General features: G+C 39.5%; 3 protein-coding genes across 3 annotated transcripts; all 3 read left to right on the top strand.

The window, feature by feature from the left end:
- Window positions 1-24,688: 24,688 nt before the first annotated feature.
- LOC139695751 (CLIP domain-containing serine protease HP8-like) lies at window positions 24,689-61,789 on the top strand. Its single transcript, XM_071594525.1, has 7 exons — window positions 24,689-24,892; window positions 39,929-40,089; window positions 44,338-44,623; window positions 52,252-52,348; window positions 55,964-56,163; window positions 57,213-57,311; window positions 61,014-61,789. Exons 1-7 carry the CDS (start codon window positions 24,814-24,816, stop codon window positions 61,334-61,336), a joined length of 1,245 nt encoding a protein of 414 aa, XP_071450626.1. The 5' UTR covers window positions 24,689-24,813; the 3' UTR covers window positions 61,337-61,789.
- A 20,714-nt stretch (window positions 61,790-82,503) lies between these two features.
- On the top strand, window positions 82,504-99,537 carry LOC139695752 (CLIP domain-containing serine protease B4-like). The gene is made up of 7 exons (XM_071594526.1): window positions 82,504-82,690; window positions 89,345-89,496; window positions 90,634-90,895; window positions 93,131-93,227; window positions 96,792-96,991; window positions 97,597-97,695; window positions 98,891-99,537. The coding sequence occupies exons 1-7, from the start codon at window positions 82,609-82,611 to the stop codon at window positions 99,211-99,213; spliced, it is 1,215 nt and encodes a 404-aa protein (XP_071450627.1). The 5' UTR covers window positions 82,504-82,608; the 3' UTR covers window positions 99,214-99,537.
- Window positions 99,538-113,356: 13,819 nt separating this feature from the next.
- On the top strand, window positions 113,357-138,002 carry LOC139695769 (CLIP domain-containing serine protease HP8-like). Its single transcript, XM_071594548.1, has 4 exons — window positions 113,357-113,576; window positions 116,534-116,630; window positions 121,460-121,659; window positions 137,680-138,002. Exons 1-4 carry the CDS (start codon window positions 113,357-113,359, stop codon window positions 138,000-138,002), a joined length of 840 nt encoding a protein of 279 aa, XP_071450649.1.
- Window positions 138,003-142,185: the final 4,183 nt, after the last annotated feature.

The following is a 142,185-nucleotide window of genomic DNA, read 5'->3' as shown; positions in this document are numbered from 1 at the left end:
TGAATGCTGATACGGTAGGAGCGATTTGCCAACATTTTTCCAGAAATAACTATTACTACGACGTAGACTGGCCGTAGAGGCATTTTATTCTAGTCTTTTCATGGTTTTACCTGACCGTCTTATTGTTTTTGCCTGACTTACTGAAATATTACGTTTTACTTAAATTTATATTGAAACTATTTACTACGCTGTTAGCATTTTTCGCTGATAATATTTCGAAAATAAAACAAAACATAATGGATATAATGAAATAGTCTCTTTAAATGCCGTTAGCAATTCTCGTATTGGGTCTAAATTCTGTTGCACCCTTAACTTTTTCAGGTCAAGTTCTCGTTTGGGAACATTTGTGCTTCCATTAGTGTTTCCCTTCTCTGCACTAGGGCCTTGCATGCGTGGAGACGCAAATTGGAAGGAAAAAATTCAAAGGAATAAGAAGAATGATGTAAATTGTTTGCAGCTTGGTTCAGAGTCTCGGATTCAACCTTAAGTAAGGCTCAAATATGGTTGATTCCCTTGGATTCGTTGTTAATAAAACGCGTTTTAGGCGGCTATTATGGGCCCATTCTTAATACCGCGGACAAATATCGTAATTATAATGCAATCACGTCGTTTAGAGCACCAAGCAAATCACCTTAGATCCCTAGGGTGAACCTATTAAGACAAATAGGCGACTCGACCCGAGTGAACGTAACCGCAAGTCTCGATAGTCTACGCAGAAGAATGTATGCCGTTCGAAGTAAGGGGGAGCGAGAGGGAGAGTAGAATTCATAGCAGAGACGGCATCAGCATATTTTTTAAGAGCCTCTTTACCGTAAGATTTTAGATTTAAGAGCCTCTTTACCGTAAGAGTTTATGTTGGTCTTTGCATGAAGTGCGTTTCACAGATATTTAAACCTAACATTAGGCGGGGGAGAATGATGGGCTTCAGAGAATCAATATTCTGATTGAAATACTGATGAATAAGAAAATTTTATCTATAAAAATTTGCCGTCAAAAAATAGACTATTTCAATATTACAACTGAAAATTAAGCGATTTTTGTGCTTTCATTCTTCATTTTCCTCCCAAAACTATGGTTTTTCTCACCAGTGCATACGCTTGATTTTACACATGACTAATGTTGTGATTAGGATCGCCAGTAAAGGGATGGAGAGGAGGGATAGCGATTATTTAGGGAATGATCAGATTGGGTTTCAAATGACAACGAGCGTTTGTATAACCAAGATGTATTTTATGCTCCGTGGATTTTGAGGCGTTCGGCAGAGTTAAAAGGCCACAATTAATTAGCATTTAGCAGATGATAGATTACCTGTTCGGAATCTGAGCATATATCAGACTGCATATGTGAGAATAGCGAATGGGGAGTTGAAATGGGTAGTCCTATGCAGTGGGGCAAGGTATAAATTCCCATTACCACCTTATCAATTGAATATACCTGTTTATGCGAAATATCGTAAAGAAGGGCTGAAAGGGACTGACAGAGGCAGGGAAAGTAGATGGGATACTCTTTTTGGTAGATTACGCGTGAGTTAATTGAATCAATAAATTGTAGCTAATAAAAGAAAAATAAAATCTAAGTTAAACATTACATTTGAGTGAAATAAATCAGAACAAGTAGAAGAGTTCACCTACTTAGGCAGTTCTTTGGGGAATGGGGAGTAGTGGCTACATTAAATGAAGGATGGAATTAAGTTACGTTTGCTAAGTGACGGCGCTGCTTGTGCTTCGAACATGCCCTCGTTTAATATTTTTTGGAAATTAGTGCGAAATACAGCACAATAGATGTGTACGGATTGCTGCAACAAATTTAAAGGTTTAAATCTTGTTTGGCTGATGCTCCAACTAGGGTATCATAAAAAACGATATAAATAAATATGTTAATCTACTACTTGAATTGATCAATTGTTTGCTAGTTTCTGTAGCTCGTGTGTGTACGACCTTCAAGTTAATGGGCTTCAAGAAGTATTTACTGGCTACTCAGTAATGCACTTCTCTCTTCGCAGTAAGGAAAAATTAGGCAAAGAAAGATCAACTTCTACCGCGGAAAAATTAAAATGATTTAGACCTTTGAATAGTAAAATATATACATAGAGTAAGTAGAATGTAGGTACATTTTAAATCAAACAGATGCTACGAAGGCAACCTCTTTCTTTCAAGATTTAGCTAGAGATAATTTATCTACATTCAAAATTTTAGTCAACAGTCGTGATTTTGGAAAAAAATAAAGTCATTAATAAACCTCTAGAACATTCTAAAAAAACTGTTTACTAAAGCAACATATACGAAATCCATCTAACGAAAGTATTGCGAAAGACTATATTAGGTGTAGGAATATTTTGGAAAATTAGCCCAGAGAAGCTTCTGCAAATCATTATTTGAATAGAAATCAAAAATTCAAAGGTAACTGAGAGGCACAATGGATCCTATCCTGGGAAATATCTAGGCAAAAGCCACAAGGTCCCCAAACAATAAGCCTGGAAATCGATAGTAGCCTAAAAAAGGCCCAAAAATAAGAATAGAGAGGACCTTTTCCATAGTGCCTGGAATAGACAAAGTCCCAAGAGGAAAAGAGTCAACAAAAATGCCGCAAATTTGCGATATATCCTATGTAAAGATGGCCAAAACTTTAATCCAATGCCTTCGACCTGAAGACTCCGATTGGAACACCGGCGAAACTGTTGCCAACGATGTCAACGCACGCGGTCAAGATCCGAAAAATGGAGAGAAATTCTATTGATCGACGTCGCGGGAATCTTAAACCCAGCGTAATGAACACTTAAATCATCTTAATGCGCGCGTTAGTTTTAAGTATCGACAAATGATTCCCACTCTTGGTCGGAATGAAAAAACGGCTATGTGAATTCCACTTAATTTTTTAATTTCATGACCTGGGTTTCAATACATAGCATCATCATCTGTGTGACATCAATGTATTGCATCAATGCAATAAAATGAAAAATCCTATAGCCATAATAACTTAGCACCACTCTTTCGGTGATGAAAACAAAATTTTGTTGTGATGGTTTTTGGGAAAAGAAATCCACAGTGACCAACCACAACCTCTCAACCAGAACACCCTTCTACAGTAGTTTGCGGAAATGTTACTTCCTCGCCGGGGCAAAACTACAGACACACACACAATTAACCTAAAAAGGGATCACTCACGGGGTTAAAGGGACTCCGTTAAGGAAACCTGGATTTATGATCAGATATACATTACCCAGAATGTTTACGGGAATAAATTCCGCGCCAGGGACAAAAACAGAGCTGACACACTCCTATTTAATGCATAGTGTAAATACCATCGATCAACTATCATCATAATTGCATACATAGCATTATCAACAGATAGATGTCTGCCCTCTCCCCTTTATCTCTCCAAGCCTGGAAATCATGCCGTTGATTGGGATTGTGACCGCAGGAAAACATATTTAGATGACAATATATTGTAAAGACTCAGGAGGACAATGAAATACTTAAAAGGAAAATGTAGTGTTTCAGTGACTAGTGAAATGTAACGTGTTATTCTATTTTATGTGATGTGCAAAAACTTTTTTCCTTGGATTCGCTACTCCTTCATTCTCCTGTCCAATTCCAAAACGCCTTCTTTCACTCCAACACAATCGCCCGAAGGCCGGTTTGGTAGGTGATTGTAACTAACGTGAATTCTCTTTTCCTGCTGTAGCAAGTGGATGAACATAAATAATAAGAAATATGGATTCCAGATTATAGCCGTGCCACCTGACTCGATGAACTTTTAACATTAAAATGTTTTTAATGTTTTCTATCTTAAGTTTAGATATCTCTTGGAATTCAAAGTGAAATACAATAATGTGGACTTCATTTTGTAGTTGACTATTGAATAAAATTTTTGCATTGCTTGTCCCATGAAGAATTTCTGTGAAGTTGGTGGAATGAAGTTAAACTAACAACATACCATAAAAAAATCATATACAGTAATCAACCCGAAAGCTCGTTTGGTAGGTGATGATAGAGTTCACCCAATACTAAGCCCTATACGGCGTGTGAAATTTACATATCAGGGTAGGGAGGCCAGTTCCTTTCCCTGTGCCGGCTATGGTTTCCCAGGAAGATCTGGTACCTGAAAACTCTTGGCTTTGGTGGAGCTGCAGATAACTAGAGAGGCTTTCCCGGGAATTGAACCCGCGCCCTCCGGTCATTAGTCCAACGCTCTACCTCTGGACTACCTTGACCCTTTCCAACGGTATATACGTATGTAAATATGGAAGAAATTCATGTAAATATATGTAAGATAACGCTCGAAAAAGTACCCAATAATGATACTATGAATTGCATCGGATCGTAAAATAAAAAAAATTAAGCGGAATCAACATAGCGGTTTTTTTCTTTCCGTAGTAGATAAGTTCCACAAAGTCAAGCCTGAAACTAAGAAGTTTATCCACTTTTATTGTTGTGTAGCAGGAATTCACCTTCTGCCTTAGTGCGTTAATATGAAACACACTCCGTTCTGAAACCACATAGGCAAAGCAGATGGCAAGATGGAAGCGGATGGAGGCCTGCCGTGTGCTTCAACATACGAAATTCGACCAAGCGCCTACTCCGATTACGTTTCGAAAGGGAAATAAAAGGCACAGTGGCTCGAAATAAAATATGAAATAGGTATTCCACCAAGGCCAATTCGAAGTTTCCTCCGTGGAGCTGTCCGATTTCTTTTTGCGCATTTTGCGATTGACGCTTCTGAGTTCAATGTGTAAGCGCGCCATGCCCTCGGGGACGGGATTGCCGGAAATCTTTTCGCCATGAATACCGGCTGGATGAAATAACGGGCGGATGATTTATTTGATTAAGTTCTTTGTATTCTGTTTTTCGACATTAATTGTCTGACCACTTTATACCATGTCCTTGATCTTGAACACACGCGCGTTTTCTTGCGGGTGTAACAGTAACGGACCAGGTGTTTCCCCACAAATATTTGATTAAAGTTAAATGCCTCTTTCTTTATTGATTCTTTTTAGATAATAAATCCATAGAATTTATAATAAAAATAATGGAAATATAAAGGGTATTTTAAAGGAAATGAAAGGGAAAATCACTAGCCAGTTACAATATAAAAGTTCTTTCTTTAAAAGATCAACAGAATTTGCTTACAAATTAGCTGGAGGTGACCTAGCAGTAGTTGATACGGTAAAATACCTAGGTGTCACATTCACAAAAGACTTAACTTGGGGGACTCACATACGTAAAGTCTGCGGTCAAGCATATAAAAAATTGGGATTCATTAGACGCATTGTCGGCAAAAGTGACTCGAAGGTCAAGGAACGTTGTTACCACGCTCTTGTAAAGCCTCATTTAGAATACGCATGCAGCGTGTGGGATCCGAGTGAAAAAGGTCTCATTCGGGAAATTGAGAAGGTTCAACGCCGGGCAGCCCGTTTTGTAAAAAATTCCTACGATTAAACGCAAAGCGTCACCGAAATGCTCATGGATTTGGGGTGGGAATCATTGGCTGAGAGACGATTCAATGCAAGATTGAAATTATTAAATAAATTTAGATCCGCATGTTTCAGCACCGAGGTCTCGCAAATTATTCGTACTCCTACATACATTAGTCGCTTGGATCATGCATATAAAATTCGGGAAATAGATGCCAGAACTAGCCGACTCGAGGACTCCTTCTTCCCACGGACAATACGGGATAGCAACTGCAGGGTTATAGATAGCAAAAATTCCACTTGCCACCCTCAGCGTCTAAAAAATAATTAGTTGTATTTAAATGCATGTTCTTCCACTAACCTTATGTGTTTTGCTATAATAACCCATTCTTTCCGAATGACCTCATTCATGTTCTGTTCATCTGTTTTTAAGTTTCCCTTTCAATCCCTCGTCCCTTTCCGCGGGGGCAAATTTCTGCTACCTGCAACGTTGGGTCGCATTCCCCGCCTTTTAGAGACTCTTTGGGGGTAGAGTGTTTCGTGGTGCATTTTCATGTGGTGTTTCAATTTCTTGCTTGTTGTGTCCTGGCTTCCGTGTTGTAGGATGGCTTTCGTGCTGCATCATGGGGTGCAGTTTTTTAGTTGTTTTGCGGTATATGTGTTTGCATGAGTATTGGATGAAGGGATTTTTGCATGAGTGTGTGCACTGCTGTGGGTGTAATTTTCCGTGTTGTTTTTTTTGCATGTGGTATTTTTCCTTTTTACGGTTGGTGACCTAACACCCCCCGCCACACGCCCTTGCGGCGGCTTGCGGGGTATTATGTAGATGTAGATGTAGATGTACGGCTAAATTGTCTCAAGAGACGTGCCTAGAATGTCCATTAATTTGGCTGACTCTGATGTCTTTTCAGTTGGTTTAAGCACTCAAAAATATTTTTATCAAAGTGAGGTTATATATACCAGCCCTGCATGTATATTAGATCTTTTGGAGACAATTCTCAACACATAAATCCTGTTGCAATCTCATTAGAATTTAAAAATATAAAATATCATTGGAATCAATATTTGAGTGGATATATATGAATGTGCGATAAATGCGGGAACTGGTGCAATCTGGCGGCCATGACTTGAACTGTAGCTCTGCCCACCAGCGGTGCTAGTTGCCCGATATCTAATGAGCCGTCTGTGCTTGGCGGATCGTCGAGCTGTGCGTATGGTGCCAGTTATGTTAGTTTCTATTGTCCTTATTTTTACTATTTGTGTGAAATAGCAATTGACAAAATCACGGAGCAACGAATCAGCATAGGTGAAGTGCGGTAAAAGTTATCAAGAAATTACTGAAATGTTGACAACTGTTAACGGTGATGATGCTCTGAAGAGGATATCCGTTTTCAAGCGGATTAAGCGTTTGAAAGATGGCCGACAAGACGCCGCGGATGATGCAAGTCCGGTACGACCTTCAACCACATGTATTGACGACAACATTGATTGTGTGTGGCCCCTTGTACTTACCGATCATCGCAAATCTGTCCGAATAACAGCCGAAGAACTGAATTTAGGAAAATCAACAGTGCACACTATTTTAACCGAACATGATGGATGAAACCCTCACCATGACAATGCACCTCCTCCTTATTCGCATAGCATTGATTGTTCGCAAATTTCTGGCAAAATATTCAATCATTATTCTTGATCATCATCCTTACTTGCCAGAACTCGCCCCTTGCGACTTTGTCCTATTCCCAAAATGCAAAAATGTGATGAGGGGACATCACTGGGAAGATGTGGACACAATAAGGCGAGAAACGACGACAAAACTAAAAAGCCTAACTGCCGATGGCTATCATTTAAAAAAGCATTACAGTATAAAACTTTTATTGAGCGTATTCAGCATAGAAAATGAATATTTAGCTCCCTATTACACCTACTATCTACTAGGACTAATAAATTAATGCCATTTCTGACGACAAAAATAGGCGAGTGTCAACAGTAATGAACGCACTCATTAATAGTGGAGGGACAGTTCTTCTTTTTTCTATTCAGCGAGTGACAAAAACAGATGAATTTATTTGTCTAAATATCGAATTTTCTGTATTTGTCGGAGAATTCAAAGGTATTGAGCCTTAGCTCTTGAAATCAGTGGATGGTGATTCCATTTATTAAGTTATCAATGATAATTTACTGGATTTAATGAACATTAAATATTTTAGGAGACATATCGATGTACATGCTTTAATGTGTCAATCGTTTCATTCTCTGCAGTCCGCTTAATTACCTTTATTATGACACAATAACTTTATGGAGTTGCGGCCATTAGTCCTACAAAACCAACCAGTAGATTCCATTATCGATACACTTTTATTTTCAACAGATTCAGGCTTGAGGTCGTGGAAGTTCATCATAATGAAATAAGGACAATTTGCACTTTTCCACAGTTTATTTAACGTACGACGCGTTTCAACTCACAGAGTCATCATCAGGTACAAGACAAACTAAATAGTAAGGAGACCTTATTTATATGTACAGCAGATGTGGTTGGGGAGGGAGAGTCGAGTAGGGGAGAGGAGGAGGGGGGGGGAGGAGAGGCGGAGAGGTTATAAAGAGCGAAAAATGGGGGGTTAATGACAGGAAAAACCGCAAAGTGGGGGACGAGGGGCTGGAGTATCGGGAGCGGGTTGTTGTATAGCAGGGGGTTAAAGGCTTAAGGACATAGGGAAGGAATTATCAGTAGGAGATAGTGGGGGGGGGGGAAGATAGGTTAAACAGGTAACTTTCTAGGAAGCAGAGCCCACTGCTGGTTTTAGTGGAAGGGATGAGCCACGTGCTGCGAAGGGGGGAAGGGGGGGGAAGTGCACTAGTTAATTCTTGGAAAATATGATGACCGGTGGTAGTGGGCAGTGAGAGACCCTGACAGGGGGGGGGGGGGAGAGAGGAGAAGGTAGGAGTGTGAAGTCATGAAAGAGGAGGGGCAGTAGGATTTTGATTCTTGATTTTATTAATCGTGAAAGGGATCTTGAGGAGGGGTGAATGGTTCACAAAAATTTGTTCATTTAGGAGAACATTGTGGTCCTCCTGCAGTATTTCCAATTGTTCCAATACTTTTATTTTCCAACTTTTATTTTCCCCTTATCTTTTATTGTTATCAATTGAGATAGCCAATTCGTGTCCGCGCTGGGTTACTTTGCTACCACATTTGGTCTATAAGTTTCCTGGGTGCAGATATTTTCCCAACATGTGATAGCGAAAATTATTTTCCGGGGCGCGGTTATCTGTGCAACAAGCGCGTGGATCTCAATACCGTTATGAATGTGTACAGAAAGGAAGAGACATGCAAAGATATGAAGAAAATAAGTGAGAGGAGGGTCAACGTTTTTCGTAACTTAAGGAGATCGGATCGTGATTGCAAAAGCCAATGCGCCACTTTAGTTCATACATTAATGATTGTTGATGTGATGTAATGTAAAACCCATTCATGCATAGTTTACAGATTAAATCTCTTACATAAATTGGAAGGATATCTCTTTAGCAGTGATGTTGAAAATGTATTCATACTCCTATTGGATTACGGTAGGAGAGATCATGCCAATAAAATTGGAGATTACGTGTTGAACGTAAAGACTTAAGATTTCATTTTTTCCACGAACGATAGGGGATCAGAATAACATTGTCCGACCGCGGTAGGGTCATAATAAGGTCAAAATTAATCTGGTGTGTATTGACCCCCTGCCATACACCTTATCGGTGGCTTTCAGGGTACTAAAATAACTAACTAACTAATACCATTTAGTTTTTCAATATATATATATATATATATATATATATATATATATATATATATTTCTATATATATATATATTACATATATATACACACACATATATACTATATATATATACACACACGAGGGTCATCCGGAAAGTAGTACCCGTTCGTGCCGCATGAAGTGCTGACGACGCGAGTAGCCGCTGGACGAGGTCAGATAGCTTCAGTGGCTTGTCTGCCTTCTCTGAGCCAAGTTGCGTGACGCTAGCATTGCCTGTGTTGTTTCTGTGATTGTTTACAATGTTTAAAAAAATTGAGAACGCCGCCAGTTGTGAAGTGAGGGCAGTGATTAAATTCCTCAATGCAAGAAACGTTCGCCCATGTGATATTCATCGCCAATTAAAGGAGGTGTATGGAGACAATGTAATGGACGAGTCGTCTGTTCGGCGGTGGTGTCGCAACTTCAACATGGGGAGGGGGAACACACACGACGATGAGCGTTCGGGGAGACCGTCTGTCATTACAGACCAACTGGTGAGCTCAGTTGACGAATTCGTGAGGAACGATCGGCGCGTCACAATTGATGACATCTGTGAGCATTTTCCCAATGTTTCTCGAACAATTGTTCATGAAATTGTTAAACACCATCTGCATTATGCAAAAATTTGTGCAAGATGGGTCCCTCGCGTATCTCAATGAGCTGGCGGCGAAGGACTATGCAGCAGGAATACAGAAACTTGTCACACGTTATGACAAATGCCTTAATTTGCTTGGAGATTATGTTGAGAAGTAGTTTAAAGTATCCTCTTTCAAATAAAATTTTTTATGTTTGTTAATATTTACTTTTGTGTCTTTATTTCACGAACGGGTACTACTTTCCGGATGGCCCTCGTATGTATATATATATATATATATATATATATATATTTCTATATATATATATTACATATATATATACACACACACACACATATGTATATATATATATATTAAGCGTTATATATTATTATATAACGCTTAATATAAAAAAATGCGCAGTTTTGAAATTTTGGAACAAAGGAAGCGACGAACAGGGTATAAACTACAAATAGAGGGTTCAGTACTAACTACGGCCAATCAAGTCAAATATTTGGGGGTAGTTCCAACACCACGCTTTTCATGGGGAGCACATATCAGGACAATATGCGGATCAGCTTTAAAGAAACTCGGCTTCATAAAAAAGGTGGTCGGGAAATGTAATGAAAAAGTTGAAGAGAGGTGTTATTTTGCTCTAGTTAGACCTCATTTGGAATGTGCCGCAAGTATTTGAGATCCTTGGGTGAAAGTTTGGCAAAAAGAATTAGACAAAGTGCAGAGAAAATGCGCTAGATTCGTTAAAAATTGTTATGATAAGAACACGAGTGTGAGAGGTCTCTTAGGGGATTTAGGCTGAGAGCCACTTGAAATACGAAGATAACAAGAAAGACTTATGGCCCCACACTAATAAGGTAGATCATAAGGTATATTCGTAGGTGCATGCATATGTTAGTTGATAATATATTCATTTGCATGTGCGTGAGTTGTAAAGGTTTTTACATGAATAGATACGATTTTTTGCGTATAGATCGGCATGAATTTGTGAGTTTTGCATGTGGTTTTATTATCTTTTACGGGTGGTGATCTATATATATATATATATATATATATATATATATATATATATATATATATATATATATTTATATTAAGCAATATGTGATGAAATGAACCACCACTGCTTCACATGTCAAAATCTTACCCTCTTGGATTATATTTTGTCTTAGCTGAACAGAAATAAGATCACATTGGTAGCATCGACTTAGCTATGGTATTCAGAAAGCAATCTTGGAAGACTTTATCAACATGATTTAAACGATGAGGGCGCATATATCATACAATGAGTGAAAATAATGGTTCGGCTTACAGTTACCTACATTGGTATCATAAGAATTATTTCTGAAATTCTGTATTATTAAGGAATACTACCTTGATCAAAAAGTTCCCGGAATAACCACCGTGTGGCGCTCCCATCGTTCCGATTTGAGTTCTGTTTTTTTGTTAAATTGGTACATCTGTTGTTGATATTCCCTTTAAATCTTAGTGTCATAACTTGACATTTGCAAAAGTTACGTAGCCAAGAGTACATCTATCTCTGTGTGTGTTGGCGATTTTTTACAATTTCAGAAATGGATTTAAATTTGCAACAACGAACTTGTATTAAATTTTGCGTAAAAAACGGATTTAGTGGCGCACGGACGTTGGAAATGTTGGAAAAGTGTTTCGGCAACGATTCTCTAAAAAAAACGGTCGTTTACCAGTGGCACGAGCGGTTCAGAAGTGGTCGTGAGTCAATCGAAGATGATGAACGCAGTGGCAGACCATCGACATCGAAAGTCGGTGAAAAAATTGATAAAGTAAAAGAAATGTTGGTCAATAACCGCAAATTAACCATCAGAGAAATAGCGGAGGACTTGAACATTGCCTATGGATCCGCCCAAGACATTGTGGTTAATGATTTGGGTTTCCGTCGTGTAGCAGCAAAGTTGGTTCCAAAAGACCTCAATTTCATGCAAAAAAGAGACCGTGTTGACGTCGCAAAAGACATGATTTGCGAGGCTGAATCCGATCCCACATTCATCAAAAGGATCATTACTGGAGACGAGACGTGGGTTTATGAGTACGACACGCAATCCAGACATCAGGCAAGTGAATGGCGTTCACCAAATGAGCCGAGACCAAAAAAATCACGTCGTTTTCAGTCAAAAAAGAAGGCAATGCTGACGGTTTTCATGGATTACAACGGTGTAGTGCATCATGAATTTTTGCCAGAAGGCCAGACAGTAAACAAAGAGTATTATTTGGGCGTTATGAGACGTTTGCGTGAAGCAATTCGCCGAAAGAGACCAGAAATGTGGGCAGAAAACTCGTGGATTTTGCACCATGATAACGCACCGTCGGACAGTGCTATCATTATTCGTAATTTTTTGACGAAAAATGCAACAAATACCATCCAACAGCCACCGAATTCACCTGATTTGGCTCCCTGTGACTTCTTTCTGTTCAATCGAGTTAAAAAACCATTACGGGGAACGCGTTTTAGCAGCCGAGAGGAAGTAATGGAAAAATCGCAGGAAGCACTGATGGACATACCGAAAACCGAATATAAAAAATGTTTCGAGGATTGGATCAAGCGCTGGCATAAGTGTGTTGCAGTCGATGGGGATTACTTTGAAGGGGCAATATAGATTTAGATGAATAAACTTGTATTTTTAATTTTCTGAATAAATTCCGGGAAATTTTTGATCAAGGTAGTAATCTAATGTTTTTCTCTCCTAGGAAAAGAAGAGATGAATCAGCTCTATAGTTTATCGCTGAAGAGGCATAAAGAGGTGGAAAGACTCTATCGCCTTTAGATTTACATTAAAACGCAAGCGTAGTTTTAACCGGAAAATGTGCCGCCAAGACCCTGTGAATGATTAAATCTCAAAAAGCGGATATATCGACGAATGGGAATCCCGGAGTTCCTCCAGAAATACCCGGTCCACTTTCTTCCGAACCATTCTTCGAGGAAACGAGCTTCTTACCTCACATGTGACTAAATGAGAGTTATAATCCTTTTAAGTGGCTTTAAAGTCTGAGGAAGGACACGAAAAAGACGTTATTTTTACATTTGAGCCGGTCGGAGTGAGAAAGAATCCGGAGGCTTGTTGGTTTACTTGAGAATAATTGATTAAGGTATATTACGACCTTCCTAGAGGCTAGTGTTTATTTAGTAACTAATTTCTATTAAATAGCTCCCCCCGCCACACATCCTTGCGGTGACTATCATTCGGAACACACACAAACTCGAGCGATTAGACCACCCAGATAGGGAAAGAACAAATGGGTCCATTAAAAGGCACCTGAGTATTAATTCTTCTCTGGATTTGCAAAACTTCGCTGCTGTCACTTCAAAGACTAACTCGGTCACTCGAGTCAGGTTTCCAAGGATTTTACGAAATGTTGGCCAAAAATACGAGGTCGTGAATTAAAAGTGAAGAACCACTTTTAATCTGCACATAACTTTGCAAACCGTCACGAGGGCGTACTGTAGGGGGTATTAGACCAACAGTCTTTAGACAAGACTTATAAATTGTTTGAACATTTCAATGAATACGGTCCCTCATTTTGCGAACATTTCTGAGAGAACCGCAAATATTTTGATCCAAACACTTACTTCTCTCTCATACCGAAGGTTAGTGGCCTTAATTTTCTTTCACAATACATCCATGATATCTTGCAGGGTATTGCATAGGTATGCGCGAATATCTCTTTACAATACACTTCTCGGTACTCTTGCTAAACCGTCTTGGTCAGGACTTCATGGTTCTGCGTGGAAATTTTCCTACAGTGGTATTGTTTGCAAATATTAACTTATTAGGTAAAATCGCTAGCATTATTTAACAAATTCGTAGGAAACCTATATGTCAATATTCCGCTGTCCATATTTACAACACTTGCTGCAGCAAAATAATGCTCCGCGAACAGTTTTCACATTTATAATAACAAATGCATGGCGAGCATTGAATGCCAGTGCTGGAGCGTCTCCATGAACACATACGTAGTAAAAACATTTTGAGGAGTAGGCTAATGCCGACGTCGGGTTTCTCTCCACCCTTCATTCTTTTCTGTCCATCCCCTATGCCGGAAATGACCTCAGCTGTCGGTCGCCTCCCCTAAATACTACTACTACTACGGAGGACCTGAAAGATTAATTTTAATTATACGGTCCCTATACCTTCAATTAGTTATTCTTTATGTTGTTATTAAATTTTTTTTATGATGAGTGCGTAAATTCTAGCCAAAGTTTTTTTTTTAATTTGTACATGTGCTATCCCGAAGCATATGTAAAAGTAAAGAAAATATTTATCTTAGCGTTCAAAAATCGCTAAGCATGAAGTGACAGAATTCTGCCCATGCCTCCTACCACAATGATACTCAAACCGATGCTTTGACAGCGGAAAATGTGTTCATAAGAAAAAAACGGTAATTCGGAAAAACTTTTAAACCCAAGGAAAATTTTTATAAGAGGAAATTTGCGTCCGAGGATGGTTCGAGGCCAACTGGATGTATTCTCTTCTTTTATTATTCGTCCTTGGTGAGACTCACAGACAGTCCACAAGCCGCCAAGGACGGATCTCTCCATTGAACTTCAATAATACCTTAAATATGTCAGAGAGAGTGGAGGAAAATCAGTTGAAAAAGAAGATAATCAACCTATGACCCCGTATATTGTCCCTTTTTTCCTTTTCTTAAAAGGTGCAACAAATATGGTATGATGAATATGTACAGGGTTCGTCCGGAAAATAAGTGTACTGAGCTCAGGAAAAAAAATTTATTACACTTTTACATGTCTTAAGCTAATATTCCTCAAAATAGGACCCTTGTGAGTCGATACACTTGTTCCAGCGGCGTTCCCATTCCTGGAACGCTCCCGCGAAGGCATCATCGGGAACCTCTCGAAGACACGTCGTCACGGCCTCTTTGACCGCGTCCAAAGTCCCGTATCGCGTTCCTTTCAAACTCTTCTTTATCTTCGGGAACAGAAAGAATTCCGGTGGTGCCAAGTCCGGGCTGTAGGGCGGGTGCGGCAGCGTTGCCACGCCGTGCTTGGCCAAGAAGTCCGACACGACAAGCGCGGTGTGAGACGGCGCATTGTCGTGATGCAGCCGCCAGATGTTTTTGATCGCTGGCCGGACGCGGGCGACTCGTTTTCGAAGATTACACTGCTCTGCTATCATCCGAACACTAAGACGACGATCAGAGTTCAGTACATCGCGAACTTTTCGCACATTTTCGTCGGTGAGTGTCGTTGATGGGCGTCCAGGCCGTGGTTCGTCGTCGACCTCTTCTCTGCCCTCCACGAACATCTTGTGCCACCGAAAGATCATGTTTCTGGACATGGCTGACTCCCCGTAAGCCTGGTTAATCATACCGACAGTTTCGGTAGACGATTTCCCAAGCTTTACCGCAAATTTGATGGAATAACGCTGCTCCAAAAACTTCGGCATCGCGTTCCGTGACGTGAGTCGAGCGTGGAGGTTCGCGTTAACAGAGCTCCTCACTACACCACAGCTCAGAGCCGACTGCCTTTTTCAGCGTCGCTTGCCAACATACCCCCCTCCAATCGCAGCCCATCAGAGCGGTGCTGGGCGCACCTGGAGCGGCGGGAAAAAATCAGTACACTTATTTTCCGGACGAACCCTGTATATTGGAATCCGCGACTGATTAACGTCACAGCGTTTTGAAGCCTTCTAGATGGTCCCGAAGTCGCAGTATCTTGGGGTTATCAGGTTAGCATGACGACACGTTCGCTCTTATTTTTATTTCTATTCGTACATTCAATTCCTCCGCCATTGAAGGAGTCGCTTATCGCGGAACATAATATTCAACGATTCTCAGTAAAGCCCTAATAAATGTGTCGATGATTTTTTATCAATTTATAGAGGAAAAAGAAAAACAAAAAAGGACTTTCTCCATCGGTGACCGTTAAACTAAATCATCAAAACCTTCAAGAAGAAGAAGGACACCAATAGGACATATTCTGAGGCATGATAGCTTACTGAAGACCATAACTGAAGAAATCATGGAGTGAAAGAATTGCGGAGGAAATTCGAGGATGTAATATGTGAGGTGGATAAGAGATAAAGTTGGCATGGAGAGCTATAAGGGAATAAATAGGTTGGTATGGAAGAGAGTGGATTGGAGAGCTGAAATAAACCAAGTCTTGTATTGATAACCTGATTTAATGATGAATGTATGGTAATGATGTTTTCAGTGATTTTTTAAGCAAGATGATGAACACGGTAATATCTATTATTAAACTACCTTAATACACTCGAAACGCTACTGAGGCCGTACATTTGAGGAAAATTTCGTCACGAACGCTCTGCTACAGTAATTACCTCGGCCAAGTCAAAAGCAACTTTTGTCACACTGATAGTGGAGGCTTTAGACATAGGGCAATGAAAATGGAATGTGTGGAGGGGGTTGTGGATAGTTGGGGTGACGTAACTTTTAATTACGTAAGATTTGGATGGTTTTACTCCATGTTCATGGCTAAGGTACTTGATGGTATTGAATGGTACTTGATGATGCTCAACAGTTCTCACAACTCGGTAGACACCGTAATACAATGCGACGGATTCAAAAAGTGTTTGGTACCAATCTTTTTATTTTTTGAAGAACTTGATCACGTGAAGGACTAAAATAAAAGGAGCATTCTTCATAGTTAATATTTCTCAGCTCGATGCCAAAATATCTAGTCTTCACAATGCATAGCAGCTATGCATTTAAAATCACCACCGACATTTATACAATTATTTCTATGGTTAATGATATTTTCCGGCAAAGTAAATTTCGGTTGAGCATAGAGTAGCCACCGCTACAATTCTAATCCTCGCCTAACACGGTACAACGTGATATTCGATCTTATTATTCGCCGTTCGTCGTGTCCTAATTCTTCATTCATCCCTTAACTACGTCCAATATTCCAATGCCTTTCCTCATCCTATCTCGTATTGCCCAACATCATCCCCTCTATCACGATCTTCAACATTCTATCGCCAATCAAAATACTCTGCACTTCATTTTCGCAAATTACGTTCCTTATAAAAGTTTTCACTAATATTTTCTTAATATAGTAACTAAAGGTCCCTGATATCAACTCCCTCCACCTTTTACAAACAATATCTTCTTCTAAATCACTACTTATTAGGAAATCTGTACCACCAGCTTTAGTTTATACCCTCCAACTCTATTGCTCCATAATGTCTTCCTATTTATCGAAAATCTCACTATCTTTGACCTGCTTACATTGCTTCTCATCCTATACCCATCACATTTAGATTTTAATGAGCTCATCAATGATTTTAGCCCTCCGGATAATTAACTTAATAAAGTTTGATCATCTGCATATTAAATGGATTTTATAATTTTCGAATCTTATTTCATATCAACTGCCAGCCATTTCTCCGTCACCATTTCCTCCGCGGATATCTTGAAATGCCTTCCCGCCTTATCTTAGCCCCATGGCTAGAACTGCCCATCCTGACTATCCATCCGCCAAACGCACCTATGCAGTCTGAGACTCACGGGCTACAAATAGGTCACCTACCCCTCCCCACTCTACTCCAATGTACGCTCATTAATTTTACTCAATGTACTCTGTCGATAGGCTTCTTGAAATCCACCAATAAATTAATAAATCCTGGTTATGCAGTTTTTTTCTACCCCTAACCTCATTATTGCTATGGCACCACGCGATACCCTTCCCTTTTTGAACCCTCTCTGATCATTCCCTTAATTATCTTTTCCTTTTTCTCCATATTTTTGTTATGAATTCGAAGCACTCCCTTAGCTATTCACATAATTATACTTACTTTTTTAAAGCCCTCACATACAGCTACTTCATTTGTTTTGAGATAGGAGTATACATATAATACGAATTAGTCCATAAAAACCCTTCCTTCCAAATTTTGTGGAAAGCAGGGTCTTGTGTGGTAGTTTCACCGGGACCTTGCCTATCCTCACTGCCTTCTTCGATATTAATTTCCTTAATGCGTCACTCATCTCGCAATCAGGGCTCAGCTATCCTCATGGCAATTTGTGTGCCACATTTTCTACCTGTGGCTTGAGGGGCGGAGACCATGAGTTGCATGTCCATGTAACAGTAGCATTTCCCCTTCTTACTCTCCACTGATTCATGATCTGCCTTGTTATTTATTTATTTATTTATTCAGTATTAGTCCGAAAACAGAGCATTTTTGGCCTTTACATCGAACTGTTAACAACGATAACAATGGTCACATTTACAAACACCCAAGCCCTAGATGGAGGGAAACTCACCCAGGCGGGAATCGAACCCGCGACCCTTGGAATGGCAGACGAGGACGTTACCCCGCCGCCACCGGGGTCGGCTGTAATGGTGAAGGCCCGTTGGGTAAATGTTATTTTTTAAATTTTTATTCCCTTTCTTCGCATAATAGTAGCTACTTTAAAATAATTCTAAAAATAGATAATAAAAAAATAAATCTTTTACGAGTGGTTCCCTACCACCCCCCACCACTGGCCCTTGCGGCGGCTCGCGGGGTATTAAGTAGATGTACATGTATGAATGAGGAAAAGTATACTTCACTCAAATTAAAAAAAAAATGTATACGTTAGTAAGGAAAATAAACTTGATTGAATTAAAAAGGGAAGTATATGTGTCTTAAATAAACTAAGTTTCATTACACGGAATATGGAACTTTTTAATGAAAATGGGAATGAAAAGTTTTACTTAGGTTGGCAGGTTCTGCAAGTATTTGGATATGCTAAAGGATTTAGACTGGGAGCATCTTGTTTATCGAAGAGAGCGGGCAAGACTGAGACTTTTAAAAGGATTCGGGAGCATCCTAATTTATTAATGACATCAGAAGGAAAAGAGATAGTTACCAGCACCGACAAATTCAAGAACTCGTTCTTCCCTCACACGACACATAATTGTGCCCAAAGCAGACTTGATAACTCAAAAACCTTTAATTCGAAAATAAATCAAACTTTAATTTAACACACACATTATTCTAAGATGTATGTAGGCATTAGTGTTCTGTTCATCTGTTTTGAAGTCTCCCCTTCCATCCATCGGCCCTCTCCGCGGAGGGACCCGCCTGCTGCCTGCAATTTTGGGTCACATTTCCTACCCTTCACAGTCTCCTTGGGGAGGAGAGCATTTTTTGTTGCATGTTCATGTGGTGGTGCAGTTTCGCCTCCATGCTTGTTATGTTCTGGCTTTCGCGTTGTTGGATGGCTTTCGTGCTGCATTCTGGGGTGCAGTTGTATGTTGGTTAATGGTATATGTGTTTACATGAGTGTTGGATGAAGGGAGTTTGGTATGAGTGTGTACGCCTCTGTGGGTGTAACTTTTCATGTTGCTGATTTTGCGTGTGGTATTGTTCCTATTTACGGGTGGTGACCTAACACTCCCCGCCACACGCCCTTCCGGCGGCTTGCGGGGTATTATGTAGATGGTATTTAAGAATGTGTTTATATGTGTGCAAATATACATTGATACCTTGGTGCACCGGTATTCCCAGCACGCGCTCCAGAGGCAGCTAGTGGGGTATTACGTCAATTTAGCTGTAAAAAAATTGAGAAATTAATTTTATCAACGAGACAAGGTCTGTAGTAAATATAACTCTGAAAGAGATCGACCTTAGTGTTGGGTTGGATGGGTTTAGCTATGCTCTTATTGAAATGTTTAAGTTAGAACGAAAAGTTCCGGGGATATATCCATCACATCTAATGCTGATGTATTGGTTGGTTCTTTCTCCACGAATTTGGATATACTTGATCGAATTACTAGAGATTTTTTTATAGCGACCAGACTTTCGCGCACGGCACGAGACCGCAACTCTTCATATAATTTGCATGGCTGATGTGAATCCGCCCTCTGCCACATTACCTTGTCGTTGGATGAGAGTGGATCATGTTGGTACGAACAGAGATAACGGGAGAGCCGAATCCATGTAATTGGTCCGTGAAGTCAGCGCCCTGGACTCCTCAGAAGACCATTTATGATTTCCTTTTGATGAAGCGCATGGCTTTTGGAAATATGGAACTACGCATGTTAAAAGCATTCCAAAATAATAGGGAAGGATAATATTATTTCGGCTTCTATATCATGAGTAAAACTAATATTTTGGGATGTTTTAAAGAATGGGCTAGGGACTAATTCTTGAAAAAAATTAAAATTTTCTTGGGCATCAAGCATGAGAAAAAATTCTTATAACATATATTAAGTTGATTCAAACAAGCTAAAGGAACTTAAGACTTATGTTATCATCACAAGCATATCAGCCTTTCTTGGGAACCACACGATTGGTCTAAACGGATATAGATGTAACTTCGGGTGTCCCCCAGGGAAGTGTGCATCGACATAATACCCCGCAAGCCGCCGCAGGGGCGTGAGGCGGGGGGCGGGAGGCAGGAATTTCCTATCCGGATATAACATGCCAGACGTTTTAAAAAATTATCCAATTTCCTCGATTTATTCTCAATATTTCTGACGGTACTGAGCCATGACTTTGATGGTTTGATGCTCTATTTCGTGAAACTTTATGATAAGTGAAAAAATAAACTTTGTGCTTTTGGTGATCACCTGATGATGTTGCCTATGCGTTGAAACTGGTATCATTATTTTTTGTGTGAAAAAATACCAAGTTAATTCATTTAGTGGTATTTAGTTATCCTCTATTTTTTTCTTATTTTCACGACCGAGTGCCATCATACGAGATAGCAACGGGTGCTGTCATAGATTCAGTCGAAATATTTTTGGGGCGGCCAAATATCGAGCACGCGATGTATGAAAATAGTGTGTTTTTAGTCAAAATTCAATGCCGTACCCAAGATCCTATATATCACTATGGCCACTCATATTTTAAAATAATTATTTTTGAAAAACTATAATAACACATTTTCCGCTAGCGAGGAAATTGCATACGAATGAAAGAGCCTGTGTTGAATCAGTAACAGAAATACAATATTAAACAATCGAAAAACCCAAAAACGTCGAAATCAAAGCTGATTGCAACTCCATAAAATGACAAATTCTCAGAGTCGGAAATATTGCATTGGTGTCATAAAAATTTTAAATCCCCTAATGACAGCATTACGTAAAAACGTACGAAAGGGTGCTTCGAAATTCTACTGTGCGGGCAGTGAGTGGCGTCCATCATCATTCACCCTGTCTCCAATGACCGCGGGCGGCCGGCTGAGAATTCCATTCCCGAGCTGCAAGTTTCTCCTCCTCCTGTTTTGGAGTGGGCACTCATTGGTTTTGAATGGGATCCGCTTCAACCTGCTGTCACAATGCGAACCACAATCCGATTCATTGACACGGGAAGAAACAGTGTGTATCAAAGGCATGCTTGCCCCAAAAACGGAATGCCAATGTCTCTTAATTAATAGCATAATTATTATTTCGAGAGTGATATGTATTCGTCCAATTCGATGCCAACTTATCGCAATACGACTAGTAGAAGGCACGAATTACGAAATATTTAACATCCCCGTCATCCATTATGCCACCATAGAAAAACGTCAAGAGTTAAAAGATGAATGTAAAATTAGCCTGTCCCAAAGAACCAGGCAAATGGAATAACGTGAAAGGTAAAATTATATCACCAGAGAGGGCTGAGATCTATATAAAATGAACCTAATATTCGCAACGTCTAAAGTTTAACCTGCCATCAAATCTACAGCACCCGAGGATAAGTGTAATGGGGCCGCTTCTGTTCTTAATATATATTAATGACTTAAGCGCACACTTAAGTGGCAATCTCAGATTATTTGCTGACGCCACGGTGGTATACTGGGAAATAAGGTGCCAACTAGATCGCGAGCTACTCTCTAGAGACTTAGACAATATCTCGCAATGGTGCAATAATTGGGGATTAACGCTTATTATAGATAAATGCGCAGTTTTGAAATTTTGGAACAAAGTAAGCGACGAACAGGATATAAACTACAAAATAGAGGGTTCAGTACTGACTACGGCCAATCAAGTCAAATATTTGGGGGTAGTTCCAACACCACGCTTTTCATGGGGAGCACATATCAGGAAAATATGCGGATCAGCTTTAAAGAAACTCGGCTTCATAAAACAGGTGGTGGGGAAATGTAATGAAAAAGTTAAATAGAGGTGTTATTTTGCTCTAGTTAGAACTCATTTGGAATATGCCGCAAGTATTTGGGATCCTTGAGATAACATTTGTCATAAAAAGTTAGATAAAGACCAGAGAAAATCCGCTAGATTCGTTAAAAATTGTTATAATAAGAACACGAGTGTGAGAGGTCTCTTAGGGGATTTAGGCTGAGAGCCACTTGAAATACGAAGAGAAAAAGTGAGACTTAGACTTTTAAAAAGGTTCAGAACAAACGAGTTAGACAATTAACCACTGAAGGAATTAATATGGCCCCACACTACTTAGGTAGATCATTATAAAAAAAGATAAAATAAGGGAGAAAGGTTCCAGTATAGATAGGTACAAATACTCATTCTTTCCCCCCACAATCATGATTCATAATAGTAAGAAACCGAAGACATTTCAGGAACATTAAAAAAATATTAAAAACATTTTATTTACAAGTCGGACACAAATTAAGTATTGCAAAGACATCAGGTATATTTGTAGGTGCATGTGTGTGGGGTGTAAGTCTTCTTGCATGAATGTATGCCATGTTTTGCTTGCGGACTGCATAAAATTGTGGCTTTTGCATGCCTTTTTTTCTTAATTACGGGTGGTACCCTCACATTACGCAAGTGAATAAGCAATTCGTGTGGATGAAGAGTATGATGGACACTTACAGAAAGAGGGAACTTAATGGACGTACTGAGATCACAGAAGAATATAGTCGGAGGAGGAGCTAGAGAGGAAGGCCAAGGATGAATTACGAGAGGCAGGCGATGGAATGCGTAAGCTCAAGGAACTGCGAAGGAATGAAATAATTGGCTGGTAATAACTCAGATGCTTATTTAAGCCACTGCATTTTGGACCCTCGGGTTCCTCATGATGACGATTGCGGAGTTGTTCTATCCTCTTGAGGGATTTAATTAGTGAGTATCCAAATTTCTGTTGAGGCAAGATTTAATTTTGGCTAGTTCCATATGTGATAGCTTTACCAGCCTTGATATTAATAAGCTATTCGCCAGTCGCGGTAGTCCATGGGGTTGAGAATTGGACTACTGACCGTAGGGCCTGGGTTCGATTCTCGGGCAAGCCTCTCTGGGCATCTACAGCTCCACCCAAGCTTTTCGAGTACCAGATCTTCCTGGGAAACCATAACCGGCACAGGGAAAGGAAATGGCCTCTCCCTAACCTGATTTGTGAATTTCACACGCCACCGGGCTTATTCCTGGGTGAAGTCTGCAAACAAACACCGACCAACCCAACCGTCGGGTAGATTACTGTGTGTATGGCTATATTTTAGTTCATAATGCCTTTTTGTTCATTTTAGCTACCATTTTGTTCAAGTTCGTAGAATCATTAAGAAATAAGTTTTTTTGTAATTATTGTGCTTGTACCTTTGTTATTTTTATAATTGACAAACCAACGGCTTGGCCCCATTTTTAATTAACATCAATAAATAATTTAACGATAAGAATTTATTAGGTCAAAACTAATGTGTTAGGAAACGAACACTAGTTTCCAATCTAAAATTTTGTAGAGCACTATTCTTACCTCGCCCTGTACAGTTTTTACTTCTTGAACTAAAAAACTCTATTTATATCGATTAAATTGGATTGCAGCATCAATAAAAGAAGTGATGTCAGATATGGTAGACTTTAATCGTGACACGAATTTGGAATGACTAATGGATGGACCACAACCTTGAGGTGGTGGAAGGACTCGTGCGTTCCGATGAACCTTACAGCTGTGCTGGGGGGAGTAATGATAATTGCCCCCTACCCCCGCCACACGCCCTTGCGGGGTATTATGTAGATATGTAGAAGTACTCCTGGTAGGGTCAGCAGATAGGTCGAAGGTTAGGAGCCAGACGAAAGGTAGTCCACGCAGCGTCTGTTCCTCAGTGAGGCGGCTGCCATGGCGTCTGACCCCAGTGGGGCGGCCAGTAAGTGATGGTGTCACGTTAAAAACACTATTGAGGAAGGAAACGGGAAACCACCTCAATTATCATTCCCAAGATAAATATGATGTACACTTTAGAGAATAATAGAGGGCACGTGGCGTTATCATTTAATGTGCTACAGTTTTCATTAGTTTCGACAGAATTTGACGGAAGAAGACTTAATATTTCGACATTCATGCAAAAAACCTTTTAAAATACACGCATGCGAATACATACACCTTTGAATGTACCTGCACCTTTGAATGTTGGTTTTGAACGCGGTTTTATTTTTGTTTTACGGATGGTGACCTAGCACCTCTCGCCACACGCCCTTGCCCGGTATGATGTAGAGGCAGATGAATTTACCCGCGGGTGGAACAGCCTCCCGCCCGAGTGGCAATCCGGTGAACTGCGGCGTGGTTGGTCGGCGACGGGGTGAGGGGAAGTCGGGGAATGGTGCGGAAAGGGGGGGGGAAGCGGGGGGGGGGGAGGACCTGCTTAGGAGGCAAGTGGAAGGGCAGGGAACACTCGTACACACGCGGTGTGGGCAGAATTCGATGCCCTCCCTTCCCGAGCGGCCGTGTCCGTTTTCCGCGGGCCCCTAGGGACAGCGGTGATGGGGCGGGGGTGAAGGGGAAACACTGTAGACGGGGGCGTTGGGGGAGATAAAGAACCATGAGTGGTCGGAAGTGACGGGTTTTCCCTCGGCTCCTCGCAAACTCGTAATCACCCCTCATTCTTCCCATCCCCCCAGTCCCTTCTTCCACCCCCTCCCCTCCCAATCCTCCCTCCGAATCCCCCCACTCCCTCCCTCGACGGCCTATCCTCCCTCCGGCGGGGCTCCAAGGACCCATCCTCTCGATCGCAGGGCAGTTGCAGTTCGTGGTTTGCCTCCTTCGGCCGGCACTCTCCTCAGCCGCACTTCGTCTTCTCTTCGCCATTGGAACCCCCGCCGAGAGCACACCACCGCCATGTTCGCAACTAACCGTGGGATCCTCGCCTACCTTCCCATAGCCGTCCTGCTCATCCTGTGGCCGTCTGGACATGCCCGTGAGTTATGGTTGACGAAATGGTCGGGTATATTTTTAGTATGAGTGAAAATGGGACGGAGGAGGCATTCAAAAGAAGCATTCAAGGATTTTATGCGAGGGGTGGGGAAATGTTGGGTTGGCGTCGTGAGGAAAGGGAAAGGAGGGATTGTTTGGGTTGAGTGAAGTTGGACAGTGTGGCTACCTGACTGATGTGGTACTTGTGAATGGATTCATAAGGTGAATTCACTTCGTGCGGCAGTGTTTTTAGAGGTGGCAATATATTGTAGCTTTACACTTACATCATGCGCTACAAGTCGTCACGATTAGACGTGGTAGTGAGAATTAGATCACCAGGCAGTAGTATTTAGAGTAATCATTGACATTCCGTGTAAATTTATTTTCGGTAAAATTGAATTATCGCGGAATGCTTTTTCTGCTGCTATGCGAGGAATGATTCAAGGTATCGATTCGGCAGTCAGTTTTCCATTTTGGCCTCGCCTACCAGTTTAGAGCGGGGCTAATATATATATCACCCTGTCAGCGATAAACTTGAATGGTTGGATTTGACTAATAGCCATTTAGCAATATAATCATCTTGCTTCCATTTGCTCTCGCCTTAGTTTATCTAATAATTATTTTAGAACCCTTCCAAAAACTAACTTTTCTCGGAAGGAATACAAGTGCAACATTAGTTTTGGTCATCGATATTCGTGGGCAGCGTGTTATTATCAGCGTTAATATGCTCTTAAATAGCGTCGTCTATCCAAGCATCCCTCCAAATCCGAATAATGTCTCTCGTATCCTCACATCAATCCAGCCTTTGATATTTTTCTGGGCTTCAGAAGTTTTTTAGAATCAACGGGTTATAAAAACAAGGGGTGTACAACTACATCTCTCCGCAAGCCACCGCTAGGGCGTCTGGCGGGGGGTGTTAGGACACCACCCGTAATTAAAGAAAAAAACCGCATGCAAAAGCCACAAATTCATACAATCCACAAACAAAACATGGGATACATTCATGCAAGAACACTTACACCCCACTCACATGCAAACACTCAAACTACCAATTAACATACACATGCACCTACAAATATACCTGATGTCTTTGCAATGTTTAATTTTGTTCCGACTTGTAAATTCAATGTTTTTAATATTTCTAAAGTGACTTCGGTTTCTTGCTATTATGATTTCTGATTGTTCGGGGAAAGAATGAGTATTTGTATCTATCTGTACTGGAATCTATCTCCCTTTTTTTATCTTTGTGGTCTGATCTACCTAAGTAGTGTGGGGCCATTATAATTACATTAGTGCCATCCATAAACTCGTTTGAACGGAACCTTCCTGAAAGTCTTAAATCTCGCTTGTTCTCTTCGTACTTCAAGTGGTAACAAATATATATGAATTTCTCAAGCAGGTGTACTGGCAAAATATCCTAAGTGATATTTAACTAATTTCTGGTCACAGAGAGGTTCAACTAGATCTACAAAATACCCCGAAAGCCGCCACAAGGGTGTGTGGCGGGGAGCGGCTACGACATCACCCTTAAAACAATAAAACCACATGCAAAACTTGCAAAAGCATGCCAATTCAACTTAGAACACAGCTTTGGGTCGAATACTGGTAATTTATGGTTAGGCTCGAGAGAGAAGCTACCCGCTTGAGTATAGCAAGTTTGTTTCTTTGCTTGCATAATTTTTCTGCTTATGGTGATGATCTCTTCTCCACAAATTTTAAAACTAATTTTTCATTACCTAACGTGGCAGGTGTTTTTTTAATCTACTTGTCATTCGTGCATGGCTCATGACTTCGATTCACGGGTGGTGACCTAACAACTCCCGCCACCCACCCTTGCGGCGGCTTACGGGGTATTGTGTGGAGCTAGATGAATTCTACCATGCACGTACCATGCATGTCTCGTATGGATGTACCTCCTGTCCACTATTCTTTTGGCTTTCAGGGAATAGTCAAGATGTAGATAAACCGTTAGTGTGGACTAAAGCGGTCGACGTGAGCCATTCTTCATTCGGTCAGTCATTTCTTGACCGTTGATATCGCCTGTCCCGGCGCGGGCGGCTCCGATTCCCCGCATCGAGGCTACGGGTGCCTTGCCCTCCTCAATTGGGTTAACCCGATTTGGCGAGTGGGATATCTGAATTTACATTCCGGTTCCAAGTTTCGTCCTCCCGAGAGCTGCATTGAAATCTTCTCTCTACCCTTCGCACCACTCCGGAGGCGTGGCTGGGGCTTTATGGACGTCAATATCCATTTCTCCGAAAATTCATGTTCTAAATCTACATCTTATCCTTTAATATTCCGTGAGTGCATGTAGCATTGAGCGTTAAGCAAGCCGTCTATAGAACTTTAGAGGAATTGGCGATTTTGGGCAATCCGTACAATTTTGTTTTTGGGAACTTCGCATTGCTGTGTGTAATACTTAATCACTTATTACACTAATTTATTTTGGCTGATGCCCTAACACCGCCCGCTGACACAAGCCCTATTGGCGGGTTTCAGGGTAAGATGTACTGGTTTCCTAGTGCTCTAAACTCCAATCGTTCGCCTTTAAAACTATCTGCTGCATACGATACATCTACATAATACCCCCGAGCCGCCGCAAGGGCGTGTGGAGGGGGACATATGTATATATTTTGGCTTAGGAAGTAAATTTATCTCCTCGCTATGGTGTTGCATATCAGTTTGAATTCCTCCTGTGCCAGCGTTAAACTAGATTAGTTTTGTATTTATCAAAAGTTTTACGCAATGCAAATAATATGAATTATATTCCGAATATTTATTCGGGTTGCAATGGAAGTATAGGAATTCACCAACTGATTGAAATTTTGTCATCATCTACATCTGCATAATATTTCGCAAGCCGCCGCATGGGCTTGTGGTGGTGGGGGTTCAGATAACCACCCGAAGAAGAGAATAATACCTCATTCAAAATTAACATATTTATTCTGAATCTACACCCATAGTGGCGTATACATTCACGCGAAAACCTTTTTAACACACGCGCATACAAATACGTATACTATAAACCAGCTAATATATGCATCTTAGAATATAGCAAAAATTTATCAAATTTTTCATAAATGTGATGCCATTAAAATAGGCATTTCAGATCACAATGAGCACATACTTGCTTGAGCAATTAAACATTGATTTTGTTGCGATATCAAATTTTGCAAGCGTAGATGTAGATGTTAACAGTCTTGCCCAATTCCTTTCTTTTATCCTGGTGAGCTACTCTGCTTCTCTGGTGAGTTGTTCAGGGGTTGATTCCCTTGTTTTCACGGAGGAACTAGTGACATGCGCTTTTTTTTAAAATCTTGAAATCCCTTCCCTTTGGTTGGTTGGTATTACGTGATCGGTTTCTTAGTAACGGAGGCTCATCACCTACCTATTCGTGGGAATTTTTAACAAATTCAGTGGACAACTTTTCCGCTTCATTTAGTTCCTTCACCTCTCGGACGGGGCACAAACAATGAAATAACAATAAATTACCAAGCGTGGTCTCATCGATGATATATATTCGGCACTGCTGTTCTATTCACATTGCTAATGCGAAACCCACTTATATCTTAATTGATTTTTATTTTTAATTTAAATCTCTCTTTTAACGTTTCTTCAATTAAGGGAAGACTGTATGGTTTCACTGGAAGAAAGTAAACATAATATGAATAAATGAGAATTGACGTAATGAGTGGGATTTTTTATACAACAATATTATTTAAAGAATAATGCGGTATCCATCACAGGGTATGGCATAGATGAGAAATGGAGTTATTTTTTCTTACGTCTTTTATCTTCCCTGTTCACTCTACAATAATGGTTGAACCCTTCAAGGAATCGCATTGATTTTTGCGGATCGTATGGATGTTATTTTGGGTTGCTTTGACTTTGGAAAATGCTATATGTATATGGATAGTAGACTAAAAGAATAAAACTTCAAACTTCACAGAACATTTCAGGGTTTATATCCGACATTAATGCAAGGAATTATAATGGCCCCACACTACTTAGGTAGATCAGACCACAAAGATAAACTAAGGGAGATAGATTCCAAGACAGATAGGTACAAATACTCATTCTTTCCCCGAACAATCAGTAATCATAATAGCAAGAAACCGAAGTCACTTTAGAAATATTAAAAACGTTGAATTTACAAGTCGGAACAAAATTAAAAACTATAGAGATGTTACGTATACTTTCAGGTGCATGTGTATGTTAGTTGGTAGTTTGAGTGTTTGCATGTGTGTGGGGTGTAAGTGTTCATGCATGAATGTATGCCATGTTTTTTTTTATATATATGATTTTGTCGTTATTTGCATGCGGTTTTTTTTTCTTTTTCTTTTCTAAATTATGGGTGGTGTCCTAGCACCCCCCGCCACACGCCCTTGCGGCGGCTTGCTATTAAGTAGATGTAGATGTATATTTATTTATGGCATTAATTGGGCGAGGTTGAGACTTATAGTCCCTTCTTCCACCTAACCCTTACATTACACACATTATATAGAAGACAATCACATACAACCAAGCCCTAGATGGAGGAAAATCTACCTAGGCGGGAATTGAACCCGCGACCTCTGGGTTAGTAGGCGAGGACGTCACCCCGCCGCCACCGGGGCCGGCATATAAATGTGTTACCAACGTAAACTCATGGAGATTTATTAGTAGAACGGATAGATTTAAAATGTCGTTTTTCCTCGAACCATTAGAGATCAAAATAGATATGACAGCAATAACGTAGGAGATATTAGAATTGGCAGTGTATAAATTTGCCGATATCATTCATGGATCTTGTTCTCTTTAGTAACACACATCTTTTTAGCAGTTCTACATCATGGTTTTAATATACGTATCCGTTATTAAATTATGTTGAATTTAAGTACTTTCTTTCGTGCGATTAAAATTTTTCGAGTGCATGGTCAAACTAATATTTGTGTAGAGGTTACATGATTTGGTTTTCACGTGATTTTGTTCTGTTTTACGGATGGTGACCTAGGACCCCACACCACACGCCCTTGCAGCGGCTTACGGCGTATTACGTAGATATACAGATCCATAACATACATCTACATCTACATAATACCCCGCAAGCCGCCGCAAGGGCGTGTGGCGGGGGGTGTTAGGTCACCATCCGTAAAAAGGAATAATACAACATACCTTGACGTCACTCTGTGATCTCTCACGAGGGAATAGATAGCACCATTCAGTAGAAAGGTCTTAATAGCAAATTGAGTAGTTTCAGGCGTGATGTGGTGGAAGTCGAGCATAATGAATAACTGATCGAAGCATATCAGTTATTAATTAGGTCTTAATGCGTTTGCTTTTTCACCTTCTCTTTTCCTTTATGGATAGCTACGGGAATTACCTCAACCATCTCCCAGGTGTAGAGTTTTCTATTTATTTTTTACTCACATAATTTGCATTGATTTCATTTAACTTAAAATGGCAAAATTATATTTTTGTGACTGTGAGTTTCATTTCTTTGTTTACGTCATCTCTCTGCTAATGGCGATGATCCCCTCTCTACGAATATGACACACGTAATTCTTTGATGGCGTAATATGACAGAAGTGTCGTTTAAGTCCCAATATTTCATGCGCGGCACGCGACCGCATCTCTTCCCGTTCCGTGCACGACTGCTGTGGTTGCGCCGTCGGCGACACACCGTGCCGATTATCACGTGGACGGGGATGAACGAAACGCCCCCCATGCCCGTGCATTGCATGAAGTAGTTGTTGGTATTTTGCTGTCACTTAGGTTACATTTAACCACCCAAACAAAGCACCTAACTAACTAATAATGGGATTAGTACAAAACACCCGAAGTGTGATTGAAAACCCGGCCTTGGCTTTTGGCCGGCCGGCAAATTTCGGACCTGGCGGCCAATATCGGTACCGGACTTCGAAAAATGTATTTTATAGAGTGTAATTATAATAATAATTATTAAATATTTCACTGCTGTTTTAATAAGATATTTTACATTTTGCTAAATTGCTATGATATTGCATAGCATTTTAGCATTGCATATACCTTAGGTTAAAATACCGGTGGTATATTAGCCTAAGGAATATTCGATGGTTAATAAGAGTTGACAGGATTAACCGCTGGGCATGCCATTCCTCGGATACATTGTAAAATAGGAGTTATTAGCCGGAATAGCGTAGGCACTCTTATAATTTATCGGAAAATTAAAGACCAGAATGATTACCCCAAAAAAGTAGCTAAATAAACTAACTGTAGTCAGATGTTCGATTTATGAGCTTCGTCTTCACGAGCTTATCTTCATCCGAATTTAAACAATAAATTATGGTCGACACCTTCTGCTTCACGTTTATGCGGCACGGTGTAAGGAAGGCAAATATTAGCGAGACTCTATATGTGCATATTAAACCCCATTCTCCCTTGGGGGCGTTAGGTTGCCGATCACCGAGGTAATTAGTGATTAATTAAGTTTTTTCCATTTTTTCCGTGATGTTTTGTGCGATGATTGTGTACAGTGATACGACGTTGTTGGTGCCGCAGTTATATTAATCTATAGAATATCATCAACGTAGTTAAAATGTTAAATTTAATGTTTAATATGCCCGATACATTATTTTAAATAATAGCGGCATGGTAGTTCCATGGGCAGGTACAGACAACATCTCGGTACTTCATTACAATATTAAACGGTAGCGCTGTCGCTCTTCGGTGGCAGCATTAGGCAAGGAAACAAATTTATTTTAATTTAATGTTTTTAGTAACCTGCGTGGAGTAATGAGCCAACGACTACTAGTAAATGACAGCCGTTAATGAAGAAAAATACATTTATGCGTATTCAAAAAATTACAGCTTTCAGAAAATTGTCTGATGCACAAATCATAGACTTGCAGTTAGTATCTACTGCACCATTATTTATTTCAAAGTGGAATAATAGCGTTCATAATTAATCTCCAGGGTTTATTACTGCCGTGGAACCTATATATATATATATATATATATATATATATATATATATATATATATATATATATATGTGAAACTGTAGCCATCAAAGTATAAACTCTTGTCAACACTGAAATCTAGCTTTGATGAAGTATTTTGACCTAATTCACCCGAGGAACATGCCATTCTCATGTTTATCCTCGGGGAAATTTACTTTTGTTATTTTATATAATCTACTTAGGTTTTTAGTCATGTTCTCTATTTTTCTGTTTCTTCACAATAAATGCAAAAGGTAACACATTTCATAAACATGAACCATAAGCGGCGATCATTACGTATTCATTCGAATTGCGCACGAACCGGGTTGCGACGACTGATCGTCTTCCTCATGACCCCAATTGTAATGATCAATCATCAAAACCTCGGCCGCGAGTAATTTTTAATTGTGACGGTTTTGCAAAAATTTGCCTTAAAATAAATGCGTTGACTATAGTGGGCCACAAATTTACCGAAGATTTTACTAAAACGTGCCATTTATAAAAACCGTAATCTACGAGGTTAGGCTGAAAACTAATGCACACATGCTTGTAGACCAGAAACAAAATGACCTTCAGAAGCACTCCTGGTGGCATGTGGAGGTAACATTTCCCCTCAACACGCATGCGCAGGTTTGAGGTCCTGACATTCATCCAGAGCATTTTGAGAAGCGGGTGTGTGGAGACGTGTTCTAGGGCAATGTCAACGCGAGTTAAGCAGCGTGACTTAAAAAATGACTCCCACTGAGATTCATCGTCGTTAAAAGGTGTTTGCGGTGACGATGCTGTTGATAGGTTTGCTGTAAATCGATGGGTAGTAAAATTTCGCGGTTGCGAGCCTGGAAAAGCCATAATTGTTGATGAAGCATGCAGCGGACGTCCGATCACTGCCACAGACGATAGCCATCTTAAACTCGTCGAACATTTGATTTAAAATGACCAGCAAATCACTCAAAAGCGCATCGCAAACTATATTGGTCGAGTTTGTCGTGCTAAAGGCAGCCTGGCGCCAATAATCTTGCAACATGACAACGCTCGTCCACACACCTCTTGCGTAACAGGAGAGACTCCTGGAAAGCTGAAATTTGAATCGATTCCACAACCTCCTTATTCCCCCGATCTTGCGCCTTGCGATTTTTATATTTTTCCTCAAATCAAGAGACACCTCAAGGGTAATCGTTACACCTCGGATGATGAGACGAAGGCATCTGTCAAGTCCTGGATCCGAAAAAAGTCGGAAGAGTTTTTCAGTGACGGAATAAAAAAACTTGCTATATGTTGGGAGAAATCTGTTAGCCTCAGCGGTGACTATGTTGAAAAATAAAAAGATATGATTTTTAAACGTAAGAATTGTACTTAATTGTACTTTCCGCTCGATCTTGCTATTTGTTTTTGTTCGCGCTCTACAAGCATGCGTGCATTACTTTTCAGCCTACCCTCGTCTAAATATTGTCCATAAAATAGCAATATTAAATGAGAGTGAATAATTTGCGGGCAGAGAGCAAATATATACGAGTAGGTCCAACAGGAGCTGATACTAATTTTCCTGAGAATGGCGAAAGTGTTTAGTCAGGATAGGAAGAAATAAGGAGAGGAGAAATTTTTTTTCAAACAAGCGAAATTTATATTCGACAAATTGCAGGTGTTGGATTGATTTATAGATTTAATGACGAACAACTAAGACTAGGTAATATATATATATTGATGTCTTAAGAAATATATAATTAAATTTTTACCTTGCATTCGAGTTGTGTTTTATTGAATCACTTTCACATGCTCGTATAAATTGTCCAACTCAATTGGAGCACCACCTAGCGCTCGTAAAATCTTCGAAATAGTTGTTGATAAATTTTCACTCCACGTTCCTCGTGAGAGTTTTATGGATACAAATTATTCTGAGAACACAAAAAAAGAGTGTGATAATGCTATCCAAGAGCAATCAGCGTACGGCTTACTTCAGGTGTTACCGTGACGCCATAGGATTATATACTATGTCTAAATTACCTCTTTGAACACGTGTTCGATGTTTCGAAAAACTTATATGGCTTCAGTGTTCGACCATTTTAGATCTGTCGCATAACAAATAGCCAGGCACTCGTTGAAGACCAGAGAATGCTCTCTTTAATTTCTCTTGAATTACTTTTGTTAATTTTATTTAGAAAACCGATCGTATACGTACTACGTACATTGATAACACGAACTGGTTCAATCTGGCGGCCATGACACGGGCTATAGCCTCACCCACCAGCGGTGCTAGTTGCCCGATATCTAATGAGCCGTCTGTGTTTGGCGGATCGTCGAGCTGTGCGTATGGTGCCAGTTATGTTAGTTTCCATTGTCCTTGTTTTTACTATTTGTGTGAAATAGCAATTGACGAAATCACGGAGCAACGAATCAGCCTCAAGTTTTAGGTGAAGTGCGGTAAAAGTTATCAAGAAATTACTGAAATGTTGACAGCTGTTTACGGTGATAAAGCTCTGAAGAAGATATCCGTTTTCAAGTGAATTAAGCGTTTTAAAGATGGCCGACAAGAAGCCACGGATGATGCAAGGCTGGGGCGACCTTCAATCACATGTGTTGACGATAACATTGATCGTGTGCGGTCCCTTTTCCTTAGCGATCATCGAAAATCTGTCCGAATAACAGCCGAAGAACTGAATTTAGGAAAATCAACAGTGCACACTATTTTAACCGAACATGATGGATGGATCCTTTACCATAACAATGCACCCGCACATTCAGCATTGATTGCTCGCCAGTTTCGTGCCAAAACTTCAACCACCTTGATCTTAGATCATCCTCCTCATTCGCCAGAACTCGCCCCTTGCGACTTTGCCCTATTCACAAAATGCAAAAATGTGATGAGGGGACATCACTGGGAAGATGTGGACACAATAAGGCAAGACATGACGAGAAAACTAAATAGCCTAACTGCCGAGGACTTCCAAGGGTGCTTTAAACAGTGGAAAAGAAGATGGAATAAGTGCATAGCAACGAATGGAGAGTACTGTGGAGGGGACAAAATCGATCAAGGCTAAATAAAGCTTTTATGGCCTCAGTCCGCGTATTAATTGGACAGACCTTTTACATACTAAGGATTTTATACAGTTAACGTTTATGCAAAGGGAATCTGCACTATATTAAATTACTGATTCTTATTTTTGTGTGTTTTGTTGTGATTTATTAATTCACTATCTTTTTATCAATGGATACACTATAAACAGGTCAGACAGGCAGATTTTATCAACGAAAAAATAATAATATTCTTTCATTTAACGGATTTACCACTTACAAGTCTGCATAACCTGAAAACTTTGGAAATATGCAATTATTTCAGCAAAACTAAAGGCTGACAAAATATTCCGCCCACCGAAGTCCAATAGGGCAGGTTGTATTTTCTAAACTGGTTTTACATTAATTTTTATTTTAATCATTGCAGTATCTTAGCAAAATGATTATATTTATACCAAATACTAAATGATAACATACCAATGACTCTTATGCTCATCAGAATTCATATCTAACATATTTTTGGCCGATATCATTCCTCTGCCATTATTTTGTTAGTGTATCAGTTTTGCTTTGGTATTAAGGATGCAATATGGGAAGTATTAATATTCACCCTACTATTAAATTGATAACAGCCCATACTTAATGACGGTTGATTTATCGGTTCCATTTTAACACTATTATCCTCCTTCACTCGGATGGCCTCGTCCACCGAACTATCGATGCAGGATTTTGTTATATTTAATTTAGATATTAGTTTAGGATACTTTTTCTTCTTTTACAAATTTTATCCAATATCTCCCATTCTCAATTTCAAAGGATTTTCCGATCATAGATGTTTAGGATATTGAATGGAGTACCTTCTAATTGTGTAATCATTGTCTGTGCTTTGTCCATTTCTAGTTATCGACCAACTGCTTAAACAGTGTTTCATACCATGAAGTATATATGCATTGGCCTAAATATGCCTGTTTTACACTGTGAATTTACATCTACATATACTTAATACCCCGCAAGCCACCGCAATGGCGAATAGCGGGGGGTATTAGGGGCATCACCCGTAATTAAGAAAAAAACTGCATGCAAAAGTCACAAATTTACAGAATCCACAAACAAAACATGGTATGCTTTCATGCAAAACCCCTTACAATCTACACACATGTAAACACTCAAACTACCAACTAACTTACACATGCACCTACAAATATACGTGTTATCTTTGCAATTTTAATTTTGCTCCGACTTGTAAATTAAATGTTTTTAATATTTCTAAAATCACTTCAGTTACTTACTGTTATCATTTCTGATTGTTCGGGGAAATAATGAGTATTTGTGTCTATCTGTACTGGAATCTATCTCGCTTATTTTCTCTTTGTGGTCTGATCAATATAAGTAGTGTGTGTGGTAACTATAATAATTCCTTTAGTGTCATCGTTAAACTCGTTTGTTCTGAACTTTTCTAAAAGTCTAAATCTCACTTTTTCTCTTCGTATTTCAAGTGGCTCCCAGCCTAAATCCCCCAAAAGACCTGCCACACATGTTTTATTATTAAAACAACTTTTAATGAATCTGGCGGATTTTCTTTGGGCTTAATCTAATTTCTTTTGCCCAATTTACATTGTGGTTTTAAATTGTGAGGTAGACAGTGGACTATGGATTAATTGATTATGAAGAATGACCGCTAAACAACTGGAGAAACACCATTTATGTCTTATGAACAGTAATTGGTGTTCAGTATGAAATCTGCTGGTGGAGGTGCGGGTGTCTCCATTCAATTGTTTGACGAGGCATAAGAGTTGAAGACCAGCTGTCTTCTTCGCTGCTCATCGTTCATGTTTTTATTGGAATCGGCAGAAAGCAACGAAACGTTGCCGTGGTTTTTGTAGGGCACGAGATAGCCCCTCGCGGCTTGCCCGATAACCTTTAGCATGGGGGCCGCGGGAGGATGGTTGGCCATTTGTTCCTCCACAAGATTCACTCATTCGTGGATGAATACGATTCTAATGCGTGTGATGATATTTTATTTATCACTTTCTCTCATCACTTAGCGGAAAAATTGAGGTTTAGTTTATCGTTTATTCATACCCTTAGAGTTCGGAATTACATCGAGTACTTGCTAAATGATGACGATACTCGCGAAGTATAAAAAATCATTTAAGAGTTGTAAATTTACAGTGATAAGAATAGTATACGGAGGGATGGTAGCCTAGTGGTTAGAGCGATCGGATATTGATCTGAGGACCAGGCTCGATTACCGTCGAAATTATTTCCCAACTTCATACAAGAGTGAGTATTTAGCGAGTAGCAGATCTTCCTAAGTAACCACGAGAGGCAAAGGGCAAACTATTGCCCCCCCCCCCCGGTGGGGAAATTACGCCCTCTCCTCAAGCTCAGTACAAGGGTGGTTCAATAAGTACCCGTGTATGACAACAAAGAGCGTTCCTGAGGGAAGTTTATGTTATCATCGTGTGCTGCCATCTATCAAACGAAGGTGAAACATATTTCAGATTGATTTAAAGGTTAGTTTGGATTTGGCAGCCATTCGAGTAAGACGTGTTTCGTGATTTTCACTAAGATGGAAAAAGAGCAGTATCGTTCGGTAATTCGCTTTTTGTTTTTGGATGGGAAGAAATGGGAGGAGATAAAAGCAAAGTTGGATGGTGTTTATGGGGACACTTTGCCAATTATGACCACAGTTAGATATTGGTTCAACAAATTTAAACGTGGGCGAACATCTGTTTTTAATGAGGAGCGACCAGGACGCCTGGCATTCGAGGTTACCGAGGATATCATTCAAAAAGTTCACGCCATGATTCTCGCTGATCGACGAACGAAAGTGCGCGAAGTCGCAGAGGCCGTGGGTGTGTCGACCGGAACGGCAAATAATATTTTACATGATAAGTTGGCGATGAAAAAATTGTCGGCCCGATGGGTGCCGCGATTGCTCACGGTGGACAACAGGCCGATCCGGCTGTCAACTTCGAAGGAATGTTTGCAGCAAGATCGTGTTTGCAGCGAGATCCGAAGGTGTTTTTGCGTCGAGTTATAATTATTGATGAAACCTGGACTCATCATTACACACCAGTAACTAAGGTCCGATCGGCCGGAAAGGTCATGGCGACGGTTTTTGGGATGCAAATGGCGTCATCCTCATGGAGTTTTTAGAAAAAGGAAGAACGATCACTGGGAAATACTACAGTGAGTTGATGGACCGCTATGACAAAAAATTGAAGGAGATACGGCCGCATTTGGCGAAAGAGAAGGTGCTGTTTCACCACGATAACGCAAAAGTACATTCCTCCGGAGTTGTCGCCACCAACTTGCATGAACTACGTTGTGAATTGCTGCCGCACCCCCCGTATTCACACGATCTGGCTCCCGGTGACTTTTTCTTATTCCCTAACACAAAGAAATGACTCGCGGAAAAAAAATTTAGCTCAAGCGAGGAAGTCACCACCGAGACAGAGGCGTATTTTGGAGAGTTCGACAAATCCTATTTTTGGAGGGGTTAAAAAAATGGCCGGAACATTGGGAGAAGTGTATCTTTCTAAAAGGTGACGATGTTAAAAAATAAAAAAAATGTTTTTGAAAAAATGGTTTCTTCATTTCTAACACGGGGAATTATTGAACCGCCCTCGTATATTACGTATTGTTGAATTATTTTAATTAAGCACCTCTTCATTCTTCTCTGAAGAGGGCTGCTTGGCAGGCGAAACACCTGGTGTCAGGTTTTCTTTTGGCACTTACCTATCCCCGATACTTATTTCCTTATTTTTTGTTTGCGTGATTGACGGTCCCTGGCATAGGAGGAATCCTTGCAAACCCTGAAAGAGTGAGTGTGTGCGTTTCACAAAGGTCTGATACACACGAGTGATTGCGTGTCTACGTATGTCCTTTATATTTCGTTTGTTATTTCTATGCGATTGCCGGGTCCCTGGCTTAGGAGGAACCCTGGTGAACCCTGAAAGAGTGAGTTCTTGTGAATTGCAAAGGTCGCTGTTTTCGGACAAAACACACCGGAGTGATTCAGTGGATGAGCGAAAGCGTGCGTGGGTTTTATTATTTTGTATTCATCTGTGTGATTGGCGGGTCACTGCCGTAGGAGAGATCCTTGCAAACCCTGAGTGTGTGTGTAAATGCGATTCACAAAGGCCTAACACACCCGAGTGATTGCTTGTTTACGTAAGTCCGTCCTATTTTGTTATATCTGTTTTTTAATGGTCCACTCATTTTTGTGATTGACCGGCCACTGGCATAGGAGAGATCCTTGCAAACCTTGAGGGTTTGTGTGTGAATGCGATTCACGAGAGTGACTGTTATTCCTTAACACAACCTAGTGATCGAGTGGTTGTAAGTTTATTCTAATTTTTTATTATTTATTATTCCTTTTTGTTTGGTGATTCGGGTATACGCGGGTCACTGTCTCTTAAACACACCCAAGTGACCCATTGTGTGTGCTCCCTATCCTACCCCTTACTCGTAACTTACTTGTTTTATTCCCCCACCCCATTTACAACCTAATGCCAATCAAGTTTACGGTCTCGGCTATCTCGTAGTCATTGCTTCAAGACCGTAGGCACGTTCATTTTATATTGACATTAAGCACCATTTATTATTTGTCTTTTTGTTATGTGTACTGTAAAATTCATATAAATTTAAGGTGAATGCAGGTAAGGTTAGAATTGATGAATCCTTTATTAATGCTTTCGCGATGTGAAAATTCAATTGAAATTTCCCGAGATGAAGAGGACTCAAAAAAAATTGTTTTGCTAAAACAGGTGACTATCATGATAAACATTTTCGTTGACATAATTTTGTCCCTATTTCACTAATTTGGCAATCCAATTTTTTATAAAAAAAACATTATTTGAATTAATAATATTTTTTCCCCGCTAGATGCGTATTTGGAACCATAGAGTGCCAGAGGTAACAATCGAATGTTTTTTTTTGTATGTTCCAAAATTATTTCGCCAAGTTTTGTGCCTCTTATATGTTCGCGTACTTTTGTTTGCTAGAAAGTAACATAATAACAATTCTTTTTTTGATGTTTTTTATGGTTTCTCATCGTGAACTAGAAAATTCCCGTCAACTTGGCGGCAACTGCCGGACTCCGAACCGCCAAGACGGCCGATGTATCTCCGTGGATACCTGCGAAGCTCTACGTCCGCTGCTCAGCCAGAGACCGCTCTCCACGCAGACCGTGAACTTCCTCCGGCAATCGCAGTGCGGATTCCAGGTAAAACTTTGGGATTCTATTTCATAAACCTCCTGATTTATGATCGCCCATTCTCCCAGCCCAAGGCTTTTTGGTGGAACAAAGGCCGTTCTTTAGGGGCAAACCAATAAAAATATTGTTTCAAAATACTGAAAATTCGTAGAATCAAATAGTAAAAATGAGAGCAATACACAATGTACTTTATTTTGCTTAAAAGTATGAAGGAATTGATGGATATCATGTTCCAAGCGACCCATCTATGTATTATTCAACCGTTACTTCTAACGCGTCGGGTAACTGGTCACACACCTTCATCATTTGACATCACGCTTTAATTTTTTTACTTTTCCGCGGCATAATCAATCTAAGAATCTAAGCGCTTGCTCGTCGTAAATCCATCGTGAAAGGATATCAGGTGTATGACCAATATTATGTCCATTTTCAGGAAGACTGACAAATACCTTAATTGGTGAATATTTACTTTTGTCACCATTGAGATAAGAAATAACTGCTGCTTCACCTTTAATCGCGTTGAACAAATAATTTCTTTGCAATTTCCACATTGGATAAATACGTAAATATTTTTCGTATTTTTCATTGCCGTATGATGAATACTTTATATTTAAATTAGTCATTAATCACAGGAGAGGTGGTGATGCAACATGTAATTATTATTTCAATAGTTTCGGCCTCAACTTTGTGGAAGTTCATTTTAATAAATGAAAAAGAAACACTTTGTTCCAATCCACCACTTTATTACAGGTACGACTAGTTTCGACGCTACGGCGTCATCCTCAGGTACAAAGTTTAAAGTCACAATCATTGTATATATACCCTCTTCTGGAAAGGGTGAGGGAGTTGTGGGAAGAGGGGGCGGGGAGGGGAGTACGGGGGTTGGTACGAAAGAATGTGGGAGAGGGTAGGAACCCCCCACCCTTTCCAGAAGAGGGTATATATACAATGATTATGACTTTAAACTTTGTACCTGAGGATGACGCCGTAGCGTCGAAACTAGTCGTACCTGTAATAAAGTGGTGGATTGGAACAAAGTGTTTCTTTTTCATTTATTGTAATTATTATTATTAAAAACTTACATGCGAAGATAAACAATGTCAGGTGGCACAGAAGTCCCAAGTATTATGATCAAGCTTGCCATGGAAAAAAATAACATTACCTCACATGACATGAATCAATATCACAAAAGGTATAAACAAAATCAGTCAGTAAAAAAATAAACTCAAAGGAAACTTCCAGACACCAATCTCTAACACAAAAAAAGGAAATCCCCATCTCATCAACATCAGTTTCCCAATTAAAAAGAAAAAAAAATCAAAAATTAAGCTTTTACATACAATTTTACACAACACCTCAATCAAATTATTATATAAATTGTTTACGTCTTTTCTTTAAAGTATTTACCCTGTTAGAAAAGGGCTCGAATAGTTTTGCAGGTAAAGTGTTCCAATCAACAATTGTTTGTATCATCAATATTGTCAATATCTGCCCTTCCAGTCATTCCCTTTCGGAGTATGAAAATAAAAGCATAATTTGAAGTTCTAGGTGGTATCCTATTCCATTTGTTAATTTTTTATTACCATATCCTTCCGTACTTATTTTGCCATTGTCACATTTACGCATTTTTCATACGTCCTTCTTCGCCTGATGGTTTCAATGTTTCTCGCCTGGAGAGTATTTTCGACCACATTGATGCATGACTTCTCAGTCTAATCCTTCCCCTCAAACTTCCCTTTAATATACACAATACCGCACAATCCACCGCAAGGGCGTGTGGCGGGGGGAGCTAGGACTCGGCCCAAAAAATACAGTGCAAATACATTAATAACGAATAAAAACGTGCAAACTCACGCCCACACAGACGTATGCTTGTACTCATGGTAAACTTGCTTAAACATAAACAGACACAAGGAACTAATAAACGTGGCTGTTCGGAGCCCTTCTAAAAGTCTAAATTCTCGCTTGTTCTCTTCGCATCTCAAGCGGCTCCCAGCTCAATTCTTCCTGAAGGTCTATCACACTCGTCTTCTATCATCGTTACAGTTTTTGACAAATCTGCCGGATTCTCTCTGCCTTTCACCCAATGATTTTATTAAAGGTTTCCCCCAAGGATCAGAAATACTTGCGGCGTATCCCTAGTTGCTATCTATGTTAAGATGGATCTGAACAATCTAGTATAAGGTCTTCACATTCCTTTTCGGCAAGAACTTCGCTCGATGACGACATGAGTGATGCCGTTCGTTGCCTTTCCTCTCTTGCCGCTTCTCGCGTTCCGGAATAATGGGAAAGTTTGATGAAGCGCCAACATTTCTACATATTACTTCATTGTTTGAGACCATGTTTAATTGTAAAACAACATCTTCAAGTTCCTGATACGTCTGGTATTTGAAGATTAAGGGACCTTGTCTTCAGGTTATTCTCCAACCTTTCCTATCATATAATATCTCTAGACAGCTACATCTGAGGCTATTTCTTTCTATCACATATCTCGCTGTTAATTCATACATATGTCATCCATGCTCTCCACATGACCAATCTAGTACAGGAGATATCATGCAATGACCTATTCATTTCTCATCTTATCTCCCGTATTATGGCCTCCAAATACTACAAAAATACATATATCCAATGCATTTATTCGATTTTTATGCTTATTCTGGCATACCCGAATATAAATTCCATTAAGGTGGGGTAAAATTCTTTAAACGTTTATTTTTGCAAACTTAGACAGCCATTCAGCATTTCATATACTCCATATAATACAAAAGACTAGACGCTACTGATGTAAGCATGCCTTCTCATCTCATAATCCACATTTCACAAACATTCTTCCAAGGTTGATATACGACGTGTGTTCAGAAAATAACGGGAATTTTTAAATTTCGCGGGATTGGAAAGTCCGACTGTCAATATTTTCTATTATGTTGGTATACATGCCCGTAAAGTGTGATAAAATTTTCATCTGTGTTCATTGTTTATACTTTGTTCGGTGGCAGCCGCCGCTCTAAGGATAGACGTGTTTCTATGAGCTCGGATTTTCGTTTGATAAAAGAAATGGATCAAAATATTTGTATCAATCCTAAGTTTCGACGTCATATCCGTAAACCCATGTTTCGTCACCTGTTATAACACGTTTCAGTGATTCTGCATCGTCGTTGACTTCATTTAGTGACTCCTGAGCAACTTTCATTCGCTTCCGCTGTCTTTATTCAAATTTCAACAATTTTGGAACAAATTTTGCTGTCAGGCGTTTCATATCAAAAACATTCGAAAATATTTCATATTATGAGCCTATTCCACATGCCCAAATAATCAGCGACTTCTCCGATTATAATTCGGCGATCATTCACAACCATTTCTTACAATTTATCTAAGTTTTCATCGGTTGTTGTTGATGTGTCTGGGGCGTTCGTCATCTTCAACGTCGTCACCTGTGGAAAACGCTTATACCACTCGTAAACTCATGTTTTATTAATAGCAGACTCACCGTAAGCCTTTGTTGACATTCAAAACACTTTATTTTATTTTTTACGCAAAATTTTAATACAAATTCTTTGATCCATTTTTTTTAACAAACGAAAATCTCCGAGCTCATAAAAATACGCCTAACCTCAGAGGCGGCGGCCACCGGACAAAGTAAAAACAATGAATACAGCTGAAAATGTTATCATACTTTAAGGGCATGTATATCAACATAACAAAATAAAATTTGACAATCGGACTCTCCAAACCCGCGAAATTTAACAATTACCGTTATTTTCTGAACACACCTCGTACATTTGGAAATCTTTCATCCAACTTCCTTATCAATCACAATGCTTCGTTTTCGTCTCTTTCACCCTGGAATTCGTTCTCTCTGTTAGATCACTGAAGCAATCCAGGGTCCTTTCCAAATCTTGCGGTTCGTGAGCTGGCATTAAAGAATCGTCGGCATTTAGAAGAATGGTTATGTTAACATATTCACTCAAAAAACATACCTTATCTATGCGTCCATCTCAAATACTTAAAGCCAATGATCAGCTACAGTGACAGTATACACCTTTGTTTCACATAACACTTCCATTTCCACTGACCACTCAAGATCTCGTTCCCAAGATCCCTTGCCTTTCTATTTCATTCCATCGATCGCTTTTATAACATTTAATAACCGCTCATTCACCCAGTCCACGTAACGGCTCACGAGGTTGATCGGCTGTAGATAATATGGGATATTTCCTCTTGACACTCTGTGATATATACTTTTCTGTTTTCCAGCGTAACCGTCCGTATGTGTGCTGCCCGAACTCCGGGTCTGCGCAAACCGGCGGCGTAAAGCCAAACGCCAATGACCTCTTCGGCGTCGGTAATCGCCCCGTCAGCACCCCGGCCACTCCGACTGGGAGCGGATCGGTGACCTCTAACTCGAATGTGGCCAACCACCCCAACTGGAGGTACCTGAGGACGGACACGTGCGGTGCGGACGTGAACGACCGTATATTCGGCGGCGAAGAGGCCCACCTCAAGGAATACCCCTGGCTCGCGCTCCTGGAGTACCAGACGCGTGAGTACAGCGAAACCTTCCTTAACGCGGACACCTCCCAACAACTTTGACATTCCTCGACGGCATGCTATGCAAGTTCATGGAATCCTGGATTAGTGAGCATTTTAAAAAACAGATCCTGGTATTCCTCTGCACTATTAAAACTCTTCTTCAAGGGAATATACCTTTCCTAATGGACAGCCTTAAAGAAATCGCTAATTCTTTCAAGATAGCTCGGCGTATGGTTTCTTGAGGAAATATCTCCAAGAGTTGATTCAGTTATTATGCTACCCATTAAAATGTTATTATTCTTAGAAGGTAACGGTATGCATTAAATAATAGAATTAGCATTAAAGAGACCGATATTTGTGCGTATAATGTCTTTTATTATCAAGGCCAAGGAACATTTGGGGAAGGTACCTCTAAATAGTGGAGAACCGTTAAGCCCCCGAATATGATCCCAGTTGGACGTTTCACTGCATTTTAAATAGGGTTGGAGACGAAAGGAAGGAATTTTTGCAGCTAGTCCACTGTGGGGAGCTGGAGATTTGACGGAACATGACGGCAAGCGCATATTATGTAGGAATGACGAAACGTTTCTAACATCGTTCATAGTGTTCCCTCCTTAATATTTCGCTTCTACAGCTAGTGAAAGCTTCCATCATCCTAAACTTCACACGCAATTCCAACCCGCTTCCTTTCTTATTACAAAGTAATTAAATTTCTCTCTACTTCACCAAAATTTAATATTCAATCAACCGATATATATTCCCTTCGGCAACTTTTGTTGCGTTTGAATTTTATCCTAAATTTCATTTCGTCTTCCGCCAACTTCTGCCATCTGAACTGCACTAATATGCATGTCGTCTTACGCCTGCATACTTACGTCTCAAAAACTTCCAATCTACGCTCACCCTCTTCTCGGCAAAATTTAATGGTTGAAATTTGGGGATACCGCGTCCTCTGTATAAAAGTCATCAGTTTTCTTAAAGTTTACGCAGCGGAGGATTAGTCATCCCGGCCCATCCCTCGTACCTGATGTGAACTACAACTGTTATTATAATGCTTAATTTAATAATTAGATTTTCGCTGATATGTCACTTTACAAAAAGCGTGTTAGTGTGATGGTGGACAGTTCTTACCGCAGTACTCGTTTTCGATTCATGGCGAGTGTGGGCACCCACTAATTAATGCAAGCTGTAGGTTTTTTTTTGGTTTGTTACCAGATATCCTTGAAGCACCATAAAAAGTACAGGAACCGATCCCTCTATCCCGATGTGTGAGTTTCCCACGCAACTTAACTTAACAATAGTAAGAGATGGGCACTATCCTCACCCACCAAAGAATCTTTGAAATTATTTACTGCATTTCGTCAGTCTCTTTTTGTGCTGCCAAAATGGGAACGATTTTCCACCTATTACACATGTTTATGCAAACATGGAAGTATATGTATGTGTCTTATAGCTATAAATTTGCGGGTTCAAATCCCGGCGGTGTTGAATATTTTTCAGAGGTATCTCGATCCCTACTTGAGGTGCTTTGTGGAGGGCACTTTGAGTGAGTACGCCGTCCGTCGGATGGGACGTTAAACTGCGGACCCCTTGGCGCCTTTCGTTAAGAGCAGGCTAATGCCGACGCCGGGTTTCTCTCCACCCTTCATCCTTTCCTGTCCATCCCCTATGGCTCAAATGACCTTAGCTGTCGGTCGCCTCCCCTAAAAACTACTACTAGCTATAAATTTGCTTCCCTAAGTCACAAATTATTGGCTTCGCATTAACCCTGAAATGAGTTTCCCAATTTTGAAACTAGAACATATATTTATTTATTATACTGAAGCACGACTACCGTTCCAAGGAAACCTAAAAGATTATGCTTGCTCGTGTATGTTACAGTCAGTACTTAAAATCATGAAAATTTAGCAAGACCTAAAAAGGGATAGTGTAGAGAAAAAGTTGATTTAAGATATCTTATAGATTCATATGCGATTTTCTAGAAAGAAAAAGGCTAATTCTTATGCGATTTTCTAGAAAGAAAAAGGCTAAGCTTAACATTAAAATAGGAGGGCAAAAACTAGAGCAGGTAGAACAGTTTTCGTATCTCGGTAGTGTTTTGGACCAACACGGTCAAAGTAGTAGGGACATAAGGAGAAGAATTGCTCTAGGCAAAGAGGCTTTCACAAGGAGGAGGGAGTTGATGACGGGGACTCTGAGTAAGGATGTTAAGAAAAGACTCGTAAAAACTTTGATATGGAGCGTAGCTATGTACAGCGAGGAAACGTGGTCATTGAAGCGGAAGGATGGAGGTAGACTGGAGGCTTTTGAAATGTGGGTGTGGAGAAGAATGGAGAAGGTGAAATGGACAGAGAAGAAAACAAATGAGGAAGTACTTGGTATGGTGGGCGAAGAGAGGGGTTTGTTGGGAGCAATCCTATGGAGGCAGGAAAAGTGGATGAAGGGGGTGTTGACCGGCAGTGGGATGTTGAAGACTGTGATAGAGGGTAAAATGTTGGGCAAAAGAGGAAAGGGAAGGAACAGGATAGGGATGTTGGACGGGATAAAGGGAGGAAGAAAGTACTCGGAGATGAAGAGGGACCTGATATAGAGTAGGATGATGGATTTTGTGTTTTGTTAGGAGTAATAAAATATTTGTTTGGTAGTTGTGTCCATCCAAAAACCTACCTTAACCGGTAGATTACCTTAAAAAAAATAGATTCATATATGTAAATATTAAAACCAGGGAAAAGTTTTTTTTTTAATATTTCCACAGTGGGTGATAGACATTCCCCAAAAATCGGATGAAGAAGCTGATTGGAAAGAATTGATACAAAAAAACTTTAATTTTATTTAGATGTGGTGGAAGGTACCGATTTAGTGTTGGGATGCAGAGGAATTGCAAGATAGAAATTTGCAGACGATTGCCTATGCTAAAATAAAGAGTCCATACAACTAGGGGCGTAGGGTTTGCTGTTCAGGAGTCTGTCAAACCTACTTCTCGTCCTTCTCTCTCTGGTGTCCGTTGCATCCTTCCGTCACTAGCTATCCTCAATTTCCACTCTACCAACTCACACAGAGATGTGCCTAAATATATAAATGGCCTTCCGTGGCCCACATCACTGAAAGTGATGATAGCAATAAAGTAAATTGTGTAAGAAAAATTAATTTCGCAGGTTAAGGGCAAGTGAAAATCTTTTACACAATACTGATTCCATTATCCGATCGATATCCAGAATATAGCATACAATTTACCTAATTTAAAATTCGAGTGTAATATATTAAAAACACAATAATCAATATTTAAATCTCAAATTGCTCGACTTACAATTCGGCTTCCATTTATTGGTGTTTAAATATGTTACGTATTATTTGTTTTTAAGTTTCCCTTTCAACCCCTCGTCCCTCTCCGCGGCGGGAAATTCCTGCTACCTGCAACGTTGGGTCGCATTCCCTGCCTTTTAAAGACTCTTTGGGGGCAGAGTGTTTCGTGGTGCATTTTCATGTGGTGTTTCAATTTCTTGCTTGTTGTGTCCTGGCTTCCGTGTTGTAGGATGGCTTTCGTGCCGCATCATGGGGTGCAGTTTTTTAGTTGTTTTGCGGTATATGTGTTTGCATGAGTATTGGATGAAGGGATTTTTGCATGAGCGTGTGCGCTGCTGTGGGTGTAATTTTCCGTGTTGTTTTTTTGCATGTGGTATTTTTCTTTTTTACGGTTGGTGACCTAACACCCCCCGCCACACGCCCTTGCGGCGGCTTGCGGGGTATTATGTAGATGTAGATGTAGATTATTTCTATAACCCTATCCCATACTTAGCAGGAGAGAAACCGATCATATTACGCCTTATATCGTATTTCGATTGGGATTTGGTCAACGAAACAAACTTTTATGCCCCCTCATCAACCTTTCGTAATACATTCATTAGCGAAAATAGTTTATTTTTTTGAACGTCTTTCATCTCGTAACTTTTTTAAGTAAAAAATAAATTAACATAAAAACCTAGTGATACTAGATGAGGAGGTTATAATATATAGCGGATGTTTGAATTGGAATGGTTTAGAGTAAGCGAATGAAATTTAGTGCATATAATATGAAAACTATGAATAAGAAAGGAACATTCGACGGTATGAAGAGAGAAATGGGCATGTGAGGCGGTAGGCGAAGGAAGAGTTGATATCGAAGAATGGGACCACATTTTAAGAACAAAGGATGACCGAGGGGAAAAAGGAATGGAGTTCTAACGGAGACAAGACCTCATCATAACGAGCAATTGCATACGCAATAAATAAATAAACAAATAAATAAATAAATAAATATATATATATATATAATGTCTCTCCCAAAAGTAGCAGTACTTCCTTTTTCCCGGATAGACGAACGGACGGGTGGCGGTTTCTCTGGCTGAGTTCGAGGGAGGGGGTATCAGCAAAGGCTGGAGACCGGTGGCAGTTGGGTCCCAGGCTTTGCGGATGGTGGATCGTTCGTTTGCGAAACCTCTATAACATGACATTGTTACGCTCCGTTATGAATCGGTTAATAGCTCGGTGCTACGCCATCATATTTTACGTGAAACTGGGTAAAACCAGGAAAGAGACTCATGACATGCACAAGGCAGCTTATGGTGATAACGCTGTGGGTAAATCGGTTGTTTTTGAGTGGCAAAATTTGTTTCGGGAGGGTAATTATAGAGAGGGTAGTAATATGTTCAAGTCGTCGAACGTTCAAGACGCCCTTGATCTCAAAAAGTGACGAAAATCTTGCAAGAGTAAAGGCTTTGTTGGACAAGGATGGCAGATTAAGTGTTCTCATGGTATCTGATGAACTTGGCTTCCTTAAAAGTGATGCGCATTAACTCTCGAGCGAAAAAATGGGCGTGAGAGAGGTGTGTGCGAATTTGGTGCCGCGATTACTCTCTGAGTAACGGAATGAGTAATGGACTACCTGTCCCGGCACAACGTGACAACCCTGCCCCAGCCACCCTACAGTCCTGACGTAGCCCCACCAGACTTCTTCCCCTTCCTCCGCCTCAAATCCGTGCTGAAAGAACGTCACCACGGTTTTGTGTTACAACAGGCCGTGACCAGGGAGCTTGCCAGCGTTCCGGGCGCCGCCTATCAGATGGCGTACTATGAAGGTTCTTGGGAAATCAAGAGGTGTTACGGTGGGAGAGTGAAGTAGAAATACCTTGAAAGATGAAGATGATTAAGTTGTACTGACGGAATCAGAGGAGGAGCTATAATATACGACGGAGAGTATTGTAAGAGTTGGAAAATAATTTGGAACGAACCTAAATTTAGGAGAGGCAAAATTATTGAAAGTAAGGGGAATTATGAACATTAAATATTGAAATATGCGTAGAAGGAAAAACTGTTGATCAAGTGAAATTATTTCAGTATTTAAAAATCGTAGTATTTTTAAATTAAAGCTGTATTGGGGAAACAAGAAAGAGAATATCTATGGAATAAGAGGTTTTATAAGTTTAAAAGACTTTGGGCAGAAAGGCTAATTCCAAAATACTCGAGAAAGCGATTTGATAAAATTTTGTTTGGAATGTGGTGTCTTACAGCAGAGGAGTATAGATGGTGTAAAAGAAAAATGATGAGTATTAAAAAGATATTGAAATATATTTGTTGAGAAGAATGCTTAAAGATGAAGTAAACTGATAGTAGTAGTTTTGAGGGGAGGCGACCGACAGCTAAGGTCATTTGCGCCATAGGGGATGGATAGGAAAGGATGAAGGGTGGAGAGAAACCCGGCGTCGGCATTAGCCTACTCTTTACGAAAGGCGCCAAGGGGTCCACAGTTTAACGTCCCATCCGACGGACGGCGTACTCACTCAAAGTGCCCTCCACAAAGCACCTCAAGTAGGGATCGAGATACCTCTGAAAAATATTCAACACCGCCGGGATTTGAACCCGCGCCCTTAGGGTGGGAAGCCAGTACGTTAGCCCCCGCACCATCTCGATCCCCGTAAACTGATACACTGAGCAATGGAGAAGTAATAACGAGAATGGGAGAGGAAAGATAACCGCTTAGAGAAATCAAAAAGAGAAAGAAACCTTAGTTTGGGCATACATATAATACGCAAAGAATTGCTTACCGTGAAGCGTCAGAGATGAAAAAGTTTAAGGAAAGGGAGGGAGTGGAAAGAGAAGGATCGGAATGCTTGATGACGTAAAGAAGAGAGAAGTTAGACACCAATGAAATAAGATACTGAGAACCGAGTGCGATGGGCATCCAATTAAAACTTGTTGGAAGACCTTTCCACTTGAGAAACAGTATACGAGTGTTCAAAAAGTAAGCTGACTTTATGTTTTTATGAAGTAATATTTATTTATTCCTCAATATTCAAGTTTCCCCCTTCAAAGCAATCCCCCCCCAAAGATAATGAACTTGGCCCAACGCTTTTCCCAATCCTCGAAACAATTCTGATAAGAACTTAATGGTATAGCCTTGATCTCTTCCAGCGATGCAGTCTTTATCCCCTCAATCGTTGCAAATCTCCGTCCTCTCATAGGAATCTTCAGTTTTGGAAACAGGAAAAAGTCTCAGGGGGCCAGATCCAGTGAATATGGAGGCTGAGGCATGATTGTGGTGTTGTTTTTGGCCAAAAAATCTCTCACGAGTAACGATGAGTGAGCAGGTGCATTCTCTTAATGCAAAAGCCATGAAAATTTAATCTATAATTCCGGTCGTTTTTTTCGTATTGCATCTCGCAAACTGCGTATAATTTCAAGGTAATACTCCTTGTTGACCGTACGACCTTGTGGTAAGAACTCCTGAAGCACTACGCCACGGTAATCGAAGAAAACAGTGAGAAAAACCTTGACATTTGATCGAACTTGGTGTGATTTTTTCGGTCTTGGTTTCCCTGGGTTCCTCCATTGGGACAATTGTGCTTTGATTTCGTCCTCATAACCATGTACCCATGATTCGTCACCAGATATGATCCTTTTGAGCAAATCAGGATAATTTTCATTTATTTTTCTAATTTTTATGTGAATTAGTAATTTCTAAATCGGCCAATTTATCTTCTCACAATGGTTTCAATATTATGGCTAGTATATAATATTGATACTTTCACCTCTTGCTGTCTGCATATCATTTTTTACACCCACTTATACTAAATTATTTTCTTACCGGCGATTTTGGTTTTGTCGTTAAATTTGGAGTAATTTCAAGGAAAAAAAAGATTTGTGTACATATATGCATGTGTAAAATTACGGCGAATGTTGTTGAATTATTGCAATCATATTTTGTTATGTTGTATATTTAACTTAAAAGGTTTATATGAATGAGTTAGAATTCATGCTTTCCCTTATGGAAAGCATTGTGACTTGATTTAACCAATCATGCAGCCCAATATGTTTTACGGTTTCATGCTTATTTATAGCAGTGAAACCCAAAAAATCGATTTATCCGATTTTCCAAACCTATAACAAAAACATCTCTTAGAGTGAAATTTACAGGAGATTCGTTTCCTTATCACTATTATTTCTGACCATAGCTATTATTTCGTTCGGCTTCCCACGATTTCACTTCTGCATTATTGAATTTATTCAATTCATTGAATCGATCCCATTCCTTTGATGTTAATCACTTTAACCTATAACATTGTTACTGACAATCTCAAATTATTTCCCCTCTTGTATTCACAGAGTCCGGACGCCAGTTCCTGTGTGGTGGATCTCTCATTAGCACCCGATACGTCCTGACTGCGGCTCACTGCGTAACGGGTATAGGAAGGGCAAGGCTGTAAGTCGTATACTAAAGTACTTCTGCTTGTGAAGATTCACTTCAATTATTATCGAAATAATCCCGCATTATTGTGGGAGAATCGTTAAAATTTGAGCAATGAAAAGCGGATATAAAACCAGGGAACAGCTCGAGTCATAAAAATTGCGTAAATGTGAAAATTAGTTAAGTTTTGTTCTACAGAGGTTTTCGTGATAACAGAGCTATCAAGAGTGTAAGGCCGTCTGTTTCCATTTCAGTAATCATAGCAACTTAAATACGGGAAAAAAATGATAAATGGAAGTAGTTTAATGATACAATGTTTATAAAATATGTAAGCATTCGTGAAGAAAATAAATTAATTACAATAAAAGGGCTGCTCCCTTTTTTGTCACTGTGGCAACATCGACCGTGAATGATGGTCTTCTACTTCTTGGGTTGTCTGTGAGATATGTGTGGCCACTTTCGAAACTCCTTTTCCACCTCACAACTGTGTCTCATGACGGAATATCGTTTTCATCAACAGCCATGTTTTCATCGATCATGGATTTTGCCGGGCGATGCATCCTTTCAAATGAAGGAACTTAATCACACTGCGGGCCTCTAACTTCACCATACTGCGAGTTACTTCAATCCACGGCTTTCTGAAACAAAACAGATCAACATTTGTATCTGAAATTTAAAAAAATATCTACATCTACATAATAACCCGCAAGCCGTCGCAAGGACGTGTGGCAGGCGGTGTTAGGTCACCAGCCATTCTACATTAATTCTCTCTATTTCCTCATGCACCTGTCACGCCGCGATTCACCAGAATCCCCGCGGAAAGGGGGCGACCGAACACCAATCATGTAAAATTCCTATACATATTAACAGTGTCACATGGTTATCAGCTATTCCTATGCCTACACAAAGAGGACAAGAAAATATGTTGAAAGAAAGCAGGCACACATGCATTTCAGACACTTATTACCGGTTAGTATTCTACGCATTCCGGCCGGTCGATTCACAAATACAATAGACTTAAAATACATTCGCCTGCACGCCACCTGGCACAAGGACGCATGGCGGGGGGCGTTAGGACGCCAGACTTGGAGAGTGTTCTGTGGGGATTTAATCTTGTATACTCCTATTTTAGACAGCACGTACCTATTACTGTGTCTTAGATGTTCCCCCTTTTATTGTTTTCGCGAATAGTGCGCGGGAAAAACGAATACTCGAATCTATCAGCTCGACAATATAACTCTCTTATTTTGTAGCAATTGTGGACCCTGCCAATGTAATCAGGGGTCCTAATTGTATATCCAATGCCGGATGCGAAACCACGCGCTTTATATCTTTGAAATAAGTTTAATCTAGCCCTGAGTCTTCGCATATCTAAAGGTCACCACCCCATATTCTGTATTAAATGTGTGACGACGCTTTGTGTCCTTTGGTACGAGATTTCCACGAACCTAGTGGCATTTCTCTGTGCCCTATTCTATGCTGTAACTAATCCTTTTTTAAATTGATCCAAATTGATCGCCGCATACACAATGTGAGGCCTTACTAAAGATGAATAGCTCGTAAAGATTAAAAGCACGTTTCCTTTTTCGTCACTACACTTTCCCACTATACGTTTGACGAATGCCAGCATTTTTAGCACCCCTCCACAAATCGTGCGTATATGTTTTCCCCAAGAAAGATCCGATGCAATGGTGACCCCCCCAAGTATTTTACTTCATCCACGACGCTCATCCAAACACCCCCGAGTGTGTAAGTTGGTAAAGTCTGGTTGTGTTTTCCATTGTTTAAGAAATGCATGACGGTACGTTTTTTGTATTTAATTCCACCCCACATTCTTCGCACCATTTTTGAATGAGATTATGTACATAAGGAAGAGGTAATATGGAGGATAAATTTTATCCAGGTATCTCGGTTATTTCAAATGGCATTTCCATGCAGCGAAGTATGGATACCTTCTCAGTGCTTTGAGGGTACAACCTAAATCCCCGTGAGGGAAGAAGACTTCCTTCTGAGAATTTCAGTTTCTCTCATTCCCATAGACTCCAAATAAAAGCTCGCGTTAAAATCATTATGGAATTAGCGTATGGTAAACACTAGAGGGTTGGCCATATTCATATGCGGGGATACGAATCGTACATTTGTGCAGTATTGTATGTTTTTTCCCCTTTTACTTTAATGAGATATTGGATGTTTCTGAGACAAAAAGTAAGGTACCTATGCACGTTCTACCATTGCAAAAAATGTGCAAATTGTACGCGAATTTGAAGTTCTACGAGATGAGTTTTCTCTGGGAAGACAACTTTGACATCGACATGTATTCCCCGCGATTCACCAAAAAGATGTGTGGCCGGGAGTGAGAGTAGCAAGTGGGAAGGATGGGAAGTGATAAGGGAGGATATGGAAGGAGAAGGGAAATGTGAAACATATTCTTAAAAATATGTCACATAACGTGTAAGTATACATGCAGGAGGAAGGCTTAATTCAAAACAAGGGTCCAATCACCTAAGAAATTATTAATTTAATTTTATGCGACAAAAAGGAATAAAAATCAACCAAAGACATTTATGCGACAGACATCCACCAAAAAAACACAGGCCATGCAGAACTGAAAAGTAAGAAGGGGCAATTCTACCACCATGTGGAAATGCAACTCATGGTAAATGTGGGTAGACATTGTGCCGGAAACGTCACCAATTAGAAGAGTACCTAGGGTTGCGGTAGAAATAACGCCCAACTATTCCCTTTTATATGAAATCGATCATGATAAATGTTCGCTGCTAAATACGATAGGTGTCGTGCACCATGCATATCATATATCTCTCAGCGTGGTGGGCACTAAATTCTGCTTTATCGTGGTAAAAATCAGCGCTGTGGCCGTTATGGATATTCACTCGTTACAGAATCAACTGCTGTAAGTTATTTAAAATTTGTTGTAACTTACAAATAATAAACGCAAGTTGCGTCCTCCCTGTTCTGTCTCTCGTGCGTTGCGGTTGCAATAGTGACACATTCGCGGTGGCGGACACCCTTGTCCGATCTTTAAAATGTCTGCTTTTATGGATCAATAACAGTATTCCACAAATTGCATCATTTTGTCATAACGACTAATGCACACTCAAATGTTGCTCTCAAATCAGGAAAGGTTTGGGACAATATTAATGGTAATCATCTTGTTAAGTGCTGATGATTAATTTGCTAACGTGATTAACTTTTACAATGCAATTTTATTAGGTGTATTGTAGTTTTATAATCCTTTTCAGACAATCCCATGACTCAGCCTGAGATCTACATTTTCTTTTTTGAGTATTTTTTTCTAATGATTCCCTAAGTGCTTCAGTACTTATTATTTCTAACTCCTTCTTGCTTTTGAGATTTGATATCGCGAAATAGCCTGCTTGTTTGTGTATAGAACCCCAATCTATCCCAGTGCGGCCCCAAACTGCGAAGGATTTGAACCTACCAGGTCTGAATAACTATACCACGTAGCGGCAGAATGATGTACGTCGACATTTATCATTGGAAGTTACCGTGAATGCTTTAATTCATTCAATATATTCTATGCTAGATATGCGTTTTTAGATTCCAAGTCAATGGCATTTTCCTATGGCTGACTCATTTTGACAATTTCAGCGTCGGTGTGCGTCTTGGAGAACACGACACGGACACGAATCCCGACTGCGTGAACTACGAAGACGGAAGGGTATGCGGAGATCCCGTCCAGGACTTCAACGTGGCCGAGGTCATTGTGCATCCGCAGTATCAGTCGCAAAGCCGGGACAAGCACCACGACATCGCCCTTATTCGATTGGACAGGGCGGCTCCTATCACTGGTGAGACACCCTCGGTACATGAGGACCATGGTTGGTGAAAAGAGGTTGGAATATCCACGCCTAGTATTTTAAGGCACCTATCTTCCATCCAAGGATCGTAGCTGACTCATCTCCTTTTTTAGTCTCACATTGAATAAAAACTCAATGCTATCAAAAATTCGCACATTTTGACTCACTAATTACCGTATTTTTCATGGTACTGCATATGGCGAATGTTTTTAAGGCTCTGATCGAAAGGGAGAATGCTTTTTCAGCAAAGTACATAGAGGGTCGGTGGGAAGAAAGGTGCCTGTAAGCATGGGGATATAAACATTTTGTGCATATTGTTATTTTTTAATTTTAAGAATTGTTCATCTTAAGAAAGTTTTTCCGAATATCACCACCATGTCTCGTGTAGTAGTCCAGAGTACATCTAAAACATAGCTTTGATCCGTAGGCCATTACTACTAACGGAGGGGAATGCAGAAGGGGTATGTCATATTCATTTTATTTTTATTCGCATTGTGTAGGAAACAATAAACATTAATTCCACATCTGACTGAAAATTCCAAGAAAGAGAATACTTGAGCAAAGGAAAGGTATTGTTTAGCGCTAGCGGGGGTTCTATAGTCTTAGCTATGGCACAAAATGATGATTCGATGTGCCTGAAGTTGCAACGGTATCTGATATCTATATTATCCTCTTTCGAACAGTGAATCACTCAAAAACAAATTTCTGACACTGAATAATTCTAATTGGAAAAGTTTGCAGCGAGTATGTTTTATTTCTATCACGAATGAATTAAAATTCCTCTTTGAAATTATTGTTTTTCGCCTTATAAATCGATGTCAAATGTTTATTAATATTAATTGTCTGTGTAATAATTTTTTTCTATATCCTCTTTCGAACGCATTTAACGTTACTTATTCCTAACTGCTCTGAACTTTGCTGTTCTAATTCATTACCATTCTTAAAATATAAGTGATCAGGTGTATCGAAAATATAAATGTCCTTCGCACACTTGCTATTGGTCACTTAACTAATTAATGATTAATTTTTCTCCTTCGCAGACTACATTTTACCTGTCTGCATTCCCAACGGGGCTGCTCTCAACAAGCGCTATGAGACGGAATCGCTAATAGTGGCTGGATGGGGCAAGACCGAAAACAGTGAGTATTTGAAATCCAATCTGATTAGAGTGATAAGAGAACATTTAGGAAGATTTGGAGTGTGTGCAATGGAAGGGATAAAGAGAACCGATCATTTGGCGTGACTTGGTCTAGACACTGTACGGTAAAAGGAACAATCTTAAGAATTTAATAAGAACTCGCGGTGGAAATCTGCTGTGTGTTCTTTTTATAACCTTTTTAATTCAAACGATTCAAGCGATTTCTGCTCTTGGACCAAAAAAAATGAAGTTTACAAGATTTTCAGAGGAGACATATTTAATCGGCAAATATTTTATTTTCCCTTATTTAATCTAAAAATACACAATGGAAAAAAAGATTAAGTTTCAGTATGACCTTTTTTCATTTAATTTACGTTTTGGAAATGGGGCTTATGTACTTTCTCATAGTAATTGAAGGAGGTTTGACTTATCTACGCGAAACTCCGATACTGTTTGAATTTTGCTTGTACGAGGTCTGTAAAGTAAGTAATGGAACTGGCAGCATAGCGTTTGATCTGGCAACACTGGAGGCGCTGGACTTGGAGGGGCGGCAGGGGAACATATGATCCGCCTTCAGTACTGGTGTGAACTCGCTCGAGTCATTTTGTTTTCCGTTGCGATTTTATTTGTGAAACGATTTTTTCTATTATTTTCCAAAAATGAGTGACATCAACTTCGAGCAACGGTGTGCTATCAGGTTTTGCTTCGGACTTAGGCACAGTGCAACGGAAACTCTTGCTAAACTTCAGCAAGCCTAAGGAGGTAGTGCTTTGTCAAGAGCCCAGGTATTTCGGTGGTTGAAGGCATTTTCAGAAGGAAGAGAGTCGATTTAAGTTGAACCACGAAGCAGAAGGCCTTCATCTTAAAGAGCTGATGAAAATGTCGACAGAATCCGGGATCTTGTGCGTTCAAATCGTTGGTTGAGAGTCAATATGATCGGGGAAGAGTTGAATTTGACTCACACCACTGTTCATTAGATTTTGACCGATGAATTGGGGATGAGAGAAATCTGCGCAAAAATGATTCCAAAAAACCTTTCGCAAAACCAAAAGGAGGAGTAGTTTTTGGCCAGTAAAAACATTCCTGTGGCTCATCAGCCTCCTTATTCGCTTGAATTGAGTCCTTTTGGCTTTTTTCTCTTCCGAAAGTTGAAAAATACCCTCAAGGGAACTCATTTTGGGACAGTCGAAAACATTCAAACGGCTGTAACCGACCAGCTGGAGGCTATTCCAGTGTCGAAGTTCCAGCACTGCTTATGAGGAGTGGAAGAACCGTCTCCAGCGCTGTGTGGCTTCAGAAGGAAGTTATTTTGAGGGTGACAATATTCAATTGTAATTCTATTTTAATGAAAAAATTTAAAAAAATCGGTCTCAAAAAATTTACCCCGTATATACCAAGTTAGTGAAATGGAATTTTGCGAAGAAGGAGACTTGGGAAGCGACAGCTACAGGGTCATTGACACGGGCTACTTGAATGAAGAGGCTGGATGGGCATATTTTTACGGATAAGGAATGCAATTCGAAACCCACTGATACCGTAGAGGCGCAGATTTACACGAAAACAGCAGACTAGTTTTCGTCGAAACAATAAAAATATATAGAAATAGAAGAAAATATATTTATTAATATAGACTGGAATGCAGCCTTTCAAAAGGTCCAGCGAGAAAAAAAATAGGAATATAGATTGATAGAGGTCTTTATTATGGTGAAGTTAAGACTGAATGGTCCCTTCTTCCTGTATATAATGGTCAAAGAAGCGAAATTAAAGAGGAGAAACACTTTTCAAAATATTCGAACGACACAAACTAGTTGTGGCAAAAAAAATCTTCATAATGTCCCTCGAAGACGATAAACGTGGAAGATCCCAGGAGGTGTAAGAAGATACCTGATTGATTAATTGCTCGTGAAGCAGAGATCTGGAAAACAAATGAAGGGGAGCATAAGCTGCCTGGAGGGAGAATTCAACAGCGAAGAAAATTCAGTGCTGATGAAGTGGCATTTGAAATTCAAGAAGCTGAAGAAGAGAGTGAAGATTGCGTGGGAGTTAGGCAGATTGAAGGAAATTGGGCCACGGCTGGATTTCCAGTGGATATTTGGAAATGAGAAAATGCTACAATATATGCAGGATCGATTGAATGAAGATGGCAAGAAAGTAAGCGACTACCTGCAAAGTAAATAAAAAATCCTCCGAAAAAGAAAACCATGGATCACTAACAAAGCACTGGACCTAACAGAAAGAGGATATGCAAAACCTTGAGGACTGTAGAAGGACAGATGTAGGAGAAGGCTGAGAAAGGAAACCAATAGAAAAGCGAGAAGAGCCAGAGAAGAGCCCGTGCGAAGACCCTATATACGTATACATCCTAATATGTTATGTGTAAATGTGAGGAAAAATACCGATGGACTAAGCGATGAATTAAATCGCCCCCGTGCCAGAAATCAAAAAGGCAGAACTTGTAAAAACCTAAGGACAACAGTCTACTGATCCACTATTTTTTCTATTACTGAATTTGCGGATCCTTGAAATCTTAATTTTTCTAATGCTACCATTTTTAATGGAATAGATATTTCTTTATTCATAGACCTTAAATCCAAACTATTTTTCTTCCGCACTATAAACCTTTGCTACTAGTGACATTTGTGAGAATCTGTACTCAAGCCAAGGTATGTGAGTTTCACCCAAGCATCTCCACCCAAGCTATGTGATTTTTCTGGTACAAGATCTCCCTGGGAAACCATAACCGGCACAGGGAAAGGAACCCGCCCCCCTATCCTGATGTGTGTTTCATACGCCGTCGGGCTTAGTATTGGGTGAAATCTACCATCACCTACCAAACCGACCTTCGAGTTGATTACTGTGTTTATGGTTATATATATATATATATATATTATATATATATATATATATATATATATATATATATATATATATATATATATATATATATATATATATATATATATATATATATATATATATACACAGTAATCAACCCGAAGGTCGGTTTAGTAGGTGATGGTAGAGTTCACCCAGTACTAAGCCCTATTCGGCGTGTGAAAATTCACACATCAGGGAAGGGGAGCCAGTTCCTTTCCCTGTGCTGGTTATGGTTCCCCAGGAAGACCTGGTACCCGAAAAATCACTTTAGCTTGGGTGGAGCTGCAGGTGCCCAGAGTGCCTTGCCCGGGAATCGGACCCGGGACCCTCCGGTCAGCAGCCCATATATATATTATATATATATATATATATATATATATATATATATATTATTAAACTTAATTTTTAATTAGTACTGCTGCCTACGAGCTTGGCTACGTGTGAAATATTTTGATGAAGGCGTTCCTCGCGCCTAACGCGAGTGTTCTCTGTGACGCTACAGACACAGTGGGCTCAAAAATGCCCCTTTCACCACCAATCACAGTGGCTAATTACAAATCCATGTAAAAAGCCATGGATTGAGAATTTATAGAAACATTTGTTTTCGTGAGAATATTTTGGCAAGTTGTTGTCATAAATATAGTAAAACTCTTGTGAGTTCGACGTGAAAGTCTCCTTGGTAAAGAGTTAAATAGTGACGGACCTCGTGAATACAACATCAGCCATGTTAGATTTAACTCGAGATAAATTCCCGCTGAACAAGGGAAGCCTAGTGCTATCTATATTTTCCTTGAAAGGTTTTGGCATAGTTAAATTCATCTTCCAGAGACCGCTAGCAACGTGAAACTGTGGGTGCGAGTCCCTGCGGTGACCAACACGGCCTGCGCCCCAGTCTACCAGCGCCAGATCACACTCGGCCCGAACCAGATGTGCGCGGGCGGTCAGCAGGGTAAGGACTCTTGCCGAGGTGACAGCGGTGGACCCCTGATGGCCGTCGACTCGGTCGTGCCCGCCAGGAGAGGAGGCCAGTGGGTGGTTGTGGGGGTCGTATCCATTGGTCCCAACATCTGTGCCACCGCCGGCCGACCGGGGATCTACACGAGGGTCGGACCATATGTGGGCTGGATCCTGGACAGCTTGAAGGCCTAGGGAATTGTAATTGTAACGAAATAAGAATTTGAGGACCAATGTCATTAAATTAAAACCTTATCATATCCTAAGAGCTTTGTGATGCGTAGAAAAATGAGTGTCGAATTGTATTTTTTATGATCCTTCCGTCTACCTCGCTCGCCCGCCAGAGGTTCAATTCAAAATTGCAGCTTCCATGTTGAATACATTTTACGGACCAGATTATTTCCAAGAAATTATAATGGGTTCAGAAAGTTTTGTGAACAGACGGGGGAAAAACTTTCCAACCTTTTTAAAACTTCCAAAACTTATACTTACTTCCAAAACTTAAAAAATTTTCCAATACTTAACCTTTTTTTCTCACTTTCTTTATCCTTGCAAAACCTTAGAGATTACGGCTGCTGTGAAATTTGTCAAAACTAACCAACGTGAGAAGATATTTTTACAAATTTTAAATAAAAGTTTTAACCAATATGAGCTGTTTTTTATTTGTAAACTATCAAATATGTAGATCCCTTTTATTGTTTTATATATATTTCATGGCTAGGTAAATTCTTATACGTTTAGCAATACAGGTGTCAATGTCATACCTGTATGTTTGACAGGTATGACATTTAGGTACTTTCACCTTATTCAAAAATAAATAAAAGGTCTGCCCCAAAAGAGGTAGATCTGAGTCAATTAAAAAGCTTTACTGCCAGAATTGATACATTCACTCAAAAGTCGTCGTAGTAGCACCCGTGTGCTTTTTGAGATCGAAGAACGTCGTGAACGTTCGGCGTCTTCAACATCTTCTCTACCCTCCCGAAAAACTTGTGCCACTCAAAAACACCCGATTTACCCATGGCGTTATGACCATAAGCTGCCCTGAGCATGTCACTAGTCTCTGTCCAGTTTTAGTTCCTATTCCGAAAAAGGTAAAGGCTACATCATGTGAGGACTACAGGACGATAAGTTTGATATCCCACGCAGCTAAAGTTGTTCTCAGGATCATAAGCAAAAGGATAGAGAGTAGGGCAAATTATTACTTGGGGGATGACCAGTTCGGGTTTAGAAGGAGAGAGGTACGCATGATGCCATTCCAGTAATGAGATTATTATTGGGGGGAATATAGAATACAACCAGGAGATATTTTCCTGTTTCGTAGATTTCGAAAAAGCGTTTGATAGAGTGAATTGGGAAAAACTAATGAGTATATTACAGAAAATAGGAATAGATTGGAGGGACAGGAGGCTAATCCGCAAGCGGTACATGTCTCAGACTGCTCAGGTGGGAGTGGGGAACGGGGAGTCAGGATGGGCAGTGTTAGGAAGAGGTGTAAGGCAGGGCTGTACATTATCACCGTTGCTTTTCAATCTGTGTGTAGAGAAAATGATCAAATAGGCATGGGAAGAACTGGCGGTAAGAATAAAACTGGGCGGGGAATTCGTAAAATCAGTTTGGTTTGCTGATGGCCAAGCTTTAGCTTGTTAGTCAGCCTAGGGGTTGCAAGCATTGCTGAGTGAATTCGAAATTCAGTGCGACAGCTATGGGATGAAAATCAATATTAATAAAACAACAGTTTTGCGATTTTCCAGAAAGAAAAAGGCTAAGTTAAACATTAGCATAGGAGGGCAAAAACTAGAGTAGGTAGAACAGTTTATGTGTCTTGGAAGTGTTTTGGACCAACACGGTCAAAGTAGTAGGGACGTAAGGAGAAGAATTGCGCTGGGTAAAGAGGCTTTTACAAGGAGGAAGGAGCTGTTGACAGGGACGTTGAGTGAGGATGTTTAGAAAATACTCGTAAAAACTTTGATATGGAGCGTATCTATGTACGGCGCGGATACGTGGGCATTGTAACAGGCCGATAGATGTAGACTGGAGGCTTTTGAAATGTGGGTGTGGAGAAGAATGGAGAAGGTAAAATGGACAAAGAAGAAACAGGATTATTTACAGCATTGAATAGGGCACAGAGAAATGCCACTAAGTTCGTGGAAACCTCGTACCAAAGGCCAGGAAGCGTAACACATTTAATACAGAAACTGTGGTAGGAACCTTAAATATGCGAAGACTCAGAGCAAGATTTAACTTATTACAAATATATAAACGGTGTGGTTTCGCATCCGATATTGGATTAACCCCCCTAATTACATTGGGAAAGCCGACAATTGTCATAAAATTAGAGAGTTAGACTGTCGAACTGATAGAGTTAAGTATTCGTTTTTCCCGCGCACCATTCGCGACAACAATAACTGGGGGACCGACCGACCGTCCGTTTTCTCGGTCGCTTGACCGTCTAAATTACTGCGTCCAGCTGAAGCTGTTTACAGCATGCGTCTATTGAGTTGAGTTTCTATTTTTATTTACTCCATGTTAACTTGTTTGCTTGTATTATTATTATTGTTATTTTTTTATTATTCTTGTTGATGTCTTTTTAATTGTTCCCTGCTATATTTTATTTTTTATTTTATTAAACTAGTATAAGCATTTTTCCCTTTTTTTATTCTTCCTTGGTTTAGTTTTATGTAAATTCAGTGTGGCACACGGACATGTGCTGTTGTTCCTATTTTAGGTCTTTTTGTGCGTTGTCAAGTCTCCAGGAGAGTAACTCCATAGGTCTATCAAGAGGGAATTTTCGGTGCTTCGTAATGAAGCAGCCATATCCGTAGCCATCTTTTTTGCGATGGTCAGGATTGGCGTTAAATTGAGGTCCTTTCTCAGCTCGCTGTTTCTAATGAACCATGGGGCTCCGACGAATCTCCTAACGATTTTATTCTCCGTCGATTGTATTTTGTTAAGGTAAGTTTTGGCAGCTTGTAGCCATACTGGCGCTGCATAGGTTAGCAGAGGACGGATCATGGCCGTGTAGATGATTTTTTTTGTTTTTAGATCTAACGATGATCTTGGTTGCATGATGGGGTTTAACGCTGCCGCCGCTGCTGTTGCTTTTCCGATGGCCTGATTAATGTGCTGGGTCCATCTGAGGCCTTTATCAATAGTTACTCCTAGGTATTTTACCTTTTCTTTTCTAGGGATACAATCGTCACCCAAGAAGAGGGGTGGCCCAACTCCTTCCTTTGGCCTCCTGGTAAACGTCATATGCACGCTTTTTTTGCTGTTTGCTTTTAGTTTCCAGTCGATCAGCCACTCGTTTAGGGTATCTAGCTGAGACCGTAGCCTATCAGCCGCCCAAAACGGGTTTGTGGCGTGTGCTGTGATCGTGGTGTCGTCGGCGAATAAGTATAGTTCATTGCCAGGGTTTCGTGGCACGTCGTTAACGTATACCGAAAAGAGTGATGGCGACAGAACGGAGCCCTGTGGGACACCGGCATTGATGCTCCTCCTCTCTGAGATGCAGCCGGCATTGTCGACATGGAAGGTTCTTCCTTGCAGGAAGGATTTTATAATTCTTAGGAGGTACATCGGGGTCGGTGAGTTGGTGAGCTTGAGGAGTAAACCCTCTGACCAAACACGATCAACCGCAGCTTCCAGATCCAGGAAAGCCGCCTGGGTGATCATTCCCTTGTTAAAACCATTTGTGATGTTCTCAGTTAGCCTTAATATCTGGTGAGTTGTTGAAGTCCTGGGCCGAAACCCTGCCTGCTCGGGGATGGTTCCTTCCTCTAGGAACGGGCTTAGTCGATTTTTAACGGCTGATTCGAAGAGTTTACCTGTGGTGTTCAATAGACTGATCGGCCGATATGATGCCGGGTCGCTGAGAGTTAGACTGTCGAACTGATAGAGTTAAGTATTCGTTTTTCCCGCGCACCATTCGCGACAACAATAACTGGGGGAGCACCTAAGAAAGTAATAGGTACACGCCGTCGAAAAAAGAGGTTTACAAAATTAAAAAACCTCAAAACAATCTCTAAGTCTGGCACCCTAACATTCCGCCCCGCCGCGCGCCCTTGTGCCGGGTGGGGTGCAGGCGAACCGATATAAAATCTATTGTATTTGTGAATTGTCCGTCTGGAGTGTGTGGAATAATAACCGGTAATAAGATTCTTAATTTAATGCGTGTTTGTCTTCTTTTTTCAGGCATAGGAATAGCTGATAACCACGTAATAGTCACAATATATGTGGGTATGTTGCATGATTGATCTTCGGACGCCCCATTTCCACTCGGTTTTTGGTGGATCGCCGGATGCACGGTGCATGAGGAAATAGAGGGAGTATATGTAGAATGGCCGTTGACCTGCCACCCCCTGCCACACGTCCTTGTGACGGCTTGTGGGGTATTATGTAGATGTAGATGCTCACGCAACAGGATAGGGCGTTTGCATGTGCCGCCATGTTTTACGAGAGACCATTCAATGGTATTCCAAAAATGACACAGTGCCTAGAAGCGTGCCCAGGAATCGGCCCCTTGCCCTCCCGTCAGTAGTTCAAAGGTCTATCCTTGGACTACGACTTCCGCCAACGGTTGTGGTTTTACAGCACTAACAGGTACTTGTGATGGTATTAATAATATTGCCGGAGCTTGACATACCGTCAAAACCTTAATCGTGCCGAATTAAAATCTCTATGGCAAAATAAAGTCTGTTATCTTGACTATGTAGAAATGCTGGAAATTGACAATAAAACCTATCATTCTCGGAAACCATGCATTTTGTGAGATTGGTTGTTCTTGTAAAAACCTTTACAAGAACCGTGCTGTAAAAATAATATTCGGTGGTTGGCGTCTGATAAAATTCTACTTGAAAAATCCAAACCTGTTCATAATTACGAAGTTCCTTGCCTATGTAGTTATCGATGGTATTAAGCTCAATGTTGTCGATAAAATGAAAATGTTACCTTTCTTAAGGACACTAAAAGTCACTGAGGAGGTGTCATTATTTTTAAGAAACAGTGAGAAACATCCCTTTTCGGTAGAGTATCTGTAGTGGTGAAAATGAGGATAGAGACACGTGGGGCGCGTGACACAATAAGGAAGACAACGGTCTCGCTTTGTCGAGCAATGAAGTGGCGAGGGGGATGCGGGCGACAGTGAAAGGGTTGGGGTTTTCCCTGACCCCAAGCCTGACCACTACCCACTGGAATTTGGAGCTGGCTGGAAAGCAATAGTTCCGCGACGCGTCCATCGTCGACGAAGGCGAAATAAACATGTTGCTACTTGCAATAATTTCTACTGATGTTGTACTGGAGTCAAATCAGCGCAATTCGTGCAATTTATGGATTTCAAGTTAAGTTTATAATACGTGTATGTCATTGAATTTTATTTTTGTCCAATAAATAATGCGCTTAAAATGTTAACGATCAAATTTGTATTTAGAAACATTCCTTGGATTAGGCAAAATAGACTACACAAGTCTTGACATTTTTTCGTATTGCAACAAGTTTTTTATTTATTTGAAAAAATCGTTTTCAACTTTCTCTAAAATTGGTATCGATATTTTGGAAAATATTGTTCAATTGATTCAGAAATAATTAAAACTGTTGGTTTGTTTCGGTTAAAAAGTCGCCTTCTAATCTTCAATAAGTTAATTCCTTGGTCGAATATTTCGGGAACAAGTGGCACATAAGATACATAAGGGATGATTGGCCAGATACCCCTTTGGGTACATTTGGTTGGTGATGTAGTCCTCGTTCGCTCATCGGCAGCACACACACTTATGGTTATTTTGAGGATCTCCGGCGAGATATCCTAATGTTTGGACGGATTGAAAGAGTTACGCTCGGTAAAGTGTATCGAGCTAGAAGATGATATTGAAAAATGAAAAAAAATCTACCCAAAATAATTTGTTTTTCTATTTTTTCCCAAGGACTAATTGAACGATCTACATGTATTACTCATTTCCACGGTGTTGATGTCGTTAACTGAAAATGGGAATGAAGGTCTAATAGCCATTTCTCCTTCTTCAATTTCGTCTCCGGGGCAATTGTTTGTTAGATGATAGAATATGCACTTGCATGCGTGTGATTGAAAGGATTTTTGCATGAATGTATACGCCACTGTGAGGAATAGGTTTGCATGGATGTGTTGATTTTGCATGTGGTTTTATTCCCTTTTACGGGTGGTGATCTAACACCCCCGCCACACGCTCTTGCGTGATATTATGTAGATGTAGAAATCACTTCCATGGGAGACACCTGAGGTGACTTCCGCTGCATTAGAGCTAACATCAGCTATCACTATCCTACGTACGTAACCGTTCAACAAATCTTCAATCCAGCCCAGGATATTTCGGCAAGCATTTGGGATCCACACTAGGAAGTGTTAATTAAGAGATAAGAGAAGTTCCAGAAAAAAGTCGCCAGATTCGTTAGAAACTAGAAGTGCAAATCAGTCATCTGGCAGGGATGCTAAAGCAATTAGCATGAGACCACATTGGGTTGTGAAGAAAGCAGGCATGAGCTAAAGTTAGGTGGGGTATAAAACATTTTCTCATCATCTTTTGTACGAGTAAGTATCACATTTACCATTGATAATACTATCCTTCAGCCCCTCCTACTTCATACCGCACTCCTCGTAAGAATCCAATACGTCTCAATACGTTCACCTGCTCTAACTTTTCCAACATCACCCAACATTTTTGTTCCCTTACCACTGAATTCCTCCACTACAGGAGCCAACATGGGAAAACATCAATCTCAGTTACTATCGATCATCTTATTATCATCATTGGTCGTTCAACCCAAAGATTGGTTTACTGCAGCCCTCCATCCTACCCTATCTGATGCTAATTGGCTTACTTCCTAATGTTTTTTGCAATTAACTTTCTTCTTTATTTGTCTCATGCATTCGTCCCTTGGCCTTCCTCTTGAGACTTTTCCCTCTATATTTCCTCCTATTATATTCTCCACGAATCCGTTGTGCCTCGGGGTGTGTCCAATCCACCTGGTTCTTCTTTTCTCTATGGTGTTCCATAAGGTCCGTTCTTCATCTATTCTTCTGTATACTTCTTCACTTCTTATTTTATCCATGCATTTTATCTCAAGCATCCTCCTCCTGCACCAGGTTTCGAAGGCTTCTAGTCTTTCCTGATCTGCTTTTCCGATTGGTCCATGCTTCTGATCCATAGAATACCACGCTCCATACGAATGTTTTCACGCATTGTTTCCTCGTCTGTAGTTCTATCTTCTTAGAACACAGCAGTTTTCTTTTCATTGTGAATGCTTTCTTAGCTTGAGCTATTCTTCGCTTGATGTCTCTAGTACTTCTTCCGTCTTCCACGTGATGGTTCTTCCGAGATAGATGAAGGAATGCACTTGCTCTAATTTTTCTCCTTTAAGTGTGACTACTGTATCCCACTTCTCTCTTCCACATGCTAGGATTTTAGTCTTCCTCTTGCTCATGTTATGTTGTATCTTTGTAGAACTTGATCCAATACGTTTAGTGACCTTTGAAGATACTCCTGGTTTTCTGCTATCATTGCATTATCGTCGGCGAAGCGTAGCATGTTCATCTCTTCTCCATTGATCCTAATTCCATTTAATCTGATGTCTTTTGCTTCTCTTATTGCCTCCTCCAGGTACATGTTGAACAATGCAGGTGAGAGGTTGCATCCTTGTCTAACTCCTTTGTTGATTTAACCTCTCTATGGCTTCCATCTCTCATTCGCATTGTGGCTACTTGCGTCTTGTGTAGCTGATAGATTATTCTTCTATCGTTGTGATCTATTCCGTGTTTTTCCAGCAGTCCAAGCATATTGTTCCATTCCACGTTGTCGAAGGCTTTCTCGGGGATCGATATGGTGCGGGGGTAACGTACTGGCTTCCCACCTAGAGGGCCCGGGTTCGTATCCCGGCGTTGTTGACTATTTTTCAGAGGTATCTCGATCCCTACTTGAGGTGCTTTGTGGAGGGCACTTTGAGTGAGTACGCCGTCCGTCGGATGGGACGCTAAGCTGTGGACCCCTTGGCGCCTTTCGTAAAGAGTAGGCTAATGCCGACGCCGGGTTTCTCTCCACCCTTCATCCTTTCCTGTCCATCCCCTATGGCGCAAATGACCTTAGCTGTCGGTCGCCTCCCCTAAATACTACTACTACTCGAAGGCTTTCTCCAGGTCCACGAATGCCACATACAGTTGCTCGTTCACATGCATTGTTTTCTCTATCATGATTCTTAGACTGAGTATGACTTCCGTGGTTCCTCCGTTCTTCCTAAAGCCAAATTGGTTTTCCGATAGGTTAACATTCAATTTTCTTTCCCATCCTTCGACTTATTAATCGCGTAAGTATTTTTGATGCATGTGACACTAGACTCAAGGTTCGGTGTTCCCCACATTTCTCTGCCCTCGTCTACTTTGGTATCGCGATCATCACACTCCTTTGAAAGTCTTCCGTCTTCGTAGCTATCTTTGATCATTCCATACAGATTGTCCTTGTCTTGGTTTCCGAGTCCCCTGATGATGTCTCCGTCAATTTTGTCTTCTCCAGGAGCTTTGATTTTCTTAAGGTCTTTTACTGCCCTATCGAATTCGCTCCTCAGTATGTATTGGCGCTGGCTCTCGTCATCCGTTTCACTCTTGTCCTTCATCAGGTTTTCTTCCAGCTACCTCGGGCCTTGGTAGAGTTCTTCAATGTATTACTTCCATCTATTGCCAATATCTTCACCTTCTGTCATTATATCGCCGTTTACATTTTTAATGTTGTTGCTTTTCATTTTCCTACCTCCGAAATATTTCTCCACCAGTTTAATTACCTTATAATTAAGTTAGGGAAATACAACCTCACACCAAAATTATATTTTATTTTCTCCCTTTCCACATGGATGAACCAAATATCAAATTTGCATTGCCATATAGGGAGTGATGATTTAAAAACAGATGAGAAGAATCGTAAAACCAGGAAACAGCAGGCTTCCTACAGAAATATTTCTCCTCGTGGGAGCTTCATATCCTGTCAACAAACGACCGCATCGTGATCGTCAAAACTCTTTCAGTTGCTTAATTAAATAGTCATTTCTATAACAGCGCCACAATTCGATTGAAATGAACGATGACGCTGAAGTGAGCATTTCCCTAGAATGTGACGCAAATGAGGTGATGCAATTGTATTCTGTCTGTCAAAGGTATATAGTTAGCATGATCTTAAATGGTAACGATATGCAAAAATATTAACCTAGAGGTTCCTGATCATTTTCCTTAATGACATTTGAAATATATCGGAGGCAAGATATAAAAAAGTTAAAATATGCATAATGTAGGTAAGAGTTTTTGAGCGTAATTAGCATGCATTTGTGAGATTCTTTCAAGTAAAATGATTTCAGTAATTTTAAGTGAAAACTGTCATTGTCGGGGTCCATCGAGTTTAGAAACACGGCTTCATGACGATGGCGCCTTTGCAATCAAAGGTAATTTTGATGCCCTCAGCGAACAGAAAGACGCTCTTCGTGAAGTCCCAAGAGAAAGGGGTCTGTACTCCACCACCACTCCCGCCGCCCCTGAAGACTGAAGAAGGAGAAAGATAGAAGAAAGAAGAACGCCAATCGTTGGGCAATAACTCCACAATATAATAATGAAAGTTTTCATCAGTTTATTTCAATCGAGTTGAACCCGAATTACTCTATGGTTTGATATTGCTTTCTAATAATTACAATTTAAGAACCATTGACCCATAAATAAAGCGATTGATTTTATCAGAATAGGAAAAGGGGCTTTCACAAGGAGGAGGGAGTTGATGACAGGGACGTTGAGTAAGGATGTTAAGAAAGTACTCGTAAAAACCTTGATATGGAGAGTATCTATGTACGGCGCGGAAACGTGGTCATTGAAGCAGGAGGATAGACGTAGACAGGAGGCTTTTGAAATGTGCGCGTGAAGAAGAATTAACGTGAAACGGACAGAGAAGAAAGCAATGAGGAAGTACTTGGTATGGTGGGCGAAGAGAGGAGTTTGTTGGGAGAAATCCTATGGAGGCGGGAAAAGTAAATGAAAGGGGTATTGACCGACAAGGGGATGTTGACGACTGTGATAGAGGGGAGAATGTTGGGCAAACGAGGAAAGGGGGGGAACAGGATAGGGATGTTGGACGGGATGAAGGGAGGAAGAAAGTACTCAGAGATGAAGAGGGGCCTGATGTAGAGTTGGATGCTGGATTTTGCTAGAAGTCACAAAATTTTATTTGGTAGTTGTGTCCATCCATGGCCTACCTTAACCGGTAGATTACTTAATGATAATGATTACAATATATCAAAAAAAGTATTTTCGGGTGCTATGCGTCAAACACCCGAGGGGTGAAGAATTGCGTCACTGAGCGCCGTTGAGTTATGAGGATTAATCGACTGCCAATAATTTTGATCTAATATGGGGTGCATAGGTTTAAACGCTAAAAATCACTTCGTTTCGCGTGGCAATTATAATGCGGATATAAAATCACAAATTCTGCACAGCAATTAATCAATTATTTCAATGTAATTCAATTGATTCGGGCAAAATCAAAAATGATATCATAATTCAGAAAGCATATTTATCATAGATATTGAAATGAATGAAATAACTTTGTGATTATTCAAAGCTGTCTTCAATATCAAATAAATACGCCGCGATCCACCAAAAAGGTGTGTGGCAGGGTGTGCTAGCACCAGGTGGGAAGTTATAAGGGAGGATATGGGAGAGAAAAGGTAAAGGGGAAAATATTCTGCACAAAACTATGAAATAACGTGCAAATTTGCATAATTGCAGGAGGAAACCCTAATTCAAAACAAGGGTTAATTCAGCTAATATTTTAGTATTTGTTAGGCAAAAAAAGGGAATAAATTGGACCATAACCATTTATACGACAGGCCTCTAACGAGGCAAGACAGGTCATTCAGAGTTGTGAAGTAAGAAGTGGAAATTCTACTGTCATATGGACATGAAACTCATAATCTCCGCCCCCAAAGACATAGGTAAGGAATGTGATGCACCGCCGTCGGCAGGGGACGGCGTGAGGTGTCCTCCCCACTGAGAGAGGCGATGGATGGAAGGGGAAGCTAGAAAACACCAAAGAAGGGTAAGCAATATTGTACAGAGCAATAAATTCATCAAGTGGAATACAGACCACTATCATTCACTATTCATTTCGATGTGTTGAGTAAATTCCATCAAGTTACGTCTGGGATAAAAATTATCATAGATTATCATTTAAATTACTTGATTCATGTCTAATTATCAATTTTCAAAGTAGGGACAGTGAGCATGAAGGGCGCCAATGTCGTAATGCTGCGTTATCACCTCATTTAGACTTGCTGTTAAAACAAGATAGACTAAAACCTTTTCTTTGGATTAATTAAAAATGTTCTTCCTTTAAATTAGCGGTCAATCCACACTAATGAAAGACATTTAAATGAAAATTCTTCGTTGAATATTGTGTTTCACCTTGAGTTTATAAAACATGTTTTTTATTTTTTTAACTTCGGCAACCTGAAATGTGGGTGAGCGTTGATATCTGGTAATTGAAATAAAATACCGATTGGATGGACGCATCCGCGACACGCATAAATGGTCGAATGGATATACTAGAATGTACAATCACTACATACACAGTATGCATAGCATTTTCAAAATCGGATAACCTATTTTTTCACTGCCTAAAACCTGGCGAAACCATGTTTTCGCAGCAGCCATTGGGCTAAGATTTTCTCTTGGGTTGGCTATTTAAGGGGGGAAGTATATTTTTCCAGATGAAATACCATTATTATGCAAACCCGACTGTTTAATAAAGTGTACTAAATACAGTATCCAACAAATAATTTTGCATGATGTAAAAAATAAGATAAAATCCTGGTCTTATCAATTTTATGATTGTTGCAGTATATTCAACAGCACGCTGTCTAATTCGCGTTGACACAGCTCAAGAACACGTCCTCATACTTCCGCTTCTCAAAATACATTGGATGAATGTAACGACCTCAAACCTGCGCATGCGTGTTGAGGAAAAACGTTGCTTCCACATGCCACCAGGAGTGCTTCTGAGGGTATTTCGTTTGTGCTCTACTAGCATGCGTGCATAAATTTTCACCCTACCCTCGTATCAAAGAAAAATGGCTTCATCAAAAGAAAGATGGAAAAATAATCAAATGAAAACGTTGTAGTGGTGCTAAAAGGTGCTAGCATTTCTAGTTGCAGACTCTTTATCTTGAATAGGATAAGACCATTTGACCATTCCATTCGCAGATAAGCCTAATTTCAGCATTATACTGGATTGTGATAAAATGTTACAGATTCTTGAAAAAATCATGATGGACGAACTGAAAGCGTCACACTAATATTGCATGACTTATTTGGGAGCCGTTGAAAGCTCAACGATTGCATTCACGTCTTAAACTCATGGATAAATATACATCACGAGAGCTTTGTACCGAAATAAGAGGGAATAATTATATCCCAGCAGAGAAATGGTAGGAGAGTTCATATCCAGGAATAACGGGAAATGGACTCGTGAAAAGAACCGCATGGAATCTCTTACTCTCGCTAAATTCGTGACCACAGCAATAGTAAACATCACGTACGGTAATTAGAAATTTTCGAATTGATAAGGAATACCATGACTCACTCATGAATTCTTCTAATTACCTGTTACACGAATCTTTCCACTTGGCCCTCTCGTGGCGACTTGCGGGGTAAGGATTAGATGGCGCCCTGAAACATTTCGGATGCACGCCGTTGGCAGCACCACATGAAACGGTCCCCAAAGCAACACATCCTCCTGAAATTCTCACTCATCGTCCGGAACAGGTTATCAAACTTGGATTTTTTTAATTAATGAAAAAGAATGATCTTCAGCGACGACAGGAACATTAAAACTTTGATTAAAACATCATAAACAGAAATACACAGAAAGGACACTCACATATTTAGTTTTGACGCTTAGAAGGCACGGCCGGTACCATCAAAAGATTCTGAATTAGCAAGCGACAAAGTTAACGCTGCATTACATTATGTTTTTGATAAACGGGTTTTTTACCAATTAATTGTAAATTGATCCTTGGGCGTCAAGTAGTGTTAAAACATTCTAAAAGTTTTTCACTCCAAGGAAACCAGAGAATTGGCCATTTGAGGTTGCATCCATGGCTCCTTGCACTTGGTCATATGCACAATTTAACTTTGGAGGAGCAAAAGAAGGGATGCACGAGTAAGTAGGAAGTTGAATAGATGCCTTTTCCTATTTCTCGAAAATAAGGGTATTCGGATGAGATTACCCGGCGAGTTGGGAGGATGTTATGCGGTAAAGTCTCGTTAATGGTGGGGGTCTTTATTAGGAGCTGAGTGAAGATTATTTTTTAAAGCGGATAATATATTTGTTTCAATGACTTTGCCACCGTCTTCCCGTTTACCCGCCATGCATCCGAATTACAAAGAGTGCTCGCCGATTTGGAAGGAATTCCATGTTGTATATTATATATAATAGTCCAACACCGAGTCCCACATTACCGCAATATGTCCTCAAATGCTGTTCTGTCTTCCCTATCCATTTCTAGTCCCCAAAGCTGCAGACTTAAAGCTGACTTAAAACTCCTCTACAAGACCCTAAACTCGGCTATTGATTGCCCTGAACTGCTATCTTTCTTTAACTTCAGAATACCAACCCGATCCACCCGCACCCACTCCCTACTCCATCTGCCTATTCCTAGAATATCTCTCACCAAGCGCTCACTGTTATTTCGCCTCTCCTCCCTTCTAAATTCACTCCCTCACACTGTCGACCCCTTTAACCTATCATGCAAAAACTTCACCACCCAAGCTTTATCCCACCTTTCAGTAAATTAAAATTTTCCCCTGTCCATGCTTGGTTCTCGTTGTTATTGTTATACTGTTATTGTCTTTGTCCTCTTTTATGTTTGTTATATTTGTCACTGTAAATTGGCGCCACTGCTGTATGTGAACAATGTTTTAAAATAAATAAATAAATAAATAAATTATGCTCGTCCAACAACTTTCCTGATTTAAATATGCATTGATAAAGTAACAGGCGACATATAATCGTGTATAGAGTCTCCTGTGGCAATTCCAAGTTGGTTGATGCTGTCGAACTACCTCATTCGTTGCCCTGCATTATTTTTCTCTTCATTTCTTCGTGACTTCTTCCTTCCCTCATGCTATCGGAAAATTACCTATTCTCTCCCTTTATCAAAACTTCTTGCCCAAAATTCTTCCTTGTTTCAGATTACCAATACCTTTCAATATTTCCTCCATCCATTTTCTCTTCATTTTTCCGATTTCCCCAAGTTACCTCCCTCTCTTTGTCCATCCTATTCAAAACCTCGGCGTTTCAATTCTTCTCTGCCCCAGTTTTTCTCCAATACGCACCCCAAAACTCTGCTATCACACATACATCTGCTGTCGTACATCACAGATCAGGGTTCATGTCCATAAAACCTTTTGATCCAAGTTAAAATCTTGTCTTTAAATATTTACTTAGTGTACTCGCCAACGCTTCTCTTTTCTCTCAAATGTCCCTGTCAGTCGCTATCTCAATGCCTCTACTACTGCACCCTTTTTCATCTAAAATACTGCCCAATTAAATGAAATGCTCCACCTGCCCTATTTTATTTAATCCTTGTTTAATGTTTGACTTATTTTCCTATTCGGGAGAATCTCATTACTTTTGTTTTTGTGGGGTTACTCCTATTTCAGATAATTCTAATGCACCCTTAATTTAAAACACTAATAATAAGCATGTATGTTCCAGCCATAACGAGTAACCGTACCTTAGCATCCTTCCGTATTCATCAAGATATTTCCCTGTCTACTATTTTTACCTGTTCCGTCCGATTGATCTCATCATTACTTCTAAAGACAGAGCCTTGTGACTGAACGTAAATATTTCATACCATTGCTGTTATTTTCAAGTTCTTATATGTTGTGACTCATTGTACTTTTTATTCCACCCAGATACTTTTTTTTTGGCCTTCCGCCGCCTTTTTTTGTTCGTTATTTCCCCTCCATAATATTTCCTCTCATGATGAGATTCCGATCTACAGAATACACTAGTTTCGAATATGCTGCATATCCCTCCAATATGCTTCCATATTCTGCAAATATATCCATTAACTTTATCCATGCTACACGGATGAAAGGCTTCCTCAAGTCTTCGATTCACACAAAGACGTCCTGACTATTTTCGATATTTCCTACTGTTAAAGTTATCATCTCTGCAATGGTTTCAGTTGTTTCCCTCCCCTTTTTACACCCAAACTCATCTTCGATGAGTTTGTTGTTTGTATTATTTTTTAATCTTCCCTTGGATATTCTTAGAACTACCTTTTGCTGCATATCAAATTTAACTCATCGCCCTTTAGTCCTCACATACGGCTGATTTCCGCTCTTCAGGGACGTACATTGAAATAGAACTTAATAAATATTATGGAATATTTCTTCCACGTCAATACTGCAGTGGATTCAAAAAATCTCTTCCTCTATTTAATTTCCTAAACGCTTTTTTCATTATATTAGTATTAATTAATTCCTGGGATGTTATCAAATCCACCTGCCTTGTTCTACTTCATCTCGCCTCAACGCTCCTTCTATCCCGCTATCTAGGCATTTTTGGACCCAGGCTATCCTCGTCTACGCCTCATTCCCTTTCTATTTCTAAACTGGCTGGCCAATATTTTTACCATGAATCTACTTCAAGGTATTCTTTCCACCACCCATGAACCTCCTCTGGCTTTAATAAATACTTCCCTGTCTCATTCCTTGCTACATCCTGACAATCAGGTCTCTTACTCTCTTATTGTGCACTTTTAATTTTCCTTGTGCCTGAAATTTCTTTATGTGCTCGTATTAATTTTACCATCACATTTCCTTGGCCCTTTAAGTTTCTCGCCTAAGTTTATTTCTTAGTTCTCTTATTATTCTTCTCCCTATATCCTTTTTTAAATCCTTCCATTTTCTTTTTCCATTCATCCTCCCAAGCATCTCTCCCGTGAGCAATGGCTTCTTAATTCTCTAACACTTCTATTGCAAACTTTGCTGCTCTTTTTGTTCCGTTTTCAGTCACGGGGATTAGATTTACAGCGAATTTATTCTCGTTCGTGTAAGACGCTATCCCTGGAGATTTTGTGGCGTTTAGTGCCACCAAGAATTTCTCAAACTTTCATTCAACACAGCTATGAAAGTTTGTGCAACCCAAGCTTAAATACTGAAGAATCACCATCACTTGTGGAATAAACAAGGTGTGATCAAAAAAAAGACCGGACTTATTTTATTCTGCGCAAACCGTTCAACGGATCGAAACAAGACACAGTGCGTCATCTGGCGACACATCTGACGACTCCAACGAGGGGTGTCGTGTTTCTTTACGAGTCGTTACGCAGCAGCAGCGGTAAATTTCTTCAGCTGTTCGTCGCTGCGTGCAACGGCAGCAATGAAGGAGCCAGAGGAACAGCGTGAAATTTTGTTTCAAACTTGGCAAAAGTGCTACGGAGACATTTGGAATGATTTAGCAAGCCTTTTTTAATGAAGCTATGAGTCGAAGCCAGTGTTTTGAGTAGTTCAGTCGTTTTAAATCGGGCAGAACCTCGACAGATGAAGATTCGCGAACGGGGTGGCCTTCCACTTCGACAGACCCCAACCATGCCAATTTGGTGAACGATTTGGTGTGACCAAATCGCCGTTAAACTGTTAGGGAGATAGCCGAGGAAGTGAACTTTAGTTTTGGATCCTGTCAGACAGTTTTGACAGACATTTTGTGCATGACGAGCGTCGCATCACAATCGTCCCGCGGGTGCTGACTGATGAACGGAGACAAAAACGTGTGGACATTTGTCAGTAACTTCTGGATCGAGCCAATGCCGACCCAGAGTTTCTTAAAACCTTCTTTTTGTTTCCCAAGTTAAAATCAACCTTGAAAGGGCACCGATTCGATTCTATTGCGGACATTAAAACTTATTGTACGGCGGAACTGAAGAGGATCCCTAAGGCGGCTTACCAGGCAGGGTTCGAGAGCTGGAAGAAACGTTGGCAAAGGTGTGTAGTCAGCCAAGGCATGTACTTAAGAGGGCAAAGAGTTCGATTAAGATGTATCCGTCGAAATAAACAAGTTATGAAATCAGTCCTGTCTTTTTTTGATCACGCCTTGTATTATGCGTTCACGCTATATACAAAAAAAGAAAGAATATGAGTGTGGAAATTGCAGGCCGGCCAATTTTGCAAGGACTTCGGGGACGGAGGAAAACGGGGCCACAGCCATTCAATATTAAAAATGTATGCATATGTCATAATAGGAGTGATGAAAGGATCAGGCGTTTTTTTATATTTCCCAGAACAGTAGATTATGTCAACCGTAGAGCATATTACGCACTTGATGATTCACGTGAAAATTGAATCTCAGTTTGCGCAAACCTAATATATGTAATGTGTAAACATTTTTAGAATTAATTACTGATAATTTCTCTTCGGTTCGACCACTTTACTGCATACTTTGATCAGGTGGGAAAAAACATTTTCAAATTAGTTCTCGAATAGAGGAACACGAGTGGACGCTATCTGGAGATTAAACGCGGATGGGAATGCTGCTGAAACAAAACGGTAAAGCAGCAATTTATTACGCATACGATCCAATTAGCTGCAGTAGGTTATTGCCTTTAAGATTCCTCCGAAGGATGCGATCATTTAGTGCTGTTAACTGAACTCAGAAATGTTTATGAAGTAGTCCGCAACTCGGGGAAGTTCACGAAGAGAGCTCCTTTGCCCGAGGCGGGAATCGATTCAATTGGCACGCTGCCCAATGAGCCAACCTAGCAGCAAAATAGGTTAAATTGGAGGATATTGTCATATAATGCGTAGGAGATGAGCAATGGTGTCAATCGCACCTTTGTCAACACATTCCCATTGATTTTCACCTTCGAAATAATGACCGAAGGTCTCACTTTAGCAGCAATTTTATGAGGGGAGGTCAAATAAAAACGGAACACCGGCTACAACAGCTTGTCCGCGCACCGAAAAGGATATAACCCAAATACTACGTGCGCCTGTGAGTTTTCCCTATGCAGTTTTCCTACCACAGCGATGGCAGTATCGATGCGTAAAAGCCAGTTACTAGCTTATAGTGGGCCGTATCTTTTATGGTGTGTGTTCAGTTTTTATTTGACTGTCCCTTGTAAAGTATTAGCAGACGTCATACTGAAACACGGAGAAATAAGGATACCGTCAGATTGCATACTACTCTCTAATGATATACAGGTATAGACCCAGTATCGGATTGGCGTAGAGAATAAGGCCAAAATTAATATGAGGAAATGTACATCAATAACGTTTTAGAATAAAAGATAAATACCTAAATTACAATATGAATGAGGAGGGAATGAGTGAAGGAAGCATTTCAGACCAATTTAAATATTTTGGACGTTACTCTGATAGCACAAACTTTGATGAGGTACGCATATTAAGAGAATACGCGAGTTATGCTTAAAGAAGGCGGGTTTCCCGAGACGGGTTGTAAGAAAATTTATGGAAAAAGAATGAAGGGTCTATCCATTTAGTTAGGTCAAGTCTTAAGAATACGCGATAAGTACCCGGAATTCATAGGGTGAGGCTAAGAGAATATTCGCGGGTTTGGGTTTGTTAAAAATTGCTACGAGAAACTAACAAACGGCCTGAGTATGCTCTGGAGGGTTTAAGGTAGAAGTTTCTTGATTCTAGAAGAGAGCAGAAAAACATTACAATACATATGGTCATATACATATGAAGTTAGCACTAGCGGACAAAGACAAAATCACAGAAACACATAAGTTATATGTATATATATATATAGGGTGTGATAGTCCAGTGGGTAGAGAATTGTACGTACCACTGACCGTATCTCCCAGATCGATTTCCGGGGACGCCTCTGGGCACCCTCAGCTTCACCCAAGTTGTGCGATTTCTCGGGCACCAGATATTTCTGAGAAACCATAACCGGCACAGGTAGAGGAACTGCCCCGTACCCTGATGTGTGGTTAACACACCGTTTTGCTTAGTTCTAGGTGATTTCGTCCTCACATATCAAACCAATCCTCGTGTTGTTAACTGTAGATTTTATTCCATCATTTTGTGAATTTATTCCAAAAACCAACAGAATTAGTGGATATCTCTGGTTAACCGATAGAGCTGGAATGAATTTCGTATAGGTTTGCGTCATCACCGCCAGCTGGAACAAAAAATGGCATTGATATTTCGCACGAATTGCATGAATTTCACACGCCGTTGGTCTTACCAGATAAAACTCTCTCTTGGCCATTAAGTGAAGCTCTACACCCACCTGTAAAATTGACCTTCAGGTTGATAACTGTGTTTTACTTATATATGGAGTACTTGTTTTTAAAATTGTATGAGAGAATTAAGTAGCTCTCCGGAAGTGTTTTCTGCCACACTCCGCGAGTTTGGTTAAGGTGATAAGGGTTTAGAAAAACACACCTCATATCGGAGGAGGAAGTCGGAGACCGCCGGTTGAAATATCACCAGGCAGGCTCTCAAAATTCTCATCGCAGACATCCTCACCATTCACCTCTAAAATCACTTTTTGGAACAATCTTTCAGAAAGTTTTGACTATTTTTCTTTAATGTTTCTCAGTTTTTATCTTACGATTGTTTACCGGGATTCATTTTACTCGCCTTTTCCTCTTTTCAAAGGAAACAGCACATACGTTAATGTAGCTAAGGAATTTTAAATATCGCAACTACTCATTCATCATAGACTTACAAATGTGAAATATATTTGGGAGGTAATTACCATTCCAGTAAACATATCCAGAAGACCTAATTGGCAATTTAACCATGATTGTTCATTATACGATTATATTGTTTGAAACGAACCCATGGCGGATATACATGTATCTAGCTCGATTGATATCTGTCAATGGATAGGTCTACAAAAGATATCATGAATTAATAAATGAGGATCATATTGAAAACTTTAAAAACCTAAATGATACGTTTAGAGATTAAATACTGTTAGGTGCTTTGACCACCTGTATAATTTCAAATGCTAAAATGTTATTGGTTGATAATTAATTGTATTTAATCACAAAAAATACCAAATGCCTTCCCAAGAGATTTGTTCATGATAATTGGAGTCTTTTTCGTAAAATTAGGAGCCAATATTGCTTTTTTCTATTTTATATTATTATTTTTATGCATGGTTCACAACGGCCATTAATATATGTTGTGGGAATCCCATATATATATATATATATATATATATATATATATATATATATATATATATATATATATATAAATATGTATATGTATATATATAATTTGTAGATTGTGCTGCATAGTTCCTATGATCACAGATCCTAAATGCTAATGTTCATTTACTATCCCAAAGATGTATTACACAGGCACAAGGGAAGTCAGAATGTAAAGGGAAAATTAAAGCATAGAAATAGGGAGCAATAAATCCTTAAGTGGTAAATAATGGTAAATTATACAGCAATTCTGACTAGTTTTCGCCTTATAGTAATTTCAATTCAAAATACTCAAATTAGCACAACGATAATGCACCTTATATTACTCCATCCTTGAAGCTACTATTACTCAATCCTCTACACAGCAAAGATTTTTTGATACGTCTCATGCTAAACTTTACCCAGGATAAATATGGAGTGCGAAGCGTTCACTCTTTTAACGTGCTAAGCTCGGTTGTGCTCCTCGATTAAAAACCATGAGGTGCAATGCCTGTAAACAAAGCAATTTTTCACTAGAAAATAAAGTCGAAGGCAGACCAGATGGTTTCCATGTGCCGTCTGCGGTTTCCCAGAAATGTTTGCCCGGAAAAATCATCATTTGGCTTCGGCTGGAGGTCCCTCTGGGTCATAACTCTCGCGTTGTAATCCAAGCAACCTCTCCGTCTACAGCGGGACACTTCATACGCTAATCGCGTCTACAATCTGAATAAAAACATACCCCTAAGAACCAAAATGTATGCTCAATTATTTCCTTGATTCAATGCCTATATGTTAATTTAACCGACAGCTCTTGCGCGGAATACGACGCGAACTCTTCCTTGTAAATCGTAATCCTCAAGCAAACCTTTCGCTGGGAAGGCCAAAGAACATCATTTACTGAGTGATTGGTCATGCCTCTCTCCACTCTGCCTCCAGGCGGAAGGTTAGGGAAGCACGGTTCCGCTTGGCGAGTGGCGGCGGGGGGAGGAGGTGGAGAAGCCGGGATGGGCGGGGAGCCTTCGCCGCACTCTTGAAAACTCATGCCGGTCTTGCTTTCAACACCTCATTCCCTTCCCCCCACTCACCCCTCCCCTCCCGAAACAGCCACCTCATCTCCCGGGAGGCACATAGCAGTGCTTGGTTTTCCTCCGTCGCATGTTGCGTGCACTTCCATTGCCCGCTGGAACTCCTCCCGAGACCAAACCGCTCTCTCGCCGACTTCTCCCCACCAACTGCACACCATGGCCGCGGCACTCGGCGGCGGACTCCACCGCCAACTTCACGTAGCCGTGATGGTGCTCCTTTGGTCTACCGCGCAAGCACGTGAGTGACATCATATATTCATCATCATTGTGGCTAAAGTGGCAGTCTCTCGGTTTAGAGCCGGATTTGGGTGATGCATGTGAATTTGTTTTTGTGGAATTCGGAAAGATTCTGCGCAATATAATCACTTTCAGCAATCCACTGTTGATTAATTCTTAATCACACAGCCCAAAATTGCCTCATTCTTTCTCTCTTTTCCTTGATTAAGTATTCCCTCGCATTCCGCACTTCTCGCCAGTAGTTTTCAGGGGGTTCATGTGGTTGCAGATTTCTTCTCTTATAAAAATCTCGACTATTTTGCTGCATCAGAACATTCTCCTCGCTCTTAGAGTAATAGCTTAGACATATATCAAATCTTAATTTGCTAGTATACGTATTCAATTAAATGGGAGAGAGGGAGTGATGGACATAATATTCCCCCCCAGGGTTACTAGTCGAGACGATTGCTCTACGAACCGTCCCAGCGTTTTCTTGAAGAGTGTGTTTTCCGAAAATATTTCATGATATTCAAGCAGCTTAATAGGAATGGAAGGGCTTGAGTCTTGTAAACTATATAAACTTTAATAGCTCTTTGGTAACTAACTGGTGCAGTCGTTGTGAACGAGGCCGTTGTGAACAAAGTCATTGTGGCCAGCGATTCAAACTCACCAATTTCTATGACCTGTCTCACTGTTGGACATCCTTGGGGTCATTTCCAACACCGAAATTAAGGGTTTTCATATTTTCCCGACCATGATTAAACATATAAGGATTCAGACTGTTTCTGAGAACTGTAAATCCTCCCCTTCGGCTTTTTATTAAATAATGCACAGTTGCCATTGGCTTTAAAACTCTTTCCTTATTCAGCCCCTCATTTTCTTTGGCCTCTCTTATTGACTTCCATAACGTCTAATCATTCTCCCCTTCCCCACTCATCGTACGCGTCTAACTTCCATCACAGCCTTTCCTCGCGCGGCTTTTTCTGCCTTCAACGAATTTCCGACGCAAATCTCTCTTTTATTCTACCCTAACACGTTTTTGTTTTTTTTCTTCCTTTCCACCCATATTACCTGTTTTCCACACGAGTTCTACGAGTTGTCTATCCCCGCTTTAAATGTTTCCTAAAAAACTGTTTCTTGAGCAAACATAATTTGATGTCATGTGTCCCCATTTAAATTAGTTAATTTTTTATCGCTAAAATCCCAATTGAATTCATGCAACAAGGGTTATTTCTAGCACTCGTCAATGTAAAGTGTTTCTACCTTTGGGTTCACTGCCCCTTGCTTGACCTTTAAAGCTACCGTGGCGGAAGTATCGTTGAACAGTAAGCATTAGTTGTGATACTCCTGTGTGTCCTCTTTTAAGTGTTGCCAGAATTTTTCGCGCTTCAACGTCGAGTATTTCTTATGGGTCGCGGTGGTCCAGGGGATAGAGCGTTGGACTATTGACCTGAGGGTCTCTGGTTCGATTCCCTGGTCTCTGGGCACCGCAGCTCCACATATGTCATTTTTTCGGGTATCAGACCTTCCTGGGAAACCATAACCAGCGTAGGGAAAGGAACTGCCCCCCCCCCCACCCTGATGTGTGAATTTCACACGCCGTCGGGCTTAGTACTGGGTGAACTCTACCTAACCGACCTTCGGGGTTGATTACTGTGTTTATGTTTTGTTTATATGTATATGTTGCCAAAGTCTCGCAGATGTGAATAATGATTCAAACGAAGGAGCGAGATAGCGTTACCCAAAAAAATATATAGAAAAACAAAAAAGGACACTCACAAGTATTCCTACATTTTCGGTGGCAAGACCACCTTCCTCTAGAAAAAGAAGGAACTGAGGAGAGGGTTTAAAGAGAAGAGGTCAGGATGATGAGGACTTTGGATGGATGAGGAAGGAGGGGAAAGGTTTGGGAGGGGAAGAGTTGGGAGGGGAAGCTTTGGAAGTATTGGATTGATATGGAAGGTTTTGGGGGTGGAGGGGGAATGAAAATATCTGGAGGCCGTGGTAATCAAGATCTTATAATGAATATATTGTATATATGAACATATTAACCTTCAAACCTCCTCTTGTCTTTTCAATATGAGAATGCCAGTCTTGTGGATAATGCATTCAAATCGAAGTGCCTGTGGACGCCTTCAACATGTGCAGAGGTATTTTCGGGACCTGGACTTAACTGAAAATCGCAGGTGACGCGGTGAAAGGAACTGCCCACTAACTTTATCTTTACGCGCGAACGTCACTTGTACTGCCTGTAAACTTATCATACGCAAAGCAGTGCCATTCCCTCTGTAGGCTCTGATGTATTGGAAAAAAACTGTCAATTTATCACAGATGTTTTTGAACCATTAGTTTTAAGTGAAAATGGTGCTATTTTTTCAAATATCGCATCTCTTGGCCTCTAATCAAGGAGGATAGCCATGCATAGCATGGTATAAAAGAGAGCGCTTTCCATTTCATGTATACCCTACGAAATGCGTCCAATTAAATTTCCCAAAACATCATTTCCTGGATTAGGTTGGAGATTTAGGAGTTATCGGCCGGATATGCACCGGGTAAATTATAATGAGGGAGGATTTCCGGGTCACATCGTGTGGATGATTAAGAAATAGAAACTTCAAGAACTTCTGGATTTGGAGTAATAAAATTTCATTATGGTTGTCAGAATTTGATAAATTTGTATTGAAATGACTTAAAAGCGGGAACTTGTCAGCTTTGCGCACCTTAAAACAAAGCCAATACTTTTAGTCATCGCATAGGAGAGCATCTAATTTCGGTCATCGAGATCCATCGTTGTTGTTAAGTGACTGACAAAACTCGAAATTATCTAGTTCTTAAAATCCAGTACGACAAAGAAAGAAATCGGTCGTTTTTCGTTCACTTCCATCCAAGTAGCTTATGTATGTGCTGAAATATTTTCTCTCGTGCCACCATGTTTTCCTTTATTTTAATAGGCTTTTGCTATAATTCTTCTTTTGTAGGTTTTTCGAGAATGTCAATAGGGTTTCGTCTATTGAGTATCATACACAATTCCGTCTCTGCAGTATAGGCAAAGCCCTCTTTCCTGCGGATTTAAGTGGCTCTGTTTAGATAAAATCAACCAACGAAGACTTAAAACTCCTTTAATGTGTGATTGAATTTTTTCGATCTTTTAATTCTCATTACATGATATTAAAAATTGGCAATGTCGTAAGTCGTTATATGATTTAAATAAAACAAAATTGCCATCCAAACAATCGCATTTTTTATTTTAAAACATGAAAAAAATATTTCGCAACATCAACCTTGACACTTTTGATTTCAAATATTTCAATTAATTTATTTCTCATTTTAAAACTGCTACAACTATTCTCACTCAACCCGTTAACTTATTTTTCAAGTTTATGCATCTTTTCACCATCCTCATCCTCTGCTGAACAGAATTTTGCATATTATTCCGAGAATAACTTTTTATTGATAAAATCATATTGTACTGCGATTTATTTTGGGTATACCCGCATTGCAATACTCATCATAGTTTCTATATTATATATCATACTAGTCATTTTTATACTACCGCTACCTTAATGTTTTAGAATTCTCGCGCAGTCTATTATTAATGCCAGTGTTTTCATCGTAACAATCAGTAGTTTTTGTTTTTCCAATGGCTTCTTTGGTAGCTTCTAATACTTCCATTTTAATATTATAAAGCCCGAGGATATCCAGTGTGATCGTGGCCCTCTTACACGATCTGTTCTCATTGCCCATCACAATTCTCTTCCCGGTTGACATACTTCATTTTTTTTTAACTTCGACCAATTTACCTCGCCTCTTGAGAATAATTGCCGCCAATGAAGGTTCTCGCACATAGATTCCTCTTCCAGCTGTCGGAATTGGTTCCCGAATGTCTTCTTTGCAAGGATGTAGCCAAGTTGGCATCCTCATCCTCATTCCACCTTTTCAAACCGAGCGCTTGCCAACGCTAATTTGTATTCCAAACAGAATACTTTTGATGTCTTTCCTCTTACGTTGCATTTTATATGCTTCGGATTCCTGGGGACCTTGATAATATAAAACCGTAGAGTGAATCGTGAAATATTGTCTCAAGACGTTTTGAAAATCAGAGGTGGAGTATTTAACCAAATCCGCACGGATTCAAAGATGGGACAGAGACAATCGATGCTGAGTGAATATTCAGATCATTGATATGCTACCACCATTCTCAGACATTCACAACCCTGGAGTGAGCCTGAGAGCTGGAAGCTACTGTTAATTATGGGTCAAAACCTCATTCGTCTATGTCATGAAAATCACGATGAAAACGAGGTGATACATTTTATTTTCTCAATTGTATTCTTTTAGCGTTTGAAGGTATGTCTACGAAATAAATGATGGAGGGCAGGAAAATTTTTGTGTGACCAAGAGCATGTTACAAGGGCGAGGGTTGAGCTATGGGTTACAGACCGGAAGGCCAAGCTTTTTTCCTGGGTGCGGTCTCTGGGCACCCTTAGCTTAACGTAAGCTGCTCTGGGATTTTTTGGGTACCAGTTCTTCGTGGGAAACCAAAGGCGGAACAAGATATATCCTGATGAATGAATTACCCTGGTCGATTGGATTACTATTATAATAGGTAAACTCTACCACCACTAATCAATCTAACCTTCGGGGTGATAATAATTGTTTGATTTTATGTTGGTGCAATTATTAATTAATTTAGAAAAAACAAAATAAATCAACTCCACTGCTTTAAAATTCACTTCAAGTTATTAGCCTCCATAATAAAACAAATAATCTTACTTATAATCCACAGAATCATTGGTGAGATTCTTTTCGCAACTTTTTCAACGTCCTCGGATCACCTGACGACGCCGTTAACATGGCGAAAATTATTGTATCGGTATAATCTCAGTGGAATTATATGGTTTATCTTTTTAAATAGAAAAAAAAACAGAAATTTTTCAACGACTATCAGAAGCTGAATTGCGAAATAACGTAGGAGCAAAGGTGCCTGTGGATGAATCATATTTACCAAGTGTATTATTTAATCACCATTTTTCCTTTTGGAATTCCACGCACGCCATCAGTGTAACCGAGGGAGTAGAATGAAGCGGTTCTAGCACACTAAATGAGTGCAGAGTATAAATAGAGTAAAATAAATGAAATTGCAGAATTTAGACTCGAATTGGAGACCTTCCGAAATTCGGGCGGCGCTTCTGTATGCCTGGAAGAGCCCAGACCTTGCAAGTGTTTTCTTCTCGTACGGTTCTTTTTCTACGATATCTTGCAATCTCATTCCATAAATATTTCCTTTGTGATTCTGCAACTCACCAAATGTCCAAGGAAATCTTATTATTCCAACTCATAAATTGTTCGATACACTTGATAAATATACTCGTTTTGTCCTATAGCTTGAATTCGGCGATATCTTTAGCTTTGAAATGTTTTACTGAATACGACTCCATTCCATTAGTTACATAGTAAATAATAATGTAAAACTGAATGAGTCTAACGCAATCAAGCCTCTAAAAATGTTTAAGATACACGTAGCGAAACATTGTCGGACCACTTTGAACAGCACCCTCAAACGAAGGAGGACCTCTGCCGAATATACAGGGTTCGTCCGGAAAATAAGTGTACTGAGCTCAGGAAAAAAAATTTATTACACTTTTACATATCTTAAGCTAATATTCCTCAAAATAGGACCCTTGTGAGTCGATACACTTGTTCCAGCGGCGTTCCCATTCCTGGAACGCTCCCGCGAAGGCATCATCGGGAACCTCTCGAAGACTCGTCGTCGACCTCTTCTCTGCCCTCCACGAACATCTTGTGCCACCGAAAGATCATGTTTCTGGACATGGCTGACTTCCCGTAAGCCTGGTTAATCATACCGACAGTTTCGGTAGACGATTTCCCAAGCTTTACCGCACAAATTTGATGGAATAACGCTGCTCCAAAAACTTCGGCATCGCGTTCCGTGACGTGGGTCGAAGCGTGGAGGTTCGCGTTAACAGAGCTCCTCACTACACCACAGCTCAGAGCCGACTGCCTTTTTCAGCGTCGCTTGCCAACATACCCCCCTCCAATCGCAGCCCGTCAGGGCGGTGCTGGGCGCGCCTGGAGCGGCGCGCCCAGCCCAGGAGTCAGTACACTTATTTTCCGGACAAACCATTTTTTTGAACTTTATCACAATTTTCAGGCTGAGAATCTTAACTAGGAATCGATTCCATCGTCACCCAGATGTTCAATTATTGACGTTACGTGATGATTTTGTTTTATTGGCTTCAGTAATAATTGACCAATCGGAAAAATTATTTTACTGACAAGTTAGGGTAAACCCCTCAGTGAGTTCACCCGAATAACGGAAAAACGCATTGCGAAAGACAAAAAAGCGATACTAAGTAAGGATTATATGCAAATGACGCTGTTAAGTAGCAGAGTAGTTCAGGATCACTGGTTGACATATTGTTTTTCTTTGTCTATTGCTTCGTCAACATTTTTAGTTCAATACTACGCCAATATATTATGTTTCTATCGGTAAAAAATTCAAAATCTAACTATAAAAACTATACGCGATGTGATGAGCAAACTCTCGGATTGATAGGATTGATAGCGTACGATATGGTCTCTATTCGATGCTGACTCGCATTAAGACTTTCTCGTTGTGTCTTTCTCAAGGACGTGTTGATTTCTCTCTCAACAGAAAACACTGGGGAAAGATGCCAGACTCCGAACAACCGGCCGGGCCAATGTATTTCCATATTGTCCTGTGAGCCTTACCGGGATATGTTGAACCAGAGGCCGCTTCCCCCGAACACGGTGGATTTCCTCAGGCGAGCTCAGTGCGGATTCCAGGTGAGAATTTGATGCTTAATTAACTGCAACACGAGCCATATATTACCAAATTAACCCCCCGCTAATGTGCAGATGCACATTAGCGGATGACTCATTAAAAGTTACTGTTGCGGCATCTCCCGCAGTTTCTTTGGAATTTGTCAAGGAGTAAACAGCCAAGCCAGCCAACAAGTGTTTATAATTAGGCTTTAACCACGTGGACCGTGGCGCGTCGCGCACGACTACGAATACCTGTGACATTGTATGTACGGTATTTCGTCACAACATCTTGTTCCTTTAAAAGCCCCAAAATTTCAGAGTTTAAGAGGACGCCTCGGTAGCTTAAGTGGCTAAAGCACTCGACCGGATATTGAGGGATCTGGGTTCGAATCCCAGTCAAGGCGAATGGTTTTTACACTCTGAAATTGTTGCATTGAAATGCAGATTAGCGGAAGACTCCGTTAAAAGTTACTGTTGCGGCGTCTCCCGCAGTTTCCTTGGAATTAATTAGTTCGTCTTTGTTCATGAGTTTTGATTAATGTGGCTTTCGAAATGTAATTTCTTTAACGCCTATAAATGTAACAGCGAACCGGTTCAAGTCATGTGGAGGATTCGAGCACATTCCCGCCATTCATGAAAAAACGTAGTATTTTAAAAGAAAATAGATGGAAATATTGTGCATATTTCTCTAGTGTTCATATTACTCTCTGAAGAGGGCCCTGGTTCAAATCCTGGAGACAACAAATATTTTTCATCGGTATCCCGATCCCTACTTTGAGGTTCTTTGTGGAGAGCACTTTGAGTGAGTACGACCTCCGTCAGATTAGGACGTTAAACTGTTTGACCCCTTGGCGCCTTTCCAAAAGAGTAGGCTTAGGCCGACGCTGAGTTTCTCTTCACATGTGATTTTGCAACAGACCAAAAATAATCGTTAAAAATATCAATTCGGTATACCATCTCAACAGCTCTGTCACCCTTATCTGACCCCCCACTTGCCCAACTTTGACTTTGATTTTATTCTGGGTGTCGGAAGTAGGTATATTTGTTCAACTAAAACTTTGAAAATCGGTTTAGTCTTTAAATCCGTCCCCTTCATTCCAAGCAAGTGATTGTTTTCCCTTGATGTTGCACTTCAATGCGGAATGCCGTCTCTCCCAGGGTAATCGTCCCTTTGTGTGCTGCCCTTCGTCCGGAACCGGCCAAGTGACTCCGTCGACGACTACGACGAGGCGACCTCCGGCGCAGGGATCCAATCAAGGGGGCGGATCTGGGGCCTCAGTGTCCAATGTGGACAACCACCCCAACTGGAGTTACCTGAGGACAGACGTCTGTGGGGCGGACGTGAATGATCGCATCTTCGGCGGGGAGGAAGCCAACCTCAAGGAATATCCCTGGCTCGCGCTCCTGGAGTACCAGACGCGTGAGAACTATATTTTGGCCTGGAAGATGCTATTGCATGCATGAACGCATTTGGCTTTTACACTAAACTAAACGGGGACACAGTGAACTGATGCTTTAAGATCAAGTTATACTCATGGAAATTAATAGTTGTAGTAATACTCATGGAAATTAATAAACCAATAAAGAACTACGAATCAAGATGATCTTACTGGATCATTGGCTTAATACTAAATAATATACTCTAAATTATTTGTATCAATGTAAATATATTTTCAATGATAGTCCTGTGAGTAGAGTGTTTGACTGTAGACTGGAGGGCCCGGGTTCAATTCGCGGATTCGCCTCCAGGCAATCAAAGCTCTACCCCAGTTGTGTGATTTTTTGGGTACCAGTTCTTTCTGGGAAACCATAGACGGCACTAAGAAAAGAGCTGGCCTCCCTTATTACCCCTTACTTAGTAATAGGTGAGGTCTACCTTCCCTATTAAGCCAACCTAATAATAATTTTCCTTTATCAAGACATTCTAAAAGTAGATTCAACCCGTTTAAAGGATGGTCATCAGCCCTGGAAAATAGCCAATGTCACTTCCATTTTTAAAAAAGGTAACAGAGAAGATCCGAGTAATTACCGACCGATATCTCTCACATCCCATCTCAAGCAATATTTTAGAGCACATCATTGTAAGTTAAATATCTCGATTCTCAGAATTTCCTCATAAAACACCAACACGGTATCTGATAGGGTAGATATTTCGAGACCCAACTGGCACTTTTCGTTCATGATATTTTGCTCTCGGGAGAAAATAACGTTCAGGTCGATGCTGTATTTCTAGACTTAAAAAAGACATTCGACAAAGTCCTTCATAAAAGGTTGCTCCAAACGTTGGGAAGCTATGGGATTGATAGATGAGTAATAGATTGTATTAATAACTTTTTAACAGGCCACGAGCAAAGGGTGGTGATAGATGGGGTATCATCGGACACAGTAAGCGTTACATCGGGTATCCCACAGGGAAGTGTTATTGGTCCGCTAAACCCAAACTGATCATCCCCTAAGTAAATATTTGCCCTACTCTCAATCCTTTTGTTATATTGTTAGGAATCACAAAATATTTATTTAGTAGCTGTGTCCATCCAAAAACTTACCTTAACTGGTAGATTACCTAATAATAATTTGAGGCAGGTTACTTATCTGAGGATGTGTAAGACATATTACAGGCCCCCACTTACTATGGTAGATCAGATCACCAAAGTAAAATCAGGGAGATTTATTGTAGAACGGATAAATTTAAAATGTCGTTTTTTCCTCGAGTCATTAGAGATTAAAATAGACATAACAGTAATCGCCTAGGAGATAATTAGAATTGGTAGTGTACATACTATGTTGATAGCCTGCATGTTTCTTCCTGCATTTTATTCTTTTCATTTTGTAGACTCATCTTTTTGATAGCTTTATAGAAATATTTGAATGTACGTATCCTGTTATGAAATATTGGTTAATGTACGTACTTTCTTTCGTGTGATAAAGGTTTGTCGAGTGTATGAACAAACTAATATTTGTGTAGAGGTAACATAATTTCGGTTTGCATGTGGTTGTATTCTAGTTTAAGGGTGGTGACTTAGCACCCCCCGCCACACGCCCTTGTAGTGGCTTGCGGGGTATAACTTAGATGTAGATGTTGACATCCAGTTAATTTCTTGAAAATAAATCTTCGTATATTTTTTGTGAAATAAGCGAAGGTATGGAACAAATTGATCATGCAAATGCCAATTTTTTTATTTTTTATGTTTTATTAACTATTTGAAACGATTTGTACTTCAAGGATGAAGAAAATGTATAACCAGCATAACCGATAGTTTTTCACCGGAACCTTCTATTTTAAGGAGAATTTAAATTTCTTGGTTTTGTACCTGCAAAATATTGCTTTAAAATTACGATGGCTGTTATCTTTTCGGGTTTCTACATTTGGTTGTGATTATTAATCTAAAATATTAACCACTTTTACATTCAGCAGATGAATAAAAATGGCATATTTAGCCATGCGTATGCTCTCTTGTATGATACGGAATATAATTTTTGTAAATATCAAGCTATTAACATCTTGATTTTGATGACAATTTTGAAATTTATATTTACGTCTCCCTTATTTGCGTGAATTTCAATCTTACCCAGTCAGATGTATTAATATTTTAGCAACCACTGTCTTTTACAGATTTTTGATACACTGGCTTTATTTTTTCATATTATCGTTCAGGAAACGGACGGCAGTTCCTGTGCGGTGGGTCTCTCATTAGCAACCGTTACGTGTTGACTGCTGCTCATTGCGTCACGGGCATAGGAAACACGAGGCTGTAAGTTATATACACGACAAGTGATCCCTCACCGCTAGAGAAAACCTTCCATGTGGTGTCCAAGAGGCTATAATTGCGTTCATGGCCGTCCTCTTGGATTCGGTGCATTTAGCGTATCTGATTGCTCAATGACGTATTGAGTAATAAATAAGGTCTCTCAATTCCGATCACCGTTTCCTTCCCATCACAAAAATCTTCGACAAAGACTTCTAGAAAAGCACAGGACACTCAGAGTTTACTTGTGATACCAATATAGTTTTTGGTATGAGATGCCATGAAATATAGTACAGGAAATTCTAAATGCTCTACGGTTCCTCGCAAAATTCGCACCTAAATTACCTAATTATGTGACGCAACGGTGCAACTAAGATATTAATATGGTACTTTTATTACAAGAACATAAAAACCTCAAATTGCACTATAAAGGTAGGTGTTTGAACATTCCTGCTTAAATGTCCTTTGCATAACTTATTTTATAATATTGATAAAGATGGACAGTGCCTGACTGGGATTCGGATTGGGCAGCAGGCACCTTCCAAGTCAGACTCAATGCTCTGAAAGACCAGTGGAAATTAAAGGTGGACCCGAAAAAGTGCCTGAGCGTCAAATTGACTAGCCGATAGAATAATACGCACCAATTATCCTTCCACTTGGAAATCCAAAGCGAAGACAGCGGCGAGAAGTTCAACCAAATGCTGAGGTAATCAGCCCCGGTGAATCTTCTCCTCAAGAAAAACTTCTCATTTGCACTGCCATCGGCTTGGCTGTAGCTACCAGACTCCAAGGAGCAAAATCTCATTTAAAAAACATGACCTTCCACACAGTTGAGCCAGAAACAATTGAATATATTTAATGAAGCAAAAACTCTCCTAAATAGGATCAAATCAGTCGAAAATATAATCGTAAATGGAGTAATTTGAATCCTCTGGCTCATAAAGGAAGCTAGCCCTAGGAAAGGACTGAGGATCCTGCAAGGGAAATTTAAGTGTTCCAGAAATCACGAAAATAAACAAAGAAAAGTGGGACAGCGACGTAATTATCCGAAGCTACGCGATATTATTCAAGGCTGCACTGACACTGGCCCTTATCTCCAATTAAAACTAAATAACCTTTGAAAGAAATTCTTGCCATTGCCAACAGCTGATTTAGCAGAAATATTAATCAAAGGCACTGTTTGAGGTCTGATTCAGTAGAATTCCCTCAATGGGAGTGAAAATAAGAATAAAAGGTTTTACATATTAATGATAAAATTTACAAATTTAAAAATTAAGATGTTATAAAAATATTATTTAAAGTGTCAGATACCTTAATTTTGCATCATAAAATATGTTTTTTACTAATCGGATATATGTAAAACAGCGTGGTATCGAAGCTATGGTACAATGTTTCCAAAAATATTGTGAAGTTGCCTGTACCTAATGACCATGGCATCTCAAGAGAAAACTTACTTAATATTGCGGTTAAATGCATTTCCAATGGGTATACGTTCAAGCCATCGTACGTATTTGAGCCATTACAAGATGCCTCATGTATGGAATATTTGAGAAGCGTTTGTGCTAAAAATACGAGGAAAAGTTGGGAAGAGATGAGTAGATTATGAAAGAATGTGGATTGGATATAACGATTATGGACGTGTGTGAAAGAAATTTACTTGGCTTTTTGGTCAAGTTGAGTGTCGGCGAGTGAGAAAGAGAGTCGACTAACCAAACTTACAAGTTACTAAAAGAGCAGTAAATGATTTGAGAGAAGAAGGGTAAGTCCGTGAAAGACTTGGGTGAATGTGGCAGAAGGCACTTTTGAGACGAGGAATAAGTAGTTTCAAGAACATGCTTGAAATATGAAATACATGTAACAGGATCGTAAAAAGTATGATCGGATTTTATAGTATAGAAGGATTCAGCGAAAAGGAATGCATTTACACTGATGGTCTAACATTAAGCTTTATTGACTTTTCTCATGCAGAATGTGAAGTATTTAATTAGAAATATTTAATTTCGTCTGATTTTGGGTTAATAGATGAAACATATAATTAAAAATCAATTTAATCTGTGACGCTGAGAAACAAGTCGAATTGAGGACTGTGCAGAGGTCGAGCAACTCAGACAGGATTCGCGAAATCGGACTTACACTCAAGGAATCCCTTTCTACTTGAACTATTTATCTACATCTACATAATAAACTACAAGCCACCACAAGGGCGTGTGGCGGAGGGTGCTAGGTCACCACCTGCAAAAGGGAACAAAACCAGATGCAAACTCAACACATCCATGCAACCCCATACCCACAGTGGCGTATACATTCATACAAAAATCCTTTCAACTAACCCGCATGCAAATATATATACCATCAACCGACAAACAATTGCACCCCAGGATGCAGTAAAAAATATTCATGCGGACGCAAGGGAGGGAAGTAAGAAAAACATTGATACCCACCTTTCCTTACACATTTAATATCTCCGCATTTGTGGCTGGTATGGTGTAATTTTAAAGTTAGGTTTTAGTTTCTTATGAAAGTAATTTTTTGATATTATTGAATTAAAAAAATATAATTTATACATATGTTTTCACGGCAAAGAATAGGAACTGGTCACTGTGATTAGTTGAAAGCAGATAATCGTATTGCGAAATTGTTACCTTTGATCTGATCTTCCTATTCCTACTACAAGTTAACCAATGGAAACCATGTCCTTACCATTCACTTGTTTCCTTTTCATTTGAGAAACTTTCCAGTTTAGTAATTTCTGTTTAATCTTTCGATTAGATTCGTCTTTGTTTAAACTCAACTTGTGCAAGCAGTCTCTGTTTGGTCAGTCAATTAAATTGGTCTCCCTCCTATGAAGGATATCTGAGGAGATTTTGACCTCAAATGATCCCATGTATTTTGACATGGGAGATCCTTTATGAAAATCCCAAACTGAGAGATTACTTTCAATTTGGATCTTATTTTCTGTAGATGGCGGCATTGATCCTTTGCTCGGTATGAATAATTTTTAATCCAAACAAAGCTATACATTCAAGCTATCAGACTTGATGCAGGGCCACTGATCCATACTGACAAGGATCATTATTACAAGTTTCCAATAAATATCACCTTTCTTCTCCTTTGAAGGCATGTCTACTTGTCTTTCTGAATTTATCCTTCAACCGACGAAATCATCCGACCATTTATGGTGCGGTGAATCTATGATTTTCTTTCCTCTAGCATTTTTACATCTTGCTGTCATTACAATTTTTGCATTTTCCGTTTTTATTTAAAAAAATGATCCCATCGGTCTTTATCGTCAATTACCAAATATGCCATGATGACGTTTAAAAATTCAGCGAAATAATAAAATTTATATTTTGATTACTAATTTCGATGAAACCCTTGAAAATAGGTTTACTCGTATATTTGAAAATTAGTAGATGGGAAAGGTTATTAGCTGGAAACTACAAGCGTGTTTCTCATCATTGAAGACGAAAGCTTTTGATAAATCATATTGTTGCATTATAAGTATGTGTCGAATCAATAGCCCTGCTTAAAGACTTTCCTCTCATCCCCGACTCCTTTCTACCATTGCAGTATTGGTGTTCGCCTTGGGGAACATGACATCGACACAGATCCAGACTGTAAGACGTATGCAGATGGAAATGTGTGTGGAGATCCCGTACAGGACTTCAACATAGAGGAGGTCATAGCTCATCCACAGTACCAATCTGAAAGTCGGGACAAACACCACGACATTGCTCTACTTCGTTTGGACAGGGATGCTCCGATCACTGGTGGGTGAGACAGCCACAGTCTTATGTGGTTTGGATAAAAGTGGAGAAGTGAAAATATTTTTAAATAAGAAGTTGATCATTTTAAAACATTAACTTGACGATATGGTTATTCATCGGATTTTATTCCATCTATATAACATTTTTCTGACAAAGGTAGTGTATTATTTTTCGTTGTAAATGGTTCACAATTAAATATGTTTTTCTGGTGGCTATTATTTTTACCTGTGAATTCTTTCCACTTCTATGCCCCCAACTGAGTCCGGATATGTGACCTTCTGTTCATTGGCTTTTCTATTCGAATTAATCTCGCCCGTGCGGAGGATTAAAAATAACTTTCCTCCCTGAAGTGAAACTTCTCACCCTCACTCATCCAAATAAATTTAAACAAGATTCCAAAACGGCCCGTGGCATTGTAACGTCATGACAATATCACATGAGCATCAAAACTGCTCGGGATAATTTAACCAACTGTGGGAAATATTTATGTCTCCAATAAATCGACTAGACATACCACAAATATATAACACTTAATATTAATATAACTGTATTGCAATGTTCTGGGTTACTTTATAATTCAGTCCTTTAATTTCTATTTTATTCAACAGACTACATTGTCCCGATCTGCCTCCCCAGTGGTAGTGTTGCCAATAAGCGCTACGAGACGGAGTCTTTGATTGTGGCGGGATGGGGAAAGACTGAAAACAGTGAGTATTTTACGTCCATTACGGCAGTTTTATAAGAGGTATTCCATGACTACTCTAAATTAACTTTTTATAATAAAAAATCGGCAACGTGAAAGTTTGTGCTCTTTTAATTTAAATCATTAGCATTTAATTACGTAAATATTTTTGCAAAAATATATTTCTCTTACGCTTAAGTATATATTAGGAGAAATATTTGTGACTAAAATGTCAATTACACATCAGGTGGTATACTTCACAATGTAGTCGATTCATGGTAAACGAATTTTATGGGGATCGAGATGGTGCGGGGGCTAACGTACTGGCTTCCCACCCTGAGGGCGCGGGTTCAAATCCCGGCGGTGTTGAATATTTTTCAGAGGTATCTCGATCCCTACTTGAGGTGCTTTGTGGAGGGCACTTTGAGGGAGTACGCCGTCCGTCGGATGGGACGTTAAACTGCGGACCCCTTGGCGCCTTTCGTAAAGAGTAGGCTAATGCCGACGCCGGGTTTCTCTCCACCCTTCATCCTTTCCTGTCCATCCCCTATGGCGCAAATGACCTTAGCTGTCGGTCGCCTCCCCTCAAAACTACTACTACTACGAATTTTATCGGAACGTTTTTCATTAGCATCGGCTGTTTTATAAAAGCAAGTATTATATCCGATAACCTAACCATATTTCTAAAAACCTGCATTGGAAATGATGAAAAATTGAACAATAAATACCTCTACGAACATTATTCACTTTTATTTTTCCTATTTTTCCGTAAAAAGAGTTTAAGATTTATTTCCCATGGTATTATTTCGAATAATCTTCTTTGTTTCTCTTGTAATTACGTTTGGTTGACTTAAACCAATTTTTTTACTCCTCCGATTACGTTTTTACTACTGTACTTTTGACACCCGTTGTACCTCCTCAAATTCATATTGCGACATTGGTATGCATACTTCTACCACCTTGTTACGCTTCATGGCTACCATCACCATGTCAATATTTTACATAAAAATATCTCATTAGCATTCCTACACTCTTTTGAACTGTAATTGACTCTACTGCCTTGGCAGTCGAAAATTCTTTGTGTATTATATCTTTTACAGTCCTAAGAGTCACATTAGTTATCATCTTTAACAGTGATTTTAATATTCCTGTATTTGAAACCAATGCCCAGATAAACTCTTAAGTTGTTAGATTTAAAATGACAATCATTTTTCTCACAGAGTCCGCTAGCAACGTGAAACTGTGGGTTCGAGTCCCAGGGATGACCAACACAGCCTGCGCCCCAGTCTACCAGCGCCAGATCACACTAGGCCCCAACCAGATGTGCGCGGGTGGCGAGCAGGGCAAGGACTCTTGCCGAGGTGACAGCGGTGGACCACTGATGACCGTTGACTCGGTCGTGCCTCGAAGGAAAGGAGGCCAGTGGGTGATCGCGGGGGTCGTATCCATCGGTCCCAATATCTGTGCCACCGCCGGCCGACCGGGGATCTACACGAGGGTCGGGCCTTATATGACCTGGATCTTGGACAGCTTGAAGCCTTGAAATCATACAGAGAAATGGAAATTTCTGGGAACAGGTCCAGCCATAGTACAAAATTTACTTGGCCTCTGCGGCGTGTAAATCTGAATATCCCATGGGAAAGTTATACCCCCTTTTTAAAACATATTGCTTGCTTTGCATGTCCGTCAGAAACTTTCAGCGTTCAACACTTTAATTGAACAATATGCAGTGTCAAAGCGAAATGAGCATTTTGACCGCGGTGATTTTGAAGAATGTTCTTTGTACAACATGAGTTCCTGGATATCGTTTTCGTGTGATCAAATTATCTAACGTGCAATAATAAATCTACATTTTTATAAATGAAAATCGAACATCATTATTGCTAACGCAATATAGAAATATCTCTGCGCATTAAAATATGTGTGTTCAATTGCTTAATTTTTGTTTATTAAATTTATTTTTAACTAGTACAAAAATATTTTTATGCATGAAATGTTTTACTAGACATGAGTAGGAAATACTTGATTGATTTAAGACACCATAGCTTGACCCATGCCTCTACCTTTTAAGAAATATATGCAAGTAACCCTGTGAGAAAATTATGAAAAAGTCCCTAAGAATGCTATCTGTATTTATTTTCTTCATGACTCTAACTTGGAGTATAGATTTTATCTCATTCATTTCATTATTTCGGCCTTAAGGACTGCATTGGTGAATCGCACAATGGATCGCACAATGACTTTTCAAATGTCAAAGAAATTTCCCGGGAAGGGAAATAATATGTGACAACGGAATATTTAGTCATTTTGGTTGAATAAATATTTCCCAGGTCATTTAAAAAATCTATTCTAGGTTGCAACACCATGAAAATAACAAAAGTACTTTCAAGCTATAAATGAATCAATAAATGTAATTAATGGCAAATGAAATGAACTTAGGGCAAAACAAACCTTAACTTGTAAGACATGGTCGGAGAAGAGAAACATTTGTTGACATAAAGGTTGGGAGAAAACCGAAGGCAGAGAAAGTTAAAAGAGGGACTATTTAATGCAATGGAATGTTGGAAAATTTGTTGGGGAGCGTAATTTTTGGTAAGTAAAGTATAGAAGAGGTAAAGGCATATTGGGTGGTTTCTGCTATATTTTAGTATTTGGATATAAAAAATTGTTACTTTTACTATGTAGATCTCTGGTATTTCGTGTATTGTTAGGTAGGTCCAGGAAATAAGAAGTAGTTGTAAGTTAGTGAAGTGTAACTGTGCATGATATCTTAATCTATCAAATTTTTACCTTGATCAGTAAATTTAGGCTATAAATAACCGAGGAAAAATTTAAAAAAGAAAATTATATTCTGAAAAATGACGAAAATTCACTCAGGATTAGGTTAAATGTTTACATATTGAGCGACATTATGTTTACTGTTCTTGCCATAATTTGTGATACTTATCTGAAATAAAATCGAACTATCATTAATTATTGGCAAAAAAGTATATTAGAAAGGAATATGGCGCAATAGGTCTCATTGTTACAGTAATTACAAAGCAAACCATGAGATTGTTTTCTGGAGACTTAAACGCCTGTTAGTGTGGACATTCCGTAACCAACTGGTTACCTTCTAAGTGATAATTCGAGTTTGTAATCATATCCAGTTATTCATAGTAATCCCCGGAGGTATATAAACACAGGATAGTTTTTTAATCACCCACGTTGATGGTTGCCACACTTATTATCAATTATATAACACTCATGCAAGAATTGTACTATTAGAGTATTCTTATTGAAGGTAATATGAAAAATATTTTCTTCATGGCATGTACCGTTTTCTTTCAAATATTTGCCCCTGTACTTGTCAACTCAAAAACATATGGTATAAATGTAAATTAAAATCACAAATTTTTCAATTGCACTCAGATTTTGTCAAGTTTAACAAAAAATACAAGCTACTATTACGTGAAACCATGCACCACCATGGGCTAATGCATGAAGGATTGAAGTCTAAGAATCATGAATGATATCAGACTTTTTCGGACGCATTCCATCTCAATTATTAAACACAATTTTGAATATCATAGTATTGACAGTCAGAAAATGTAAATGATATCTTTCCGCGGTCGCCAGAACATATCCATGCTATTTGGATTGCTTAAGTCATAGGATACGGGAACTAATTCGTTTTGGTTAAGGTCACAAAAAAACATCATTTTTCCAGTTTTTCTACAAATGGGTTGAGATAAACTAATTAATTTCTTGGAAATAAACTGAAACCATAAATCTTAAGCTTCTACTCAAATAGAAGTTTTTAGACTTTCCGTTTCTTTAAGGGGCCACAAAGAGAAAGAAAGTGGATTGGTCATTTAAAAGGATTCATCAAATTGATATTAATTTCTTAATTTCTTCCCTAATGGGGCTTTTTAAGAGAAACAGCTATATATTGGATTGTTATTAATTTTTTTAAGGGGGGGATAAGAATGATGATCTGGCCACCTCGGGCCAGTTGCCCACTTCGGGTTCTGCCTACCTTCCGGTTGGAGCATGTTTTCCGGGTTATTGAAAAGAGTTAAGTGCAGGTGGGTAAGGCCTTTCAACATCACCCAGTCAAACTTCAGAAGAAGATCAGGATGTAGTTTTGAACATATTTAATAAAAATATGAACTCCTAGTAGGGATTTTGGCAGCGTAATATTATTACAACACTTTATTTCTGCTATTTTGAATATTTTTCAACAAAGGGGATAATACCTATAGAAACAAAAATAAATGGTATGGGTGATTAAAAATCTTAAATCTCTATTTTCAGGTAACTAAGTAAATTCTTTGCAAGTATTGGCATGTGTTTAAATTGCATCAAAATATAGTTGATTCACAGTCGGGCTACATTTTTTTTGGTCAATGCATTCATTATCAAACGCGCACTATACGAGCCTTTGAAAGCTCACATTGTGACACCTAATTTACTCCCATTTGTAGCTTCTTCCTCCAGGGTTTACAGGTGTGGGTTGTGGTTTATAAGTTTTCCACTGTTTTTCACAGATTAAATCTTTAATCCAACCAATTTTCGAAAAACTTGATTAACTTTTGGCATGTCCCATAAATTACGTTACATCAGTATTTTGTAGCAATTCATTTCCATCGCCTCGAGTCGCCTTTTATATGCTGCTTCTAATAATAACTTGGGAAGGGATGGTAAGCCCTAAAATAAGTTTTTACAAAACATTACCTGTGCTAATTTCGTGATTAATAGCTGCATCTTTTAATATAAAGCTTTATTGCAGGTGCTATTTTTCTATAAATTTTCTATATAGCCATTGTTTTTTATGGTGCCTAAAGTGCTGAATCCTTTATTTGCCCAACAGTGATTCACCTTAAACATGTGTGATCTTGATTGAAAATTATCGTCATTGCATCTGATACGGAGCATTAAATATGCTATAAATAGATTTCAGCTATGCAGATTTCTCCGAAAAACGGTTGTTGATATCAAATTTCAGTTTTTGAGACAATAAACCACTAAAACATAGGCAAGAGTCAAACATTTGGAAAATAAAAACGAAATTGAGGTCATACGTAGGCATATGCATACGTATATTGCAGGCACAAGTTTCTATTATTATCATCCAAGGGAAATCTATTACTCAAGAAGCAATTTATTTCATTCTTTTCATGGTTTCACCTTGCCGTCTCATTGTTGCTTGTCTTATGCACTACAGGGGCACGGAAATGTATGCGCTCAAATGCGCGCTGTTTTACTTAAATTTAGATTGAAATTATTTTATACACAGAGCATTTTGATTTGGGACAAAACTTTTTTAAATCGATGAATATTTTTTTTCTTCATAGAAGTGGATCTTCTTTTTGAAAATATAATTAAAGAAATCAACAACGAAATAATCTCTTTCAAATGCGTTAGCGATCCTCGTATTACTTGTAGATTTTAATGCAGTTGCGCCCTTAAATTTTTCATAGGCAAGTTCTCCGTTGAAAAAATTTGTTTTTCCAATCGTGTTTTCCATTCCTGTACTACGGTCTTGCATGGGTACATATTCAGATCGAAGGTATCAAGTCCTGTCCAAAGGACTTTCTTGCTATGCTTGGGATAGGATGATAGAAATACTATATAGCAGATGTTTAACATCAAGACGTTGAAGGGAAGGCGTTTTAGAGATGACAATTAAGGATATGAATATTGCTGATCGTGCTCATTTTAAATTTCAGTGTGTGCTTCCAACGATTTTTCAAGATCTGGCAGAATCCCGAAAATCCTACACCTTAAATTAAATTGTGGGTCTCCAAAATTTGCGGGAATCGACAAGTATAGTGACACATACCATTGTCAAACCACAGTAAAAGCCCCATTGTAAATAAATAACGAGCCCTAATGCTCACATTAATGATGGCCTACATTAAAAGTACTAAGCAAGGTGGCTAGTTAATACCAGTTGATACTGCAATTGCTCTTCTGGTCGAGGTAAGAGTATGCTTTGGTACCCGCATCTCCCCCAACAGTAAATATATAATGAGCCATTGTTGCGAATCATAGATTTGAAAAAGCAATTATCTCATGTATGAACGTAGTAGTCCAGTTGAAAGATCATTCGACTACAATCCGGATGGCCCGGGTTCGATTCCCAACGTAGCACGAATTCGGTATTTTCAGCCCTGATATGGTAAACTTTGGAGATAATAATGACCAATTGGTAAACATTTTCCACTATTTCATATTTATTACAAAAATATGATGTAGTACAACGAAACCGGTCGTGTAATAAATACTGTTCAGTGGAAAATTGTTACCATTTGGTCATTATTATCCCAAGGGCGGCTATGGATACTCTCAGCTTCACGTAAGATATGTGATTTTTCAGGTCCTAGATCTTCCTGGGAATTCATGGGTGGCCCAGAGAGATGTATTAGTCCCCCTACCCTGATATCTGAATTGCACATGCCGCCTAGCTCGAACTTGCTGAGTTCGTTCCCCATCGAAGTAAACCGATCTTTGGTTCGTAAACCGTGGGTTTTATTCCTAGTTTTCCAAATGCTCCCTTTATTTCTCTTTCCATGTAATGGCAGAATCAAAGTGTATCTCCGGTTAACCGGAAGAAACAGAATGAATATTGATAGAAGTTTGGGTCAGCACCGCCTGATTGGTCAAAAACTGACGTGTAAATATTTCGCTCTGTTAGTGGTATTTAAATAGCCCTTGCCATTACACTCGTAAGTAGAGATAGAAGTAATCAAACTGCTCTAATAAAAACTGCACAGACATGTGATCTAATTCAATCCCCTACCTACGACCTCTCCTGAATGAAACATATTTGGGGACGAGTATGTGAATTAGCTAGGAAGGTTTCGGGAATGTGGATTGGGGGTATTGGGTGTGCGGGAGGTGGAGATTGGTTGTTTAGGTCGAAGGGTCAAAGAGACTTTAGTACACAGGGGTCGAGGGGGGGAGGATGAGTTAAAGAGAAGCACTGTGTTTCATTTGCTCTTCTTTCAGTTTTTGCTGCCTCAACGAGTGGCTGGTCTTTGTGGTTTCAAGGAATTTCTTTCGCTTTAGGACTTTTTGTTCCAGCATAATAAACGGGAATCTTTTACCATGAAAATTAAGCAACTCGCTGTAACCAATTAATTTCTTTATCAAACGAGGACATGCAGCTTGTTATTTAATTTCAGCTGGCGGAAGGAATGGTGCACCTGGAGTCACATTTTTCCTTCACTTTTTTTCTAACAATATAATCCACTTCCAATTTATATTTATTTTCAAACCTACTAACCAAAAGCTGACTGCTAGGGTTTGATTCTTCATACTTCACGAAACACAACAGTTTACCCTTGAACCTGTGGATGCAAAGGTCTGAAGATTTCTTTTTCCCCTGGAATTTTCATTCCTGCACATTTTTTTCCTATATAATTAAAGTATTTATTCATGATAGCAATGTAGTTGAGGTTGATAACTACTGAGTTTATTAGAGGCACCGAGGGAATTGCCGTTATCCAAAATTACATTGACAGTTGGAACCAACAGGATAAAATACGAGAAATAGCAATCAACACGCTTTGCCGTCTGGGAAATGACAAATAGTTGGTAAACCTGACTTTGTATCCATTTCCGCTTCTCATTCCCTCTTGGCTACTCTTCTGGGGTAAGATTGGTGTGTACAAAGACTAATCAAGGTGGGTAAAACTATTGCATGCGTGCATCTTAACATGACGCTAGATGTTGACATGCACGTATTTATGTGAAGGAATAAATAAGCAGACAGTAGCATCTGCGTTTGTCATTGGTTTTATAAAACAATTTCTACCACACCACGCCGAGCATGGTTGAATTTTGTTTTATTCGTGATTTTAATTGCTCATCTGTTCTCGTTTCCTCACTCTTTTCACCTTGTAGCATAATTCTATTTATTTAATGGACTTTGGTATCCTTCACAGTATGTTCCCCAAACACCGTTAATCTTTAGCAAAACGTATTATACCTGTACATGCACCCAGTGCCCCCAAGTCAGTAAAAGAACGAGTGACTGGATGTGTTAGGGCCCCAGCAACTTATATATAAATACGCTCTTATGCAAAAACATGAGTACATATATTTGCACGTATGCATAAACATGCGAAATTTTATTTGCACGTAGACCTTTGCAAAGCGTGCATAGAGGTTGTATTCAAGCAAAGATTTAAAGTTTCTTCATTGATAAAAATTGAAGGGATACTAAGTTGTTAGTTTAAGCATGAAACTCGAATGGTTCATGTTTGTCTAATGTACCATTTTAAGTCGTATGTGTGACCTTCGTAGGTACTTCAAGTGGTTACCAACCCAGGCTAACCAATACTACTGTTACATTTACGGTTGGTGATCTAACACCCCCCGCGACACGCCCTTGCGGCAGCTTGCGGGGTATTATGTAGATGTACTGCTCTTTAAAACCAGTTCTTAACGTAATGGGTAGATTTTATAATTTCCGATGTGACTTAATGCCAATTATAACATTTCGCGTAGTCTTTGAAACGTGTATCGCGATGTTATGGAATAAATAAGAGGGCAGTTCCTTACCAAAATTAATAGGTTCGATAATATATCTGCGGAATATTCATAGCAACGGTTAACTGATTTTGTTTTTCCACAGAGATTATGATTAGGCAAGAATAATATTGTGAACTCCTTCATGAAATTGGTGTTTTAAAACAACAATCGGTGGGTGGTATCTGATAAAATTCTACCTGGAAAAACGAAATCAGATTATTATAGCAAAGTTCCTTGTTTAATATATTTGGCATATTGCCCAATGCTGTTGAGAAAATAGAAATATTACCTTACTTTTGAGCACTTAAGGTCCCCGAGGACGTGTTATTATTTTTAAGAGTTAGTGCAAAACATTCCTACAGTAGAATATATCCGTAGAGGTGACAATGAGGATAGAGACGAGCGATGGGGCGAGTGCCATAGTAAGAAAGACAACGGTGTCGCCTCGTCCAGCGGTCAAGTGGCGAGGGGGATGCGGGCGATGGTGAAAGGGATGGGTTTTCCCCTTTTCGACAAGTCGGGTCCGAGGGCCAGCGGTAGTCGATTCTTCGCACGTAAGTACCCCAATATCCCTGACCCACGCTTTCACCCAAACGCTACCTTTCGTTCCCTTGCGCCCTCTGCCAGTCGGCCGTTGACTGCGGCTGTGGTTATCAGTCGGTCGCAAACAACTTCGTTCGCAGCCCTACGGAGGAAACCCTCACCCTGGGGGAAGTGATGGCGGACGACAGGGGAAAGACCCAGCTCCACTTCGCGTGTCTTCTCCTCTTTACTCTCCTCGTCTTCCCCGGCGAGAAGAATGGTGAGTTTTAATTTTTCGTATGTTTTATTAGGAATGGTGTAATGTGTTACTTTGTGTAAGTGTTATCATAATGAAAATAATGTAGTATGTTGATGAAATGCGCCCACGAAACATGGCTGATTAAGTCAGAACATCATTGATTTTAGGCGTAATATTTGGAAGTGGAATTGAATTCAATATATATATATATATATATATATATATATATATATATATATATATATATATATATATATATATATATAGTGCATTAGATGAACCTTAAGTTTTCTAGGAATGGAGACAATAACAATAATATCCGCCCTGTGCCATCACTCGGCGAATTTTTAAATCTAAGATTCAGTTGCTAACATGAGAGTTTAGGTACACCTGATGGAATGTGCTTTTCCGTTTGTACCAATTACAAGTCATCTGCTTGCTTCGGATGGTGAAAAGCTGGGAACCATTATTCGACGACAATAATTCCCCGTACATGCGTGATGCCAGGAATCACACTGTGGCATGCCGTGAGGATAGCAATGAGCCTGATACAATATATTACGCAATTTTACTGCTAGATATGTATTCGGAATGCCATTTACTTTCCTTCAAGCGTGCATAACCGTTTGAATGAATAGGTTTGACTAGAGTGATCGATGCAGTCGACTGCGACCTCCGGTGTGTCCTTTTATAACGTGAATCATAATATCGGATGCCGCTACTTCCGCCTAAAACGAAAGCCATTTACTTGTTCGCACCCAGACTATTTCATTCCAGCAAAGAAAAGGTCGGTCTTGCATACTTCATGGTGCACATTTGGTGGATCCTCCGCGGATAAACGCAGCAAGTTTCTGATTGATTATACAGTAAAATGGTAAATTGATAATGTTTACAGTCTGATGGTCCCGGCAAGTTGTAATCTTTGTTCCTGCTATCGCAATGGAAAGTGCGCACGAACGTTGGTTGGATACACCCGCAAATATTTGACCCACGCATTAAAAACTGCGGTGCGATGTCTTCGTTAGATCTCAATCTACGCGCACATCATACCGCACAAGCCACCGCTATGGCGCGCGGCCGGGGGGGTGGGGGGTGGATTAGGGCTCCAGCCATGCATGCAGAAATATTAGTAAATACATTCACTTCACTAAATGTAACCTCATGAACAACTCTCGTGCTGATTCGTGCAGATAAATGCCTATACATGCATGGTCATGCAATGGCTTTTGCGTAAGACCAATTCCTCAAATTAAAGTATTCAAGTTAATTTGGCTTATTTGCTCTTGGGTTCGCTTTTTTTGCTTGTCATGCGAGTGAAGAACTAATATTACAGTCTGTCTGTGCCATTGTTTATCTCTCTTAATTAACTTTTCTAAAAATGTAAGTCTTGGCTGTTCTCCTCGCGAATTCAGAGACTCCCAGTCTAACTCGCCCAGCTTGCCTATAACGCGCACTCTTTTCTTGCATCAATTCTTAATAAACCTATGGTATTCTCTCTGAGCAGTTTGGAATTCCTCATTTAAATTTGAATTTCCATTAAAGCGTTAAATAAATAAATATATAACTAAAGCGAAGTAACACGCCTCTCTGCGGGAGATGCCGCAAAAGTAACTTTAAATTGTGTCATCTGCTAATGCGAATTACAATGCAACAATTACGAAGTGTCAAAATAATTTACCTTGATCGGGATTCACCAGAATGGGCAAATGATTTTTACTCTTTGAGATTGTTGTATTGTAATCTACATCTTACGTTGTAGGAAACTGTAATGCGTTTCCATTACAGTTTCCTACAACCCATTCAATGAAAGCTAGCTTCTTCAAGGCTAACCTGCATATTCTTACAGCTTGTGTACATCATGAAAGGTTTGATGTCTGGCCAACATACGAGTATCTGACCTTCTCAGAAAGGCTTGACTCGATCCCGTTTATTTTATCATTTACGTCTCGTTTGTCTTATTTTTAATTGCAAAACTTACGTGATTTACATTGTCTGATATTTAATTCCAACTCCCATTCTTTACTCCCTGATGTGGTGTAAATTGTCAGAAAGTAGCGCACTATCTCACGGTGTCCTATTTTCTTTATAATTAATCTCTATATTGTCTACAAATAATCTAAGATTTCTATCAGCTCAGGAGAAGAAGAGAAGAATCAAAAGGTTTATTTCAATTTAAATTGTGGATTATAAGGGCTTTTGCATGAATGCGTACCATGTTTTATGTATGGTCTGTATAAATTTGTAGCTTTTGTATTCGGTTTTTCCTATTTACGGGTGGTGCACCCCCCGCCACATACCCTCGTAGCGGCTTGCGGGTTATTTAGTAGATGTTATGTAAATTAGGGATATGTCATATTCAAAATCTGTTGAACTTAGAATTCCCTTTTTAGTGTGATCCGAATCCTTCTTTTAGATAACTAATTTAAAATTCCGATTCTTATTTTACCTATTGAATATCCGAGTTGAATTCAATATTTGCACAATATTTCGAATCCACTAATAATTTGGTCTTTTTCTTTAAACTTTATATCGTAAATCATCAAAAGTTAAATTCAATCGAATTTCAATAATTATTTCTCTAATTCTTAACACATTAGATTATTGATGAACTGTTTTCAGATTTTTCAACTGAGGTGAAAGACTCCCAAGTATGCCAAAATACAAAACTTATTTTTCTCTTGGAAAACTCATTTATTAATTTTTTAATCTATTGAGTAAATAATATATCTTAAAGAAATGACGGTGATTTTCATTTATCCGCAAGCACACATCAACTTCGCCACCCGAAGGGGGCTTGGACGATTATCACTGAAAAGTGTGACACTTCATCATAACGGCCTATCAATATCATTAACAACTATTACAATGTCTCAGTCATGATTTTTCGCTAGCGTAATGACTTTTCAATACATTATCAAAATAGATTGAACTTATCATTTAGTGTTTAACTAATACGTTTAAAAAAATAAAATAATCAAATTTAACTTTCGATTATATTTGTTAGTAATAAATGGATTGTAATTCCACAGAATCAGTTAAAAATTGGAAGTATAGTCCTAGCAAAACAAATTTTGCCTGCTTTGTCAGCCATTTCTACGCTCGAGAGCTTATCTTAGCCACTTAGGTTAGTTCAACCACGATATTTAAATGTAATGCGACGTGGATGCGTGATATTTTGAAGTAATATAATATTTTAATGCGCCTCAGGTGCTAAAGACCACTAATTCTCTTTCGCTCATACATTTATAATAATGGCGGCCCGAACTCTGTGTATGTTGTACGTAAACATCAGCAAGATTTCGAATGATTCAAAGTTTGCTATGGCAACCATCTCCAACTTCGACTGCTTCATCTGGAAACTTTGCTGACAAGAGTGAAAGGAGGCAAGGCTCACCTTCGAGATTCGTCGTTGTCTACACAAAGCGCATAGACAACTCGAAACTCTGGATAAGAGTTACAGCTTCTTCGTTTAAGGTTTTGTTTGGATAACCTCCAACCCATTTTTCTATTTTGCTGAGGTATGATAAAAGATGGGAACGCCAAGTTTAATAATTCATAATTCAAGAATCGAATGCTAAATCCCTGAATTCGGTAGCGTTCGACCGATTCTTGGTATCCTGACCCATACGATACCCAATTTAAATGCTCGCGTAAGACGTGAGACTTTGCAGCGTTCTGCTCACTGTTACCATTTTGGCATAGACAAAAAATTCAAACTCAATTTATTTATTCTAGCCGGTTTATTTCCAAAGTGTATAGTATTGTTAGCCTAGCTGTATCCTTGGGGGAGGAGACCGGTGTATACTGCATGACCATGTGGGAGTGAAATTTCGCCTTCTTGCTTTTCAAATTCTAGCTTGCACTTTATTGAATAAATTTCTTCTGCATCCTAAGAATTAGTAAGATGATAGTGTATGTATTTGCATGCGTGTAAAATAAAAGGATTTTTGCATGAATGCATGCGCCACTGTGGGTATGGGATTGCATATGTGTTGGTTTTGAATGTGGTTTTGTTCCCTTTTACGGGTGGTCACCTAACACCCCCCGCCACACGCCCTTACGGCGGATTGCGGGGTATAACGTCGATGTGAATTTAATCAATGCAATTGTTTACTTCCCTGGCCAATGAATTAAAAGCTTTCAATAAGCTCCCGAATATTTAAATTTTGAAAGTATAAACTGTTGTAAAATTTCTCACGTTTTGAGTGGGTGTGATTTGCACAGAAACTTTGGTTAAATGTGAAACTGGCTTAGCATTGTAGGTAGACTGCAAATACATTTTTCAGTTGAACCCTACCAATCAATCCTTTTCTCGCCCAGGAATCTTCAGTCAGCTTGAAGAGAGATGCTTGAGCCATGACGGTCAACAGGGTTTGTGCCAGTCATTGATCTCCTGTGTGCCGTACCGGGATATGCTGAAACAAAGACCAATACTCCCGAACACGATAGCTTTTCTACAGAGGGCGCAGTGTGGCTTTCTGGTAAGAATCTTTGGAGAAATATTAAGTATTATGCGGAGGACCTTATATGCAGACCATTAATATCTATCAAAAGTATAATTTTGAGTTACCGTTACGGTTTCACTTGATATATTTTATGAGAAGGGAAAACTAATGGCTAAATAAATAAAGATTTTTCTATATTTACGATGTGCACGCCGGCATTTTTCTGCAATACCTTATCTTGATGCAAGAGGTTTGCACTGTTTCAGCCAAATTCGTGGCAAGTAAATCCTGTACGATGGACATCCAAAATTGATTATAATGCATTGAGTCGTATTATTAATACACAATTTTGGTGTAACTTTGTATCCACCGCGTTAAAATCCCAATCATTTTTACCCTAATTTATTAATATTATAATGGCATCTAAATCAAGTTTTCGAGATTAATCGTTCGCAGGTGCATACTTAAGTTGATACTTTTCTCATTAAAAATAAATACTTTGAAATATTGTGCATAACAATGGAAATAACTCTAAATAATATCTTTTAGACAAAGAACGATGTGGAACTCACAGAAAAAAGCCAAAGTGCATTTCTTTAAAAATTGGTGTAGAAAGACATCGATTAGAAATCTTTCTCAAATATTTTGGAAGGTATAAATAAACTTGGTTCTTATCGTACAGAAATGTATGTGGTTAAATTACTGATAATAGGTTTTCCAAGTCAAATGTAAAACTATTAGAAACAGACTCTTAAAAAAGTTAATGAAGTGTACCGGAAGAGAGACAGAAGCATATTAAGAGTTGATAATTAGTTTAATTTTATGAATATATGTACGACGGTTTCACTGAATAAGAATCAACTTCATGATCAGTGCATAAATGTGACAATTCAATTATCAAATAAAATTTGACCAATTGTGCGTTGTGAAGAGCAATTGAAAGGAAGAAAAGATTTATGGCAGACAAACAGTTTTATCATATGGATATATAAAAAGATCATTTTAACAAGATTATGTGAACTTGTATGTTAAAAGTGATACGGACTTCTTCGAAATAAATTTAAAAAATAAGAATTAAAGAGTGGGGGTCAAAGCAAAATTCTTACTTTATGAATGCACCATAAAGTTTTCAGTGGCCATTCTTCAAATTCCAGGTTTATAACAAAAACGAAGACTATTGCAATTTTCCACTTAATAAAGATTTCTTTCCGACTAGTTTCGATGCCCTACACCATTCCATTTCCCCACTTGCCTAACCCCTCCCAGCACGTGGAGATATCCTGGTTTCCCCACATCCTATATTTAATATGTATATATATATATATATATATATATATATATATATATATATATATCAGTAACATTTAAAAGGACACTCACACAGTATCTGTTTAAGCTATCGGCATTCTCCGAGGCCTTATTCAAGTAGGATAGTCTTACTTGAAGAAGGCCGAAAGCTTAGACAATTTACCGTGTGAGTGTTCTTTTTAATGTAACTATTTTATTTGTTTTCTATTGTACCGTCCCAATATTATACTGCTAGTGTGGTTGTTTCCGTATAATCGATATATATAGGAACTGTGTAGTGAGAGCTTCACTTGAAAATGATATTGTGCATCGAAACTAATCGGGAAAAAATCTTTATTAAGTGGAAAACTGCATTAGTCTTCGTCTTTGTTGAAATGAAACAGTTCCACCACATCACACCTGAATCTGTAATTTACGTTCAGGATTTATATTTTATCGTCTAGTAAGTATTTAAATCTCACTTCAAGAATTATCGAAAATATTCAGATTAATTTCCATGCAAAATCCACGCATATGCTTTGTTAAATCCCTTAAACGAGAGAAAGACATCAGTTTTTGGTCCACTCTCAAGTATTTGTTATTGCGCACTCTAGGGCAACCGACCCCTCGTTTGTTGTCCTGGCTTCCGACCTATGTCGAGGGGCTCGTCGCCGAGAGGCGTCGACGCCGAAACTTGGCCCTCGGAGGAACGGGCGGCCGAGGGATGGCATGGAGGCAATGTCTCCGCCCACCCACACTGGAGACTCCTGCTGACGGACAAATGTGGAATGGCCGTAACCCATCGAATATTCGGCGGGACAGAGGCACAGATTGGCGAGTACCCGTGGTTGGCGCTACTGGAGTACCACACGAGTAAATATGCTGTTTGATGCGCTCGTATTTCGGTGCATCGCTCTGTTAGTTACGAGTTGGCAGAATGATTATGATATGATGGCCTCACCAAAACCACACTGCAAGCTCATAATTTTTACCACCTTAACAATTCTTTGCATTGGAACCATGCATTAGTAATTAGAGTTATATATATTCGTACCACCATTGATCAATGCATGAAGAATCTGTCCATTTTGACGCATTTATAAAAAATGGGGAATTCGCCGGTGACGACCAACTCCCAGAATCTTGTCGAAACTTTATTTCTAATTTTGGGAGAAGAAGTAACACGGATGTCGTGATAGCCCTAATTACTGAGGTCGCATGACCCTTATAATGGTCGCTGGTATTGATTCGTTAGTGAAGTCCTATGGTTAAAAAAATCAGAATAAAAAAATGTAGTTTCACTATCAAAGCTTATTTATAAGATGCAAAGTGTAACCCGAAACTTCTAGAGTTTGTCAAGATTCGGGTTCTCTATTATTTTTTTTTCTAAAACATTTAAAGATTTTACCCTCCAGTTGAAAGTCTGGATCTCCCTATATAAAGCGTCAAATGAGTGTGTGGCTGAGTGGATTGAAAAAATCTTTCCACAATGTCGTTTTTTAGTTTGATAATTTCTCAAACACCAAGTGTACGACTCGTGTGATTCGAAGTTATGCTTAAATATACAAAACCAAATGTAAAATATTATTGCGTGTAGTTACGTTTTCTGTGTTTCGGTCTGGGGTTTTGTGACGGTGCTCGATAAGGAAACATCTTGCCGCGTTTCGGTTCTTAACTAAGGGGAATTATTTAAAACACCCGTGTTAATGTATAATGATGCCAAAATATTCTAGATTGGAATTATATTAGGATGCAAGCGAATCTCTTGTCGGTTCAAGATTACAAAGTTACATTGAATAATCAATGATTTACACTATTAGTTTATGCGTTTGCATGTGATTATGTAGAAGAAGCATTGGGAGATTTTTTGCTGTAAAATTACTTGCTAACATTTACTTTGAATATTTCTCTTAGCCTATGTTTCCCCTGAAAATAATAATATATATTCTTTAAAAAAGAAGTGTTACTTAGAGATTGAATTAGGAAAAATTAAGTTAAGTGTGATCAGTATATCCTGTTAGATATTGCAGTTCCATGAATTTTTTAAGTAAAAACATCTCAGTAGTATAAATACTATGCCTATTAATTCCAAATGAAAATAATTAGATCATTGCTAGCTCAATATTCAACCGTTTTGCTTTATATTTAAAGGAATTTAATAATGATTTTGAACGTTATAGTCTTGAATTTTATGTATTAAATAAGACTGCTTTTCAAAAAGCTCCATTTATGTTGTAGCCGGCGAGCTGAAGACCCAAGTAGTTGAACAGAAGTCGAATAAATTTACTACATAAAATATTGCGGTTATCTCCTTCTCTGTAAAATTACGCTTTCCTGTATTCACTTGATAAACTTTTATCTCATTTGAGAGCAAAACGCATTTTCATAGTACTTGGAGAAAATATTCTGGTACACTTTCAATCAAAACTCTGCATTGTCTTTAGAACGACATATTTTCAATTTTTGACAGAAGAAAATTCGAAACGGACAATTTTACGCAAAATTTGGGAAGCAAGAATCAGTCAATTAAGTTCTCTATTGATATCAAGCAAAATAACTTACATACCTGTATATGTACCAGCGATGAAAATATACTCGCAGCGGCTGATAAAACGGCAGAAAAAATTGAGTGCATACGCTGACAAATATAAAAGGATTGTACTGATGAAACATGACGATAACCCAAAAAAAAATTATTTAGATACCATTACACCCCAATGTACATGGTTTGTATAAAAAGGTATCGGAAAAAAATCGGAATATAGATTTAATATTTCAGATATTGCTACAGTGCCTCCCATTATTCTTCCAAGTGCATCCCTTGGGCGTCGACACACACTTTGTCCAGAGCGGCTTTTCCACGACTCGAAGGCTCTCTGGTTAGCAGATTCCGGAAAGTCTTTAAGGGTACGTGTGCTAGCTTCTTTGATGGCACTTATGGTCCCATGGTGGTGTCCTTTGAGGGAGGATTTCGCTTTTGGAAATAGGAAATAGTCTGCTGGTGCCAAGTCGGGACTGTCCAAAAGGTCGGGGTCTTCTTCAACGCTTTTCAGAAGGTGTTCGGAAGCTCTCGACGGCGCACTCGACTCTGCTCTTGGTCGTCCGCCAATACTTTCGGAACGATTTTAGCGCAGATCTTTTTCATCTCCAAATTTTCAGTAATAATAGTGTGTACACTGTCATCTTATAAATACGATCTGCGATCATGCACACATCTACGGTCGAGATTCAAAATTTGACGCACACTTCAGGAAAAACTTGATACCGATGCTTTTTACGCAAACCTTTTTGTCAAGTTTCTTCTCAAAATATTAAACAAGTGGCATGCTGAATCATTTCCATGAGCCATAACACTCTTAATTCACTGATGAGGAAACTTTTAGGAAAAGTTTAACTATAGACAAATATTTTATTCACAAAATGCAGCCCTTTGCAACGATCAGACTAAGAAGTAAGGTAATGGAACTCCGTTATCGAACCATTAGACATTTCGAAAATCTGGTGACTTTTAAGAACATTTATGTTAAACTAATACCGACGCTAAACAGATTGTTAAAATATACTTTCCTATGGGTCTAACGTCAGGTGTAACCGTTCAATTATTTTGTTAGTGTAAAATATATAACATCCGTGGTACCATATACCAAAGGGTACTGTTCTAATTTCCTTCTCATCTCCCCGACCACGAAATATTCTTCTACCCATTCCTCTCATAAACGGTCTCCCGATTTGAAGCAACCTTTTATACTAGTTGGAGGTGAAAATGTGGAGTATATTTAATTATTGAAATGCTTACTTTGACTCGAGCTTATTCCGCTTTTACTTTGCAGAGCACGGGATTCAACTCCTCTGCGGTGGGGCTCTAATTGGCGACCGTTATGTACTGACAGCAGCACACTGCTTGGAAGATACAGACATCGGAAGGCTGTAAGTATGACTCACTGCTCCCTAAAATTTAACGGAACGTAATTATCCGTGGCTGTGTCATTATAAGACATTGATTTTATCTGAAAACTGTAATATAATCTGACATTTTGTAAGACTACGAGGGTAGGCTGAAAATTAATGCACACATGGTTGTAGACCGCGAACAAAATGACCTTCAGAAACACTCCTGGTTTGGGCATGTGGAAGTAACATTCCCCCTCAACACGCATGCGCAGCTTTGAGGTCGTTACATTCATCAAGTGTATTTTCAGATGCGGAAGTATGGAGACGTATCCTAGTGCTATGTCAACGCGACTTTTCTCGAATCCAGGACTTGACAAGTTGGAGAAAAAAATTAAAATCGCAAGGCGTAATATCGGGGGAATGAGAAGGGTGTTGCTCGCAGCATTCCAATCGGCGCTGTTTGTTCTCGTCTGTGGGACGGCGTGTTACCCATCGGGAACAGATTTTATGGTATCCCAGTTGTTCAATAATGAAGCCGACACGTTCCTTGGATATTCCAATATGGTTTTCGATACACTTTTGAGTGAATCACCGGTCAATTTGAATCTAATCCAGTGCTCGTAAGTTGGTACTGTACTGTCCGATCTCCGTGAAAAACTAATATTTCGCGATACTATTTTCACATAATGTAATGAATTATGCCCAAAAAATACATACAGTGTAGTTGTTCATCACCAGTTGAGAAATTCGGATCATTAGCTGTCTTGAGCCGCTAATAGTCTTGAGAAATGCAATGGTGGCGTTTAACTGTGACTCTCTTTATCAAAATGTATGGAATGCATCTACTTGTTTTAAATGTATCATTATTTTGTGCTGCCTCACTTTTTTATTAGAATTGTGTGCTTCAAGATATGCAATAACTCCCTGCTGCTACTGCGTATAGGTTTTGATGAATTTTGTACAAGTTAGCGTACTTTTGTGATTGAAGATAACGTTAAAAAAGCACTTTCTTCTCCGTTTTGAATCAAAATAGTATCAATCATTAAGGTATACTGGATTCGGAAACGGTAGGTATTTCTAGAGACTGCTTGATCTTTTTTTCACGATCTTTTGATGTCGGGGAGAACTGATATTCTGGTTGGCATGGTATTCATATATTTTCAAAAAGGCTTTTAAGAAAATGCTCCATGATCTATTAATGTCCAATCAACAAATAGTTCAGATAGATCATAATGGAAAAGGCTGGATGAGAGATTTCATGTATTCTAAGACTTTGCATTACGTGGAAGTTAATATGATGGTCATGTGGTTACTGGGTTCTTTCCTATCGCCCATCTTAATTATAAGAATAATATTATATACTTTCAATGCCTGGAAACCTTGTTATCCATAAATTACTTCTTATTTCCGAATAAGGGGCTAATTCTCACGAGTATAGAGAGAGGCAGGATTTTGATCGAAAGCAAAACATTTTTTGGATGCAGTGTTTCCATCTGAGGGGCTATACCTCATTCATCGTCTCCTGCTATTTCCTGGGGAAAGTATTCCTGGTATCAATTAAATGCCCTTCAAAAGAAGGAGTTCCCTCAAGTTAGCAGTTGGCTGTGTTACGATCAGCAACAAGTTATCCAAACTATCTGTTATATTTTGTCTTTTTACGTTTTTTGGTGAATGTGTCTACATCTAAATCTACTTAATACCCCGCAAGCCGCCGCAAGGGCGTGTGGCGAGGGGCGTTAGGACACCACCCGTAATTAAGGAAAGAAAACCGCATGCAAGAGCCACAAATTTATACACACAAGCAAACACTCCAACTACCAATTAACATACACATGCACTTAGCATGTTTAATTTTGCCCCGGCTTGTAAATTAAATGTTTTTAATATTTCTAAAGTGACTTCGGTTTCTTAATATTATAATTCATGATTATCCGGGGAAAGAATGAGTATTTGAATCTATCTGTATTGGGATCTAAATCCCTTATTTTATCTTTGTGGTCTGTTCCACATAAGTAGTGTGGAGGGACATTATAATTACTCTATCGTTAAACTCGTTTATTCTGAACCTTTCTAAAAGTCTAAGTCTCGCTTTTTCTCTTCACATCTCAAGTGGCTCCCAGCCTAAATCCCCTAAGAGAACTGTCACACTTGTGTTCTTATCAAAACAATTTTTAACGAATTTGGCGGATTTTCTCTGGACTTTATCTAATTCTTATTGCCAAATTTTCCCAATACACAAATACTTGTCGAAAACCTACTTCCCTGAATCCTTCTCTACAATGACTTTTTAATAGGTATATATATATATTTTATTTTGATGGGTTTCCTCTATCTATGAATGGAGAATTTAACGTGAAGAGATGTTTTATGACTGAATTCTTCAGTGAAAACTGTAGTCTTAATATCCGTTCAGGTTCCAGGTAGTTCCTTGTCTCTAACCACTCTTTGAAATTTGTGTTCGTTCCAGTCAATTGAGGAAAGGCCGAAATCTAAGGCGTTTATAGCGCTGAGATCGTTGCTTTCCACTGTAATTTCTTCCCTCCGTATCTCTGGCTCCAATACAATGTTACAATTTGCAATATTTGACCCACAAAAGGCACAAACGTTAATTAGCCTCCATAATTCCGCTCCTCGAAATACACTGGATGAATGTAAAGACCTCAAACCTGCGCATGCTTGTCGAGGGGGAATGTTACTTCCAAATGCAACCAGAAATGTTTGTGAAGGTCATTTGGTTTGTGGTCTACAAGCATGTGAGCATTAGTTTTCAGCCTACTCGCGTATTTTCGACGACAGCCTCTTCAATGAACAACAGACGCTTTCTATTTGAATATCCGGATAAACTCCATACCTGTTGACTTTAGACATTTTCACACCAATAATCACTCCTACTCCTGCTTTATTGATTCTATCTTTTTTATCGATTAAAAAAAAATTCGGAATTCTTCGTCTTCCGCGATCTAATTCGAGAATAAACTCTCAATCCCTATGATGACACATTTTCAGCACTCTGAACGAAACGGTGGAATTCGGCTACTTTACATTTTAAATTACAGCAGTTAACCAATAGTAACAATATCACCTTATTATTGTTTTGCAGGTCAATGATTTCGATTCTCTAAGTTAAATTTCTGGCCATCGCTAACTTTTGCTAAAACAATTGTGCCTAATTTTTTTCCCGTAGCTCTTACGGACCCTGGTACACCCTTGCTTGTCATCATGTTTCTTAGGGACCGATGGACGAAATCCTTTGGCCGAACAATTCCCAAATCAGGCCTCGAAAATTTTAATTTTTATTGGCCGCACTCCTTAATTTTAGTAGGTTCATGACGTAAAACGGCCTTTAAAATATGCGTAATGGCTCCGAGGGCAAAAGTATGCTGTTCTGCTTTCTAAGTTAATCCATTTGACTCAAGTAAGTATGTAGAAAATGAGGTATTCTATTAAAGATGCTTTTGAAAGAAACATTCGATTCGCGTTTTTAAAAATTGCCGCTGGTAACGACTTATTTCCTAATTCCAAAGAAACTGCGGGAGATGCCGCAACAGTAACTTTTAACGGAGTCATCCGCTAATGTGCATTTCAATGCAACAATTTCAGAGCGTAAAAATCATTCGCCTTGACTGGGACTCGAACCCAGATTAAACTCTGAAATTTTGGGGCTTTTAAAGGAACAAGATGTTGTGACGAAATACCGTACATACAATGTCACAGGCATTCGTAGTCGTGCGCGAGGCGCCACAGTCCACGGTTCAGGGTTCGCGTCCCAGTCAAGGGGAATGATTTTTACGCTCTGAAATTGTTGCATTGAAATGCACATTAGCGGATGACTCCGTTAAAAGTTACTGTTGCGGCATCTCCTGCAGTTTCTTTGGAATTTGTCAAAGTGAAAACACCATAAGTGTTTAAAGTTGGCTTTAACCTCGTGGACTGTGGCGCCTCGCGCACGACTACGAATGCATGTGACATTGTATGTACGGTATTTCGTCACAACATCTTGTTCCTTTAAAAGCCCCAAAATTTCAGAGTTTAAGAGGACGCCTCGGTAGCTTAAGTGGCTAAAGCACTCGACCGGATATTGAGGGATCTGGGTTCGAGTCCCAGTCAAGGCGAATGATTTTTACGCTCTGAAATTGTTGCATTGACTTATTTCCTATTTACGCAATAGGCGTTACTTGTTAGCCCTACGAGGAAAGAGAATAATTTTCCCGGGTCCATTTTTTTTGCTGTAATAGAATATGAAAAAAACAGGAAAATAAAATTTTAATTGCTAAGAATACAATTGTAAAGTATTTCCTATTCATGAGTCCACATAGGTAGCTAATTTTATGGCTGAATTTAACTGAAACCTTTTTGTTAAATTAAAAATATAGATGAATTAATTTAACAAGAGGTATTGTTTGAGTAATGCCTTTTAAGACAGTGGTATCATCAAACAATCAATGCTCTTCCAATCTATGATGTGGATATGCGTGGGCTACACGGCATGCCCACAAATTCGCTGGGTGCCATCCATTACGTAGCTTTACTTACAGTTTGTACTTTATACTGAGTAGCTTGATGGGCCATTTGCAATTTCAAATCAATTGGCGTATGAAAGTAGCTGAAACCTCTTCGGAATGTGGAAGCAACAGAGTTCAGAACTGTCCTTCCATTGGGCCGATTTAAGGACGTTATGCCGTATTAACTAGCGTCATAATTGTCAGAGGCTGCATAGTATAATAATATGCTCCTGAGGGCTATATACTCGTATATGACGTATGTCGTATTCGTATATGACGAATGCCTACGGACGTATTTTTTTATCGGTTATGTCATTGAAATTATTCGGAAACATATCGTACTTCCCTCTCCTCCTATCTAAGTTCCGGCGTGCGGCTGGGTGAACACGACACGGAAACTGATCCCGACTGCCTCGAATACGGCGACGAAGTGGTGTGCGGAGATCCAGTGCAGAGACGCCGAATCGCTGGGGTCACCATCCACCCCAATTACCGGAATCACCATGGCGTCGTAGAGAATGATATCGGACTGGTCAGGCTGGACCGCCCAGCCCTGATAACAGGTGAGATCTCCGAACGACGAGCTGGTACACGGACACGCGGCCTCAGCTGATTGACGGTGCTCTGGCCAGTCATTACAGCATGCGCACACTATCAAGCGCCCTTCTTAAATGGACGCGCAGGAATTGGCTCGGTTCGAGTCTCCGTGAAAAGGATTCACGAGGCCACACAAGGTAGCAACAAACAAATTTATCATCGACCAATAAAAAAGCTACGGCATTGATCAAATTCTAATTTCACTTTTACGAGGTCTGTCCAATAAATACGCGAACTGAGGCCATAAAAACTTTCTTTTGTAACTTTATTCAGTCTACATCGATTTTGTCCCCTTCAGAGTACTCTTCATTCGTTGCTATGCGCTTATTCCATCTTCTTCCATTCCACTGTTTAAACCCCCCTTGGAAGTCCTCTCGGCAGTTAGGCATTTTAGTTCTCTCGTCGCTTTTTGCTTTATTGTACCCACATCTTCCCAATGATGTCCCCTTATCACATTTTTGCATTTTGGGAATAGGAAAAAGTCGCAGAGGGCGAGATATGGCTAATAAGAAGGATGATCAAGGATCAAGGTGATTGAATTTATTGCCAGGAACCTTGGGAATCGCCACAATCAATGCTGAATGTGCAGGTGCATTGTCATGGTAAAGAATTCATCCATCATGTTCGGTTAAATTAGTGTGCACTGTTGATTTTCCTAAATTCAGTTCAACAGCTATCATTCGGACAAGGGACCGCACACGATCAATGTTGTCATCAACACAGGTGATTGAAGGTCATCCTGGCCTTGCATCATCCGTGGCGTCTCGTCGGCCATCTTTAAAACGCTTAATCCACTTGAAAACGGATGTTTTTTCAGCGCATTATCACCGTAAACAGCTATCAATAATTCAATAACTTCTTGATAACTTTTACCGCACTTCACCAAAAAAACCTGATGCTGATTCGTTGCTCCGTGATTTAGTCCATTTCCATTTTCGACAAACAGTAAAAGCAAGGACAACAGAAGCTAACATAACTGGCACCATACGCACAGCTCGACGATCCGCCAAGCACAGACGATTCATTGGGTCTCAGGGAACTAGCGCCGTTAGTGAACAGACCTATAGTCCACGTCATGGTCGCCAGATTGTACCAGTTCGCGTATTCATCGTACGTACTACGTAGATGGGACATACTCTGGGATTTACTGGACATAGTTATTGTGGCTAAATACGTCTTTTGTTTCAATGTTACTCAAGTTTCGTACCTTAATGTAATTGGTATGGGTATTGTGCCATTGTTTACGGTGGAATTTTTGCAATAGCTTTTGTTTTTTTATCGGCAGTTCTTCGCGCGTATGCGATGGAAATAAATGCCCCCGAAATTCTTTAGATAGCGATAAAAGCATTCATAATATCTAAATTAATGCATTAATATGTATTTCAGGATATGATTTTTTTGATATCCGGAAAAAACGGTACGGTAATATACATGTCATGAAATATAGGTGCGTATATTTGGCAAAGAATATGTGATTATTCAAAGGATTCTAATTTTATCATAGCAATTACGATGATAATTAAGAAAATATCGTCGCGAAATTACATTTTCAAGTTTTGCATTTCATGCAAAGAAAAATCTTTTCTTGGGACCAGAAAGGTGTTTAAAATACTAACTAGAACAGTAAAGTAGACTATTTATACTGCACGAACAAGTTGGTGCATTACTTTACATCGGCCATCAAAGAAAAAATGGATTGGAATCGGAAATCGTTAAGAAAGAGAAAATAATGGCCGGTCACGTAATATCACGTTCTAAAATTTTTTGGCGTGTTCAAATGATTCCGTTAATCCGTGTAAATATTGCGATTTCTCGGGCAAAAGAAGACAAGCACAGGGTACCCTAACGTCTTGTGTTTTCAATCATTATCGTAAGGTAGTATCGAAATAATAATCACTGGTGAATCGGAATTTAAATATCATATAAAGAGCACATATTTAGATGTACATACAAAGGTAGTACATCTTTATACGAATGGAAGGTTTGCTCACAGGCAGCTAAGTATATCCGATAAGTTTTATTGAAAATATACACAAAAGGAAGGCCTAAGAAGGCTTGGTATTAATTGAAGTATTCATTAAAGGCAACTCGACAGCTACCATTATGAATGCATTGACAATGCTTTAGAAATTATTATGAGTACTAAGGATTATAATCGGAGCTTATTTAGATGTCTGCATGTATTTACAAACACGCTAAGTTCAGCATAAGTGTTCTATCTAAGCACAATGGCCATATACTCATCAACGCATTTTACCCCGCTTAAAAAGAATATATTTGTAGTCGTTGGCGAAATGTATCTGCCATAATTTTCTGGGACACCTAGGGCGTAGCAAAAAAGGCTAAAACTAGCGATTCATATTAAAATTTTCTCGATATATTTGCCAGATCCTCGTTAAAACAATGAGTTAAATCAGTTACTTGGGATATCAGCACACTCAAAATAATTACGTTTAATACTATTTAGGATCAAAAATATAAAAATAACTAATGGCATTAGAAAAACAGAACCTCTTTTACGTTGTGGAACAACGTAAAAAAATGTGATATATATTTTCCTAAGTAAAGGAAATTTTTTTGTGGATCCGAAGAAATAAAAAACGAATTATAAATATTCAGATTGTGAACAAACAACGTTGGAAAATAGTGCACCAAAGATATTACGATATTAATGATAATGTCCTCCTTCTAAACTATTTAATTCATTAGAGTAGATGTAACTTCAGACGTGCCACTGGGAAGTGTTATAAGACCATGAATGCGATTTTTTCTTGAATTAAATCTTTCATCGGGCACACAACCGCAGAATATGTGAATCAGGCCACACGAAAATTTTTATTTTCCAGATTTTTACATAAATTTTATTTTTTTACGTAGTACCTTGCTGCCACCCCTGATGTGTGTGGCAGGAGGTGAATACACTCCAAATTACTTCTGACCCAAATCCCTCCTAGCACGGTTGGGCAATGTTGTTCTGATCCCATATGATTCGCCTGGAATATAAAATCTACCATGTATCTATTCCACACTAAACCTCTCTAATTTTATTTACATGATCTCTCCTGCCATAGTCCAATAGGGCTAATAATACATTTCCAACATCATTGCTAAAAAGATCTCATTCCAGTTTATGCAAGAGATTTAATCTGTAATTTAACCTTCGCTCCGTGAGGGTTCCCAACTTAGCTGCTCTAATATTTTAGACACGCTACCAAGTTTATGGTAACATTGTTTTTCAAATCTAGCTCATCTACGCTGCACGCGATACGATTCGGCAATCAATCCAGATACATGAGGATCCCTAATTCTAGCAACATATTTCAAATGGCGCCTAACGAGCGAAGGATAACATTTATCTTTAAACTTTCCATCATATTGAAGGAAAACCTAATGAGAGATAAAATATACAATCTTACATCGTTTTAGTTCATCCAAACTTGACTTCCGAGGCAAGCATTAGGGATCCATGGGAGAAAGTGTCAATTAATGGATAGGAGAAGTTTCAGATACGTCCACTAGATTTGTTAAAATTAGTTATCCATCTGGCAGGCTTGGAGAATTAGCATGGGATCACATTGGGCCGTGAGAAGAGCTGGCTTAAGTGTAAGTTAGGGGCGTCTAAAACATTCTCTCTTAATCATAGGTGCAAATCACGTGGAATACCTTTCTACATCTACATTCACTCAATGCCCCGCAAGCTGCTCTAAGAGCGTGTGGCGGGGGGTGTCAGGGGCACCAACAGTAATTAACAAAATAAACCGCATGAAAAAGCCACAAATTTTTACAATCCACAAGCAAAACATGGCATGAACTCATACAAGAACACTCCCACCCCACACACATGCAAACACTCAAACTACCAAATAACTTACACATGCACATACAAAAATACCTGATGTCTTTGAAATGTTTCATTATTTTTCTACTTGTAAATTAAATGTTTCTAATGTTGCTAAAATGACTTCGGTTTCTTACTAATATGATTCCTAATTATTCGGGGGAAGAGTGAGTATTTGTATCTATTTTTATTGGAATATATCACCCATATTTTCTGTTTGTGGTCTGATCAATATAAGTAGTGTGGGGCCATTATAATTCCTTTAGTGCCAAAGTTAAAGTCATTTGTTCTGAGCCTTTCTAAAAATCTAAGTCTCGCTTGTTCTCTCCGCATATCAAGTGGCTCTCAGCCTAATTCCCTTGAGGGTCTGTCACACTCGCCTTCTTATTAAAAATTTTTTTTCACAAATCTGGCGTATTTTCTCTGGACTTCATCTAATTATTTTGCCCAATTTTCTCCCAAGGATCCCAAATACTTGCGACATATTCCAAATGAGGCCTAACAAGAGTGAAATAACTACTCTCTTTTACTTTCTCATTTCATTTCCCCACCGCTAGTTTACTGAAACCCATATTGTCCTGATATGTGCTCCCGATAAAATGAGTGGTGTTATAGCTACCCCAAATATTTAATATGATCGGCCGTAGTTAGCACTGAACCTTCTATTTCATAGCTTTTATCCTGTTCGACACTTGCTTTGCTCCAAAATTTCGGAACTGCACATTTGTCTATTTTAAGCATTAATCCCCATTCTTTGCTCCAATCCGATATTGTGCCTGAGTGTCTAGAGAGTAGCTCGCATGGGCTATGATGGGCCCCTTATTTCCCTGTATACCACCGTGTCGTCAGCAAATAATCTGAGATCGCTACTAACGTGTGAGCACAAGTCATTAATGTACGAGGGTCATCCGGAAAGTAGTACCCGTTCGTGAAATAAAGACACAAAAGTAAATATTAACAAACATAAAAAATTTTATTTGAAAGAGGATACTTTAAACTACTTCTCAACATAATCTCCAAGCAAATTAAGGCATTTGTCATAACGTGTGACAAGTTTCTGTATTCCTGCTGCATAGTCCTTCGCCGCCAGCTCATTGAGATACGCGAGGGACCCATCTTGCACAAATTTTTGCATAATGCAGATGGTGTTTAACAATTTCATGAACAATTGTTCGAGAAACATTGGGAAAATGCTCACAGATGTCATCAATTGTGACGCGCCGATCGTTCCTCACGAATTCGTCAACTGAGCTCACCAGTTGGTCTGTAATGACAGACGGTCTCTCCGAACGCTCATCGTCGTGTGTGTTCCCCCTCCCCATGTTGAAGTTGCGACACCACCGCCGAACAGACGACTCGTCCATTACATTGTCTCCATACACCTCCTTTAATTGGCGATGAATATCACATGGGCGAACGTTTCTTGCATTGAGGAATTTAATCACTGCCCTCACTTCACAACTGGCGGCGTTCTCAATTTTTTTAAACATTGTAAACAATCACAGAAACAACACAGGCAATGCTAGCGTCACGCAACTTGGCTCAGAGAAGGCAGACAAGCCACTGAAGCTATCTGACCTCGTCCAGCGGCTACTCGCGTCGTCAGCACTTCATGCGGCACGAACGGGTACTACTTTCCGGATGACCCTCGTATATTAAGAAAAGAAGCGGCCCTATTACACTTCCCTGGGGGACACCCGAATTCACATCTATATTGATTACAACCCATCAATTACTACTATATGTTTGAAATTTGATAAGAAGTATCTAATCGCTTTAATAATTTTCTCATTGATCCCATAAAATTGAAGTTTGTGTAACAATTTACTTTGTGGGACTTTAACGAAGGCTTATTTTGATATCTAGGAGTACTGCATCGACGTGTATGGCGTATTCTCCCGGTCTAAGTATATCGTGAATGAAAATACCTAATTGTGTGCCGCAAGGTCTGCTCTTCCAAAATCCGTGCTGGCTTTGGCTTACTATTTTCCTACCATCAAGAAATCTCATAATGTTACTGGAAATAATATTACGGCTATAGGAGTTCTCCTTTAATTAGTTATTTCACGAGATCGTGGAGCTCAATTTTCCTATATTTCAATAAAAGGTATATGATGGCTTTTGGTGCAATTTCCATGATATCTAAGTTTCCCAAGGAAGCGTTCCGTGGGGAGATTGAGAAGCCCTAACTTATTACTAATATTTCTTCGACGAAGTGATCAATTAAATCGGCTCAGTAGAGTTCTTGGAATCTTATCCTGGAAAGGAGGAAGCAAGTCACTAATCGAGGTGAGGCACGCAGCCTGAAAGACCAATCAAATGAAGAACTAACTGGCTGTGGGGCAGTCTTAATAATTTTACGGTAACTTCGTACTTTCTCCCACACATTCCTCTTAGCAACGTTCAAATGAATCTGGTGACATTCAGAAACTCCGAGATAAACATTACACAAGTATTTATGGTATAAAATAATCAAAAGGCTTTCTAGCGCGAGATTTAAAAATTCACTCTTTCGTTTGTCATTAATAATATAATTTTCAATGCTACCCTCTTTGTACGGCACTTCACCCCGCGCAAAAAGTTATACTTCCTTCCTTTCTCGATCCTGTTTAGCGAGCACTCTCAGATTATTACTTTTATAATAGCCAACAACAATCAATGGAATAACGTCATACTGTAAAAATCATTCGCCTTGACCAGGGAACATCCTCAGTTTCTCCACTTTGAAAGCAAAGGGGCCAGGCTAGATATTCTCGAGCAGTGGGAAATTCTTATGACTGTCGCGAAAACAACCAATTAGTGAATGGCATTATGTTTTCATTTCACTCTCCTCTCCTCGGGGTGGAAAAAAACATGGGCGTTCGCACCCCACCGCGAAGAGGCGCTCTGCCATTCCCCCCTTCCCGCCCCCCTTACTCTGTCCCTAACTTACCAATCGGCGGTCATAGATGGTATTATATCCCTCCCTTTACACCCAGCCCATCCCTCTCCAACAAATATCTAACTAAACCCCGCAGCATACGTGGCTTATGCAATAAATGCGCAAACTGGTGCAATCTGGCGGCCATGACGCGGACCATAACCCCACTCACTAGCGGCGCTAGTTGTCTGAGACCCCATGAGCCGTCTACTTGGCGGATCGTCGAGCTGCGCGTATGGTGCCAGTTATGTTAGTTTCTGTTGTCCTTGCTTTTACTGTTTGTCGAAAATGGAAATTGACAAAATCACGGAGCAACGAATCAGCATCAGGTTTTTTGGTAAAGTGCGGTAAAAGTTATCAAGAAATTATTGAATTATTGACAGCTGTTTACGGTGATAATGCTCTGAGAAAAACATCCGTTTTCATGTGGATTAAGCGTTTTAAAGATGGACGACGAGACGCCACGGATGATGCAAGGCCGGGATGACCTACAACCATCTGTGTTGACGACAACATTGACCGTGTGCAGTCCCTTGTCCTTACCGATCGTCAAAACACTGCCCGAATGATAGCTGATGAACTGAATTTAGGAAAATCAACAGTTCACACTATTTTAACCGAACATTTGGGTTTTAAACAAATGTGTGCAAAAATCGTGTCCAAGCTGCTGACGCCAGATTAAAACGGACGAAAGATTAGACGAACATGATGGATGGTTCCCATGTCAATGACTTCACCTGCACATTCAGCATTGATTGTTCGCTAGTTTCTGGCAAAAAATTCAATTACCATCCTTGAACATCCTCCTTATTTGCCAGATCTCTCCCCCTGCGACTTTTTTCTATTCCCAAAATTCAAAAATGTGATGAGGGGACATCACTGGGAAGATGTGGACACAATAAAGCAAGAAACGACGAGAAAACTAAAAGCCTAACTGCCATGAGCATAGCAACGAGTGGAGAGTACTTTGAAGGGGACAAAATCGATGTAGACTAAATTTTGAAAAATAAAGTTTTTCAATGTAACAATTTCAGAGTGTAAAAATCATTCGCCTTGACTGGGATTCGAACCCAGATCCCTCAATATCCGGTCGAGTGCTTTAGCCACTTAAGCTACCGAGGCGTCCTCTTAAACTCTGAAATTCCTTTAAAAAAGCCCCAAAATTTCAGAGTTTAAGAGGACGCCTCGGTAGCTTAAGTGGCTAAAGCACTCGACCGGATATTGAGGGATCTGGGTTCGAATCCCAGGCAAGGCGAATGATTTTTACACTCTGAAATTGTTACATTGAAATGCACATTAGCGGATGACTCCGTTAAAAGTTACTGTTGCGGCATCTCCCGCAGTTTCTTTGGAATAAAGTTTTTATTGCCTCAGTTTGCGTATTTATTGAACAGATCTCGTGAGTGTGAATATGACTTATTTGCCTGAAGATGCTGCTCCGCAGTGAAACCTAGGTCGCAATAAAGCTTAGTTTTCATGTGGAGTTACAAAGTTTTGTTTTTGCATTATTCAGTATTTTTGCACTTGGAAATGATTTCGTTGTGATGCGCATTAGCGGATGACTCCATTGAAAGGTCCTGACGCAGCATCTTCCGCAGTTTTTTTGAATTTGCCAGTCCACTACGTCTCAATAATTCCACATACGCTGACTTTTTCAATTTTACAAAGCATTTTTGTTCCCCTACCATGTGATTTCTCCTCGGTATAGGTATTGCTTTGCATTTTGGTACAATAACCATTTAATATGTCAATAAAAGCTGTTTAGGCCTTAAGACTGTCTTTCAAGCGTTGAATATCTTATTCATATTCAATTTATATTTAATTCTTATTATTCAATTCTGTTCCGTGAAATCATTGTATTTGCCATTTACGAATATTGGTTAGGAGAAACGAATTAAGATATTTCACTAAAAGATATTTCTCTTATCATTCTAATTTACGTATTCTTATTCTCCTCTCATTTCAAGAAACACTTGCGTAAAAGCAACACGGTTCTTGAAAAACGCATGCATGAATTTTGAAGATGTCCCACCTTTTCGAGAAAGGCTAAACCGGATGATAAGTGGTTAAGCGGAAAAACCGGTTTGTAAAGAAGGCACTTCCATTCTGCCGCTGGCCCTTTGGCTGCGTGCAAACTGAGGACAAGCCAACGTCAAGGTTGGGTCATTCCGGGTCACGAAGGCTTTGGCGTCATTCTTTTCTCTCAAAACTATAGAAGAAGTGTGCTCTATCATTCTACATTATGTAAATGTGACGAAGGCATGTGGTTATTACTGAATGTGTAGGCTATCAGAAAAATAAGAATCTGCCTTTTCTTGGGCACGGCTTTTTGATTCCTAACACCAGCTTTAAAAAAACTTGAGTTTTTTCGCTCTTTTTTTGCACAAAAGCTTTGGTGTATCCCAAACATCCTTTCATTAAAAATGTGAACATTTTTAAAACTTATTGCAAGCCATTAGAAATGGAGACTGTGATTGCATTGAAATTACTGCTCTTTTTTCTCATTAACTCTCCGCTAATAATTAGCATATTGGTATTAATTAACATGATACCATTAATACGCTGAATAACATCTTTTGTAATAGACATAAATTTGCATTATGGATGCATATGAATTCAGTACAACTGGTAGGCAATGCAAAGATTGATCATCCGCAAAATTAACTGAAGTCATGAATATGAATTCTCCGCCCACTTTCATTCTTATGTACACTAACATTTCAGCCACATACCAATCGAGATCAATGGTGATAATGAACTCCCTTTTCTTACCCATCTTCTTCCCGATCAAATACCCGCTCTTAATATTAATGAACTGGAGTGAGAAATGTTCACGTATCTGGAAATCGTACTTAAGAAATCGCTAGTGGATGACAAAGCTCCCAGTGATTGGAAAACGGCTCATTTAACACCAACATTTAAAATGTATATAGAGAGGAGGAAAAAACAATGTCAGACCTATTATCCTCGTATCCATATCATGCTAGGTCATGAAACACGTAAACGCAAAAAATACTTTGATAGTCGAGAGGTATTAGTGAGAAACCAACACGGTTTCCGAAAGGGTAAATCCTGCGAGAGTCAACTTGCGCCGTTTGTTCATGATATCTTTGGTTTGGAAGAGAGAAATGTTTTTTGGATGTGGTTTTTATAGATTTTAAAAATGCTTTCGAGAAAGGGCTTGCTTCGCAGTAAACTACTCACACAGTTAGAATCCTATGGCACACATAACAATATCCTGGCTGGATTAAAGGCTTTGAATGGTCGCGTAGAGGACTATTCATCTGTTCCCTGAGGAAATTTTCTTTGGTCTGTTTTATTTATTCTTTACAATAACGAAATTATCTCCGTAGATAATAGTAAGATACGTTTATTTGCCGATGATGCAGTAATTTACCGTAATATTCGTGACTGAAGATACAGCAGCTTTCCCAGATGACCTTAATGCAATACAACTCTGGTGCGACATTTGGCGCTAAGAATTAAACTTAGAAAAGTGCAGGGGTCGTGATTGGTGAGGTGGCTATCCTACTGGCTTCCCACCCATTGGGCCCGGTGTTGAATATTTTTCATTGGTATCTCGATCCCTATTTGAGGTGCTTTGTGGAAGACACTTTGAGTGAGTACGCCGTCCGTCGGATGGGACGTTAAGTTGCGGACCCCTTTGGCACCTTTCGTTATTAGAGTAGGCTAATGCTGACGCCGGATTTCTCTCCACCCCTCCTCCTTTCCCATTCATCCCTAATGGCGCAAACGACCTTATGTGTCGGTCGCATCCCCTTAATACTACTACTTCTACTATTATTAAAAAAGTGCGTAGTGATGAAGTTTTGGAAAAAGAGTTATTCTCTCCCGAGCGAAACCGAAATTGAATGCGTTGACTCAATTAAATACCTAGGCGTTACCCTCACTCACGACCTCTCCTGGGTGAAACACATATGGGGAATATGTGGACAAGATTACAAAAATTAAGGTTTATTGGATGAGTACTAGGTAAATGTGATGAAAAGCTCAAAGAGAAATGTTATCTTTTACTGGTTAGGCTCATTTAGAATATGCTTCTAGTATTAATGGGATCCTCACGAAGTTGGATTGATTGCCGAATTGGATCGAGTGCAGCGTAGAGGAGCTACGAGATTTGTAAAACGCTGTTATGATAAACTGAGTAACGTATCAAAATAATAGAGGAGCAAGGTTGAGAAATACTCATGGAGCGGAGGTTAAACTACAGCTAAAATCTTGCATAAATTGGAAGGATTTCTCTTTTGCAATGATGTTGAAAATATATAATTACCCTTGTAATTATAATTGGGTTACGGTAGGAGAGGCTTTCAGGATACAGGGTTCGTCCGGAAAATAAGTGTACTGACTCCTGGGCTGGGCGCGCCGCTCCAGGCGCGCCCAGCACCGCTCTGACGGGCTGCGATTGGAGGGGGGTATGTTGGCAAGCGACGATGAAAAAGGCAGTCGGCTCTGAGCTGTGGTGTAGTGAGGAGCTCTGTTAACGCGAACCTCCACGCTCGACCCACGTCACGGAACGCGATGCCAAAGCAGCGTTATTCCATCAAATTTGCGGTAAAGCTTGGGAAATCGTCTACCGAAACTGTCGGTATGATTAACCAGGGTTACGGGGAGTCAGCCATGTCCAGAAACATGATCTTTCGGTGGCACAAGATGTTCGTGGAGGCAGAGAAGAGGTCGACGACGAGTCTTCGAGAGGTTCCCGATGATGCCTTCGCGGGAGCGTTCCAGGAATGGGAACGCCGCTGGAACAAGTGTATCGACTCACAAGGGTCCTATTTTGAAGAATATTAGCTTAAGATATGTAAAAGTGTAATAAATTTTTTTTCCTGAGCTCAGTACACTTAATTTCCGGACGAACCCTGTACTATATAAATAAATTTCGTTAACTAATAGTTCCTATTGGCCCAAGAGGCGATGAGCCAAGGGGTTGAATGATCTAATTGATTGAATATTGATTATTTCTCTTGTTTTATCTCCCGCCCACAGATTTCGTTGTTCCCATTTGCCTTCCCAATGGAGCGGCACTCGCCAAGAACTACGAGGGTGAATCGATGTTTGTTGCCGGCTGGGGAAGAACGGAAAATAGTGAGTAGCATGCATTTTATTAAATGATCCTAGTATCTACATTCACTTATGATATTTTGTCACGGAAATCGAACCTTAAAATAGTAAATTTAGAATTGTTTCCATTACCGTCGTCCAACAAGCGAAATATTTGCGGAAAAGGTCCAAAAAATATTTTATTGTCTGACATGTGAAGATAGATATGTATGGCAACTCTTTGGTGTCACGCCAAATTCAAGGAGAATTTTCTCGTGATGCCATTTTAATGTCCTCCATGACGGTGAGCGTTTTACCTTAGATCATTTTCTGATAAGCTGCCGTATTTCCAGCCAACCCTTCTCTGTAATCTTTCGATATCCGTAATCTCAATATGGCTGTAATAGTTGTTAATGAGTTTCACTGTAATATCCTCTAGAACGGATATTTAAATAGTCAAATGATTTTATTATAATGTTATCACATTCTTGATTTCACTATTTCCCTGACAGATGCTAAAACCCGTCCACGTGTTGCGAGTATGGTAAATAGTACTACGAGGGTAGACTGAAAACTGATGCACACATGCTTGTAGACCACAAACTAAATAACCTTCAGAAGCACCCCTGGTGGCTGGTGAAAGTAACATTCCCCCTCAACAGGCATGCGCAGGTTTGAGGTCGTTACATTCATCCAGTGTATTTTGAGAAGCGGAGGTATGGAGACGTGTTCTAGTGCTATGTCAACGCGAGTTAAGCGGCGAGCTGTTACCGAATTTTTAACTGCTGAAAAAGTGACTCCTACTGAGATTCATCGTCGTTTAAAGGCTGTTTATGGTGACAATGCTGTTGATAGGTCTATTGTAAATCGATGGGTAGTAAAATTTCGTGGTTGAGAGCCTGGAAAAGCCATAATTGTTGATGAAACACGCAGCGGACGTCCGATCACTGGATTTGATTCAAAATGAACGGCGAATCACCCAAAAGCGTATCGCAAACCATATTGGTATATCCAAGGAACGTGTCGGCTTCATTATTGAACAATTGGTATACCGTAAAATCTGTACAAAATGGGTCCAGCACGCCGTCTCACAGACGAGAACAAACAAAACTCTCCTTATTACCCCGATCTTGCGCCCAGCGATTTTTATGTTTTTCCTCAACTCAAGAGATACCTCAAGGGTAATCATTGCACCTCGGATGATGAGGTGAAGGCATCTGTCAATGACAGCACGCTGTTTAACTTGCAATGTCATAGCAGTAGAATACATCTCCATACTTCCGATTCTCAAAATACACTGGATGAATGTAAAGACCTCAAACCTGCGCATGCGTATTGAGGGGGAATGTTACTTCCACATACCACCAGAAGTACTTCTAGAAGTCGTTTTTTTGGAGTCTACAAGCATGTGTGCAATAGTTTTCAGCCTACCCATTAGTCCACCTTTGAGAGGCATTTATCGCAATAACAATTATCCATGTAATGGAGCATATTTTAGTTGCATTCTCAGCTTTCTTCAATAATGTACCTCTGGACCGTTTCCCTGTCCATGCAGCGTTTGTGTGCACACCTGCAAAATTTATTTACTGGAAAATCGTTAGTCTGAAAACTTTTTGTTTTCAACGTAGCTGCGCTACTTTATTTGGATTAAAGTTTCAGTCTTAAAAGTATGGTGTCTCCCGTCTTCGACTCTTTAATTTTAGCTTATCTTATTTTGTTTTTCATAACAATTTGAGGAGGCTCTTGAATACTTTCCTTTAAATTATATTTCATTTTCATGTAAACCTTTCATTCTATTCACGAGTTTTAAATTCTGAAATCGATGGATATGCTTTGAGATAACATACTTTTACTTAATTGGGATTTCATGATAAAACTATTAAATTTAGTTCAGATGGATCTATACCTACCTTTCTAATAAAATAATAAAAGTAAGCGCATGTAAGATTACCCAAGTCAATTGCAAATTTGGGACGCGAATATTAATGGCCGGATATAAGAAAAGAGGTTACAGACCTGTTTATACGATATCTTTTGTGCCAAATAACAAAGCCTCGAAATCATTCGTCTTCTGGTGTCATGTCGTCTCACCTTAGCTGCCACTCTAGCGAAAGAATATTTTACGTATTTTCCTGACCCACTTACTATAGAAAGGATTGGTAATCAGTATATGTGAAGTATAATTTATTGTTTCACAAAATTTTTGTACTTACGTAAAAGACCTTAATAGAGACTCAGCCACAAACTGTGTCAAACTGACATTTTAAAGACACCGCTGTCTCATACTACATTGTCTGAACTGCTTTACTTATTTTCTCTAACAATATACTATTAGAACTCTTCGACTCCTGAGATATTATCCCATAGGTTTCACCAGGAATGCTAAATAATAATTGTCTCTCTACGTAACTCATTTTATACGTCCTTTGTGAATTAGTCCATATTAGTTGAACTATAACATGTACTCTAATGTTTGTTCCTTGGTATCCCATCTAAAAATTACATTGAAAGTAGTTAATTTATTAAAATAACTACTGTCATATACATTTCATTATTTATAGCCTAGATTTCAAATTCTAGTTCTGTAAAATGTTTTTTTTATTCACCCTTTTGTTTGAAAGCGTATGCCAAATAAAACTCACGGAATCCTTAATACGCAGCACGTCTGTCAGTGTACGGGCTTGCGAGACAAATTCGAGTGAATAGATGGGTGGAAAATCCAAACGGAGAGGTAGTTTTTTTTTAGATACTCGAGAAGCCTGTTATTTCAAAACATGTCCACGGATGACTGGTGATTATTATTGTTGGGGATGCTTTTATTTTCGGTAAGTTTAAAGTGTCCTACGTGGCATGGCTTTTGCTTCCTATAGCTACGGTCACGAGTTTTATGAGGGGAAATATTTCCTTGGGTCTCTCTTTTCGTCAGTCAATCAAGCTCAAGTCCTCGTTGAGGTGTCCACTACCGATTTAATGCAGAATTTAAATTATCACGTAAGGCCAGCGTCAAAATCTTATGGTTAATGTTTATCTTTTTGCTTCATTATTCGTGCATTTAACCTTCGTTCTTCCAGTGTCTAGCAAACCAAATTGTTCAGTGTGATACATTTTGTCCCTTCAAACGATTTTCAAAGAAACTGGCAGGGTTTCTATGTTAACTTGTCAATTTGAAATTTGGATCTTTCTGTACTGGCTGTCAAACTCACGAAGAGGGTTCAATGTGGTGACCAACCAACGAATAATAAATAGCACCTACTCTTGACCTTTTTTTACGAATATTTCCACGCTGTTCGTTCGATGATGCCAAGTTTTTTTCAAGGAGCTTCATATGCACCTTCAGGTTGTACCTCTACCAATACACACCTCCTACTTTGACAAAGATATTCGTTCGTAAAATATTAAAAAACGGAATGAAGTTTTTCGCACTAATTAAATATTTTCCAAACATTATTTCAACGTTTTACCGATATTTCCAAGGGGTGACAATGTTAATTATTATTATTATATAGGAAATACGTATTAAATATCGTGAAAAAGTACAAAGTGAGAGATATTTCTTAAGGCATGCATCTAGAAGAAAAGTAAGCAGACGTTTTAAAATGTTCCGCATTCTGAGGGGAGATAAAGCTTGGGGAGAACTGAGGAAAGATACGGGAATCTAAATTTGATCGGGAGGAATGATCATAAATTCAAGGTAAATTTCCGGGCACAAAGAACAAATAAATAATATTAATTTCTATATAAAACAATTGTTGATTGGAACAGTTTACCTGCAAAACTATACGAACACTTTCCTAACAGGGCAAATACTTCTAAGAAAAGATGCAAACAATTTATTTATAATTTAATTGATGTGTTGTTTATAATTGTATTTAACAGCATAATTTTGATTTTTTTCTTGATGATTTGGGAAACTGATGTTGATGAGATGGGGATTTTCTGTTTTTTTTTTGTGTTAGAGAATGGTGTTTTGAAGTTTCCTTTAACTGTATTTTCTTTCTGAGTGTTTCATTTATTATCTTTTGTGATATTGATTGGATTTGAGGTGTCATGTTATTTTTTAAGGTAAGTTTGATTCTAACGCTTGGGACTTGTGTGCCACCTGACATTATCTATCTGCAGATGTGAGTTTTAGTAATAATAATAATTTTTCACCCTTTCCCCAAGGTTCCCGAAGCCATGTTAAATTATGGGTCGGAGTTCCCGTGGTGCCGAACCGAATTTGCGCGCCGATTTACAGCCACCAGATCACACTGAGGGATGACCAGATGTGCGCGGGGGGTCAGGAGGGTAGAGACTCGTGCATGGGGGACAGCGGAGGCCCTCTGATGACCGTCGACGACGTGGTGGCCGGGCGGAGGGGCGGGCAGTGGGTGGCGGCCGGCGTGGTCTCCTTCGGGCCCGTGCTCTGCGCTTCGGGGGGCAAGCCGGGAATCTACACCCGGGTCTCTCCTTACGTGCGATGGATCCTGGACAGCCTGGAGCCGTGACTTTGGAAAAACCAATTAACCCCAGTCGTCGGTCAATTTTAATTTTTCGTCCCTGACATCATGGCTCTAATTACTCAGGTTGAGCCACAAGAGTTCCTCAATGTGAGCCGTGGGGAAGGCTGTTATCAGAAATAAGGAGAGCTCAAAATCAAGCCTCGTGCTTATTTGAGGAGTATTTCTAGTTCAGTCATGTGGGTCTGGTTTATGCTCAGTGGTGATACTCTCTAATGTGGTAATTTGAAACGGATGTACAATGTTTGGAGACATATTGCTATTAATTATGTGAAATCTCTGCTTTACAGACAAGTAATAATCTATATCCATAACAAGTTATTGTGACTCAAAGGAAAACAGAAGGAAGAAGGAATGATAGATGAGGTGGTAGCAGATCTCTCATTATTTTAGGAGGAAGTTGGGAAAAAAACACTTTGGGAGGTCGTCCCTTAAGAGATAGAAAGCGTGTAAAGTGAACTCTTTCCTGCAATCATTCATCTTATATGCGGATTTGGTACACTTTCGGAAGTGAAAATATTCCGGCTCATTTCGCGATTTGAACTTCATGCACAATGTTTGAAGAAATTTTATGTACATCTACATCTACTGAATACCCCGCAAGCCGACGCAAGGGCGTGTGGCGGGGGGTGTTAGGCCAACAGCGTAGTAAGAAAAAAATCGATTGCAAAAGCCACAAATTTATATAATCCACAAACTAAATATGGTATGAATTCATGCAAAAACCATAACCACCCACACAAATGCAAACACACGAACTGCCAACTGACATACAAATGAACCTACAAATATACCTGATGTCTTTCCAATGTTTAAATTTGCTCCGACTTGTGAATTAAGTGTTTTTAATGTTTCTAAAATGACTTCGACTTCTTCTTATTATTTTTCGTGATTGTTCGGGGAAGGAATGAGTATTTGTATCTATCCGTACTGGAATATATCTCCCTTATTTTATCTTTGCGGTCTGATCCATCTAAGTAGTGTGGGACCATTATAATTCCGTTAGTGTCATCTTTAAACTCGTTTGTTCTGAACCTTTCTGAAAGTCTAAGTACTGAAAGTTTATGAACTGATTATTGTGCCATCTTAAAAGAGAAGTAGCAACATCTTTGCATGTACAATTGAACGTAGAGAGACCGCCTCACAACAACATGCGTACGCTCTTGTTTTCATGCCTAATTTATAATTTTATAGAAACGAATAATTAAGATTGCATCAATTTACCCAACTCTGCATCTTGCCGAATAAATGTCAGCGAGGGGTTTTCTTAAACTATGCGAGGACCAGCAATTGAATCACCACTACTTGTGTATAGTGTGTGATACCATCATTAAATTATGTAACTAACTTGATAAACATCGTTCAAATCAAGTATAATAAATATGCTTGCTATGTGTTACCATTTTTACAGCAAAAATTGTTTTAGTTTATGAATTTCTTGTGCCATATTTTATGTTTTTTTCAAGGGCGTACAATCCCTAGAAAATGAATTGGATGCTAATAAAATGGATGCCATTATTACTTCCTATATTTCACTAAAACCAACTAGGTTTAATGTTTTTCGAAAAATCTTGTAATTGTACAGAGAGGTACTTGCTTTTCCCTTGCAAGATGAATATGCAAGTTAAAAATGTTATTATTTTCTTTACACTTGATTTAAGACTATTGCAGTTGACCACGTGGTGCAGTAAATGATTTGTGTGATTTTGGGTTTAGTTCCGCTTTTCGGAACGCCATTGACTGACAATTAAGGTGAGTGAACATAACATGCAATTGAGTGATAATATATTTAAAAGAGAGAAAAATGATTGTTCATCTGCATTTGCCCGATACCCCGCAAAATATCTTCGGTGGGGATTGGGATGGTGCGGTGGCTAACGCACAGGCTTCCCACCGTGAGGACCCGGGTTCAAATCTCGGCGGTGTTGAATATTTTTCAGTGGTATCCCGATCCCTACTTAAGGTGCTTTGTGGAGAGCACTTTGAGTGAGTGTGACGTCCGTCGGATGGGACGTTAAGCTGCGGACCCCTTGGCGCCTTTCGTTATTAGAGTATGCTAATGGCGCAAATGACCTTAGATGTCGGTCGCCTCCCAATGAAAACTACTACTACAACATCTTGCGGTGGTGTTGTGTGAAGTTAAGCGGTATGAGTTGTCAATGAAATGTGAAATTTGCTGAGCTTAAGGAGAACCTAATAAAGAAAGGCAGTAAATAGAAGGACATTAGTTAACAAGCAGATTTTAGGTAATTAGGAACCTTGGAATTTACATCTACATGAAACCCCGAAAGCCGCCGCAAGGGAGTGTGGTGGGGGGTGTTAGGTCACCACCCGGAATCAGTGAAACGCACGCAATAAGTATCCTTAGGCTAAGCTATGAGATATGATGTAGTTTCCAGGTTTACTTTGTGAAAGCGATCCATATTTCAAAAGAATACACTTTGTATTTCCTTAAAAACTCAAATTTCATTGATATTGGATGTTTTTCATACAAATCGATAGTTTTCAAAATTAGCCAATAATTTTATTCAATTTTTAAATGCAAAAATATTTATTGTTATTATTTTAGTTTTACGCCAATAAATTAGTTGCATAATTGAATCGTAAAGCCAGTAACTCATATTCAGTGCAGTTAGTTCTTTTTGGAGTATTGTGTAATAACTTTGAAAACTATTTTGTGTATGTATGGGTGTAATTAGTATATAAAAATTAAATAAAGAGCTAAAATTAATTATACAAGTTTTCATGCTCAGATATAAAAAAACCATAAACACAGTAATCAACCCGAAGATCGGTCTGGTATTCGATGGTAGAGTTCATCCACTACGAAGCCCGACGGCGTGGACATCCACACATTATTCCCTTTACCGGTTATGGTTTGCCAGGAAGATCTGGTAACTGAACAATCGCATAGCTTCGGTGGAGCTGCAGGTGCCCAGAGTGCCTTGCCCGGGAATCGAGCCCGGGCCCTCTAGTTAGTAGTCCAAAGCTAACCCCTGGACTACCGCGACCCCATATATCTGGCGAAGTAAGAAATTATGACGATATGTGAACTGATGCATACAGTACAATGCATGCAATGATCGCGATATGTCTCAAGAAATATCAAAATGCACTCCCACCTCACTGAACCATTTGACCAACAGTTTAATTGCTTCTTATGATCGAGACTTACATTGACTCTGGTCTAAAAGCGCGACAAAAGCCGGAATATGCGAACGTTTGACATTGGAAACTCGAAGGTTCCAAGTTCTACGACACGATGTTATGAATTCTAAAAACTATCAAACGTCCAACCTGGGAAGGTGTTCGTAGACCATTGTGTAGAGCGGGTTATCACTGGTTACGCGTATGTTAGCACCCTTAGTTGGTTCATAAGTATACATTTATGTGATTAAGACTCTGTTTTTCATGGCAATTATGAAACCATTTTTCTCCAAATTTATTTTTAGTAACAGAAATTTTGGAGTGGTAAAGTTTGATCGCGAATTTTCAAATTAAATTGGCATATTATTGATAATTATTTCATGTTTTAGTGACAATCAACAGCAAATAAATGTATTAATTTGTAGAAGGAAGCATTTGAAATTCATGCAAGGCAATAATTTGAAATTGTCATTTTCATAAACCCTTGTCTGCACCAAACACGTTTTGTTGGGGATATATTGATCCATGCTGTACTTCATATATGTAATCATGAGTTTCGGATGTGGTTATGTTTGAGAAGATCTCCTTCCATTCCTCGTCTCTCTCTGATGGGGGCACGCCACCGCGGCATGCCTGCTGCGGTGTGGTACATTCCTTACCTGTGTCCTTGGGGGCGGAGACCATTGTAAGTTGCATGACCATGTGGCAGTAGAATTACAACTGCTTACTTTTCAATTTTAGTTTGCAAGTTATTGGATAAATTATTACTACATTCTAAGGTGCATGTGTTTGTTAGTTGATAGTTAGTATATAGATTTTGCATGCGTGTAAGTTGAAAAGGTTTATGCCAGGATGCATACTCCAATATGTGTGTAGGCAAGACGGCTTGCGGAGTATGAGGTTGATGTAGAAGAGTCATTTTCAGAAAATAAAATGTCCTACATATCTGTTTAGCTTGAGAACTATTATTAAACTATTGAGAACAAAAATTCCTAAAATCTTTTAACTGATGCATAGCTAAAAC

The sequence above is a fragment of the Hetaerina americana genome, unplaced genomic scaffold (genome assembly GCF_022747635.1).
Source record: "Hetaerina americana unplaced genomic scaffold, ioHetAmer1.1.p SCAF_63, whole genome shotgun sequence".
NCBI lineage: Eukaryota > Metazoa > Arthropoda > Insecta > Odonata > Calopterygidae > Hetaerina > Hetaerina americana.
The sequence above is the reverse complement of the archived record's forward strand: the minus strand, read 5'-3'. Positions and strand labels throughout refer to the sequence as shown.

What these genes read in the sequence shown, in the direction of transcription:
- LOC139695752 (XM_071594526.1), top strand. Translation starts at nt 82,609, where the DNA reads ATGGCCGCGGCACTCGGCGGCGGACTCCACCGCCAACTTCACGTAGCC. An exon ending in GAGCTCAGTGCGGATTCCAG is followed by an intron (nt 89,497 to 90,633) that starts GTGAGAATTTGA and finishes CGTCTCTCCCAG; the next exon opens with GGTAATCGTCCCTTTGTGTG. An exon ending in GGCATAGGAAACACGAGGCT is followed by an intron (nt 93,228 to 96,791) that starts GTAAGTTATATA and finishes CTACCATTGCAG; the next exon opens with TATTGGTGTTCGCCTTGGGG.
- LOC139695769 (XM_071594548.1), top strand. Translation starts at nt 113,357, where the DNA reads ATGTCGAGGGGCTCGTCGCCGAGAGGCGTCGACGCCGAAACTTGGCCC. An exon ending in GCTACTGGAGTACCACACGA is followed by an intron (nt 113,577 to 116,533) that starts GTAAATATGCTG and finishes TTTACTTTGCAG; the next exon opens with AGCACGGGATTCAACTCCTC. An exon ending in CCGCCCAGCCCTGATAACAG is followed by an intron (nt 121,660 to 137,679) that starts GTGAGATCTCCG and finishes CCTTTCCCCAAG; the next exon opens with GTTCCCGAAGCCATGTTAAA.
- LOC139695751 (XM_071594525.1), top strand. Translation starts at nt 24,814, where the DNA reads ATGTTCGCAACTAACCGTGGGATCCTCGCCTACCTTCCCATAGCCGTC. An exon ending in GCTCCTGGAGTACCAGACGC is followed by an intron (nt 44,624 to 52,251) that starts GTGAGTACAGCG and finishes TTGTATTCACAG; the next exon opens with AGTCCGGACGCCAGTTCCTG. An exon ending in GGTATAGGAAGGGCAAGGCT is followed by an intron (nt 52,349 to 55,963) that starts GTAAGTCGTATA and finishes TGACAATTTCAG; the next exon opens with CGTCGGTGTGCGTCTTGGAG.